The 144,179-nt window shown below is 40.8% G+C and overlaps 2 long non-coding RNA genes across 2 annotated transcripts in view; both read left to right on the top strand.

The window, feature by feature from the left end:
- The first annotated feature begins 49,197 nt into the window (after window positions 1–49,197).
- Window positions 49,198–130,418, top strand: LOC109281533 (uncharacterized). The gene is made up of 10 exons (XR_002088205.2): window positions 49,198–52,845; window positions 72,345–72,448; window positions 73,367–73,494; window positions 102,867–103,005; window positions 105,514–105,612; window positions 116,663–116,799; window positions 117,995–118,161; window positions 127,329–127,469; window positions 129,120–129,164; window positions 130,095–130,418. It is a non-coding gene; the product is annotated as an uncharacterized LOC109281533 (long non-coding RNA).
- Window positions 130,419–140,458: 10,040 nt separating this feature from the next.
- Window positions 140,459–144,179, top strand: part of LOC132249833 (uncharacterized) — a 6,891-nt gene continuing 3,170 nt past the window's right edge. Inside the window, exons 1-2 of the long non-coding RNA XR_009461336.1 lie at window positions 140,459–140,760; window positions 142,975–143,164. This is a non-coding gene — a long non-coding RNA (uncharacterized LOC132249833). The remainder of the gene's footprint in view (window positions 140,761–142,974; window positions 143,165–144,179) is intronic.

Here is a 144,179-nt window from a genome sequence, read left to right as displayed (position 1 = left end):
CTACTCCTATCTCTATAAATTCCAGTCAGTCTCCTGCCTTTCTGCCTTTTTTTAACTCCAATTTTTTTAAAAATTATGTTCTGTTTAGAAACATGGATATCTTTTTTTATTCCTCCTGCTTCCATCTCTCTCTCTCTCTCTCTCTCTCTCTCTCTCTCTCTCTCTCTCTCCCTCCCTCCCTCCTTTTTTGCTGTCGTTCCTCCTGGAAACAAGTAGAATAGCAAAAGGGAAAAACAAACTCAGAAAACTAAGAAGTTTGAAATGGGAGGAAAGGATCATATGGAAGAACAGTATGAATATCAGAGCAAATGTGCTCTATCTGAATTTGAAAGCAGGGGACTTCAGTCAAAACAATCCAGTATCAAAGGTCTGTTTCTCACACTTCCTCCATCCTCCCACTAGTAGGAGACTGATGTTGATGCACCACAGAAATGATTCAGAATCAATTGAATGAAATTCAGTAAAGACAAATACAAAGTCCTGCACTCGGGATGAAACAGTTCCATAAGCAAATATATACAGACTGAAGATAGGACAGAGTGGCACTTTAGAGATTAATAGTTCAGAGAGGCATGAGCAGAGCCATCCTTGGGGAACGGAGGTGAATCAGGGCAACTGCCCTGGGCCCCGTGCTTTGGGTGGTGCCATGGAGCTTCACATCCGGTCACTCGCCATTGTGTCCAGGCCCTGCACAGGCTGATTTGCCCTGGGCCCCACACCCTGCTATGGTCATCTCTGGGTGTGAGCAATAGCCTACTTCATCAGATGCACTGTAGGTTGATGCGTATGAAAACTCATGCCTCTCTGAGTCAGTCCATGTCTAAGGTGCCACCCTGCCCTACCTTCTGCCTGACTTCAGACTAAGATGGCTAACCACTTCTCAAATAGAGACTGAAGAAGGAATGGCTAGACTGCAGTTCTGAAGAAAAGGTGGTTACCATGGACTATAAGCAGAATAATAAATAATGCGCTTTGGTTGCAGAAAAAGCTGGTAGCATACTGGGCTGTATTAATACAAGTGTCTCTTGCAAAAAGAAGAGATTCTTTTGCTCTGTTGAGCACTGGTGAAGCTGTAGCTGGAATAGTGTGTCTAGTTTTGGGCCCCACATTTCAAGAAGGATGTGGATACTAGGGCTGTGTGAAGCTTTGGTCCCTGATTTGATTTGGCCCAATTTGGTGGCTGAATCTCCAATTCCGAATCAAATCAGGAGACACTTGAATCTCTCCGAATCAAATTGGACCCCTCCGAATCAATTCAGAGAGATTCAGAAAGATTTGGCGATTTGGACATAGACACAGCTTTACATGTTTTTTCTATGTACCTCTAGGTAGCAGGCAGCTCATGAACACTGCAATGCAGCAGACCCAGAGGTGGACCAGAAGAACTTCCATTCCACTTCTGGATCCACCAGGAAGTGCACAGGGGGCCCCCTGCACCCCACCAGCTCAGCAATTGGAGTCTCCTGAGTCTGGGAGAGCATCTGAGGTCCCCCTGTGGCTTATCGCCAGTCTTTTTTGCAACAAAGCCACATTATTTATTATTCTGCTTATAGTCCCTGTGCTCTTCGTGGTGGATTTGGAAGTGGACGGGAAGTACTTCCGGTCCACTTATGGGTTTGCCGCCAAGCTCCTGTGGGATGCTCCATCCACCCCAGAATTGCAATGTTCATGAGCCATGCCTGGTACCTCAAGGTATGTAGAAAAAATATTTAAAGCTGTGTCTATGGCTGAATCACTGATTCTGCCAATCAGCATCGAATCTTCAGTTTTGGATTTAGCCGAATCAAATTGGGGACAGTGATACAAATCAATGAATTGAATCACTGTCCCCAGTTCAGACCAAATATCAATCCAAACCAAATAGGGCCCGTTTTGCATACCCCTAGTGGATACATTAAAAAGAGTCCAGCAGAGAGTGGGAAAAATAACCAGAGGCCTGGGAAACATGAGTTACTAGGGAAGGCTGAAAGAATTAGGATGATTTAGTTTGGAGAAGAGAAGCCTAATGTGGGCTTTGATAACAGTCTTCAAATACCTGAAGGGTGGTTATTAGGGCTGTACAAAGCTTTGGTAGCTGATTCGATTCAGAGGAGATTCGGCCCAATTCAGGGACTGAATCTCTGAATACGAATCAAATCGGGAGACCAATTAAAAGCTCCGAATTGATTTGAAGCATTCAGATTGATTTGGAAAAGATTTGGCAATTTAGCCATAGACTAAGCAGGCAGCTGACAAGCTCCGTGGTGGGGAGAGGGAGGGATTGGGGCTGAGGCTGGGGCAAGCTGCCCAGCCAGGGCAGGGGGGCTTGGGACTCAGGGAGTGGGGGCATTGGATGCAGGTGTGGCAGCACTTGGAGCAGGGGCTATGCCCTGCTGCTGCTTGCCCAGCTGGGGGGGAGATGTAGGCGCAGCGTGCTCCAGGTGGAAGGGGCAAGTGGCGGCAGGGCATGGCCCCAGCTCCCAGCACTGCTGCATTTGCAGCCTGTGCCACCTTGTGCTGGCCGGCAAGGGGCAGCATCGCCTGTCTTGCTGTGCTGGCTGGCAAGCGGCGCCAGTACAGAGCTGCTGTGGCTGTATCAGTGCTGGAGGCAGGGGCTCTGCCCTGCTGCCACTTGCCAGCTGACATGAAGGGCCACAGGATACAGGTGCAGCAGCGCTGGATGCTGGGGCTATGCCCTGCTGCTGCTTGCCCCCACCCTGGCTGGGCAAGCAGCAGCAGGGCAGAGCCCCCACTCCCAGTGCTACTGTGCCTGCATCCTGTACCCCCCTGCCCCCCTCCCTGAGTAATCTGCCTCCCACCCCAGCTGGGCAGCTTGTCCCAGCCCCAATCCCTCCCTCCCACACACCCCTTCCCTCCCCGAGTCACAATAGACTTACCAACTGGAGGGAGCTGTGTCAGCTGCCTGCTTAGTCTATGGCTGAATCTCCAAAGCGGCGCCAAATCTTTTGGATCCGATTCAGTCAAATCAAATCGGGACAGTGATTCAAATCTCTGCATTGAGTCACTGTCCTCCAAATCGGCTGACTCCAAATCTGAAGCAAATACTTGCCGCTTCACATAGACCTAGTGGTTATGTAGATAATGGAGATCAGACTGTTCTGTCTGACTGCAGGGGGCAGGACAAGGAGTAATGACCTTAAATTACAGCAAGGGAAATTTAGGTTGGATATTAGGATGATTTTTTGACTATGAAGCCCCCTTTACATGTTACAGGCATTGCACAGTTAACTGGTTAATTGCACAATTACCTTGAGACTAGCTACACATGCAAAGTAACCATTGCACAATAAAATGCTCCAACCAGCTTTAAAGTTAGACCTCGAAAACATGTCCTCACTTTATAGCTGGTTACTACTGAGCTTTAATTTGCATGTGTAGCAGGGTCTCCCTGTGGCTTGTGGTCCCATCAGCTGTGGGCTCCCAACCTCAGGGGCACACCCTGCCCAGCTGGGGCTGCAAGTCTCATAATTGCAGGGGACTCTCAGCCCCAGCAGCTGTGGACTCTGGGGCTAGGGACAGACATTACACATAAACCAGTTTAAGTGATCAGAAAGTGGTTCAAGCCTGTAACAGAACAGATGTTCAGTGCACATAAACCAGTTTGAAAATGGCTGAAACCAGTTTCAGATGAACCTAGTTGATTGTTGTATCAGACATAACTGATTTGGCTCAAACTGGTTTATGCAATGTCTGTCCCAGACCCCTTGTTGGTTTAAGATAAACCAGGCTCCCCCAGCATCCCGGCATGCTCTCTGATCTGGGTGGGTGTGGCGGCGAAGCGCCCCCACAGGCGAGCGAGGGGGAGCAAAGGGGACCCCCAGACCCCGAGAGCAAGCCCCCAGAAGGGCATACGCACCGTCAGAGGGGCAGCGGGAGGAAGAGCCGCATCCGCGGCCGCAGCCGCCATTACGCCGGCTCTGGCAACAGCTGTTCCCCGCGCGGCGAACAGCTGAGCCAATCCCAGCGGCCGGAGCGGCCGCGGCAGGAGGATTTAAGAACGCCGGCAGAACAGGGAACGTGGGAGAGCCAGGGAGAGAGAGTACGGGGGTGCTGCCCGTGCCGCAGGCTCTCGCACGGGGCAGTGAGGACCCCGTCTGCGGGTCTCAAACAGGCAGCGTAGGCAGGAGCGGGAAGCCTGCCGCCGGCAGCCAAGCGAGAGGCAGCCAGAGAGTGCACGCGGAGGCACTCTCTCAGCGTCCTGAAGCGGCAAACGCACAGGAGGCAGGGGAGCGCCCTGCGAACGGGAGGAGAGGGGAGACAGCGGAGGCCCCGGGAGGGGGCTGGCACCAGGGGAAGCACCCACCAGCTCCCCCTGGTTCGGAGGAGTATTATCTTTAAGGAAGGAGGAAGGAGAAACCCCTCTCAGCAGGAGGGAGGACGACCGGAACCGGTCAGGGGCCATCAACATCTGGACAACATCGCCCAGCGGTTGGCGTGTGGACGGGGTGTAGGGGAGGCGGAGCCCCGTGGATCACCGCGTCCAGTAACCGTGAGTAACACCGTCTATCGGGAGGTCCCACCCAGGATAAAGATCTCCACTGGAGACCCCTCGGAACATAATCGATTACATCCAAGTCGTGGCAGGCGAGTTGAGGGGAGGGGCCACACCCCGATAGGCCAGGCGGAGCGAGGCACGGGCTCCACAGTGGGGCTCTCTGCTCTGCAGCAGGGCTGGTCCCTCCCCTCTGCTCCCTGGCTGGAGCTCTGGCAGAGACTGCAGGTACAGTAAGGTCTGCCTAGCTTCCCCCTGCTCTACCCCCCCCCCCCCGCTGTTTGCTGGACAATCAGGGATTCTCCCCCCCTTCCCCCCCCGTCTTCCACAACAGACCACAGCCACACAGACCCTAGGAATGAGGTATGCTAGCTAATGCTGAGGTGTATCTATGTGAGTGTCTCCAATTTCATTGGGACAGGCAGATATAGCAATGGCCACTTAAAGGTTTTTTTTTTTGGTTTTTTTTTAGGTAATCAACAGGTCAGCTGTTAAGCTGTTTAAGAAGAGTTTCAATTAATGGAGACCAGACTCTTGTTTTGCTAATGGGGTGATAAACACTGCTATCAACTCCCTGCTGGCTTCTTTGCCTGTCAGTTTGCTTCAGACATTATAAAGAAGCAGGGAGAAGGAGATTGAAAAGCTCCGTATCATCAACTGATGCATGCATTGTACCCTTCCCCCCTTGCCTCAGAGTGCCAGCAGGGGTCTGGCAACACTCCTGCCCCTTGATCAGCCAGTGGGGAAACACCTGGGATGGTGCAGCCAGACCTCCCTAATCAAAGCATCCTGCTGGGGCCTGGTCACTCCCACTGTGGAAGGGAAGGGAGGGCTGCCCTAGCAGTCCCCCCCTCAGGTTCTAGCCTGAGCTACTGTAGGCATGCCTGAATTTTCTCAGTCCAGAGAGAATGCCAGTTAGTCTAACCTGGCTAGGCTGAACCGCTTTGTAACTGGGCAGACAAAGATTGAATCAATTCAGGCTCAGGCTTTTTGAATATCTGTCCCTTGCCTGGGTGCTGGCATAGTCCCACAACTGCACATGGTGGGTCCCTTCAGCATGTCTTCCAGTGATTCCCTCCACCCTGGGGGTTTCACACATCCCCAGGCTTCCCCTGCACTGGCAATAAGTTGTGATGGTGTCTAATGTGCTGATCACACAATTGTGCCTCCTGCCACTCGTGGCAGATCAGGAGGCATGTTTGTGTGAATCATGCATTAGATCCCATTGTGCCTTTACCTGCATGTGTAGAAGGGGCCTCTGAGGGTGGTTAAACATTTGGCCAGCTACCCAGAGAGGTTGTGGAATCTTTACCTTTGGATGTTTTTAAGAGCAGGTTCGACAGGCACTTGACCAGGATGGCTTAGTCATGGATGATCCTGCCTTGAATACAGGACCTCATGAAGTCCCTTCCAATGCTACTGTTCTATGATTCTGTGACTTACTGATCAGTCTGCTTGCCTGACTTGCTTCTCTGATCTCCTAGAGCTTCCCCTTATGCAATTTAAGAGTGGAGTCATTGGTAAAACATCAGTGTGGCTCTTAGTGTTCCTCTTCTGACAAGTGATGCTGCTGGGTTTCTGGGTTGGAGCCCTCCTTCTGTCTCTCCCCCTCTCCTTTCTCCCTCGCACGCACACACGCACGCACGCACGTATAATTGCATTTATTGATATCTATGCATATCTAAAAATAATATTTGTAATAGGATCAAAAGAAAATAGGACAGGAAGGAACTTCACAAGGTCATCTAGTTCAGCCCCCTGCTCAAGGCAGGATCCTCCTGGACTAAACCATCCCTGCCAACTCTGTCTAACCTGTTCTTGAAAATTTCTTGAAAATAGCCTGTTTCCAATGTTTGACCACACTCATAGGCAAAAAGCTCCTCCTAATCTCCAGCCCTAATTTCCTGTGCTGCAGCTTGAGGCAGTTGCTCCTAGTCCTGTCCTATACAGCTGCAGAGAGAAGTCCATCCTGTATAATTGCCCTACAGATGATTCTGATGAGTGGAAGTGAAGCCTTGTATCTTGAACAAAACTCAAGTCATACCACAAGTTGTTTTGACTCAACTGTGCTGGAACCAGGGCTGTCCTGGCGGTGGGGGGGCATGAATCGGGGCAACTGCCCTGGGCCCCATGGTTTGTGGGGCCCTGCGGAGCTGGGCAGAGTGGCACACTGACTGCACTGCTGCCGGCTTCACATTTGTCTGCTCGACACCCTCCCCGCTCCCACCGCTGAATCTGCCACCGGCTTACTCATGTCCAGGGGCGGGGCCCTGTACAGGCTGATTTGCCCCAGGCCCCACACCCTGCTCAGGTCGCCTCTGGCTGGAACAGTTCATTTTACTTTTCTCTCTAACCTGCAAGAAAAGGAAATAAAAGTTCTTGTTTCCTGTCAGAAGGAAGTGGGGGGAGGAGACTGCATTCCTCCAAAAGAAACTGCAGGGCCAGGCATGGCAGCACAGTGGTTTCCCTGCTGGTTCTTTGGCAGCCTTGTTACTCCTTTTCAGAAACTGATGAGTTTGAACCTAATCCATAACTTGGGGCTTCCAGAGAAACTGGACTTTGTCTCAGGGTCCAGTGTTGCACATTCTTATGCGACTTGTGAAGGTGAGAGCACAGTGGCTGAATGCTGCTGCTTCATATAGCATATTTTTCAAATGAGGTGGCCTCTTGGTAAACAAATCATTGATTTTGCACAAACATTTTTTTTCATTCTGGGAAAATTTTGTCATCAAAACTGTGTGCCCCCAGCTCCTTCCAGAATGTTTAGAACATTCTCTTACCAGGATTTAATGAAGCCTCTAAAGTCATGTTTCCAGTGTGCACTTCCCTGTCATTTTGGCAACCAATAATTTACTGAGGATTGAGACATTCACCCCTGTCCTTATGCTTTTTTTTTTTTTTTTTTAACTATTGTGATTCATTCTGTGATACCATAATAGACACAATGGAACATAGCCTTGATTTTTATTCAGGCCAGTTTAAGACATTCTTTTGACATCACTTTTAAAAAAATGTGTCACGGCGGGGTCCTCGCGGAGGGCCATGATCTCCTCGAGGTCCCTTGCTCCGTGTCAGGCCGGCCCAAGGCACCCTCTTAATCTCGCTCGCCACGTCTTGTTGGTAAATGTAATAGGGAGGCTGCCTATGACTCCCTGGGCACGGCTACTCGGACACCCTAGCCTTATGGGCTATGCGTGGCTCCTACCAGCCCCTAATACCACACCCCAAGCCTCGCAGATGTAATAGACGTTGGTATGTCCGCACGCCTGCTTCCTGGGCCTCCTCCTAACACAATGTCCCTCACTGGGACCCTCGTCTGCTCTGGGACTTCCTTTCTGGCCACCGGTCTTCTGGGCCCACTGCACTACTGCCCTCTCTGGTGCGGGCTCACCTCGCTACTATCCCCTTTTGTTGGGGACAACCGCAGCACCTAGCCCTTTTCTGGGTTTCCTGCGGGGCAGGCCTATCACCGGGTCCGTCACGCCCGTTCTGGGCTCCTCAGTATGGCCCCTCTCTTGGGCTCCTCAGTATGGCCCCTCTCTCGGGCTCCTCAATCATGCAGTATGGCGCTCCCCCTCTTTGGGGCTCGCCGTGCCCACACTGGGCTTCTCAATAACGTGATATGGCGCTCCTCAGTAATTGCCCCTCCCTGGGGCTGGGGTCTATGTTCCCCGCACGCAATCCGGGGAATATGTCCCCTGTCTGCAACCTACTGGTTGCGCCCGCGACCCACTGGCCGCGCTCCTCACCGCTAGTCCCTCCCGCACTGGCGTGCCAGCTGCGCCTTCACTGGCGCTGTGAAAATAATGCGCCCTCTTGGCGCTAGCCTGCACCCTCACTGGTGCTAGGGCACCCCACACTCTCTGGGGTCCCTATGAGGTACCTATACGGTACCTATGATTGAGGTCAACGCGCCCTCTTGGTGCTAGGGCACCCCACACTCTCTGGGGTCCCTATGATTGAGGTCAATGCGCCCTCCTGGCGCTAGAGCACCCCACCCCTATGGGGTCCCTAAGAGGACACTGTGCCCTCTTGGCTCTAGGGCACCCCACACTCTGGGGTCCCTATGAGGATACTGCGCCCTCCTCAGGTGCTGGGGCCCCCACACTCCCGTGGGGCCCTTTATGAGGCCTCCTCCAACCCCTACAACCTCACCCAAACCTCCGGTGTAATAACAAAGCCTGAATACAAACATAAACTAGAGCCTCCTGGCTATAACTCAAACTGACACCCTCTGGCTATAACAACATTGCTCAATGTAACCGCGGTACTTGCTATTAGGCTCCTCTCCACATCCTCACTCCCAGAGCTCCTGCCTCCCAGGCTGCTGGCCTCAGCCCTGGGCTTTATAAGGGCCAGGCCCTGCCCCCTATAGGCAGCTGACTCTGCTTAGTTGCTCCGGCAACCCGCAGCTGTGCTCGTTCCCCTGGCAACCCTCAGCTGGACTCGTTCTGTCCGGCCAGGGCTCGCTCTCTCTCTCCCTGGCAGTTTCTCCTGTCTAGGAGCAGAGCACGGAGGTGCCCTGCGACAATATATATTATTTGAAAAATGGCATTCCAGGTAGTTCATGCTTTTTGACAAGAGGATTGAAAAACTGAGCTCTTCAGTTTCCCTTCAATGCTCAGTTTTCCCTGTAAAGTTTACTTTCTGTCTCCTATTGTAATTCATTCCCACACTAAAAATTTGTTTGATTTCACTCGGTGTGCATTTTTCCCAGTTTGCATCACAAGGAGCCACTGCATTAGGGCAAAAAGTTGTACCTTCTTGCACATTGTATGTGTTTTTAAGTTTTATATGACATGTGCTCTAGAGCTAAGGAAAGAAAAGCAGGTCTCTGTTTCAATGGATACAGTGAAGGGAATGCAGCAGGGAAAGAGTACTGTTTTCTGGCATTCAGATTCACTTCTTTAATCCATCCACTATTTTTTCTGAAGACCATATCATTATAGTTTGTGAAAAAAGTGATATACAACAGGGGCAGGTTCTGGTAGTTTTGTCAGTGAGGCAAATGAACAAACTGGACTGAGTTAAAATGGCACGGGGAAAGGCTAAGAGTATGTCAGCTGCTTCACAGTAACTGTTTCATGTGCCCATTTTGTCCCATGGTTTAAATTAAATGATGATACCTTAGCCCAGTTTTGTTTTAAGAGTAAGCAGCCATAGTTTGAATGACTTTCTGTGGGATATGAACCAACACATGAAACAGTCCTCACCAAGCTGCTGATATATAGTAGGTCTTTTGTCCTCTTTTTAACATGGTATATTTTGTTCACTTGTCTGAGCCTCTGTCCATCATACAATCTACCCAACTCTAGATAAAGCTGCTGTTCTAGCATGATATTTTTTTTTGTTTTCAATAGTTCTTTCCTTATGCATCACTGGAAGCTTTCTGATAAGAGAGGGGAGACTGGCTGGGATCTTACATAGATCAGGAACTTGACCATTGTTTTGTCTTCTTGCTTGCCAATAGATGGTGCTGTATTGCTTACCGTCCTGGCTAGTGGTCTTAGAAAGAATAGAAGACTGTGAAAAACAATGACCAATATGTAATTTTTCTTTGTGTCAGTAAAATTGAATAATAAGACTTCTCACAGAACAATTGCAGAAGCTCCTATTGTAAATGGTGACTTTCTAATGTGCATTTGTCATTTTAATTGAACAACACTTTTTAAGCATTAAGATGCACAAGATTCTTACTGTTTCCAAAAGAGTCATAGGGAGAGACATAAACAGATTAATCTTAAACTTGTCTTTTATGAAGGATTGTATGTATACTGTTCCAGGGACTCTGTTACGACTCTTTAGGCCAGAGTCTGTGGTAGCTCAGTAGCTGTTTTCAAAACCATTTCAATTCCGAAAGTCACTGCAGGTTCACGTTAGACACCCAACAATAGGGTCCAGGCTTTCTGCCTGCCCAGCTCTGATGGCTTATGTGGAAGATGGCATAGCTATGACTTTGAGATGGCTCTCACTACTGTAGGTAAAAGACGGGGCACAGTGGTATCTTAAGGCACCTATACACATGCTTCATGGTGGGGGGAGGGCATTTTAATTAGCGCTAATTAAGATACCACCGTGCCCCGTCTTCTACCTACAGTAGTGAGAGCCATCTCAAAGTCATAGCTATGCCATCTTCCACATAAGCCATCAGAGCTGGGCAGGCAGAAAGCCTGGACCCTATTGTTGGGTGTCTAACGTGAACCTGCAGTGACTTTCGGAATTGAAATGGTTTTGAAAACAGCTATTGAGCTACCACAGACTCTGGCCTAAAGAGTCGTAACAGAGTCCCTGGAACAGTATACATACAACCCTTCATAAAAGACAAGGTTAAGATTAATCTGTTTATGTTTCTCCCTATGACTCTTTTGGAAACAGTAAGAATCTTGTGCATCTTAATGCTTAAAAATAGTAAGAATCTGCCCACAGCAGCTTATGTATTCAGGGTGTCCTGCATTTCAAAATGGTGGCAGGGGCTCCTTCAATGAGCTGTAGTTAAAGTGTCCCCATCATCATTTTAAAATGTGGGGATGCTGAATACATGAGACACTGCAACATGCTGGAGAAGTCTGGGTGGAAAGCTCCAGTAGACTGGATTAACTGAGTTGGCAGATTAACTGAGTCTGCTTTGGCGTGTTCTAATCGGAACTGGATCAGAAAGTCATGAGGCTTTACAGGCTACAGACTACTTCATCAGATGCTGTGAATGGACTTAAGAGCCTTCTCCTTTCCTCCCCCTTTCCTTATTCTTTATATTTATCCATATCCTTTTCTGTTCAACCCCCCTGCTCTCTGCAACCCCTTCTATCTGCATAAGGGCCTTGTTACATTGTGAGGTGCTCAAATGTTGACTGGTATTAGTGCCAGCTTGAGGTTGTAATTTTTCTTTTTCACACTTCAGGCCAGCAGGGACTTAAAGGTAAAAATCTCCTCCTTCCCATTCTGGGTTCCCTCCCTGTCCATTGGGTTTCCTCCTGCTCAGTTGTGGCTGCCTGCACTGTCCATCCTGTGGGAGCGGGCAGGGAAGGATTAACCTGCCTGCCCAGACCCCGCTGCTACTCCTACCAGACTGCTGCTCTTCACTGCATCTCTCTCAACTATATAGTTGGTCCAATAGAAGATATCACAAAAAGCCTCACTCTTGACTGGGACCCTCACAGCTACAAGAACACACCCCTTGTTCTTTGCAATCTCTGAAGTACCTGCTTGGGAAGTTTGCTCATACAATAAAGGTCATGACAGTTGCCAGGTTTGGAAAAGATAGAAAGACCTATGTCTTCTATCATGTTAGAAGGGTCAGAGTGGCTGAACTTATGAATGGTTGCTTGTGAATACACAGGACTGGACTCATTTGCTTGGGAGGTAATTTCCAATCCTGTGTTACTAGCCATTGTGTAGCTCTGTGTCTTTTAGGGGTGTGCGAAACAGGCCCTATTCGTTTCGGATTCAGTCTGAATTCGGGACAGTGATTGGATTAATTGATTCGGATCACTCTCCCTGATTCAATTCAGACAAAAGCCAGATCTGAAGATTCGATGTTGATTCAGAGAATCAGCGATTCAGACATGAACACAGCTTTAAATGTTTTTTCTACATACCTTGAGATACCAGGCATGACTCATGAATGCTGTGATGGTGGGGTGGACAGAGCATCCCACAGAAGTGTGGCCATCCACATGCTTGGTGGTGAACCTGGAAATGGACTGGAAGTACTTCTGATCCACTTCTGGGCCCACCAGGCAACACGTGGGGGACCCCTCTGGCTTGAAAATTGGCTGTGGGGGGACCCCAGGTGCCCCCCAGACCCAGGAGACACCAGTCGCCAAACCAGGAGGGCAAGAGATGAGGCCCTGCACGCTCCCTGGTGGACCCGGAAGTGGACCAGAAGTGCTTCATATTCTGAGCCTCAGTCGGGTTCTGTTAGAATACTCTCCTGTGAGTAGCTTATTCAGCTGAGGTTGATAATTTATTCCTGTATGAAGAAGGTCTTATTTGCCAAAAGAGGCAAGAAATTCAGATCTGTTTGACCTAATTCCAGGTGATAATGATTTTTCAGACTAGTTGCTATTTTGGTGACTTATTATTTAAAAGACATATGGAAGTTTCTACTTCTCATAAGTAACAGGAATTGGGGAACCAGGGTGGGTGGGTGGGTGGATAGATGGATATTAGGGGTGTATCTGTCTATCTATAGACGATAGATATCTCTCTTTATATTTATATATCTTTATATATAGGTAGATATATCTATATATAGATGCTAGGGGTGTGCGAAATGTGTCGCATTCAATTCAGATTTGGTCCAAATTGGCGACAGTGATTTGACTCATTGATTCAGATCACTGTCCCTGTTTTGATTCGGCTGAATCAGCATCAAATCTTCAGATTCAGATTTGGAGAATCAGCAATATGGCCATAGACAAAGCTTTAAGTGGCCCAGCACATAATGAACTATTCCAACCAGGAGATCTTATAACACCTTCAGTTCTCCTGTGAAATATGAATTTTCATTTTCACCTAGGAGAAATTTTACCATCTTGGTATTCTCCTATGCCTGAAGAAGGGTGAATGTGCCTGAAAGCTTGCAAATAAAGAATATTTTTTTGCAAATATTTAGTTGGTCTAATAAAAGATATCAACTCTGCCATGAGTTCTGATTCCCTCTGTCTGTAGTCCAATATGACGACTACAACCTGTATGCCCTAAAAATAAAGATCCTTTTCACCTAGGAGATGCATACAAATTTATGCTATGATGGCTTCCTTAAGTTGCAGTCTGAAACAAGAACTCTGGTGGCCTCATCTGTTGAGAGTGTTGGCTCTTAAACTTGTTTATGAAAACTTCAGTGTTCTTTTAACCATTTACTGTTGATCATTTCTGCTGAAATATCTAGCAGTAGAAAACTCTAGAAACATCTTCACAATTTTAAAATACTTTATAGCTGTCAAATCTCTTAACTTTTTCTTATACAAGAGCCCAAATCTCCAGCTGCTACCATGATATTATTGCTCATATAGGCTTAAAACAAAATCTCCATATTCAAAGTATACATAAAGTATATTTATAATTTAAAAATGAAAAATGTTAATATTAAATTTCTGCTACACATTCAAAACTGAAAGTGTGGAGTGTTAACATTTGGAGAATTATTGCATAAATACAACTGAATTTTATGATCATATTATTTACACTTAACTCAGTAAAGTTTACCAGTAGCTGCAGAAGAAATGTTCAGTTTGGCAAAGTGTCAGAAAAATGTAACCTTTGTTGCACAACTGCTACGGAGATCATAGGACACTGCCTGCAGAATCACTTCACTCACCAGGGAGTTGAAGTAAAATCTGGAACTCAGTAACTGTTTAACAGTACACAGTCACATTATGCATGAGTTTAGCATAGGAAATGATAAATAGGAATATTGTAGTAATTCAAATCTGTGATATCTTCAGGTATGTGGTAATCTATAAAAACTCAGTAGAATATTCAGGTGAAGAGATTACTGTGCATGTCCATAACATACTGCATACCTTGTAGAATCTCTGGTGCAGATCGCCATTGTCATCGGCACCCTAGGTATCTCCTAGCATACTTTTTGTAGTGTTCATGGTGTGGACATATTATCTTTGGTTCATTTGTGTGCTGATAGCTAGCTCAAACATGTGATGGGCCTGAAAGGGGCAGATACCATACTAGAATGTATCAAAGTATTACCTGCAGAGACAAAGAAGTATTAATTACATTGTATCAAAAACTTGGTAAGATTTTATCTTAAATACTGTATATAACATAGTCACTCCTGTTTGAGAAAAAGGCACTCAAACTGGACCACATGTAGAGAAGAGAAATAGGATCAATGGAGAGTCAATAAAATAAGAGGAGACTAGAAGAGCGTTGCTTGTTTAACTTAGCAAACCAGAGAGTCAGAGAGGTTGTGGTTACTGTCTGTGGCTAGGGACAGACATTACAAATAAACCAGTTTAAGTGACCAGAAACTGGTTTAAACCTGTAACAGAATAGACATTCAGCGCACATAAACCAGTTTGAAAATGGCTGAAACTGGTTTGAGATGAACCTGGTTCAATGTAGTATCAGACTTAACTGATTTGCCTCTAACCTGTTTATGCAATGTCTGTCCCAGACCTCTTCCTGGTTTAAGTTTAAATCAGAGACCCCTGGCATCCTGGCATGCTCTCTGTTCCACAGCAGGGCTGGCCCCTCCTCTCTACTTTCTAGCTGGAGCAGGGGTGGGGTTTGGCCAGACACTGGCCTGCCATGGCCCCTAAGGCAAATTCCTCCCTCCATCCCCTCCCCCCCAGCTGGCAAACCATGCGGACCGCAGCTGGGGTTTGCCAGTCCTAGCCACACCTCCATGACTTTCCTGCAGCTAGGCAAGTCCAAATTTAATTCCACCCTCTGTCCATCTTGCCTGCAGCCAGGGAGGGGATTAATCCAACAGTGGTCCCAGAGCGGGGGAGAGAGGCAAGACCTGCACCTGTGAGCCCAGAGCCAAGACCTGCAGGACCAGACTAAGAGGTGGGAAGTGTTGGCAAAGACCTGACAATCATCACATATATGTGCTGGAGATGGAGTGAAGGGAAGTTGCAGACAGCTTCTGGCTGGAAGTTGCAGACCAAAGAATGCAGAGAGCTGCATTTACATTGTAAAGCAGAACCTGTAAAACCTGAATAAAGCCTTTCTGAATGCCTGGGTGTAAGGAGACACTGCTCTCAGGATTAGTAAGATTTATGCAAAGCTTTCTCTTGTCTTCCTCCTTTACATTTTAAATGAGACTAAGTTGTGTATGCTGTGTTTTACTGGGCTATATCTTAGTTTAGGTGAAGATTTTTGGTAGTTCCCTGTTGTATACTTTGCAAATTGCTGTGTTCAATACATGCTTACTTTAGAGAGAGGACTTTTTTACCATCCCCACTCCTCAGTCTGGCAGCAGACTGGGGGTGGCTCCCCCATGCCACCCCCAAGCTGGTGGCTGACATTCTGTGTGTCCTGGTGGCCCTGGCTAGTGTCTGGCCACACCCCCTCTGCTCCAGCAAGAAGGGGTAAGAGCCTTGGAGGGCGTCTTTCCTCCTTCCCCTTTGGCAGTGGCTGGCAGGCATATTCTAGCACCTCCTGGCTTCTGGCTTGAGCCACTGCAGACATGTGCCTGCATTTCCTGGTGTAAGAGAATTTCTGTTCAGTTATTAATCAGTTTAAGATGCACAGCTTGGATTAACCTGCAAAGAGTGAATCAATTCAGGCTCAGCCTTTTTGAATGTCTGCCCCTAGCCTGTGGGTTTCTGTACATAGTTGCCACACCCAGGGTACATTCATACAGCTCACTTTTTAAGTTGTGTGAATGTAGAACACAAGTAGTGCGTACAGCAGGGGTGGGTAAAATACGGCCCATGATCTGAATTCAGCTTGTCAGGCACTTTCATCTGGCCCACAGCACCTCCCAAGGAGTTGTGCCTCATCCAGCCCTTCCCCTTGCTTCCACCCCAGGCTGGGAGTGAGGTGCCATCATGTACACTTCCTGCCCCAACATACCCTATTGCACCCTGTTCCCAACCTCGTGGGCAGAAGGGCCCTGCTCAGTCAGTAGCGGCTTCTGCAGCAGCCACCCTATGGGAACCTGCTTGGCTTCCTGGAATTCCAACTTTCTTGCCCTTCCTGGAAGTCCAGAGAGTACCCTGATCTCCGCACCTACTGCTGCTGCTGGCAGTGGGGGCTGCACACCATGGGGGAGTGTGTGAAGGGTCCCTATACCCCTCATCCTCTCCACCCTCCCTCCACTGACATGTGCATATACCCCAACATACCCTATGCCCCCATACACAGCTGCACCCTCTCACAACCCCTCCCACACACAATAAAAGAGTCGCACTTTATTTTTGAGTTATTATGCAATCCATTCCATATAGAGTACACAATCACAGGTTTGGGCGTGGCTGATGGTTCTGTGAGCAGGGGAGGTTCATGGGGGGATTTTCCATCTGAGGGTGGGGTTTCAGGGGGCTAAAGATAGCCTAGTCATGGTTGGGGAAGTAGGAAAAGTATAGCTTCAGGGCTGGGACAAGCCCTGGGGCTTAATTCTGAATGCATATAGATGTTTGATAGATCAGGCTAACCCATTTCTGATCTCAGGTGAATTAACTTAGATTTAGCCCACCATTTTTTTTGCCCTATGTAACTTCTCTCAACAGCTGTATGATTAGGCATTTGGATTGACTTAACCCTAGTTTGGTCAATTTAACTGTAACTTCTATACATACCCTATAATTACTTCACAGAGGGTCACCATCTATTTAAGCCAAAGGACAATGTTGACAGGAGAATACACAGGTATAAACTAGCCGCAAAGAAATTTAGACTGAAAATTACAAGATGTTTTCTAACCATTTGACAAATGAACTTCAGGAAGTATTTTTATTCTAGTAGTAGGGCAGAAAACTAAACTAGCTTTCAATTAATTTAATCAGTTTATGAAAGGGATTATAAATCATTGTATCATATAGTTTGGGAGTGGACTTGATAACACAGAAGGTTCTTTTCAATCTTGAGTTCCTACTGTATCTAGATGTCATCACTAAGAATACTTTTGTGGAGGAAAAGAATAAGGTACAGCAAGTGTAGTTTGTCTTGTTGCCTATCCTGCGGGCTGCTGCCAGATCTCTTTCTTCCTACTGTGGGCTATGAGAGGTGGTAAGGGGTGGATGAGGGGACAAGGATGGATATTCCTGTCTCCTAAAGCAGTGGCAGTGGCCAAGCCAGTTGACCGGAGGTTACCTTGCAACAATGGTGTGGCAGGTTAAGGTTACTGCCTTGAGTAATGGTTGGGGTTGAGCCAAAGACATCAAGAGCTGAAAGTGGAGTCCCTACAACTGGAACTCAGGTTTACACTGTCAAGCTGGGAGCTGTAGCAGTTCCTTCTCTCTTGTAGGTAAGGGCCAAACAGAGAGAGATATCACTGACCACTTTGGTCTACACTGATAAGAGTAGCAACATGAGAAGATGAAAATGAGGTAAAGCACAGTGTAGAGAGGAACCTCTCTTTTGTTGAGTGGTATAAGGACTGTGAGGTATTCTGAAAATAAGTGGGCGGCTGTTGGCTTTGGCACAGTGGCGAACTTTCAGGAAAACTGGCTAGCATCATGTTGTTGTAATGCTAATAGAACATTTTATTTCAGCAGCAATTTGTAACGGTGAGAAAAAAGTGCTGGAGAGAGAGAGCCAATGGAAGGTGGATTGAAAAAAAATATAGTGCATATGGGGAAAAAGAGGAGAAAAGGGTAGTTAGCTGTGTTAGTCTAAATCAGACAAAAGGCAGGGTAGATTTGCACCTTATAAATGAAATCAGAGCTGTATAGCATGCGCCCATGCTCCCTTCATCAGGTATGTACAGCACATGAAGTGACCACGTCTGATGAAGTGAGCTTGGGTTCATGAAAGCTCATGCTATACATCTCTGATTTAGTTAGTCTATAAGGTACATAAGAGTAAGGAAACAAACAAAGCAGCAGAAGGATGGAAGGAAAGCAAGGATGAAGGTAAATAGTACTAAGGGAGATAGGAAAAGGAGCTGAACAGAAGAGGAAAGAGCAGGAGGGGAAGACAGGCACACAGAGAAGGGTGTTAGCAGATGCCTATAGGGGCTGCGGAGAAATGGCACATGCGCACAGCAGGAGCAGAGAAAGAGACACAGTGGATGCACATATCAGAGGAGAGAGAGAGAGTAGATACACACAGCAGGGGAGGAAGAGAGATAGATGGCAAACATGCATGTGGGAGTGGGGGAGAAGAAATGTTGAATGTACACAGCAGGGGGAGAGCAAGTGAGAGAGACGCACAGCAGATGCACACAGCAGGGGTGAGAGATGCATAGAAGAAGGAGAAAAGTACAGGAAAAGTATCAAGAAGCCAGTACAAAATTCATAATAAAAATAACGTGAGATCATCACCTAAAATTTGTAATTTTTGTATAGCACACAACTTAAGCTTGGAAAATCCAAACATTCTAGAATTATAGAAATAACGTAAACTTTATTTGATATAATAAAGTCAGCTTCATACACCAAGTAGAAATGTGAAGGAGACTGCTCCATTTTCCCTTTTTGACAATGGGCTTGATCCTTTTGTATTTTTTTTTAAATCAGTAGGATTTGTGCTATTGACTTTTGGAAACAGAACTTGGCTCAGAAGGCCTGCATCTGAGAAGTAGACATCCTGAATCATTTATGTCAATGGGATAAACTTGTATGAAATGGGAGTAAGGTAATTGATGAAAGACAGATTATGAAGGAAATCTATCTTTTTTGGATTATTTGGACATATTCTTTTATAAGGCTGCAAAATGGTATTTTCTGACATGAGTCAAATTACTCCTATGTATATATAGTAACAGTAGCAGAATTGCTATGTAATCATTTTTAAATCATGTATGTTTCCTTGTATGAGCATATTTGTTTAGTTAGCTAGGAGGCTGGTGAGGAAAAATAAATAGGAAGGGTAAAATGGCTGAAAGTCATCCACATTTTAGGATATACTTCAGTGTTATTAACAGAGAATGCCAAGACAGGAACAGGCATTTTGTTAGAAGATCAGAAGCCATGTGGCAAACTTGAAATGAAAAGGAAAAAAAAAAGATTCTCAAGAGAATCAGGGAAGCAATTCTAGGGAGCCAAACTAGAATGCAAGGCTAGGAATGTCTGAAGATCCTCCTAATCAGGATCAAGATCTCAACCAGAAATTCGCCAAGAAACTGGCTGAGGCTGCATGCACCCAGTGCATGTTGTCATGGGAGACTTCAACTACCCAGACCTCTCATGGGAACAGCACTCAGCCAAATCTAAACGGTCGCAAAGCTTCCTCATGTGTGTGCACGAGCTGTATCTGACTCGAGAAGTCTATGGACTGACAAGAGGCAAAGCGCTGCTTGACCTGGTACTGGCAAAGAGGGATGATCTAGTCAGTGACCTAATGATCGAAGGGAAGCTGGGAGATGGTGACCATGAGCTGATAACCTTCACTGTCCACCATAAAACTGGCAAGTCAGTCAGCAATGCAGAAGTCCTCGACTTCAGGAAAGCGGACTTTGACAAGCTCAGGAGGCTTGTTGGCAAGGCCCTAAGGGACTATGACCCAAAGGGGAGGGGAGTTCAGGATGAGTGGTTGCTTCTCAAGGGAGAGATCCTGAAAGCACAAGCAATGTCTATCCCATCTTGGAGGAAAGGCAGCAAAAGGGCACAGCAACCCCCTTGGTTTTGCAGGGAACTTGTAGACTTCCTGCATTTAAAAAGAAAGACCTATAAAGGATAGAAGGCTGGAACCACCTCAAAGGAGGAGTGTTCTGCACTGGCCTGGACCTGTAGGGAGCGAACCAGGAAAGCCAAGGCTGTGACTGAACTCCAACTGGCTACATGTATGAAAGACAATTAAATTCCTTTTTTAGATATGTGGGGAGCCAGAGGAAAAGCAAGGGTAACATTGGACCCTTGCTGAAACCAAATGGGACAACTGATGCCCAGGAAAAAGCCAACCTGCTTAATGGGTATTTTGCATTGTTTTTTCACCAGCTCCAAGGGGTGGCTCTGCTCAATATGGTACGGGATGGCCAGGGTGAGGGAGAATTGTTACCCTTCATCAATGTAGACCATATGAAGGAACACCTTGAGAAGCTGGACACCCTCAAGTCAGCTGGCCCAGACAGTTTACACCCCAGGGTACTTCAGGAGCTGGCAGGCATCATAGCTCAGCCACTGGCACAGATCTTTGAGAAATCATGGTGCTCGGCTGAAGTGCCCAAAGATTGGAAGAAGGCCAATATGGTGCCTAGCTTCAAAAAAGAGAGGAAAGTAGATCTGGGGAACTATAGGCCTATCAGTCTGACCTCTATCCTGGGGAAGATCTTGGAAAAAATTATCAAAGACACCATTCTTGACTAACTGGGTGATGGCAACATCCTGAGGGATAGCCAGCATGGGTTTATTGTGGGTAGGTCTTGCCTGACCAGTCACATCTCCTTCTATGACTAGGTGACTTATCACTTGGACAAGGGAGAAGAGATTGATGTCATATATCTTGATTTTTAAAAAAGACTTCAATCTGGTGTCCTATGATCTCCCTCATGGACAAATTGGCCAACTGTGGCCTCAGCTACATCACAGTCCAGTGGCTGGGGAATTGGCTCCAAGGTCAGACCCAGAGAGTGGTAATAGATGGAAGTAAATCGTCGTGGTGCACCATGACCAGTGGGGTCCCCCAAGGCTCCGTCCTTGGGCCTATACTCTTTAACATCTTTATTAATGATGTAGACATTGGTATCAGAAGCAGACTGGCCAAGTTCACTGACGGCACCAAACTTTGGGTTAAAGTGTCCACACCTGAGGATAGGATGGTGATCCAGGCTGACCTAGACAGGTTCAGAAAATGGGCATATGAAAACCTGATGGTGTTCAACACCAAAAAATGCAAGGTACTCCACTTTGGGGGGAAAAATACCCACAGAATACTTATAGGTTTGGCAGTGCGCTTGCTAGCACCACGCCTGAAAGGGACTTGGGGGTCATGATTGACCTCAAGATGAATATGAACCACCAATGCAAAGTTGCAGCTGGTAAAGCGAGCAAAACTCTGGCTTGCATCCATAGATGCTTCTTAAGCAAATCCTAGGATGTTATCCTCCCACTGTACTCAGCCTTGGTGAGGTCACAGCTGGAGTACTGCATCCAATTTAAAAAGGAGGTGGAGAAGCTTGAGAGTCCGGAGGAGAGCCAGGTGCATAATCAGAGGGCAGGAGAACAGGCCTTATGATGAGAGGCTGGGAGCCATGGAACTCTTCAGCCTGGAAAAGCACAGGCTCAGGGGGGACCTGGTGGCTGCCTATAAGTATATAAGGGGTGTGCATCAGGATCTGGGGGAAGGCCTGTTCACCAGAGCACCCCAAGGGACAACTAGGTCAAACAGTCACAAACTCCTCCAAGACCGTTTCAGGCTGGACATAAGGAAGAACTTTACTGTCTGAGCCCCCAAGGCCTGGAACAGACTGCTTCCAGAAGTGGTACGAGCACCTACGTTGGAGTAGCTAGGAGACATTTGGAGTCATTTGGACATTTATCCTTTAGGAGACATTTCGACATTTATCTTGCTGGGATCCTTTGACCCCAGCTGACTTCCTGCCCCTGGGGCAGGGGGCTGGACTCGATCTTCCGAAGTGCCTTCCAGCCCTAATGTCTATGAAATCTAAGATGTTAGGGTTACCTATAATACTATTAGAGGGATAATATGCCTGTATATAAGGTAGACATGCATATGTTGAGTGTTTGTTTTTAAAATAGTATTTCTCTGTAAAGGTTTTATTCTGTTGAGGGGTTTTTTGTGGGTTTTTTTTCACTATATTTTTCCTTTATAGCACTCTTAAAAAGTTCCTGAATAGAGGATCAACTGGTATTCAGACACAGAGCTGATGGTGTAAATATGGTGGATTTTAGCAGTAGACCAGCCTACCAGTAAGAGAATTGTAGAATTCTAAGCTGAGATAGGTAGAGGCATGAAGTCTGCCACCTAACAGGGTGCATTCACAAAGACCTGAAAGGGGACAGAGCTGGAGCACAATGAACAATAAATCAAACTCAAGATATAGTAAAACTAGGGCTGTGGGAAGCTTCTGTCCCTGATTCGATTCAGCGGTGATTTGGTCCGATTCGGTGGCCGAATCTCTGAATCCTTTAATCACTCCGAATCAAATCAGAAACCTTTGAATCAGTTTGGAAAGATTCAGAGATTTGGACATAGACACAGCTTTAAATGTTTTTCTGCATACCTCAAAGTACCAGGCAGCTCATGAATGCTGTGATGCTGGGGAAGATGGAGCATCCCGCAGGAACATGGAGGGGCCCCCAGCAAGCTTGGCAGCAGATCCAGAAGCGAACCAAAAGCACTTCCGGTCCACTTTCGGGTCTGCCGGGGAGCATGCAGCCGCCCCCCCCCCCCGTGGCCCCCTCGGCTCAATGATTGTTGTTTCCTGTGTCTGGGTGGCACCCAGGATTCCCCCACAGCTAATCACTGAGCTGGGGGGGCGAGCACAGGGGTGTCCCTGCGCACTCCTCGGTGGACCTGGCAGTGGACTAGAAGTACTTTCAGTCTACTTCTGGGTTTGTCGCCAAGCATGTGAAGGGCCCCCCTGCACTCCTGTGGGATGCTCCATCTGCACCAGCATCACAGCATTCATGAGCTGCGCTGATACCTTGAGGTAGGTAGAAAAAAACATTTAAAGCTGTGTCTATGGTCGAATCGCTGATTCTGCGAATTGGCATCAAGTCTTCAGATTCAGCTGAATTGAATCAGGGACAATGATCTGAATCAACTAATCAAATCACTGTCCCCAATTCGGGCCAAATCCATACCAAATATGGCCTGCTTCACACACCCCTAGTAAAAACCTATTATCACATCCCTTCTTTGCTTGTCTATCTGCATTCTGTCCTATTTTTTTCTACACTTTCTTTTAGTTTTCTAGTTTAGTTTGTCTGACTCTCTTTTGTTTTCTGAAAATTTAATTTAAACTTTGTACAATATATTCCATTTTGTAACTGCTCTTTAGTAATGTAATGAATGCACTATCAAAAGCTGCTATCCTAGTTCAGTAAGTGGGAGTCCAAACAAAGGTAACAGGGTCTATGCTCTATATTATGCAGATTCCTAGAGACTGGATACATATTTTATGACCTTATAACAGGGGTGGGCAAAATGCGGCCCAGGGGCTGGATGTGGCCCACCAGGCCACTCTATCCAGGTGCATGTAGAAGGAACCACATGTACCATATCACCTCCATTCCCAACATGCAGTCTGACTATTTACCATAGAAGAGATGCTGACTAGACACACATTGAGAGGAGGGTCAAAACATATTAGGCAACTGTGCTTGTGGTAGCAACTGTGTTTCTCTGATGTCTGTCTCCTTGTACTCTGGCCCCATTCACTGTACTTTTGGCAAAATCTTTTTAACTTCATTAAAACTGATATCTATATATTCAAATAGGTGTTTGTGCAAAGTGCAAACAGAAAATCCCCACAAATCGCATGCCATTAGTTATGACATACCCCTCTTCCCTGGAACCTATACTGAAAATCCTCAAAGAATTGCAACCTATACTAGAAGACCCAATTCTTAATGAGATCTTCCCAGAAGCACCCATCCTAGCCTTCAAACAAGCACCAAATCTTGCTAACCTCCACACCAGAAGCAAATTCCTTATGACCCAAACCACACTAAATGGACACGAACCATGTCAGGACAGGAAATGAAAAACCTGCCAACACATGTCCACCACTCCCACAATAACCACAGCCCACAACAGACCCATCACCATTCCTCAATCTTACACCTGCACCTCCAGAAATGTAATACATCTCATCCAGTACACCAAGTGCCCTGATGAAAAATGTGTAGGAGAAACCAAATAACAACTGCACACCAGAATGAATGCATACTGAAAATCTATCAAAGACAAGAAAGCGAACTACCTGTGGGGGCACATTTCTCACAAGACAATCACTCCCTCTCTGATCTCTCAGTTCTAATCCTCAAAGGGAATTTACAAAACACAGTTCATAGATGAGGCTACAAACTTTACTTCATAAATCTACTGGATACAAACAATCATGGACTCAATATACACATTGGATTTATGACACATTACAACCTGCCTGGCATCTGATTCATCAGATACCTGCCTGATAGGGCTGTGCAAAGCTTCGGCTGCTGATTTGATTTGGTGGAGATTCAGTGGCCAAATCTCCGAATCAAATCAGAGGACCCTTTAATCTTTCTGAATTGAATCAGAACCCTCTAAATTGATTCAGAAAGATTTGAAGATACAGACACAGCTTTAAATAGTTTTTCTATGTACCTCTAGGTAGCAGGCGGCTCGTGAACACTGCGATGCTGGGGCACATGGAGCATCCCACAGATGTGTGGGGGACTCCCCAGCATGCTCAACAGTAGATCCAGAGATGGACCAGAAGCACTCCCAGTCCACTTCCTGGTCCACCATGGAGTGTGCAGGTCTCCCCCCCTTACTGCACCCCTCCGGCTTGGTGACTAGTGCCTCCTGGGTCCAGGACGGCATCCGGGTTCCCCCCACAGCCGATTATGGAGCTGGGGGGGCACAGGGAGCCCCCTGCATGCTCCCTGGCAGGCCCGAAAGTGAACTGGAAGTAGTTCCAGTTCATTTCCAGGTTTGCCACCGAACATGTGAAGCCCCCCCCCCCCCCCCCCAACTCCTGTGGGACGTTCCATGCACCCCTGCATCGCAGCATTTGCGAGTCATGCCTTGTACCTTGAGGTATGCAGAAAAAACATTTAAAACTGTGTCTGTGTCTGAATCACTGATTCTCTGAATTGGCATCAATTGGGAACAGTAATCTGAATCAACACATTGAATCACTGTCCTTGATTCGGGCCAAATGCAAATCGAATAGGGCCTGCTTTGCACACCCCTACTTCCTGAACTTCCCTGTTACATTTCTCCTCCTCCTCTCCTTCTCTACCCTTTGTGAAAAAATAAATAGCTAGAAATTAGGAAAACAGACTGCCTTGGAGAACTTATCAATACAGCAGAGTCTCCCTTGCTTACCTTTGGCATTCCTTCACCTATTTTTCCCTCCTCATTTCTCCCCCTCCTCTCCCTTCTCTACCCATTGTTTTCCTAATTTCTACCTATTCACGTTCTCACTGACTTCCTGCTACACATTTAGCTTCTTTCTTTCCTTGCAGATCTCAGAACAACAGCAGTCTCCCTATGCCTGAAGAAGGGTGCTTGTGCCCAAAAGCTTGCAAAGAACTTTGTTCCAACTACTCAGCTGATATAATAAAAGATACCACATTTACCCAAAGAACCTTGCCTGCCTATGTCCTTAGACCTACACAGCTACTACCCAAAACCCTTTGTGCAAAGTGAAAACTAAAGAAGAATGGGTGTCCATTTCATGCAACCAAACATTTGCAAATGCAAAAGTGCTCTTATAGTACAATAATTACATTTTTCCAGAGAACTTCCAAAAATGTCACTGTTACAGTCCTCACCTACAGCCCATTGAAGCAGATGGAAAAAATGTGTCCTCCCCAGTCAGGGCCTTTGTGTTTAGGTGAAAGATTTGTTGGTTCCTGTATGTATGTAACAAATTAATGGTGGGATCTGCTCAGTATTTTCTATTGGGTATTTTTTCATTCAGTCTTTGTCTTTGATATTTGAAGATTTTCACATTCTTTAACCTATATATGATTGAGATATTAGTGACAATTAATCAGTGAAAAGTTAAGTTAAACCTTTTTTTACTTTTTTTAAAATGGGAAAATACAGCTTAAAATAGTAACATACAGTAACTGCAAGGGATTTAAAAGTCCACTAACTACAGTGTCTGTTAGTCTGTGGAAAAAGCTTTGATAGAAAGCCTCAGATATGTGCTGATAATTCTAATGATATAAACATTAGTACTAAAAAAACCTTGTATATTCATGGCTTTGCCAAGTGCTGGGTTAGCAGAAGCACTGGCTACTTTCCGAGTATCAGAACTTTGCAGTAATTCTTTATTGGAATTGTTCCTTTTCATTAAATAAGAAATTACTTTTAGTCAAAAGATAACTATGTATGCGTAGCACAATAGACACTGTGTAAAACACAGTCTGCTACATGCTATGTTAATAACATTCCATTAAAAACCTTGTTTACATAGGAGATACTATATGTATTTAGTACAGAAGTGACAAGATTGATATTTAACAATCTAAAAGGCTATAATGATGATGTTACCTACCACCTCTTTCTTAATTCAGTCAATCTATTGAAATTAATTCTATGGAATATTGTAGGGTGAGGGTGCCAAACTCATCAGCCCTTGCAGACCAGATGAATGGCATGAAGCCAGTCCCAAGGGCTGGCTCAGGCCTGCAGACTAGTCCTGTGCCCCAAACCTGTGCCCTGTGCACAGCACGTGCCCTCACTGACCTTGCATGCTGTATGCAGCGTGTGGGTCCATGCTTAGACCCATGGGCAGCACCACTGGCTGGATGTTAGGACTCTGCCAGGCAGATCCAGGCTGTGGGCTGTATTGTTAACACCCCCATTGTAGGGCCAATAAAATGTTGCTTGTGCAGTACTTCAGTTCTCAATATTTTTAGCCTCAAGATGCCCTGTTTCAATTTAGTGGCACCCTGGTGGACAACCACTGAGCCAGAATCTAGCTAGTGTCAGAAAAGGGTGATAGAGACAGGACCGCACCCCACCGTGTCCTGCTTTTTCCATGGTCTGTTCCATCCCTACTCCTTGTTAGTATCTGAGGGAGCAAGCATGGCCCCTGCTACCATGTCTGTTCTTCCAGCAACCTGCATGCTGCTGGAGCTATGAGCACCTGTAGCCTCTCTTGACGGCCCTAAAAACTTGGGAGGTGCAGGGGAGATGAGCTCGGCTTATAAGTCTGGCCCCCCTGGCTCCTGCTCACATGTGGCACAGTGCACTGTTGGGAACATAGAGGCTGCTAGTAGTCATAGGTGCTGTTTGTCTGCAGGACTCTGGTGCGCCTGATTCGAGGAGTGATTTGCTCACTTGCTGGCACCAAGGCTGGGGATCTGGGCAGCCTTGGAAGGATTTCACAGCACCTTTAGATGCTGTGGCACACCCGTTGAAAATCACTGAACTACTTGAACTGTGATATTATAAGTGTTTTTCATATGAAGCAATGAAAACTTGATCCCTTTTAAGCTGGGAGTGCGTAGTGTGAAAACAGCTTTGTCCTATTAAGCTCCAGTAGAAATTATAATAATGTTTAAAGGGATAAGCATGAATACTAACATGATGTGTCTCTACCATATTATAGTTCCTCTGTAAAATATCGGAAGTGGAGTTGTACTTTAAATTGCAACCATTTCAGTTGCTTAATGCTGATATCATCAATGGAATGTCTGGAAAATGTGACTTGATAATGCAAATGCAAAACATTTTATTGCATTGTAGCATCCATTGCAGTTTTTCTGGTTGGTTGATAAGTAATATATAAGACGTGGGGTTGCATAAATATTGACACTGGATTTCCTATCAGCAGGCACAGAAAACCATTTGACTCCCACTCATAGTGGAACCACTGAAAAAAGGAGCAAACTGGGAGGAAAAGGTAGGAAAGCAAAATGGCAGGTGGAGATGTTTGGGAGTGAAATGCAACCAAATTTCTGGGCATTCGTGCATCACAAAATGGGGGTTTTGCAGCATTGTGACAAAAAATATGAATATATTTAATGTTGTTATTGATTCTGAGACTGGGGAAAGATGTTGGTTTGATATTTTCTTCCTCCCATCAATCCTGGCTTTCAGTTCTTATTAAGAAAACTGATTTCCCTATCTGAATTGATGTTGTGGGGATTTGAAATTTATAGAAATTTAGAGGATTTCCTTCCCTTCTCCTTTTATTTTCTTTTTGGATGCAAAGTGGGGTTGTGGGAAGGCCCATAATTTATATCACTGTTTTGAAACAGCACTTGACAAAGAATTTAGGATTAACTTGTATACTTCTTGAAAATAAATATTTTAATATTTTTTTAGAAAGCTTTTCTTCACTGGGATTTCTTTGAAGGGAGTAAAAAGCTTGACTTTCTAAAACAGAAACAAAAACCATCCTAGAAGGGAAAAAAAAAACCTGTTTAGAAATGTTACGATCATAAACCACTGGATTTATATTTATGATCTGGATTGGAATGGCATAGGGAAGGAAACAGTACATTGCAGTTGATCCTCTGAGGTTATTACCCCACCCTAATGTATGTCTAGGGGTTCAGTTTTGGTCAACATGAATTCAACTACCTTGTTTCCGTATGTAATGTGTTGAAATGAATACCATAGTTCCATAACAGTTAAGGTGGGAAGGAAAAATTGGGCATGTTCAGAAAGGCTTGTAGTCGTGAAAAATCTATCAAGAAATGTTGCAAAGGCCTCGTTATGATAGACACTTAGCTTATTGCTAAGCTTTCTACCTGTGTATCTATGATACAACTCACGTACATACTGTTGAGATCATTCATAAGCATTTGTAAGACCAGAGCCGTAGTCTGAAATTCTTGAGAAATATTTGTGGTTATTTAAAGGAAAAATCCTATCTAAGGGAAATATTTCAGATTATAAACACAGGGTAGGATTTCACAAAGATTCTGAGGAGCTGAATCTTTCTGTCATTTTACCAAATATATTAAACATTTTGCAGTTCAAACTTTCTCTACAGATTGAAACAGTTTACCAAATTATGGCTGATCAAAATATTGTCACATTATTAGTATTTTTCTTGTTCCCTGATGAGGAGAATAAATCTGTTGCTTATTCATATGTTTATAGTTTTTTAAAAGGTCAAGGCAACTGAAAAGATGTTTAAAACTTCACATTTACATCTTAATTTGATATTTATTATTTCAATTTCATCTCTCCCTCCCTCCCCCAAAAAGCCTATCGCAGGCACCCTGTTGTCAGTTGCAAATATAATCTAGTAATAAAAACAAAGCCAGTTGGAAATTGAATGTAGCACAAAAGAGGCAGCCACTGAAGAAACTATTACTACTGCAAATTGTCACATCCTTCCACCCCTGCAAGAAAGTTTACAGGCCAGCCACCTTAAACTTCCCCAAACACTTGTTCAAAAAGATGGGCTACTTACATGAAGTTTTTCAGCAGAGGCAAATGTACCATATTCCAAAGTCAAGAGCCTTTACAGAACAGATAATAATTGCTATAATCCATTCAGAGCACTGTTTCATTTTAGTCATGCCCCTGTGTTTGATATGGGCCCATACCAGATTGTCATAGGAAGATATTAAAAAGCCTATATTGAACAGATTATGGAATAATCTGCCCACTGGGGCTGTTTCTTCCTAACCCAACACAGATGTTGATTTATGCCACAAAGCATGAGAGATTATACCCCTTTTTAATACTTTTTTAATTCTGTCTAAAGTAACTGTAGATGTTCTGATTATCCAAAGAAATAATCCTTTTCTTATAACAAAAAAAAAATATTTCTAAACTCGTGACTTCAATGGTACCATGTGGACTGAATTGTACAGGTAAATTATGTACTGTACTATACACGCCCTAAAATTTCTTGTCATTTTCCTTGATGCCATTATTTTATCCAGGCGCAACAGGCATATATTAGCACTGTAAAATCTTGTTTTGATTTTTTCAGTTATTTGTGTCCTCATTGATTATTGTTCCTAAATATTTAAATTTCTCTCTGTTCTATAGTATCATTCTCTATCCTTATCTTCCTTCAATTTTGTGATTAGATACGATTGTGTATTTTGTCTTGCTGACACTGGTAGCAAGCCAGACTTCTTTGGTGTTTGATTCTATGACTGTATTCTTCTGTACCAGTTCCATTTCTTCTCCTACTGGGAAGATATAATCTACATATGTAAATACCTGGTGCAGTATGAAGATTTGGTGCAGTACAAGAAAATATATTATGGGGAAGAAAATATTAATAAAAGCTTGTGGACATTTACAAAAGGTCTGATGTCTTGAGTAAGATAAGAGCACAGAGAATGAAATGGGCAGGACATATCATGAGAACCAGTGATAAAAGGCATGTGAGGCAGATATTGGAAGCTGAAATGGAGAATAACAGATACTTACGTAGATAAAGGCTATGAGGAAGATGACATATAAAAACTAATCAGGAAGGGATAGGTTAAGATGTGACAAAGAAGAAGGAGATTGCACAAGATAGGAGGAAATGGAAGGTTGTAGTTAAGACAGTTATAACCTCTTGAGGTCTGTGAGACCAGAGAGAGAGGGCAAGTAATCTTTGTGTAGACCCTTGTTTGGCACAGACTGACGTGGTAGCTGCTTCCTAACTGAGGGACCATCTCCTGATTCCCAGCTTCATCAGTCTCCTGTTAGGGAGCATCTCTAATTCATAATTTCTACCACAGCATTTTCCCTCTAAACAATAAAGCAAAGATCAATTAATAACCAGAGGGGGGAGAGGTTACATTTTCAGAGGAGAGATTACTAGTAGTGTGTGTGAAGTGGGCTGTATTCTATCCAGATTCTGATTTGGCCAGATTCAGGAGATAGTGATTTGATTAGTTGATTCGGATCACTGTCCCGGCAGATGGAGCATCCCACAGGAGCGCAGGTAGGGAGGGAAGTGGTCTACTTCCGGGTCTGCTGCTGAGCACATGGGGGACACCCACCGTGTCTCCTTGGCTCAGCAATCAGCTGTCGTGGGACCCTGGGTGTTCCCCCAGACCCAGGAGGCACCAGTTGATGAGCAGGGGGAGGGTCCCCCACACGCTTGGCGACGGACCTAGAAGTGGACCGCAAGTACTTCTGGTCCACTTCTGGGTCCATCACTGAGCGCGCTGGGGACTTCCTTGCATTCCCATGGGATGTTCCATCCTCCCCATCATCTCAGCATTCATGAGCCACCTGGTACCTTGAGAGATATAGAAAAAACTTTTAAAGCTGTATCTATGTACAAATCTCTCCAGATTGATTCGGGGGGTTCCAATTCGATTCAGAGAGATTAAAGAGTCTCCTGATTCAATTTGGATTCAGAGATTCGGCCGCAAAATCAGGCTGAATCTGCTGAATCGAATCACCAACCAAAGCTTCGCACAGCCCTAACTACTAGCCCTTCACTCTTGAGTGAGTCTTTACCACTCATTTTCCTTTTCTGCCTTTTTTGCAACATTTTAAACCAGTCCCTGTGAATCTTGTAGGAGGTTTAACTTTCTTCTTAGTCTAATGGAATAATAGATCCAGTTTCTGATTTGTTTTTGATGGGAAAGTTTTGCTCCAAGCCTTGACAGACTTGAGTCCTTGTACTGGGATGTGATTGATTCATACTTTTGGCAGCTGGGCTTCTGCACATAACACACAGTTCATTGGCTACAGACCACTGATGTTGATTTCCTCTTTCTGCATGATAGTATTTGCATTTATCTCTGTAGGTCCATTTCTTCTTATAAGGACATATAGTTGCTTCTTGTTCTGGACCAATTGGTTTCTTCCTAAGGTGATTATCCAGCTTTGGTCCATGCTGGCCAAGAAGGTCATCAGGAAGCACAAATGTTTTGTCTTCTATTGTAAGCACACACTAAACTGGGTTCAATTTCTGACAAGCTGGCAAACCCCAAATTGGTATCACCTCTCTCAGTACCATGATGAACGTTTGTTTCCTCTGTTTTTATATTGGATGCTAGCAATGCCTCTCCCTTTTCACTAGTGTATTTGTTCCTGAATAGTCAGTTATTTTGCTGTTTATTGGACTCTGTCTTAATTTTAATTTTGTATATTCATGCTCCAGTAAAACATTAACCTGAGGCCCAGTGTCCACTTTAGATAAAACCATTGTTCCTGGCACTTCTAATAGCACAATCTATTCGCTCACTGATTCTTGCATGCACTTGAGGTTTTGGGGATCTGCAGCACCTGGCAAATGGTTCCTCCTGTCACAGTTAAAATGGATTTTTCCAAATGCAGCACAAGGTTGGGACCTTGTTGTCTTCCTCACTGGGAGCATGTCTACTTATTGGCTTTCTCCCTTAGCATTGTCCTTGCCAATGGAAAACCTTACCAGTCCGTGAGGTTGGTTTTCTGTTTTCATGCCTACTTCATGGACAACTCCTTTTGGTGCATTCAGCTCTGGAACCTGGGCCTTCACAGTTTCTGCTTCTCCGCACATTTGTATAGTCTTTTCTAGAGACAAGTCTACCTTGCGCAGTATATTTAATTGTAATGCAGTGCCACAAATAACACTTTCTCTAATCGGAGATTCTGTCAAGCTCCCAAAAGCACACTTCTTACTTTTTCTCTTTGGGTCACAACATACTTTTCTATAGTTTCTCTTTTGTTTGTTTGCACATAAAAAACCCTGTGACTTTCAAGTGTTTCAATCTATTTTGGCATGCAGTACTCAGATTCAAACAGTATTATACTTCACTGCATATTTTGGCCTTCTGGAAAGGAAAAGGTGTTAAGAAGAGCCAGGGCTTCCTCTGCCAACAACATGCAAAAATACTGAGGATTTCACTCCTGTGGCTGCAAGGTACCACTCAAACCTTTGAATGCCCTCCATTTCTCTATTATGTTGCCTGACATCAGAAGAGCAGGCAGAGGTTGCAAAACTTCCATAACCAGCTGTCCTCATACTTAAACTATTGTTGTGCAGGAGGATCATTTACAGAGGCCTTTGTCTTTCCACATGGCTGCATTGTTCTACTTGCTCTCAGTTTCCAACTTCTTTTCAGTTTGGATCTCAAATTCTTTTAGTTCCTTCTCAGTGCTACTCCTGACACCATGTTGTGATCACTGGGTTCAGAAAACATAGGTATATAGAATGAGAAGAACTAAATCAAGTTTTATTGTGGAGCTGCAGGTAACCTCTGCAGACCCTTTATCTGGCTTTGACTGACTGGCTAGCTGCTTCCTAACTGAAGGGCTCTCCTCCAATTTCTAGTTCCTTCAGTCTCTTTTTAGGGAACATCCTAATTCATAAATTCTGTCACTCTACAGAATGATCAGAATCTATCAGAATATCAAAAAACATGCAGAGCTACAGCTAATGCTGAAAAACCATTTTGAAAGGGAGAAATGTCCCAAATTTCAGAACACAAATCTGAAGGGATTAGGGCAGAATTCCAATGAGGGCAGATTATTCTTCATTTGTTGAGAGGTTTTTTACACTTTCTTCTTGATGCTATCCACTACTGGAAACATGTTACTAGACTACCTAGATTATGGTTCCAGTATGGCAGTTTTACTCCTAAACTGTTTGGGGCTTTACAGAACAAAATCCCTATGTCAATCTTTCCTGCATTAATACATGTTCGATTTAGCATGTCATCAGTGTGCTAACATCTAACAGCAAGATTCTTTATGTAAGAGTTGGGCTACTGTATACTGCACCAATTTCTGCTCCTGGACAGATTTGAAGTACAGCTTCATGGAATACTGTGATGAATCCTTAAATCCTGAGGTGATGGTACTGGAGTCTGCTTCCTAAATCAAGGCTGGATATTTTTCAACAGTAAAATAAAGACTGGTATTGGTGGAAATAAATACAGTTGGGCCTCGATTTACATAGTGGTTACGTTCTTGAAAGAAACACTGCGAATATAAATTGTGTAAAAAGATACCAAGGATCTATGGGAAATAAGGGTTTAGGTTCCAGATGTGGCATATAATTTCGTCAATAAATGCCCATGTGTGTGCATAGCTGCAGCGCACCATACAGGCAGTGAGGAGCAGAGCCTGGCAGCTTGGAGAGCTGTATGTAATTGGTAAGTCTGGTGTGGTGGAAGGGGAGGGGGGAAGGAAGGGGAATAGCGGGGTAGATCTGTGCCCCAGGATCTGTGTGGGGCAGGTTGGGAGGGCTGCAGCTGGGGCTGTGCTGGTCTTTTCTCAGTAGGGGCTGGGCTCGGGGCGGGAGGTGGTAGCACTGGGAGAGTGCTATGGAGGGGGCTGCAGCCACCTCAAATTTTGCTGTAGCCCTCCCCCATAGCCTCCTTCCAACAGTGCTGCCAGCCGTCCTGAGCCCAGCCCGGCTCAGCCCCCTCTGAGAAGAGCCTTGTGCAGCCCTAGCTGCAGTCTGCCCTGCCCCATGCAGATCCAGGGGGGACATAGCTCCTCATGCCCTCCTGGGGTGCACACAGTGGCAGGAGCTTCCCCCTCATGCCCCCAGATGAGCCATGGCTGTCCTGTACCTGCCCCACCCCCTGTCCCACTTCCTCCCTCACCATGGGAGATATTGATCTGCCTTCCCCCCTCCCTTTCCACCACAACACAACACACTTACCAGCTACACTGAGAGCAGTGTGATAGAGAGGGGACAGGAAGCAACCAGCTGATTCTAGACACATCTCTGCATCTTGGTGACCATGCTGCTCTGTGTAAAAAAGGAATCCATGCTGTGTATAAAAATAAAAGGGTCACAATTAATTGACCATGCATAACTGAAACAATGCAAAAAAATCGAAGCCTGACTGTACCTTGTTTTCTTGCATGTGACAGTGTTTCTATTTTTTTTCCAAAAAATCTGCTGCAGAAATTGGAGTGAGCCTTATGTGCAAGGAAATATGGTAAAAGCAGTTTCTTCCCCTTACTGAGCTAAAGAGAAAGTAAAAGTCTGCACAGTATCCACAGGGAGAAGGACAAGAGCAGGCTGTGCTTCCTTGCTGCTGCTGCTGCTATTACTCAGTTACCTCCTACAAGAAAAATTTTTTTTTCTTCCTTCTGCCTTTCAAAAACAAGCTGCATATTTTATTCCAGGGCACACTGTATGCAAAAATATGGCATCTTTCCTCAGATTATGATGCAAAACATTTATGCATGTCAGTTTTCTGTATCTCAGGGATTGAGAGGATTATACTGTCACACTGCATGATTTCATTTTTTCTGGAAAAGATTCTATTTGCTTGAGTTCTAGTTAATCTTACTTGAATATTGAGGTGGTAATTGAATTACACCAGATTTAAGCATTCTAATAACTGGTGATATTAGAACATATACCATTTGTATCTATGTGACATGTATAATTGCATAGATATTGCTTCCACCAACACCACGGCAGCAACCTGAAGTCACTCTGCTGCCCTGGGTGCCTATCTGTATTGTTACAGTTCTGAGGGATAGATTGGATTTGACTTTCAAGGTTTTGGACTTTCTTGGGGGAGCACCTTAATATTACTATAATAATCAACTGACTCTCTTGTGACTCTTAAATGTAGTAAACTGCTGTGCTTTGTTCCCAAGTAACATAGAAAACCACAATCAAAAGCAGAACCAATCATAAAATGTAAGACCTGCATTGGCAAAATGTAGTCAAGTTTCTCCTTGGTCAAGATGATACCTACTGTCTAGGACACTTGATCTGAAGAAGACATAATACCTAATAATTCATCTCTACCATGAATATTAGGATAAATCTTCAGATAAAGAGTGTGTGTGTAATGGAAACTTCAAAAGCTGAAAACCTAACATGATAAATGACCCTAAATGCAATGTATTAGCTTAGATTTTAATGTTTGTAAAATGAGTGAAACAATATATCTATATGCCAGGGCCACATTATCATAAACGTATTTGCCAAAACATAAGACATAAATCGCAGTTAAATTTAGTAATGTATGGTAGTATGCTGGAATGTATCTTTGTGATTAAATGTGAACAATTTCTCCTTTAAGGTAAAGGTCTGTGTAATGTGTGATTAATCAGATTGAAATGACACTGCGGACAGCTCATGCCATGCCTAGTTATCAGAATGATTGATTTTAGTCTATGCAGCTGGATGAAAAAATATCTGTTAATAACTATAGCTGCAAACCTCCTGATGTCACTGATAGCACAAATCACTTTTCACATTCTGTATTATCTGGCTCATTTACAGATATAGGGCATACAAACTGATCCAATGGAATGCAAAATTATAACATGAAAAAAATGACATACAGATTTATGCAAGAGTGATGACTGAAAAATGCATTGCATCAGTACCGTAAGAAGTTGAAAATTGCTGCTGTTGTAGCTGTCACGGGCATGTTATTTTCTTTGGTATGTGTGGAGGATATGCTGTCAGACTTTTATCATGTAAACTGTTTATGTGTTGTACTTCTCTTGTTGCTACTAACAGAAGATCAGTCACTGAACCTGACTGTTATTAAAGCATGCTTTAAAAAGTCCTTAACTAAATTGGTTGATTTACATTTTCTAATATAAAACATATTATCAAATGCCTGGAACAAATAAGCTATTCTGAAGTAAATAATACAAGTACAAATGACATTGCATGAGCACAATTGTTTTTGATGAACATTATATGGCAAATAATATACTTATTATTTACTTGTGATATTTTATTTTGAAAGATGTGGATTATTTATCTCCACCACACCTTTTCTCTTATCTGCATTGTAGGAAATGGAGATAAAAGGTAAGTTTTAAGAAAAATGCATCTCTGCAGTCACATAATTTGCACGTAATTCAGACATGCAGGAAACTGGTAGTTTGACACCTTGACCTACAGCTCTAGAACTATAGAAGCAATAGGATTACTCAGCAAATATAGATGCCACACAGCACAGTTGTGCAGGGGTCCAGCCAGGGAAGTCCTGGTTGGTTTAGGACTCATTAGAAAAGAGGAAGTAAATGAAGTCCCATGTTCAGTAGGACTGGGTGGGAGAGCAGGGAAGGGAAGTAAAGAAGCTTCCTGAACAACACTGCTTCAAGGAAGGCAAAACTCCATTAAGTTGTCTATTAATATGGCCCAGCGGTTAAAAATTCCTTCTCCTTTCCAAAGTTGAATAGAGCTTGTCTCATCTCTGGGAATTTTCTGGTAGGGAAGATGTGGCAGCCAGAGAGGACAGGGTCTATCTACTGTGCGAAGCTTTGGTCTCTGATTCAGTTCGGCGGAGATTTGGCCCAGTTTGGTGGCTGAATCTTCAAATCTGAATTGAATCAGAGGACCCTTTAACCTCTCTGAATTGAATCGGAACCCTCCAAATCGATTCGGAGAGATTTGGTCATTTGGACATGGACATAGACACAGCTTTAAATGTTTTTTCTACTTACCTCTAGGTAGCAGGTGGCTCATGAATGCTGTTATGCTGGGGCACTTGGAGTGTCCCACAGAAGTGCAGGGGGCTCCCCAACATGCTCGGCAGCAAACCCAGAAGTGGACTAGAAGTACTTCTGGTCCACTTCTGGGTCTACCAGAGAGCGTGTTGGGCGGGGGCCCCCACGATCCCCCCCAGCTCAGCAACTGGTGCCTTCGGGGGCAGGGGGAGGGAGCACACAGGGTCCTCCTGTGGCTGATTGCTATGTGGGGGGGTGGGGCCTGCATGCTCCCCAACAGACCCGGAGGTGGAACAGAAGTACTTCCAGTTCACTTCCAGGTTTTCTGCCGAGTATGTGCCCCTCCCCCCCCACTCCCGCACTCCTGTGGGACTCTCCATCTGCCCCAGCATTGCAGCATTCATGAGCCATGCTGGTACCTCAAGGTATGTAGAAAAAACATTTAAAGCTGTGTCTGTCTGAATCACTGATTCTCCAAATCAGCATCGAATCTTCAGATTCAGATTTGGACGAATCAAATCGGGGCCAGTGATCTGAAGCAACGAAGGGAATCACCGTCCCTGATTCATAGTTTCATAGTTGGTAGGGTCAGAAGGGACCTAAGCAGATCATCTAGTCCGACCCCCTGCTATAGGCAGGAAAGGTTGCTGGGGTCAAATGACCCCAGCTAGGTGGCTGTCTAGCCTCCTTTTGAAGACCCCCAGGGTAGGGGCAAGCACCACTTCTCTTGAAAGTTGGTTCCAGCTCCTAGCCACCCTGACAGTGAAGTAGCGCCTCCTGATATCTAGCCTGAGTCTACTCTCAGTCAACTTATGGCCGTTGTTCCTTGTTACCCCTGGTAGTGCTTGGGCGAACAGGGACTCTCCCATTGCCTGCTGCTCCCCCTTGGCAAGTTTATAGGCAGCCACCAGATCCCCTCTCAGCCTTCTTTTGTGGAGGTTGAACATGTTCAGGTCCTATAGCCTCTCCTTGTAGGGCCTGCCCAGCTGCCCCCTAATCATGTGAGTGGCCCTCCTCTGGACCCTCTCTTGATGCTGTCCACATCCCTCCTGAAGGGCGGCGTGCAGAACTGGATGCAGTACTCCAACCGCGGCCTGACCAGTGTCGCATAGAGGGGGAGGATCACCTCCTTGGACCTACTCGTGATCCATCTATGGATGCATGACAAAGTGCGGTTAGCCTTCCTGACTGCATCCCCACATTGGAGGCCCATGTTCATCTTGGAATCAATAGTGATTCCAAGATCCTTCTCTGCCTCTGTGCTGACGAGAAGGGAGTTCCCAAGCCTATAGGTATGCTGCTGGTTCTTCTTCCCCAGGTGCAACACCTTGCACTTGTCCATATTGAAACCCATCCTATTCTCATCTGCCCAACTCTGGAACCTGTCGAGATCTAGTTGTAGCCTGTCCCTCTCTTCTAGCATGCTCACTTCTCCCCACATCTTAGTGTCATCTGTGAACTTGAACAAGGTGCTTTTTACCCCCTCATCCAAATCACTGATGAAGATATTGAACAGTGCAGGCCTGAGGACTGAGCCCTGGGGGACCCCACTGCCCACATCTCTCCAGGTTGAAAATGACCCATCCACCACCACTCTCTGGGTGCGGCCCTCCAGCCAATTTGTGACCCATCTGACTGTGTAGGTGTTGACACCACAGACACCTAATTTTAGGCCTTCCTAAAGTCCAGGAGGACTACGTCCGGGAGGACTGCATCCAAGGCTTTTGTGACTTGGTCATAGAAGGCCACCAGGTTGGTCTGACTGGACCTGCCTCTAATGAACCCATGTTGATTGCCCCTAAGCATAAACTTCTGCTGGCCCCTCACAGATGTGCTCCTGGATAATTTTCTCAAAGAGCTTCCCCAGGACCGAGGTAAGACTAATTCAGGCTGAATCTGAATCAAATAGGGCCCACTTCACACACCCCTACTATCTACTTCATCAGAGGTAGACATTTTAAACTGTTGGAAGGGGAACGACAGGAGTTGGTCATCTTCCATTCACCCCCTCTGTTCCCCAAACCAACCAGTAAAATGCAGCATATTGAAGGAGAGTCCAAGTTACATGAATGAGATCCCCTTGCCATCCCAGAATAACGTGTTCTCTTGTCATATGCAATCAGCAACATTTTCCATTGGTGGATTGAGATGATGGTATGTGTATGCCAGGGGGCTTTTCTGAGGTATGGGCTGTCTCCATTCTCTTTCTGGGACAGTATCTTTTATTTTCCTATGGGGCTGCCCAAAATGTTCTTCCATCCTGTCCAGACCAAAACTATGAACACGTTTGGTTCTAGTAGTGGAAATTTCTGAGAAATTTCCACAGCTAAGATATCTTTCCAGGAGACAGAGCAGTACAGGTATTCAGCCTGCAGCCCCTACTTCCCCCATGTTCTCTGTGCCTTCACTAGACCAGGGTGATCGCAGTCAGGGGAAGGCATGATGAACAGCAGCTGGTCCCCACAAGAAGTGGAGCAGCAGAGAAAGACTCCATGCCTTCCCTATGCTGGGGACCCTGGTCTGTTGGAATGGGCAGGAAACAGCCTCATCTGCTTTGTTTCCCTTCTCTGGGAGTGGAGTGCAAAGAGCAGAAGAACAAAGCCTCTATCCTGGTCTTCCCCACACCAGGCAGTCTCTGGTCTCGTGAAGAGGTGGAGAGCAGTATCAAGTTGTTCATTCTTGCAAGAGACACTCCTTTCAAGGAGTATCAACCTAGAATTGAATGATCACTTGTATGCTTCTAGTTTTTTACCAGGAGAGTTGGTGATTCTTCCAAAAGAAATGTAACACCTGTACGTGGCCAGAGATGATAGGTTGTTTAGCAAACTGAAGAAGGGTGCTGAAATCTTTGAACATGCTGACAGAAGCCATATTCAGATGCCTGTATTGGAAGGTAAGTGTTACTTTGCCATAGGAATGAATCTTCTGCTTAGATAAATTTTAAATTATAGTCCATGTAATCTAGAAATGTTTTGCTCTATTTTCTGGTTTTTACTATTTTTAAGAAACCAAAATGTTTAAAAAAAGTATTTTTTTCATTGCTATAGTAAAGAAAAACATACTATATTTATCAAACTGTCAGGACAAGACGAGAGAATCTATTGAGTCCAATGCTCATGTTACACATGTGCATGTACATGTCTACACACCCATATGCACGCACACACATTGCATTCAGGAGGTGCTACTTCACAGCCAGGGCGCCTAGGACCTGGTACCAACTTCCAAACGAAGATGTGCTGGCTCCTACCCTGGGGGTCTTTAAGAGGAGGTTAGACAAACACCTTGCTGGGGTCATTTGACCCCAGCACTTTTTCCTGCCATGGCAGGGGGTAGGACTTGATGATGTGCTCAGTTCCCTTCCGACCCTACCAACTATGAAACTATATAACATGAGTATTGGGCTCAATATATAATAATATATTATATTGAGGCCAATGCTCATGTTACACACACACACACACACACACACACACACACACACACACACACATATATTGAACCCAATGCTTGTTACACACACACATACACACACTATTATTGATTTATTTATATTTATATATTTTTTGTCCAATATGTTGGGTCCAGTACACATTACTCCATCATTTTAGATATATATTTCTGTTAGCTTTCTATTTTTCAATCTCAGCAAATTAAGTTTGTTCATGTTAGTTTCCATAATGATACTCAATCATGAGGCAAAGACTGCAAAGCAAAAATTTCTAGACCAAACTGCCAAGTAATGGTCATACACAGTTCTTCACCATTCTGAGAATTTGTTTGATAAGCCTGTTAGCCATATTTACAGAGGTATTAATTCCTGACCCAACCCAGCAACATGGATAAAGGAATTGTTGCCACTTAATCACAGCCAGCTATTTACCTCCTCCCTCTTTAGTGTGGAATAACAAAATTTAAACAGGCCAAAACTCACAACCTTGGTGAAGAGATGGATATTCTCAAATCCTTCAGCAAGCAGAAACTACAATTTAGCTTCTCATGCCTTTGATGCTGTCTAGCCCTAGAACAGTAGAATATATAGGGTTTACATTTCAATTTGTCAAGCTGGAGGAATAAAAGTTAAGAAATGTTGGTTTTGTCCTTTGGTAATAACTTCTTCCTCCTTGTAAAAGCCTAGTGGACCATAAAGTTCTTGTTGCCAGTGGGCACTTCTACGCAAGATGTTTACTGCAAAATAGACTAATTAGCTCTGCAGTCAACATCTCATGTCTACACATGCAGCCCTATTGGGCTGCAGGAAACTAATTATCTCTGTAGCTGGGTAGTACTTGTAAATTCAAGTAATATCCTGCTGCAGAGTTTTTTACATCGTAACACTTCATGTGTGGACACAGCTAGGACTGGCTGGGACAATGAGGGTGCTTCAGTGTGGGGGCCAGGTTGGAGCGGCGCTGGGCTAGCAGGCTGACCCCCTGGGCCTCCTGTCAGCTGGGGCTCCTCTGACTTGGCTCAACGTGCTGTGGTCCTGGGTGCACATGTAAACCTGGCACCTGGGGGGCAATAAACTCCAGCCTGATATGCACCTCTGTTTATTGCTACGTGCTAATAGCATATGTAATTGTTCCCAATGGGCCTCACTTTGAATCTTCCAAGAAGTTAGCATCAATGTGAAGGAAGGATCGGACATTTTCCTGTTAATTCATTTATAATCAAAGCAGTTCTGTGGCTCCTATCAAATAAACAAGTGATTTGATTCCCGCCAAAAAGTGTGCGCTACTTTCATAGACATTTTACAAATAAGTTTTATATTTCAAAATAGTTCAGAAGAAAAATATCACAAGGGAAACTTCTATAAAAAGATAGCAACTTTATCACAGGTATGTTTCAGGCAACTTTTTTGTTTTTATAAAAAAAAAATCTATCTTTAGTATTTTCAAGCAGTATATGGTTATTTTGTCTATATGACTCATATTTTAGACTGCATTTTTGACAACCTATTTCATGCTTCATTGATCACACAGATTTGAAATTTTAGTCCATATTGGAACAGTAGAGCCAAATTTGTTATGATAAATAGATGAATTTGTCATTTTAATAGATTGTTGCTGGTTAATTCAAAATCTGTACTTTTTTTTTGGTTCATTACTTTTATTATGTTTCTGTCTAGCGTAATGTGCTCATAAGAGACAGAGACCAAGGTGGAGCACTGCTTCAAAAATGTCCACATCAGGAAAGTGAAGTTAAGTAGAATTCACAAGCAAAAGTAGGTGTAGTCATATCATACGTTCATACTGCTTAAGCAGAAGCAGGTACTAATTTTTTGACTTTTATAACCTATAACAGTATAAAGTTCGTGCTGATATCATCTGCCACTATAATAACATCGCTAGACTCCAGAATTCATTTAAAATGCATATAATTCTGAATTTGTATTGGATGGTATATTTTGTTGATTCCAATTTTATAGACAGGACATTTTATTCAGGTATAGCAAAAATGGGTTCTTTTTATATTTCAGCACAGTGATATCATCCCTAAATTGTAGTCACTAATTTACAGAGAAAGCAGTCATATCTTCTGTCATTACGAATGGCTGCTATACTCAGAAATCACTAAAAAACAGTTAAAAATGATGAGGGAATTGAAGAGGAGATTGTTCCAGATATAAAAAGGTCGAGCTTCAAATATTTATTACTTTGAACCCATTTTAAAACAAACCATGTTTCCATTTGAATAGACTGTGATTTCAAAGTGTCAGTGGGTGACCATATATCCTGTTTTTGTCAGGACAGTCCCATTATTTAAACACCTGCTCTGGGTATCTTGTTGCCTTTTGCATTTTAAATGGGAGCATAGCATTGATGGAGCTTACCAGCCAGAGGGTGGAGACACTGACACACTCCAGCCAGTGGTGGCACTTTTGTTTGGCATGCTCCACTTTTTGCCAACCCCCACATGCATACTTTCTGCTGCAATTTCTGTGCTTCCCTGTTCTTCCCACTGACCCATACATTGCAATTATTTTTTTTGTCTTGAATATAATATTAGCTAAGGACAAATATTTATAACCGTGAGTTGTGCAGTTTTTGTTGAATGTAGCAAGGGACTTTGTGTGATGAGATGTTTGAGAATCACTGGAGTAGACTGTGCCCATTTCTCTTCTAAAGGTATGTTTATCTGTTGTTCTTGGCATAAGAAAGCTCTTTTCCAAAAATAGGTAGTATGCACAAAAATGGGGCTTGTGTTGCTTTGGAATTGTATGCTAGGTTTACAGGACTAATTTCTTGATCCTGTATCATATCCAAAAATATGTTGTTTTTTTCCCTAGAGAGTGGATGTTCAAAACAAATCCCTCTGATCATGGAATCAGCTGATTATTTGATTATTTTGTGAAGTTTTGAGTATTTTTTTGTTTCAAATATGCTTAAAATGTAACATCCTTTTCAGTAGCTCTTCTGGTTCTTTTTTCAAACCCAGGAAATACAAAGGTATATACACACTACTAATTAAAATGGGGGAAGAAAGGGGATGCACGGAGGTGAATCAAACTCTTTGGAATGCAAAAATATTTAGATATGATTTGAAGAATGCTCAAACCTATAGTTTCTTTTATTTTTTTACAAAGCATTTTGGCTATCCTTAGTTTTTTTGGGGATCTAATCTTATAACAGAACTTCTGCAGCCATTCATTTGTCATTATCATCTACCATCATGCCTCAGGGCCTACATCAGAAATAGATTGTTTAGTTTGTGTCCCAAGAGACCATCGTGTTAGGTGCTGTGAAAGAGCAGGATCAGGAAATCTACTCCAGAATTTTTGGGTTTATTATAGTGTAATGAAATTAATTTTAAAAAGTAGCTTTCCAGGTAAAGATTTTCAGAAACCCTGCTTTTTGCTGAGGCCTTGAATTTAAATGTGTTTAAAGGTACTTGTGTGTATTCTTTTTCTTCATTCTCCTTTACTCTACAGGTCAAATTCAGACTCCGCTGGAGAAATTCCTCCTTGTTTTATCCCCCTCTCCCCCATTCCAAAGAATACCAAGTAAAAATATTTGAATGAATGTCATAGATTGAATTAAATAATATCAAAATTCTCTTATGCTCATCCACATGAAATAATATTTTAAAAACCAATGTGAAATGCTCTGAATTACTGTGTATCTTTTTTTCAGACATCATTTTGTAACCTCAATAAGGCATGTAGGCTGTATATGATTCTGATCAATAAATACTTTAGGTGTATATTGAATCTTAGGGATGGAAATCTATATTATAGTCCATACTTGTGATGAGGTCACCTTCTTAAATAGGCTTTCTAAACTGTTTAGAGGGCAATGAGTTGAGAAAATGAAATATGGAGGGGAAGCTATTGGCTAATTAACAATATGGTCACATGCCAGCCTCATCGAAGTGAAACGGCTAAATTAAGTAGAATTTTTAAATCCCATGAACTATAACATACTTTTTCATTAAAGAAAAAGTGCACATATTGTCTGTCTTATTTTTCTTTAAATGGATAGGAAACTTTTTTATTCTTTCTTCCTGTTCTTTGGTAGGTAAGAGATTCCTTTTAGCCCATCATGTAGACTAGTGAGAAATACCTAGAGAGAACCCAGACTAAGGTTATGGTATGTCAAGAGGGCAAGAAAAGGAGATTAGTGCTGTGCTGTCTAATTGAGGTAAGAGAATAGCCTGTGAGAGTATACTGTAATATGATGTACTTCAAAGTGATAAAGGAAAACAGCAGTCTTTGAATAAACAACAAAATAATGACTTCTACAAACAGAAAAAGATAATTTAAAGGGAAACTCCCAAAATGAGTAGACTTAAACATGCTTTGTGTTTTGGTTTATTTTGGGTTTACAAGTTGTGTATAGGTGCAGTACATGTCATGTGTTCTAAACTGAGGGCAGGGCAGGGTGTCACTTTAAGGCTGGGCACAGACATTCAAAATGCCAGAGCCTGAATTGATTCAATCTTTGCAGGTTAGTCTAACCTGCATAGATTGAACCAATATGCAAGTGAATAGACATTCAGGAAATGCAGGCACATGCCAAAAGCCAGGGGGTGCTAGACCATGCCTTTGGCTGCAGAGAAGCTGTGCTGGGGAGGAGGAGGCATGGGCCAGCCCCAGCAGTAGCCTCAAGAGAACTGGCCAGGGAGGGGTTTCAACTCCGTCCCTCGGGCACAGACCTGAGCCGGGGTCCGCCTGGTGCTCCCCTCACTGCAGCAGGGGCAGGAGCATGGCCATAGGGGAGGGAGAAATAATCCCTGTCCCTGCCCCCTTGCTTAAAGGGGCAACACTGGCTGGCCTCTGGCTGTCTCCACTCCTGCCTCAGGAGCAGTGCAGGGGCAGGGACCCTGATGAACACAGCAGCCTCTCTCATGGTTTCCCAGGGAGTGCAAGCCTGTTCCCAGTGGGGGGAGTTGTGCTGTGGGCAGGAGTGAGGTGGGGAGAGCTACTCAGACTGCATGAGGCAAGTGGCAATGTGCTGGGGGGGCTTGGAGGTCTGTGGCCACCCCTCTGAGCCCCAGTGTTGCTGCTTGCCTCGTGCAGTCTGCGGCAGTTCTGACCGCCCTGCCCCACCCCCACGCAGTGCAGGCCCCCTCAGCTGAGGAGGGAGTCGGGGATGTGTGGAAAATGGCCCCCACTGAGAGCTTCCCACCCTCTGCTGGGCACAGCCTGGCTGATGTTCAAAGCTGGATGGGGGGGTGCCCTCCCACTCTCTCTTCAGCTGACCTGCTGGCCGAGCAGGGGGCCTTGGCTTGGTGATTAGTCTGGCTCAGTCAGGGGAGTAAAGCCCCCACCATAGGCTTCCCTGCAGCCAGGAGTCAGGCTGAACATCTGGCTATGCTCCCTGCCCCAGCCGGCAGTCCAGCTGAGGAGAGAATAGGAGCGGGGGGGACAATGACCCCCCTGCCTGGCTTTGGATGTCAGCCAGGCTGTGCTTGGCACAGGGGGTGGAAAGCCCTCAGCAAGGGCTGTTTCCACCCCCCCCGCCCCCCCCACACACTTCAGCTGGCTTCCAGCCGAGCCAGGGGCATAGCTGCAGCTCCCTTCTCTGGCTGGCAGGATGACTGGGGAGGGGGTGGGGCAAGACAGAAGTTGCATAAACTGGTTTGACCCAAATCAGTTAAGTCTGATGATGCATTCAACCAGGTTTATATTTAACTAGTTTTGGCCATTTTGAAACTGGTTTATGTGCAATGAGCTTACACTCTCTGTTACAGGTTTAAATCAGTTTCTGATCACTTAAACCAGTTTGTGTAACTTCTGTCCCTAGCTTAGTAGTCTGATCACTTAAACCAGTTTGTGTAACTTCTGTCCCTAGCTTAGTAGTCATTGCATTTGTCCTGGGATTATATTGATATACAGATCCACTATCCCTCTGAAGTATGCCAGATAAAATGTATACCACTTTCTTGAGAAATCCTGTTGCAGTTCATTCCAGGAACAAGCTGGTGCTCTTGTTGTCCACCTACTGGCTAAGGAGCAGCAAGGCAGGTTAGAAGGGCGAAGTGTATAAAAGACTTATGCCACACCTATTTTGATCCCTAGGACAATCAGTTCTGGATCACATGAGGCATCTGTTGTACCCTTAGGGCACATCTACACATGCTATATAGGCTACAATGCAATATAGCCTTACTGGAGAGTTATATACCATGCAGTAAGCCTTCCCCAGGAGTGCGTCTGCATGTGCACCCTGCTGGGAGCTGCCCAATATAGGGATGCTCCTGCTCTGCTCTGCCCCACTGTAGCAGCCAAGGGGAACTCCAGGATCCCCAGGGGTGCTAGCCTGGGGGCTGGCAGGGGACACGAGGGCCAGTCCTGATGAGCACAGGGCCAGGAGAACTCTGCTGGCTGAAGTGGCAGCTGTCTCCTGGCCCCATACATGTTGGGAGGGGTCCTGATGTGTTTGGGGCTGGGAGACAGCTACTGCTGCAACTGTTAGAGCTCTCCCAGCCCTGTGCACATCAGGGCACAAAGTTGCCTGAGAGCTCGGTGCCCAGTGGGGCTTCCCTGTCCAGCAGGAGGCACGCTAGCGGCTGCTCCAGGGTCAAGACAGGTTCTGGCCAACCCCCCTGCTGGGCAGAGTTTCTCCAGCAGGAGGCTCGTGGGCAGCTGCCCTACAAGTGGGACAGATGCCAGTGATTTCCCAGCTGAGCAGTGAAGCTGAGAGTTTCCCAGTCCTGGCACTGTGTGGCTCCTGGCTTTTCTGGAGAGCTGGGAGCTGCACACGGGGAGTGGGGGGAAGGAGGTGGAGTGGGCATGCAGAAAGTGACTCTGTCCCTGTGCTGATTGGCTCCCAGCTCTCTGGAGGAACCAGGAGCTGAGCAGTGCCAGGACTGGGGACAGAGATTTCCCCATCTCCTGTGACCCCCTGCTGATGTGGCTGACAGGGAGCTAATTTGCTCCTGGTCAGCATCTACATGAGTGCTACTGCACAGTTAATTTAGTATCGGTATTTACAGTAGACTACAGTAAATACTACAGTGTAAATACTACAGTATTTAGTTATTTTGTGAAAAGTGTTCTCCTACCAGTGTTCATGTGTTTCTGTCCTCTCTCTTTTTTTTTTCTGTGACAGCTCATTCTGGTCCCTATTCTTTGTTTACTTTCACCCAAGTAGTTTCCATGCATTGGATGAGATATAGCACATTCTGTGATAGATGTGTTGGTTCTATGGATTCAGATGGCTTTGTTGTGAGGGGTGTTGATTGTGGTGGGAATGGAGATGTGTTCACAGGTTTGGCATTTATTGTTAAATCAGGGTTGTTTCCCATGTTGTGTATGTTTAACCAATGAAGAGTTTGCTTCTGATGGGCAAGGTTTGGAGGTTATTTTGGAAGCCAGGAATGAGGGGTTGAGAATATTTATCTCAAGTTCTGATCTTTTTCAAAGATAGGCTATACTTGTTTGATCATCCTTCTTATTAGTTGCATTGTGGGATAGTACGTGACAACCAGGGGCGTGCAATCAGTTTATGGAAAGGGCTTCTTCTTGCATTTTATTAAGTTGTTGTGCAGCATTTGGATAGCTCGTTCAAAGATGCAACCTATTTCTCTGCCAAAATGTGGTTGCTTTGTAAAGGCAGTTTTCATGTTGGGGGGGGGGGGTTCACAACTATCCTCCTAAGAGCAGGTGTGGTGGTATCTGAGAGCCTAGTTGAAGATTACTGCTTCCTTGGTGTGTTTGGGATTATTAGTAATTTTGTGGTTGTAAATATGGTGGTTTGTGGGGGTTTTTCTGTATAGTGGTTTGCAAATTGCCATTCTGGATGTAAATCATGATATGTAGAAAGTTGATGTATAACCATTCATAAGCAATAGTTCACTTTGTTAGATGCTATGAAAGGAGCTGTGTTTATTTAAGATTGCTTCTCTGAATTAGTGTATAAGGTACAAAATAACAGATTTTTGTTGTTTTTATTGTGGGAAGGTGGTCAGAGGTGATCTTTATCCCGATTATGGAAGAATTGGAGTGGATGCCTGAATGGGTGACTGGTGCTGCCTTAGTCGGGGGAGTACATGCCCCCCCTACTGCCAATCCCGCTGACTGAGGGGGTCCCCCCTGTGGCTGATGCCACTAACCAGAGGGGGGTCCCTTGCAGCTGATCCCACAATGGCCGATCGCTGCAGCTAATCGCTGCAGCCCCTTCTGGGAGCGGCTGCAGTGATCAGCCAGTGGTTGCAGGGGGCACCGGCACTCCCACCTGCCCCCTGCCCATCACCCAAGCGGTGAGTGCCGCCGGTGTTCTCAGATGGTGCACGTGCACCCCCTATGTGTCGCCACTGGATGCCCAATACCTTTTGTTATCACTTAAGGATTTAATCTACTTGTCTTGATGAGTCCAGATGACCACAATACAGGACTAGTTTATGGTGAAATCTTGTCTGAACCATCATAATTATAATATGGCATATAAAATTGTTGTTCTAAGTGGTGTTTTGTTTAATTTAATTTAATTTAATTTAAATTTATTTTTAAAATATTAAGGACAGCTGCTGCATCATGCTGATTCAAAACATCTTATCTTCTTTCCTAGAAATGTCAAACTATATCAATGCAGCACAGCCAGGAGACGTATTTCACCAGAAAAGATAAGATGTTTCAACCAGTATTAAATAACAGTTGTGACTAATGATTATTTTTTTTAATTCAACTAGTATGTCATAATAGGTTATGGATTAAAGTACACAATAGAAACAGTATAAAATGATAAGCCATAAAGTAAATTTAAAATGAAATTTCAGAATTTTGAAGTGATTTTTTTTTTTCTTCAGAAACTTTAACAGAAACCAATAAGATTTTCTGAGGGCGAGATTACACATTACAATTACATCATGTTAGGAACACTTAAAATTTGACTAATCACACATTAAGGTTCATTAACAAGTGTTAAGTTCCCTTTAGGCATCTATAAATTAGGCCACTTTCGGAGAGGATTATCTCTCAGCTGGGTTACCTAGTTTGAGTTAAATTATCGTCTGTGTGCTCACCTGCAGCAAACAAATTTGAGGCAAGGTTCCTGGCAGGGTTCTAAATCTCGGTGTGCCCTTTTGCCTCTTCTTCACCACATTATAGCCATGTCCAGTCTCCCAGTTTAAACAAAAAAAAATTAAAATAAATAAAGGCAAGCCACCACTTCAACAAAAACCCTCTCCCATTCTGGGTATACAAACATTAGAATGGCCCTCATCCCTTGGGGCTCTTACCTATCTGAGGCAGTTGACTCACCAGCCTGTACAATGTTCCTTTTTTAAGTCTAATAGGCAGCTTCCCCATTGCAGCTTAGGTCTGCTGTGTGCTGCCCTTGTCTCAGCTGCCTGTCAGCCTAGCAGACTAGCCTGCTGTGTTTTTCCCCTCTTTAGTAACAGGAATCTTTGGAAGTCCTAAATCACGGCACAGTAACAGCCCATGCTGCGCTGTACGTGTGATGTACGTTTATTTTTAGCAGCTACTTTTCTGTAGTAATGTGCTATACCGGGGACCACGTTGCTATGCTGATGTAGCTGTTGGTCGCGTGTAGACGCCTGTGGATGCTATATCACTGTAGCGTCACATGTACATACGACTTGTGAATAGCACTTTACAAGTTGGAGTCTTGTGTACCACCGTCTTATCCTGCCACTGATGCACACCAACAACACTGATTTCCATTTGTAGCAGCATACATTTTATGAAATATCAAGTGTGATGGTTTATCTCAGGATGCAATTCCTCTCTCTTTTTTTTAATAAAAAAGAAAAAAAATTATAGAAAGATCTGAGTGTATATTTCACATAAGTCAAAAGTTAGACATTGTCAGTCAAATTTGCAGCAAATGCTTGCCTACATTACAGAAAGCAAAATGAGAAATTGAAGTACTTCATAAGTTTTGCATGAGCTTTTTTTTTTTTTTTTTAATAGACCCCCATCTGACACTTGCTTGTCAGGAAATAAAAAAGTTAAAGTTCCTGTAGTAATATTAACTCAGTCACTTGCATGCGTGTTATTTTCTGTTTCTGTTATTTGTTTTAATGCTTATTTATGTTATAATTTGTTTTGCTCTTCAGAGTGGGAACTGTATCTTTGTGTGTTTATAAAGTACTTAGTACAAGTTGTGCACAATCATGAGATAAATAAGAGTAGTAATACTTAAAGGGTAGGATGGCTAAGCTAAAATTTATATAAGAGCTATATTTTCATTTCCTCACTTTTGAATGTTAATTATACAGCAGTGACCTTTAAAGTTGAAATTTGTGCACATTTTGAAAGGTAAATGTGCATGTGTGCACACACATCATCAACTTTGAAGGAGATGGCATATCCCTTGAACAAAAAGTATAAAAAGTGAGGAAATAAACACTGAAGTAATTCAGTTACCCTAGCTATCCTCCACTCATCAATTCTATATCTTAGCTTTTACCACCTCTTTTCCACCATTCTTAGCCCACATACCTACAACTCTTTAGCAACTTGCATACTGCCTTAATATGGAACATAATTATTATAAACCAGATGCCAGTTTGATACTTTTTACATTAAGTTGTACCTTAAATTTGAGTGTTCTTTCCGTATTCCTATGCATGGTTTGCACTGTTCACTGTAGATCAGATGGTGGAACCTTCTCACAGCAGGGCCCATTACAGTACTGGACTCTGTCTGAATCTAGGGGTGTGTGAAATGGGCCATATTCGATTCAGATTCTGATTCGGCCTGAATCTGGGACAGTGATTTGATTCATTGATTCAGATCACTGCCCCTGATTCGATTTGGCTGAATCCGAATCTGAAGATTTGATGCTGATTCAGAGATTCGGCCATTCAGCCATAGACACAACTTTAAATGTTTTTTCTACATACCTTGAGGTACCAGGCACGGCTTGTGAATGCTGTGATGCTGGGGCGGATGGAGTACTTCCGGGTCCACTGCTGAGCATGCTGGGGGGCCCCCTTGCCTCTTCTGGCTTAGCGATCAGCTGTGGGGGGGACCCCGGGTGCCCCCCAGACCCAGGAGGCACCAGTGACCAAGCTGGGAGGGTGCAGGAGGGGCTCCCCCTGCATGCTTCCCAGCAGATCTGGAAGTGGACCAGAAGTGGCTATAGCTATAGCTTCTGATATTTCTTCATTCAAAGACAGACAGATGGCTTTGACCCATTCTAGATATGAGGAAGCTCAGTGTCTTCATTGGGAAATGTTACTTTGTTTAAATAACATTTAGTTAAATACTCCTCTTTTTTCCCCCTAACTTGGTTTGCTGCATTTTCTTTAAACGTGCTTGTATCCACCTTTCTATCTACCTCCTGGTATCTCATTTTTACAGTGCATTAATGGCACTTTCTATAAAAGTTTCTTCCATTTGATCTATGTTTCTTTTTCTTTTTCCATTGACCTGAAGAGGTTTTCCAATGTGGTAGCCCATTTGAAAAGACAGAACGTTTGTTTCTCGCTCCACAGATAATTCACCATCCAAAATGATACTGCATGAAAGATATTCATTATATATGCACCCTCTTTGAGGACTTTTATAATACTCAAAGATAAAAGTCCCAGGTATGTTCTGTACAAGAAATCTCCTTTACAGAGGCAGTTTGCGATGATCAAGAAAGCAGATCCTTACGGATGTGGCTGACATTCAATTACAGAGCAAGTACATAGATTGTGTGCATATTGCACACATGTGCCCTCACACACATATGCTAGCCATCCCAAAAGGTGCACTGTTTTCATTGACATGGTGAATTTCAAATGCCACTCTTCTCTAGGAAGAATGTTGTTTAGTTCTCCAGCTAAATAGATAACAATCTCATCAGGTGTTTCCACTGTCCATTAGAGAGCACATTTTTAGCCCTCTAAGGGTTAAACTAAAACATGCCAGAGGTGTTTTAAGGTACCACAAAAAATAATCTAAAACAATAAAATCAGCTGATAATGTGGATACTCAGATGCTATTTAGCTAGCTTAATGGCGATTTTTGTCATGTGGACACAGGAAAAGTAATGTGGAAACGAGAGGTGTCACATGGACATGCGCCCTAATAGTTTCAGGGCTCTGGAACCTTTAGGAAAAGGGAGTTTGTATGCATATTTCAGAACTGAAAACCATAAATTCATCTGGCTCTCAATTCTTTTCTTCAGGGCAGGAGTAAATCAGGCTGGTATGGACAACAACAGTGGTGTGCTGTTTCAAAAGACAAGGGCTTCTCACTCTTCAAATGCTGAATGAAGCAGTTGAGCTGTAGGATTGGTATATGCAGCACATCAGTTCTACTGAAACAGTAATTTAACTTACTGGTGCTCAAGGTCAGTCAATCCAACTAATGACAGATAATTTAATCACATTTTTTTTCTATGAACAAGCAAGGCAGGATGATCTTCACCAGTAAGCAAAGATGCAGTCCAGCTATAGACCTAGGGTATATGTGACACAAGATTTCCCTCTCAACAGCACACTTACTTGGTCAGCAGAACAGGCTAGCAGACCATCTGAATAGACACTTTTTTCTTAGGTCATAAATTGGAGATCAAGAATGTGGACCTGCTTGTAACAAGCAGCAACAAGCATCAAATATTTTGTTCAAGATGGAGTGTGAAGCCAAAGGATGCTGGTGGTTGAATGTTTTTCTTTTTGGGCTTATGAGGTACATGCATGGCACAACAAGAATTTGTACATGGACAACTCATTTTAAATAGGTATTCTTACTGTACAAGTAAGACAATTTCTATCCCCCCGTCCTGTGAATCTAACCCTTCCTCCCTCTTTCTTTTACATTTCTTGAGAAAAATATTGGATTTTTTTACTATCTCAGTGTATAAGTACTAATGTAATACCTCTGGTTAGCACTATAATTCTACCTGGATTTACCATATGGAAAATGTATATCTCTAATAATTAATTTAATTTACTTTCTACTGCTCTATATGAATGAGTCTGTGTGGCCAATCCCAGTGCTTGAAATCAATAGTACACTCTTTTTAAGAAGGACACTAATTGACTATCAGGACCATTCATCTGTTCCTCCTCTGACAGACCCTGACCCTCAAATATTTCTGAGGTAGTATAGAAACAACTACCTTGGGACCGTCCATTTTGGATGCAACATCTATCTCATTTAACACATATCAATAAAAACAACCTGCAGAAGTATAGGAAATATGGTATAATAATCTTGTTCAGAATTATGGGTTAATATTATCTACTATAACACATGCTGATGTGATTAAGTATTTGTGGTGTGTAGCTCAAAACAAAATACATTGCTTTGTTACTTAAAACAATAAAAATTAAACTTGTTAAAAGTGCTTGCTGGTTACAGAATCTATGCTTCCTGTTTTAAAAACAGAGATGCATGAGAGCCATGAGTAAAAGAAAATTTCAAGATACCTTTCCCTGTCGTTTTTAATATACATATTTTTCTTCTAACTTTTTCAAAGTTTTCCTTCATTGGTTGGACCCTTTATGCTTCCTTTTATTACCTTCACCCACTTGCCCTTTCAGCAGCAGTTTGTTGTCCGATATCCATTTGCAAATCACTTATCATGCAAATTAAGGGCCAAGTAGTCACCTTCCTTATGAGAATACGCATTAGAATAATAGGGACCTTATACCTCCTGTTCCCATGTGTAAGCCAACTGCAGAATTGTTTACCGTAGAGCAATGACAGTGGCATCTCTAGAGCAGTGCATGTGGATGGACAGAACAGAGCAATGAAAGTTGTGGACACTTGATCCTTCCTGTAAAATTTGACTTGGAATAGAGTGGAGAGTAATCTGCTGCTGATATGGATTATTGACATACAGGAGCAAGTGGGGAAAAAGAGTTAGGTGCTGCCCATTGCTCAGGAAGAGTTTCTGTCTAGCCCTAGATTTGGTGTGTTGAACAGTTTCCAGTGTAGATTTTACAACAAAAAAACCAAGGTATAAATAGCACAAGGTTCATAAGTTGCTGCGGCAAGATGATACTTTGCATTCTGGGGACAGGAGAAACTTGTTTTGCTCTAGTCCCTCCATTGTTTGTCTTCCTGGACTATTTTCTTCCCCTTTTGCAGCAAACTGCTTCTATTTTCTTCCCCCAATTAGAATTTTCTCCATCCACATATTTTAATATAACACATGTTGAAGTTTTTGTTTTTCAGTTTTGGAGTCATTTATGGTTATGTGAGCATTGGCAGTTAGCTCTTAAAGGTGGTGTGAAAAAGCGCAAATCCACTGGAATATGGCTTTGATTAGTCACTTTATTTCCAGTCACATTCTAATCTGTATTTCTTTTTCTCATATGAGTGACATAGCTCTATTAAGTGAAAAAGTTAAATACTGTAGAAGGATTTTTAAAAAGCAGAATATATTTGAATTGCTTTTACACTATTTATATTCAAATCACAACTGGCCACTTTAGGCAACTATTGAGATGTGCACTTGCATGTTAGTGGATGCCAAGCTTTGTTTTACACATTTCAGTACATCCAAGTGATGTGAATATATCACAAAATGTGAGTTGTGATTATGTATGCTATGTATTAGATTTTAATTATGTTATAAGTTTACCCTTTAACTGTTCTCCCTTAATCCTCTCATACTAACAGTTAGATGTTTACTCTTGTGATGTATTTTATTTTACCAGCAATTAATGTGTTGAAGCCAAAAGAGGTAATAATTACAATTTAATGAAAGAGTACAAAAATAATGTGATAGTTATGTTATGGATATTGGTTATAAATTATGTTGTCTCATCTAAGCAGTTGGTGCTTTTGTTGTAGTCTCACTGCATCATTTTTTCACAATACTGGAAGCATGGCCATGTGCAGAGATTTTCTTATCTAAGGATACCAGCTGTTTACTGGAGGCTGAAACTAGTTGTTCCTTTCTCAATCAATGTCTGTCATAAGGAGACAGAAATGTGTATATGACTTACATGATTTGTTTTCATAATGATGAATGTAGTTTAGTTAGGAAATTGATTATAAAAATAGAAACCAAGCTTTGAAAAGTAATTTAAAGATATGGTATCCGTCTGTTATGATCATTTTAAGGCTAATGAGTATATTTCGCTGGTGTAGTTAATCTTTTCAGTGTCTAACAACAGCGTTAATATGAGGAAGCCAATGTTTAGAGCATGATAACCATTTTGCTGATTTACACCCAAGTTATATGCTATTTCAAATATTATTTAAATGGAATGAGTATTCAGAATGCAATAGTTATATACAGCTAAGACAATAATTTTGTTTAAAATACAAAAAAAAAAAAAATTAGTGAGTCCATATATTCATTTTTAACTAAAAGTAGTATTAATGCATAATTTAAAATAATTAACTGAGTTGGACCCTAGAAGGTGCGTTATACAGTAATTGCATAATAATTGCAGTTCTTAAGTTAGAATTGGTTATAGGTCATTCTTCAAAGTTCCAAACAGCCTCAGAGTCCAGTTCAAAATAAATATTCCTGTTACCCACTTGTTCTTTATTGGGTGACAGAGCAAAATGTACATGTACTCTCTTCCATGCCACTTTTTCCTCCCTGGAAGTTGAAAAATAGCAAATAGTTTTCAAATTCTCTGTGCCACTGATTCTCTCTAATGTTCTAAGCTGTCCGTGAGAAAAATCTAAATGGCAAGAGGCATTCTTCTTTGTCTTAGGGTTCTTTCTCTCTGTAGCCATATTTGAGGTCCCCAGCCACATACTGCAATGCCTTACTACTATGAATTTGTAGATTCCTGAATGATTCCGCTGTACTTCATAAACTCTTAAATAGGAAGACCAATTGCATGAGGTTCTCTCCTAAGGCTTTAATTACTTTTTCTGTACACAGAGTCATCTTCTTTGGGTGGCTTTACAGCATACAAGAAAATGATGATATGATACAAAAAAAAAAGGGGGGGAGGAGAGAAAGAAATAAGGAGCTTCTTTCTCATGAGTAATTTTCATCTGCTTCCTGACAGGTGAGTGTGGAAAACTATTAAGCTCTCTTGACTTAATACAAGTTCTTTACCTGGAACAGGATCAATCCCTAGTTATCTCATTCTCTTGAGAAATGTAAGAGGAAGGTAAGAGAGATAGTGGCAGGAAGTAAAAGTAGATGGCGAAACATACTTTAAAAGCTCCTTACCTTGCTTCAGATATGGCTGCTTGCTTTATCATCAAAGATATCATCAACACTTAAACTTCTTGGCTGAAATCTTTCCCTACATAAATGGTGAAAAGTGGGCTCCCTATTTGAAGGCCTAGTTCACTTCTAACATGGATGGCAAAGGTGAGAAATTCTAGAATTATTTAGATACGTTTTCCTTTGAGCCAATTTGATCACTACACATATGCAATAGGAGTGTGCGAAGCAGGCCCTATTCGATTCAGATTTGGCCTGAATTGGAGACAGTGATTGATTCGTTGATTCAGATCGCTGTCCCTGATTTGATTCAGCCAAATCCATATCTGAAGATTCAATGTTGATTTGGAGAATCAGCAATTCAGACATAGACATAGCTTTAAATGTTTTTTCTACATGCCTCAAGGTACCAGCGTAGCTTGTGAACGCTGAGATGCTGGGGCTGATGGAGTGTCCCACAGGAAGGGGGGGGGGGAATCCTCCACGTGATTGGTGGTGAACCTGAAAGTGAACTGGAAGTACTTCCGGTCCACTTCCAGGTCCACTTGGGGGTGCACTGGGGGCCCCCCTGTGCCCCCCTGGCTTGGCGATTTGGCTGTGAGGGGACCTTGGGTGCCCTCCCCAGACTCAGGAGGCACTAGCTGCGAAGCCACAAGGGTATGGGGTGGGGCCCCCAGCGTGCTCCCCGGCAGACCCGGAAGTGGACCAGAAGTACTTCTGGTCCACTTCTGGGTCTGCTGCTGAGTGCGCTGAGGAGGCCCCTGCACTTCTGTAGGACACACCATGTGCCCCAACATCGCAGCACTCATGAGCTGCCCGGTTAAAAAAAAAAAGCTCAAAACAGTGGAATTGAAATGAAACGAAGGGCTTTGAAACAGCCTCAAAACAAAACAAGGCTAGTTGAAACATTTAGAAAGTTTTGAAATATTTCGAGTTTCAAAGCAGCCAAGTGGTAGGAGACACAGGAGAACCAGGGCTGCACTCCCAGCAGCTCCAGGCTCAGCCAGATGGGGAGTGCAACCCTGGCTCTCCCTGCCTCCTGTGGCTGGGCTGTGAGAAGCCAATCACAGTGCAGGGGAAGGGAACTGAACCCCTGCTCAGTTCCCCTCCACAGCACTACATTCAGGCTGGAGAAGGAACTGAGCCCAATCGCTCAGTTTCTCTCCTCAGCCCTACAATTGGGCTGGGAAGGCAACTGGGGCTGCCCTACAATTGGGCTGGGGAAACGAACTAGGCCTAAATGGGGCTCAGTTCCTTTCCCCAACTCCTCGGTCCCAGGTGGCCTTCCTCCCTCATCTGGCAGGCAGATGGGGGCCTGCAACCCCGGGAAGACTGGCACAGCCCATGCAGCCCTTCTGGGGTTGGGCCCTGATCTGCCTGCCGAATGAGAGAGGCTGTTTCAAGCTTCCATATTATAGACTATGGGTGAAATGTCAAAACAGCATCACTGTTTTGGCAAAACAAAACAGAGCAGCAGCTTCGAATCAAAATGAAATTCGAAATGAAACTCTGTTCCGTCGAAACCTCAAAACACAAGTTGAAATGGAATGGTGCCATTTCACATAGCCGTAATGATTAGCATGTAAATCACACCCTAAATAGTAACAGTGCTACGCATACAGCTGATTTATGGTGCCTTAAAGTGGCAAATCATATATAAAGTTATTCCACAAAATACGTAGACCTTTGTGGCTTGTTTGTATGGTGACATAATATGCACATGTAGCACGCCCAAGTCAAAACTAACAGTCAGCATTGGTATTAGGATGGAGATCAGCATTGGTCTAAATGCTAAAAATGGGCTGCTGGGGAAGTGGGTTTAGAGTTTTGTGGTGGTGGGAGTATAAGGAGGGAGCTGAGGGGCTGCATACATAGTTTTTAGATGTACCGGCCACAACCTGGCTGGAGTGCGTCATGTGGTTTTTACAGGTCTTGGTGCTCTGGAATCCTGTGATCACGGAGCTTTCCCCTAATCTTGGCAGCCCCATGTGCCAGGGTTGTCTAAAAACTGCTTGTGCATTCCAGCTACACATGTGGTTTTTAACGGTTTCAGCACACTAGGACCTTGGGATCAGAGCCTGTCTGCAGTCCTAGGCCCAGTATGCCAGGACCTTTATGAACTGGCTGTGATGTCCAGTTTCACGTGCAATTTTTAGATGTCCACCAGGACCCCAGGACTGGAGAAAGGCTCCCCAATTCTGGGGCCCTGGCAGGGAGCCCATGGATTTGCAGGTGCCAGGCAGAGGAAGTCAGTCAATTTTTTATTCTTTCACAAGTCACCTGTCAGGAGGTGTGATTCTTAGGACTGGAGATCCCATTGTGCCATAAGTGAATGTCTGCCAGATACCTCAAGTATGTAATGGGATTGATGGAGCCTTCCTATTTGCTCTGGGAAGTGAACTTTTCTAGTTCACTTATGCTAGCACTGAAACTTGTCTATCTTGTCATAATAGCACTGCTATATATAATATAAATTGCCACAATGGAAATCTCTTCAGATTCCTGTGCCAAGAGGCAGCATGTGAAAGAAGTGCATTCACCCACTTATACTACTTCAGTAGTCTATATTCTGGGCAGGGAATGGCACATCCAGAGGCAGTGAAGAGTAGCAGCAGCACTCAATGGAAAACAATGCTGAAGGACTTAGGTCACATTTTGGAGGATAGGAAAAATATCTCTTTGCTATGTAAGTGAATATCAGGTGCATTTGGTTTTTGCCTTTACAAATTCTGGTCCCCTAATGGCCATCATTCCACTGAATTGAATCAGGTATTATTTCCAGGCATTTCTTCCACTATGCCCATGATCACGCTGCAGCTCATGTAATCCAATAAGAAAGTATGTGGAATTCTGTTCCTAGACCTGAACTGGGCCAGTATTATGCAGGTTATCAGTGCGTATCCTTGTTCTCTATCCCTCTTCTTTGACGTCTGTTTGGGTTTGGAGGGAGTATAAGGAGCTTAGGGGATATCATGTGGTGCTTCTTGTATAATCTTGTCTGGAACTTTTCTTGACTTGAGAATATTTTCCAGATTTTTTTTCTGGAGGTTTCTGTGGCTGTTGCAGACTGTGTAGGGAGCATCTAAAGAGTGTGAATTCATACTGACTTTCTATTAAAAAAACTCGTGATATTAAAAGTCAAATTCTTCTTTCTAGTTGTTGACAATGTGTGTAACCTCCTGCTTGTTCTAAGTTTTCTTGTCTGCAAAATGAGTTTTTGTTTGCCTGTCTGTGAGAAGTGTTGAAGATTAATTACTTCAGCTAATGCTAAGTATTATTTTATTAAGATCTACTGCACTCTAAAAAAATCAAGTTAGGATCTTAACACACAGCTTAGTGTGGTAAGGTTTACTATTAATTACTTTAGATATTCACAAAGTATCAGCTAAATTTAATAAGGGATTTAACAGAAATAATTATCTAGGAAACACTAACAATAGAATAATTAGTTACCCAAAGATTTATTTCTTGAAAAAAAGATGCTAGTAAAAAGCAAACTTATGCTTGCATAAAATTAGCAAAGGTTTGTTCATACTAAGAATGTCCTTGAATGACATAGCCTTTGAAATGTAAATGTTGTTCAGGCACCCTCCTGGAGAAAATATATGCTTATTATGTAGAGTGACCATATTTTTAAGAAAATCCAAGACAGATGCCCCCCACGCACCATGCTGCCCTGCCTCTTCACTGGCCAGCAGCAGGGAGGGAGTGGGGTGGGGGGGGGAAGGCAGGGACTGCCCATGGGGAAATGGGGTGAGCAAGGCCAGAAAAGCAGGTGGCTGGGGCTCTGCTGGGCAAGAGATCAGGAGGAGAAGGGCAAAGCTGGAAGCTGCTGCTGAGCCGGGAGGAAGTTGACGTATTCCATGGGAAGTGTGAGTGTAGCGTGTGTGTGTGGGCAGCTGCTCGAAATCCAGGCTGCTGTATTGGCATGTGTGCACCACACCTTGTGCAGCTGCTCAACCATCATGTCAGCAAGAGGCTGAAACTGGGAAGCCTTTTTTTGTCTCCCATCAGACCTCCTCTATTTGCCACCCCCCCACCAATTTCCTTCCCCTTTGGCTCCCTTCCCCTTGCCTCTTGTGCCCCCCCCCGCCCATTCACTCCTTCTCTCTTTCCTCTCTTCTCCCTCTCTCACTGCCTCTCTCCTCCCATCACTCTCACAATAATGCTTCCCCACTCCCCAGACCTTACCCCCATCACTTTCTCTGTGACCCTCCACTCACTCCTTTTTCTTGTCTCTCCCTTCCTCCCTCCCCCTCTCCAACTTGTCCTTCCCCCTCCTCCACCAACACACACCCCAACATTTGGTGGTTGCTGGAGAGTGCTGAGCTGAGCTCTGGTCTCCAGCCTAGGCAGGATGGAGTTGGCCAGGGCTGCAGTCCCAGGGCAGAACCTAGAGTCACTCCCCAAAACATGGGTTCCTAGCAACCAGGTGGGCATAGGCAGGGAAAAGAACCCTCACTTCACTCAGGACAGGGGTCCAAGAGGCCCTCTGCCTTCCACCCCCAGGAAGCCCCATTGTGGTGGCCACTCTGCTGGACTGTTAATAGGTGAACACACATGAGCTCTGCATGTCCCAACTCTGCTGGACTGTTAATAGGTGAACACACATGAGCAACTCATGGTCACAGCAGTGATCTCGCCCTGCCCCGGCCAATCCCTACTCCAGGCAGGAGGAGCAGTGCCCAGCCCACCCTCCTGCCTCCAGTTGCTGCTCAGGAGGAGTCCAGCTGGGCAATTTATTCACTTTTTCCTATTATCTCAGAATAACAGGGAAAAAGTAGAAAAAGCAGAAAAAAGAGATTGGAAAAGTGGGATGCAAGTGATAGTATATAATTTTAAATTCTAACTTTGTGGGCCGCTTATACACATGGTGGGGGTTTAGTTTCCTTAAATAGAAACAGTTGGGTTTTTAATTGGTGGTTTTTTAATTGTGATGATTAAAAACCCACCATTTCAATTAAGGGGCTTCCGTCACTGTTATGGTGAGAACCTGATCCTTTTTTTTTTTTCCCTAGCAGAGACTACCCACAGTCAGGGGGCAAGTTGTCAATGGGCCCTGAGCTGCAAGGGGCTCTGGTCCATCCCTCCACGATGATAGTGCCCCTTGGGGCCACCCAGGTGGGTTGCTAGTGGGCCAGGGGCTGCCCCAGCTTGGGCTCAGGGAAGAGTTGATTGGGCTGCATGCTGGTTCTGGGCTGGGGCAGCTCCCGGCCCACTAGCAGCCTGCCCAGGTGGCCCCTGGGGGCACCACCACTGTGTAGGGAAAGACCAGGCCCCCTGCAGTTCAGGGGCCACTTGGCCTGCCAGCAGCTCCCACTGCTGCCATGAGCAGACTGCTAGGGGGAAAAAAAAAGATTAGGCCCTCACCATTGTTTTTCCCTGGCAGAGCCTGCCCACAATGGGGGGGGGGGCGGGCAAACTGAAGGCAGGTTGAGCAGCTCCTGAGCTGTGGCCCGGGGGGGGGGCAGTCCTCCCCTCCATGGTGGCAGCACACCCCATGGCCACCCAGGCAGGCTGCAAGTGGGTCAGGTGCTGCCGCAGCTCAGAACTAGCACCTAGCCCAATGCAACTCTTCACATGCCCCCCGCCCCCCATCCATACTCCTCCTAGGTATGCACGCAGTGGTGGGGAGCCAGCACCCCCACCCCCACAGACGAGCTGTCTGTGTCTCCGTTCTACTCCACAGCTGGGTCTTGGCGCCACACATTCCCACCCTCAGCCCTGGACCCCAGGCCCCATTCACTGCCCTTACTGGGCAGTGCCCCCAGCCCCAGCCTTGCCTAACTCCCTCCCTCTCTTCCTCCCTTACTATGGGGGCCTCAATTCCCCCCCCCCCCGACTTCCCTGTGGGGAGCTGTGGGTACTACACATGCATATGGTTCCCCCTGCCTGTTGGCTGTCCTCCTGCTCCTCCCAGCTCCAAGCAGCCCCTTGCAGGCTAGAACTCTGCCAGCCTGCAAGGGGAAACCTATTGTTTCCCCACAGTTTTTTTCTTTAAAGGAGAAAGTCACTGTTTTCCCCCTTAAAATGAGAGAATCTATTTTTCACATTTTTTCATGGCAAACAGAAAATCCAAATCCTTGCAGATAACACATCCTTGCACTCTGGATCAGGTCAGTGTGTGGAGCCAGTCTGTGACTGGACTGGTGCATGGGTGCGGACCTGGCACATGAGACCCAGAGCATGGAACTGGACCCAGTGTATGGCCCTGGCCCCAGCACCAGATCTGGCCTGTTAATTGGCTGGGCCCCACTTATCTGGCCCATGTGATGGATGGAGGGGATGACCCCCACTGCTTTAATGAATTAAATCAGGTATGCTCAACCACTGGTCCGTGGGTCAAGTTGGGCCCAATGGAGCCATGGCATCTGACTGACAGGGCTCCCTATCGGCTCAGAAAATTTGGAGGCAGGAGAGCAGGGGCAATGAATACTGCCACTTCTCCCTCATTCTTAGATTACCAAGCCCCATGCAGCTGGATTGAGGTCAGGTCAGGCGCTTGCCACATGGGACTGGGGCACCCTCCACGGTCATATCTGGGCTGGAACACTCCCAACCCCTGCAATGCAGCTGGAGCCCACCATGTGGCCAGAGTGAGTCTGGCCTTTGCCTGCCCTGTGTTCAGGATTGGGCCCCTGTGCTGTACTGATTTAGGCCCACCAGCCAGATCTGGCCCACAGACATACTGGGCACTACCCATCTGGCTCTTGAGGCAAAAAGGTGGTTGAATACCACTGCTTTAAATTATTAGATTTCAAGTTGAATATGTCTTTATAAAACACTAAAAAGCAGCTAGAGGATTACTTTGGCTAGTTTGTTTTCATTTACTGTGTGGCTAAACCCCTTTGACATAGTGTCTTTTTTCTCAGCTGTGACAGTTATGGAATGCTTCATCCGTCAGCCTAGCTAAAGAAAATCTTAGCCTGCCCCAAGTCAGAAGTAGCTCAGCCCAAGAAAATTGAAGTCCAGTGTTAAATTGTTTTTAAATTTATTTGATGGGGGTGTTGAAACTGGGGAGCTTCTACGATGTACTCCCCAAACACCCCTGTTACAATTTTGCTGTCTCTGGGCTTCTATAGGGCACAACATCTTTCTCTGTTGTTTGGCATCTTGATGGAGTGGCCATCTTTGAGGGCAGTCTGACCACAACCCCACATCTGATTATGCTTTTTTTCCTGCTGCAGAAGAGAGAGGTTAATCCTAAAATCACAAAGACCTTTTCTTTCTATTTGCTTGACAGGAGCTTTAATCTTCAGGCCTGAAATCTTCAGCCCATGTCTCTCTCAGATGTCTTCCAAGACTCTTCATTAATCAGAGAAAGAAATTACATCCATGTAAGGGTTAGCATCTTTGCACATCTCCAAATGTCATTGCCATTAGCCTGACTTTCATAAAAGACTGACAGTTATTAATATTTATTATTTGTATTGTGAGAGTGCCTAGGGGATCAGGGCACGGTTGTGCCAGAGATGCACACCAAAGAGCTTGCAATGTACATAAGGATCATAGGCTCTGACAATTCTGTAGAAATCCATCCTTAGGATGGGGGTGGCTGTAAAATGCTCTCTCTAGCACAGAACAGTTCTTCTCAAAATAAGGAATAGCCTTTATGGCTACAAGGCTTAGGAGGCCAGGGAAGGTTTCTTGGATCAGAATCCACAAATCCTTTCTGTTGTCTGCAGTCTTTTATAAGAAGTGATGGGGTAATCTCTGGTCTTAATCACAACGTGTTGCATTTTGTTTAGGACCTAGGTTCTTTGGAAGGCTACTTAGTACCAATATGCTACATAGCTCCTAACTTTGAACTTGCCAGCAGTTCCAATCCAAGAGAATTCTGTGCTGTCACAAAAAATGGGTTAAAGTGGGGTCCGAAGCGTGATGGTGGTGTGAAGAGGAAAGAATTTTGAGAAGTTTGGAGCCAGGGTGCAGTCCCCCTAGAATGTACCTAACCACAACTGGTCAATTCAGCCTATAGCTTAGGAGATGATGCTAAATTCTCTCATAGCCACAGCTGTAACTAGTGCTGTCTATAAATTCTGATTGACTAGGAGACTCCAGGCTGGTAGTTGACCTGACCACAGTTATCCACACCTTCATTACCTCTCAGGAGCCTAGAGCAGTGTGATATACCTGGGTATAAAGTCTTAAGGGTTTAGAAAACTACAGCTAGTACCAAACACTACAGTGTGTTTCTTCAGTAGTACAGATTGTTAATATATAAATAATTCAAATGTCCTCTAGTCTATACACTGACTTCCCAAGGAATCTTGAAATAAGTTCAAGGCCAGATCTCATCACCAATGTCCATTGTGGTTTGGCACATCGCAGGTAAACAGCTGTCTAAAATTCAGGAGTGAAGACATTGGTAACAATGCTTGTCTGACACCATAGACCTCTTTGAAATAAGGGAAATGGGTAAAACCCGTTTCTGTAGTGGACAAAACTTCCTCAGAGATCAGTCTGAGATTGTGACATGAATTTCTCCAGGAACTAAAGACCATCACAAACCTTACCAGCACCACCTTCACTAAGCGATAGACGCATTCTTTGATTTTTGCTGCTTTTAACATAAATAACATAGCCCCTCTCCCCAAAACAAACAACCCCCCCCCCAAAAAAAACAAACCCCAAACTCCTCAATATGTGCTCCTTTACTCTTATAAAGAAGGCAGGAGAGCAAATAGCATATGATAGATGTTAATTATGTTGATCATAATTAAGAATCTACGTAGAATAGTAAAGAAGGACGTGTGATAAAGGTGAACTCTACTTATACCCAATCTCCTCTGCTTCAGTGTGTGGTGTTGTCAGCTGTTTAAGCTGGAGCCTAATTTGTGTAGAAGCTGGGCTATGGCTTTCTACAGCTATCATACTTATCTACTATATCTGAGGTACACTTGCACATACTTGAAAATTTGGGACTTAAAATGTTAAACCCAGTGAAGTTTTGCTTTGTGTGGAAGAAAGACAGTTTTGTTGTAGCCAGGAATGGCCATTTTATGGAGGGAAAGGCCTTTGAAAACAAGTGAGCAAAAAGCTGTTTGTGTGTGCATGCTAGTTTGACATAGTTTTGCAAGAAAATAAGTTTGTGTCCACCTGTTGTATGGTATATCTAGTTGGGATAGATTAAGATAATTACATGCACAGTTGAAGTTGTGCAAATACACCTGATCTATTTATTTTTTTTGGTGTACAAATGGGCATCTACTTAATTAAATTCCACATTATGGTTATTCAGTCTGAAGTTCCACTAGGTAATTTCTGTGCTGTGTTCTACCCCTGCCCAAGAGGGGAAAAAACTTTCTGCATAAGCATGTAAACTGATGCAGAGATATGGTGGTGATGGGATATTGCCTAGACGGGGTTCAGATTAGTTTCCTTCTAGGTGAAGTTTGTGTAGTAGGACAATCTTTTAAAATTATTGTTATTAAAGAACATTATTCATGTGGGTGCTTTTTATACAACATAGGACATTTCAGTATTTGTCTCCATCAGCTTCCTATTTTTAAAAATAAATGTGTGCATTCATCACAAAAAATTGGCACAGGCAGCAAATAATATCATGGTTTAGAGCTGGCATGCTTCCTGACGCATCTGATGCTTTCATTCATTAATGAAGGCTTCTATCAAATATCACACTTTCAGATATCTATATTTTAGTAAAATGGAATGGCATGGGAAACAAATCAGCAAATATCCTAATGCGTTAACATTGGCTCAACCATTTTAATGATGCTCTTTAGGAACCTAGAAGATCGGGTAAAGCACAATTGAGGTGATGTTGCCCAGTCCATGTCCGTGCTGGAGTGCAGAGCTGAATTCACTGCTAGGCTTTGGACAGATATAACATTTGAAGTGTTTCATACATATTTGTTGGGTGTAAGTTGTAGCTCTGTTGGTCTAAGGACATATGCGGACAAGGTTCTTTGGGTAAATCCAGTATCTTTTATTAGACCAGCTCAAATAGTTGGAAAAATTCTTCTTAGCAAGCTTTTGGTCACAAACAAAGGGCATTTGTGCCCAAAAGCTTGCTAAGAAGAAGTTTTCCAATTATTTGAGTTAGTCTAATAAAAGATATCAAACATACTTGACGTACTTCAGCGGGTGAGCAAACAGATGTCTTATGAAGTACTCCAAAAATGCCCCAAGTGCTGCAAAAATAACCCTGGAATAAAAAGCAACTATATGGAAGCAATGTCAAATGAAGCACTTCTTGTTATGGGGGTTCCCTCTATAACATGTGACAAGGTGTTGCTCAGTCCTCTAGCATCCCCAGTGCTCTACTTCCTGCTTACAAGGAGAGGGAAGGGAAAGCAGGATAGATGGCCAATGAGCACTCTCCTGTGCATTGTCTGCCCCAGGGACTGGAGAGCAGGAGTCTCTGCATGCCTCTGCCTTCAGTCTCCTGGTTCCAGTAGGAATCACAGGGTCCTCAAGTGCAAATGGAAGGGGGTTCAGCCATTTTAAGCAATCTGTGGACATGGAGAGCAATGCAAGGGATTGTTCTCTTCATCTCTGTGGCTGGAGATAACTCCTTGAATGCCTCTCTGCTGCCAGAACTGGGAGACTGTAAGCTGAGCACACAGAAGAATTGTCATTGGCTATCAGCCCTGCTCCTTCCCACCCTAACGGTGGTGGGAGTTGTGGAGCTGCAGGACCAAGGAATCCCCTGTGGTACCCTGGGTTGGAGAGCACTCTGCTGTCTGATGTTGTGCAGATTTTGAAATGCTTCTGCTGGGGAGCGTGGTGGGAGGTGGAGGGGTCATACAGGGAAGACCTCTACATCTGTCTGTAGTAGAAATACTTCAAAAGTTGCATCTTGCCAGGACCTTGGTTTCTCTTTTAGTTAGAATGAATGCAAGAGGCAGTTATGTTTTAGACTATTTATTGCACAACAGAAAAAAAGGTAGCCACTTCATCCATTTCATCATGACATGATAAATGATCTAAAAGGCTTCTTTGCCTTCAAAGACGTTAACAGCAGGTTTTGATTGTTCTCTTTATAGGTACTGATGTCCATGATACTTCAGGTGAAGAGTTATGATGTTCCTTAAGCTGAATCAGCAATTAGCAATTTTACTAACTGGTAGAAAAGTAGCCCTGAATTTAGACACTGGAGAGTAAAATCAGCTGTCTAGGATTGTGAGAGTCCTTTGTGTTCATTCTTGGAAAGGAGTGACTCTTCTATAGTTGGAATGATTAGGAAGACTCACCAGGAGATGAATTTAGGACAGCTTTCGTTCCATGCAGACCTTTCCCTTGCAGGAGTGAATTTGGTCCCAGGTTATTTTAGGAGTCATGAGGAGAATGTGGATTATACTTAAAGGAAAAGAGTTGAGGCATGACTTCTGAAGAGTCTTTTTACACTCGTTTCAGGCTGGTTCACAGGACAGTGTAAAAAGAGCAAGTAAATTGTTCCTTTTTTGGTTTTAAAGGACCTGTTGAATGAAGGAGCTGGACCACTTGCCACAAAAATGGCCTTTTAAAAAATATTGTTTGTGTGATTATGTATAACTGACATTCAGAAACTCTTAAACTAAAAGCATGAGCCTCTTAGCTAGATATTGTATACTCATTAACTTGCATGTGTTGGATTTCCTAGAGGGAGACAGAGAACTACCTTTTATAAGTATTAATTATGCTTATTTTTCAAGCTTGACAGGGAGTTTGCAAAAGTTTTGCACACCAACAGCCATATGACAGAAAAGGTCACAGAACTGGAAAGATATTGACTTAAACATATAACCACTAACATGTTATTTTTTTCAGGAAGTTCCATAGTGTTTTGTGTCTCAGGCAAAGAAAAAATGCAAAAACATCTGTAAAAGAGCATGATTTCAACATTTTTTTTAACTGGGCCTAGTAGTTAAGGACCCATTCAGAATGCCCTGATTGCTTCCTGCTGTCTCATGACTTCGCTTGCATTTCATTGTGGTAGTAAGAATTTCCTGATTTAGAAGAGAAGAGTGGACCAATTTCAAAGGTTTTGCACAGTCATGAGGAAGTCTTGTGCTTTAACAAATCTTAGATGAACTGGCAAAGCATCATAATTTATTTGGATTAGATCTCTAATGAGAATGGGATTCCTGAGAATTCTTGTACTTGCTTCCAGTTGGGTTGAAAATAATAGAAAATGCTGCTGGAAAAGACCTTGAGATGTCATCCAGGCAATCCCCATAAGAAATACTATAAGCAGAGATGTAACTAGCAATTTCAGCACCCTAAGCAAAGATGCTGTTAGGGGAGCTGAGCACTGGAGAGAGAGGTGCCCTCTCAAAGGCTAGTAAGGCGGAAGCAGGAAGGAGCAGCAGGGGGCTGTTGGTGTCCTCTCAAAGGCTAGGAACACTTGTTGAATTTGTCCCAGGACAAGTTGTGCCTGTGTCTGTCCTGGTACAGAAAAGTTCCAAGGTTGGCCTATACACATACTGCCATTCCAATCAGCATTTGATGAGTGACTGAATAGTGCCACTTTTTTCTGCCATCTATTCGAGGATGAAATCCTGGGATATTGGTTCAGATGCATTTCATGAACATTTTTAGGGTTTGTTCTGGGACAATGATTGCACTTTGTCCCAGGATAAAATGATTCCTCCTTGGATAAGGGCAACATCTGTTTGTAGCTTAAATCAACATCTGGGGTCACTGCCCCAATTAGCTGTACCACTTAGGCTACTGACTGTTAGAGTGGTCCTCGTGAAGTATGTAAGAGTCACAGCCATAAACAGGAAAAGAAATGCTGCGTGAAAATAAATATTTTTATTTAAAAAAAAATCATTTTTAAAGCTTAATAATTATAAATTATTTAAAGGTTATTAATTAATAATAATTCATACATTTTAAAGCTTAATAATTATCTAGTTTCAGCTAGCTCTGGTATTATCCAAACCAATTTGCTTCTCTCTACAATTTTGGGACAAATCCATTAAATATGCTCTTTTGCTAATTTATGTTTAAACAAGAATTCTTCCTAGACAAGTGGAATCTGTCAAATTTAGGTTAAGGGTCCAGCGTATTGCTGTTTTTTTTAATTCCCCATCAGTATCTAGGGGAACGTTTGTTCACCAGAGCGCCCCAAGGGATGACGAGGACGAATGGTCACAAACTACTACAAGATCGTTTCAGGCTGGACATAAGGAAGAATTTCTTTACTGTCCGAGCCCCCAAGGTCTGGAACAGCCTGCCACCGGAGGTTGTTCAAGCGCCTTCATTGAACACCTTCAAGATGAAACTGGTTGCTTATCTTGCTGGGATCCTATGACCCCAGCTGACATCCTGCCCTTTGGGCGGGGGGCTGGACTCGATGATCTTCCGAGGTCCCTTCCAGCCCTAATGTCTATGAAATCTATGAAAATTATTATTTTTTATGATCATAATCTTGCATGAGCTAACACAGGGTTTTTTTAAGGCTAGAAAGAGGAGTTGAGACACCTAAACAGCAATATTGTTGATTTAAGTAGTGAAAAGTGGATGCTCATCTAACATGATGATTTGGATATGGTACCTTAAGCAGTCCATAAAATGACCTTCATAGTGATTGATGGTGGAGATGGATGTTTGGGTCCATATTCTGCCACCATCATCTACGGCGAGTACTGCTTTATTCTGCAAGCAGTCCAACTGATTTTTGTTGTTACCATTTGTGGAGTAAAGTAGTACTTAACCCGAAGTAAGGCTGCAGCATCTCTGACTAATGGTCTATTTTTATTTTAAATCTCTATTTGGAAACCATTTAAACTTAATGCTACACTTTTAAGGTGCTGCAAAGCCTCTTTGTTCCAATAATCCTTATTATCAGGAAATATTAACATCCTTTATGTTCAAATTTATTGTTAGTTTAATAGATTTGAATGCCTAACAGTAGACTTTAATATCCAGCAACAAAAGCCAGATGCACAGTCTGCCTCATAAAGAGATGGCATTAAAACAGAAGGAGTTTGATGGTCTTTCACTAGATAATCTATTGAGTTTGCATTTATTTTCTAAATCATATGCAAAACAAAGTTCTCACTATTTCCTTTTTTTAAATTAAAACATCTGCACTTCATTTTTATGTATTTGATTATTTTTCATATTTGTCCACCTTGTACATTTGCAAATTTAGTATGAAAATAAGAAATCTCATTACCTTAATGGCTAGCTATAAAATTATTTTCAGCACTAAGAATTTGTTTATAACATGTTTTATTACTTCATGATATGAATCCAATCTATCTGATAAGTTAATGTTTGTCTCGAAAGAAGGGAAATTCTTACAGGGTGACAGTAAACTATGACCAGGATTTACTATGTACCCTCTTACCATTAAACAGTTTTAAGACAGTAGTTGTGTAATAGTTTGAATACTTCTTATAGTAAAAAAACCCAAACACCGCACTCTTTTTATTTGTGAGAATAGTTATATAAAAATTGTATAATTGAGTTCTGACAGTAGAGGAAACATTTCTGCAATTGGTTTATCAAGGAGTTAAACAGAAGTTAATCTTCAGGTTTGTTTGGTGCAGTTTTTTGCACTGTTTTTTTTCAGTAGGGACCATCATACACACTGCCAAAAACAATGTAATTGTATTTTTACAGAATACCTTTAAAAGAACAAACTGTTATGAAAGGTGGGGGAGGGGAATATCATTGACACAAATATTGCAATTGAGACTAAAATAATTAAAGTGAAATTGCTTTCATTTATGGCTAACAAGTTTAGGCATTTTGCCTGATGAAAGCTATGTGAAAGCCTTTTTGTGAGAACATTATTTTTTTGCATGATGAGTGCCTTAATAGAAGTATCATAGGTTATGGAAAATAGAACAGTAGTACATTAGCTCAAGTTAATTACATTTATTCAGACAAAATAATATTCTGCTGGAGTCTTCTGTAGAAGCAGGAAAAAATTACTAAAACCTTTTGCCAATATTTATCTGTTTCAATTATTTTTGACAGTATATATGCTACATGTGATGCAGCTATAGGACCTTTATATCGACAGTTGGTAGCACAAGCCTTTTAAAGCACAAAGGGTAGCAGAACTTAAGCCAATCTGTGATAAAAGAGAAAAAATGAAATCACTATGGAAACTGCAGGAAGAATCTAAAAGCTTTCTTTATAAAGTAAACGTCTGATGTTTGTGACTGCGGGGGCAAAAAATTCATAAATCTGTATGATGCTATCATTTCTGACTTGTTATCACAGCAAATGCCAAGTCTAAGCAGTCTGACCTTAGCTTTATTAAGTGCTTTCTTTTCAGAAATAGTTACTATTCAACAGTAGAAGGGCTGCAGTGCTGCAAGGGGGTAAAACTAATTTGTTTAAAATGTGTATTCTTTTAAAATCAAACAGACTTCAAAGCTTATAGAGTCAGGAACACTGTGAGGTATACAGCAACTCAGGGAGCTGAATGCAATTCAGAAAGCTATGTTTCGTCCCATTACATGCCTGTCTTTGATCTCAGATTGAAAATCTCTGACCCTCTCCCTCCAATCCAAAAGCAAATAAATACTAGGGGAAAGAAACCTCTCTCCCTTTAGCACACAGGGCCTCTAAGACTGAAAAATGAAGGTGACTGCTATTATAAAAGCTCTGATCAACCTGCTTGGACAACAGACAGCAACAAATACCTGTCTTAGTGAAGGAGTTTAAGAGCATTGCAGAGATCCTCAGATACTACAGAATATTTTGCCTTACATGGGCCACTGTCTTTATTTCAGAACAACTGAAGAACTAGAGAAGCAGAATAACAATAAATCTTATAAATCCAGAACTCTTCATGTCGTCAAAACTACCCTGAATTCAAACCAGGATGATGCACTTGGTAAGTATATCTCTACCATTACATTTTGTTGCCTTAAACTTGGGGTTGCTTTTCTGCCTTATATATCCAATGTAAGCAAGACCTGGGATTTAGGATGTGTTTGTTTTTTCTGGCTTCTGGAAGTTTTACTGTAAATATTAGCCTTTCCAAAATTGAAAGCTACTGTATTTCCTTTTTTTGTTGTTGTGTTGTATTTAGACAGTGTATAAACATTGCTAGCCTGATGTTTCAAGACACTTAGAAACAATAGTGCTTCTAAACTAACTCGATATGCACAGGCTTGGTGAAAGCATAGTATGTATTCAGGTCTAATATTTATATCTTGGTAAGTTAGTTTTAAATACATTGATGACACTGAAAAGGACAAATGTTTCTCACGCCTTCCAAACAGCATGGTGAGTATTTTAACTTTTGTTGCGATAAGTTTAAATACAACTTTAAATACAAAAGTTTAAATGCAAAACTTAGTGCGTAGCAGACATTGTTCAAAATGATTTTACAATAAACAATGTGGGCAAGTACAAAAATAAATTTCCAGGTATATTCAGATTTCAAGGTACACTGGTGAATGGTACTGTAGAATATTATTACATTATTAACAGTAAATCTTTACAGATTAACAACAGAGAAACACTGACAATAACATTTCTTGGAAAAGCAGGTTAATCTTTCAGTAATAAATATAAATCTTAAAAAGGTATAGTTTGACATATTGGCTCCATTGTAGCTTTTTATGCATATAATGAAAACCAATTATCTGTGAAGAAAATTTGACTTTGTGGAATGAAATTAAATTGCTTTTTAAAGACTTCCTTAAACAGCCCTAGCTAGAGAGAAGTCCAATAATGTTTTTAGCTCTGAATTGTAATGACTTTCCTACATTAATAAATCATGTTGCATTCTGACTTTTATCATAAGATTCAGAGGAGGAAAACTGCACACAGCAGCATGAAGCTACATCGGACAGCCCTGTATTTTCCTCCATCAAGGTACTCTACACATGGCCCTTCAGGAGCAGCAACTTCCACAGAACAGCACTTACACTGGTAGGTCCAACCTTGCTGTGAGTCGATGGCAATATTTAAAAAGACAACTATTTTATTAATAAATGAATAATCAAATTCTGATTTGTTTAATGCACTCACACTACTTAAATATACTATCTAAGGATTTAGAAGGAAGTGATATGTTATCTGTTGTTGATTTGCCACATTTGAAATGTTATTGCTAGGAAGATGACTATTTAGGTTTATTTATTTATTGACCAGCTTGGAAATGGGTATAGGATGGAAGTAAAGAAGTAAATGCATTGAGAAGAAACTGTTTCACTTATCCAGCAACAATGCAAATGTTTCCCTTTTGTAGCACTGCATCATGTTTACAAATTTGGGACACAATGTTGAATGAGAATTTTTTTAATGTATCTGGAACCAAGTGTAGGGTACAGTTTCTGCATTTAAAGAATCTTAAACCTTGCAAAAAACCCTTTAATTTTTAAGAGTGATGTTATACATGGAAACAGGTTCTAAAATAACTAGCTTAGAAACTGATGATATCAACCTGAATGATTCTTTCCCAATGGATCATGTATCCAAAGTATAATTTGTTACAAGAATATGATCTGATGAAATATATCTGTGACACTGGTGTGCTTCATTGTTATGTAGAGGCTTAGTAATAGTCTTGCTGAGTTCTAATCTTAGACATTTGCTTTTGTAAAAAGTCTAGCTGATAATACAGTACCCTAATTATGTTTCTATGAAAACAGTTGAGAAAAAAAGTGATATGTAATCTTCACCACTATATTTTAGAAAAAGTTATTTAATTAGGAGCGTATCAGAAATGCCTCTCCTGAGAGTCTAATTATACTTTCTTTTTGAATATGTGATTATTTTATAGCTAATGTGCAAATGTAATTAAGCATATTTTAATCATAAGTTCTTTTACTAAACAACACATTGTACTCACCCCATATCCTGAGCAAAGCAGTCACTGGTTCCACTCTAATATTTTTCTATCTTTGAAATTGTCATTTTATTTTAATAGTTTTCTGCAATAGTAAATTTGTATTGCCAATATTATAAATAAATGTGTATGTTCTGGAAAAAAGCAACTTTAAAAAGAAAGTAGGCAGGTGAAAAGTAAGAACGGTGCCTTCAAACAGCCTTTGCAGTAAGAAATCAGAAATCAAAAATATATTAAATCTAAACTATATCTTATAACGCTACTTCTTATTTTGCAATAGCTATTATTTATTTTTGAAAGTTAGGCAGTAGCTATGCTAAGTTGTGAAACTGTTTTGTGTCCTCATAAAATTCATTTTTATACAGCTAGTTTACAAGCTGAGCCCAAAGGTTAATTAAGGTTATATACCTAAGACTTTATACATATTTCTGCATATATAACACAAGCAGTTGATGCTGTGTTTTATTTTATCTGGTATGAATTGTTTCTTAATATAAAGCTATTTACTACAAGATCATTAAAACACTGAATCCATAATGGGGAAATGGATACCTGATATCAGTGTGTGGCTTTGTTTCTGAACATTTAAAATTATGGAGTAAGCTGAAAGAGAACACTCTTGTGGTGTATCCACAGGTAACGTTCTCAGACACCAGAATATTATATAATATACAGTTAGATGTACTGTTTTCTTCATGCTTTTCTTTGGGGAATACAATACAGATTTTTCACGTGTCCTGTGGATATGCAAGTGTAAATATTCAATGTTGTGTCTAGGGAATTATAGTAATTGCAAACTCTTGCTTTCAATAGTGGAAGTTGTGTACCTAATTCTCAGCGGAAATTACTGAAAATGCACTTCTTAGAAAAAATATAACACATTAAACAACATTTCTCAGTGTTTGCGCTTCTGAGGAAAAAAGGGTTTTCATTGAAAACTACTATAGAGGGATAAACTCCCTAGGTATCAAATATTTTATCCTTTATAGTAAAGTGCATGTTATTAGTTGCTTATGATAGTCTTGGCTATATCAAGGTACAGAAAATCTTTTATAAGAAAATGTCTCCTTCCCCACCTCCCTCATAGCATAAGGCATGTTCTTTCCCTTGTGGACATAGTATAATGTCCCTGAGTGTAAAGGGAGTTAACATGGAAAGGGAGTTAAGCATTCCCCAGGAAGTGAGGATTTATTTTTCTAGTCTGTCTTCCTCTAGTGGGTCCAACACTGCAGTTGTTGAAAGTTATTCTTTTCACTTTCTTCTTACATCTTTAAATTACCAAGGGAGGTGGGTATTTGTTTGCTTTTTAACACCAATGATTCAGTAAAGCCTACTGTTGAGAATCCAAGTATTGGAATATGTACAGCAGATTTGGTTCAGAGTGAAGTATTAAAAGTTGATGTGTTAGGGTCAGGGGGTGAAATCAAATATGATCATGCTCAGACATTTGTGACAGGATTGACTTTTGGAGTTAGATGATAAGACAGTGTTGATGGTCTTTGTTTTACTGTCCTTACACTAGTGCCACTTTTTCTCTGTAGAAACAAAGAAATTGCCACCTTTATGATACATTTCAGCTGCTCTTTAGAATTGCAGCTGTAGGCACAGATTTGGAGCTGGTATAAACTGGCACATCTCCATTGAAGTCTATGGAGCTACACCAATTTACAGTAGCTGAGGAGCCACCCCTAGTTTTCCCCAGCTGTTGTTTCTCACCTGTTTGCCTTTTAATAGTAAATGTTTGTTTGTTATCAACTGGCACAAGGCAGAAATGGAAATCCTATTAAAGATAAACTTGAAATACAATGTTCTTCTCAAGCTGGGAATGCTATTAGAACTGTTTTTATAAGTTAATGTAGAACATTCTTCAGAAAACATTGAGAATAATTTACATTGCTTCTGTCAATACTTTCTGCAATAACTTATATTCTGAAGTAAAATGAGACATTCAGTTGTAGAATGTCAACAGAGCATGCAAATATGCAGCCTTGGTTCTTAAAAAAATAAATAAAAAATCCTGTATTGCAGAGGGTTTTCTGCCTGGAGTGTAAGTTCCATTGATTTCCCACAAAAAAAGACATTCTTTCTTTCTTTGTGGATGGGAAGAATTTTTAACAGGCCACTTGACCTCTATCCGTAATGGGAAAATATATAAAAATCCTCCTTCAGGTAGGAAATATTCCTCTATAACTAACACGTGACCACTGACTACTTTCCAAAGACATTTCAGAAAGGTTTTACAGCATGCTTTTTAAGTAGCACACATGACAAAACACTGCACTTATTTATGCAACACACAGTAACAGCTCATCTGAACTGATAAGCTCTGTGTGTTCAAAATCCATGTTTTTAAAGGCATGTCTCTAATTTGCATTTTTATTAGCAGGCTGAGTAAAAAATATTCATCTTGTGTATCATGTTTTATCTTCATGTGAAAAGTGGTCATTCCCCTTCAGTCTTCACTCTTTAAATTGCTTTTTTTGATGAAAAAATAAGAGGCATTTCCACATTCATACGCATGCCTGTGCTTCAAATAAGATCATGTTTTTTTCTCTTAAGACAAAATACAGACCTGACCTGAACCCCTATACTGTTGTGTGCATGGTATCTAGAAGCACTACTTCATAAACTGTTGCGCTGTCCTCTGTAGGTCTGACAGGGTGCATAAATGCCAGAATATTCCTCTCAACTGTGAGCTTCCTTGACTTAGTCTATTCAACTGAATTCTTAACTTTTATTTTGTACGTTACTTTTGCAAAACTTGTTTATGCAAAGTTAAGTGACAGAAATGGAGAGAGATGGGAATGGAAAGCTCTTTGCCTTTTTAAATTAAATAATTGTCTGGCTGCATAATCTCTCTTGAATGCTGTTTCCTTTCAGGAACCCCACATCCACCCCAAATTATATCTGGGACCTGGCTTCCAATGGAAAATCTTGTATATGATATGATAGGCACATGTATCATTGTCATATTTGCAGTAAATAACTTGCCATTTTTTAAAAATCTAGAATATTTGCATAACATAGCACATGGTGGTAGCTAACCATATCCATTTTTAGTCTTATATTTTAAAGGTTCAATAAAGCACACTGTATTGGTAATTTACCTTGTGTAATTTAAATAGTTCAGTACTAATGGAACTTATTGTGACAACCACCAAATCATGTTAGTCTTGATAATATTACAAACCAAGAGAGCTTGAGTTAAAGACAGTACTTTAACATGATACATGATTTGTTTCTACATATAAGGAAATAAGTCCTATCCAATTCATTTTCCCCTATAGGATACAAGGAGCTCCTTGTATTTTGCCAAAAAATAAAGTGCTAGTAAATAAAGAGTTAAAATGAAGGCAAGCTCACTGGTTTGTTGAGATCTGTCAGAGTCTGAGTGGCTGGCTACATATCTGTCTCAGGAACAATAGCTACCTGTATTCTGCACGGACTGCTGGGCAGGCACTAGCAATCTGGAGAAGGTCTGCCTCTCTTAGAGGTTTTTTTAGTGAGAATCCCTAATGACAGTCCCACTTTTCATTGAGGGTGGGGGGAAAATCTTGTCTGCTGTCTTGATGAAGGACAGAGCTTTGATCATTTTCATTCAGCCTTGACTTGGCCTGAGGTTTAGGTTCCCAGTCTAGAAGTCAGCAGGCTATCTTCTCTCTCTCTCTCACACACACACACACACACACACACACACACACCCACCCACCCACCCACCCACCCACCCACCCACCCCCCCCCCCCTTTGCTGGTCTATGCAGGCAGATTAGTGTCACAGCTGTAACTGAGGCACAGAGCAATAAACATAGCAGAACCAATCTCCATGGTGGCAAGAGGGGGCACTGGAGGTGACAACAATGGAGAAGGATCTTTCTTCTGACAAGTTTTAGGTAAGAGAGAATATTTATACCCTCACTCAAGTATTTTATATCCTTCTAGATGAGTTAGAAATTGTTAGGTTTAAAATGTGCCTTGTTATAAAAATATTTTACTTTACTGCTGTATCCAGACTGTTACCAGCCTGTAAATGTGTAATTGCAGTGCTTTGTGTTACTGGAACGATTGCAGAAAATAGGAAAGGTTCCTCATGAAAGTAGTGGCTATTAGAGTTATGCTTTTGCAAATGTGTCTTCTAACGTTCGTCTTTTTAAAATTCACTGTGAAGCTTTATTTTTAGATGGGGCAAAAATTATATTTAGCCATAAGAAATACAGAGATGCAAGAAAATGCTATGTAGCTACCAGTACACATGCAATATTAAAACGGCGCTCTCTCAACCCTAATTTGTAATTATTTTTACACTCTTAACTGTACTGGGGTCAGAGAGTTTTAAAAATTAATGAGATTCCCTGCTGAGTTCAAATAGTATAATCTACATGAGCTGGTGCTGCAGGAAGATGAAATTATTCCAGCATATTTTTAATATAGGTATAACCTTCTTACTTTACAATATTGCTTTTTGAACACTTTCTATTAAGGAGCAGTTTATGCAGTCTGCAAGGAAAAGAGGACAATGATCCATTTTTAATAAGGACAAGTTCAGCAAAAGGCAAATGCCCTCTATGCAATAGTATCAATGTAAAGCAAACATTTAATAGTTTAAAAAAAATTTATACATTAAATCAGTTTAGATTGTTGCCGTTCTGGTAAATACAGAAAAATGTTATAAGTATATAAAAATAAACTATCTTCCCTAAAACAGGAAAGAGAGCAATCAATTTGGTTTAATGTTGAAATGGAATATATAAAATACTGAAGAATGTGAGGCTTAAAAAGAATTGTCAGAGTAACTTAAAATATAAAGGAAAGCGAGTGCTGTATATGAGGGGTGTGTGAAAAACTGGCATTTTTTTGGTAAAATATTAGCCAGCTAGTGTCATCAGCATTTTAGAATGTAATTGCAATGTAGGATTTGTAATTGGTCTTAGAAAAGGGGTATAGGTGTTGGGAGAGGAAGGGGGGGGGGGGAGATGTGTTTACTGGCCAATTCCCACCTTGAAATAATGACAAACTTTTGTAATGCAAGATTTAAAGCATTATTTATATTTATTATAATCTACAGTACATTGTTTAAGTAAAGGGAAAATGGAATGCAGTTAGAAACTGAATATACAGTAATCACTGCTAAAGATGCATTTTATTCAGTCTCCCATTTGCAAGACCCATTCTGAGCTTCCTGTGATATATTGTTATGTAAATATGGTGCAGCAAGGGAAAGCAGCACTATGGAGATTCAATTTACTTTGAAAGTTGTTCATTATAGGAGGGATGAATGTTATTTATTTGATGCGTTTCAAAGGCTAGAAATGACTTTTTCATTGTGAAGTCTATTGTGATGGGTGCAGGGTGATCTAATCTTTTTAATTTTGGCTTTCACACCAGTGGAGATGAAAAGAGATCTGAGCTCATTTGTTGGTTGCTAAGTCTTACTGGAGGCCTAAGTACCATTCTTGGTTGCTATGGCCAATCTGACCTCAATCTATGCAGTTTTAGGGACTTAAGCAATCCTTTTTTTATTTAGGAGCATGTACCTTGATTTATGTCCAAAATTGCTCCTGAATGTCTTTGTCTACAAGTGATAAATGGTGGCGTACAATTCATCAGTTCTTACAAGTAAACACTGCTGTCCCACTAAAAATATGTTTTGTTCTGAGTTAATGGTATGGAACAAGCCAGTCTCCACAAACAGCTATCTTTTATTGTGGAGAGCCACTGAAACTTGGAGCAAAGTGAAGGAAATTGGCATTCATCTTCTCTTACATTAGCATTTCATTTGTGCTATCTGATGATGAGACTGTATGTGGAGTGACAATGAAAGGCTAGCATTCCATTTCCCTACCTGAATATATAATAGATCAATTATGAATGTATTTATTCTGTAGTGATGGTAAAAAGTCACTAGTGCTATTTTTATAGTGTTTGTTTGCCACTTCATTATCACTAACTGTTAAATATATATGCAGTCAAATAAACTGTGACTTGGTAAAAGAAATTTTGAGTTTCTTAGCAAGTTTCTTGAATTCATATAATATCTGATTTTTCATATTACCAGAAATGTTCTGCTTGTGTGACACTTAATGGGGCTTGTACTTTCATTAATCTTTTCAAGAGATTATCAAGTAAAGAGTGTTTTTTAGAAGATTAACAGTAATATTTTCTGTTATATTAAAATTACTAGTTTGATTTGTCATTTGGATTATGCCCACTAGGTTTATGTGATGATAATCACAGAATAACAGAGGGAAAATAATTTGCTATTTGTAACATACTTCAAGCATAGGGTATTGTTTCATAGCATTTTTTCTTTAACAATAAATTTATTTTTGTACTAAACTGGCTATCACAGATGACCACCGTGAGAATTAAACAAGCTATTAAAACTGGTAGTTGACATTGTTAAAAAAGGCTAAATCTAATCAACAATTTATACATTTTGAAACTGAAAGTAGGTTTGGAATCAGTCATTCCTCATACCTCACCCCACCTTTTATGTAATAGCTTAAAATAAAGCTTTCTAAAGTCATTTACACTCTTCTATTTAAAAAAAATGTAAGGAAAAATAGGCCGTAGTAATAGAGTTCATTAATAACTAAACAGTCCCCTAAGCACAAGCTACTTGTTTTGGGGATCACTTTTCCCCCTATACTATTTAAGAATTTCAGGCTTTAAAAATGTGTTTAACGTCTTAAAATATTTTAATGTAAAGCAAAAGTAGTGTTTTCCTGTCTTTGCATGCCTCTAAGAGCCAAGACAGGTCTTTCATATAGCTGAATTGTTTTCAGTAACAGGAGAGAATAGGACTTATTATTTTGAATGAACAAACTGAGTTAGTGCTCAGTTCTGTTAAGGAGAGATCTTATTAGAATTTACTGCAGTGGCAGAAAGTTTCTCAGTAGACTAGGCAAGTAATAATTGCCACTGGAATCAATTCCCAAAGAAATGGAATTTGCAAGGCGGAGCTTTTCAGCACAATTGCACTGCTTTTCAGTGTCAGATTGATAGCAGAATTTGGCCAGACGCTCCTTGAGGCTACTTTGCAATGGAGCTGCTGCTTTAGGGATTCTAAGAGTAGCAGTGTATTCATAGTTGCTGCTAAAAGAGACCTAACAGGAGACAGAAAAGAAACTGTTTCCTCTTTTTCTGACAGTATTCGTAACAAATGCATTGTATTTATTGGCTGGTTTTAGTCATAAAAATATTGAAGAAATATTGTATGGTTTGCAAGCATCTTGCTGAATGTTTGAATTGAAATAATAGCAAGAAAAAAAGACCTTGACATTTTGGTGACTTTCATTTAACTGTGTTAAAAGCAAAATGTAGTAACACTGACATCAGTAATATTCTCAGTCTGAAAATGGGGTGGAAATATCATCCTTCCTAGTTTTGAGCTTGATTATGTTCATAGTGGAGTTTTTTTAGCAATCAAAAGCCTTTTCTACACAAACTAAAGCCAGGTGATTACTCATATAAAATTTGTAGTTCACAATATTTAGTGATGAAAACAGTTGTATGGAAAAAGTCAGATATATTTGTGGTTATATCCAACAGAAAAGGTATATCAGATCATTGTGAGTAAAGATTACTCACAGGAGTAAGGGTTGCAGGATCAGGGCCTCACAGTATGTCCTTATTAATGTTTATATTACTCCTCTGTCTTATTAAATACTAATTGTCCATTGATACCTCTGCTTCAAAGTTTTAGATTTCTATTTAAAAATGAAAGGTTAGGGTAATTATGGCTTTTTCCTTAACTGGTGCAAAATACAGCAGAATGAATTAATGGGCAGGAGGTGCTCTTCAAACGTTGCGGTTGTCATCCTCCCATTGGAGACTTTGTATAATTTCTGCCATTTGGTTCATCCTCCATGTATCCATAGCGAGAGGTAGAGGTGCCTGGGACTCCCCTGAGCTTATGAATTGGACCTCATTTATTTGTTGTCTGTTTTTTATATTTAAAACAATGTATTGACCTCTTTCTTGTGAAATACAGTGTAATTAAGATATGTGTCTAAAAGATGCAGCTAATTATACAAAAACTGGACATAGTCCTAAAACCTCTTTAAGTCAGTGCTGCTCTGTTCCTAATCCATTGTTCTTTCTTATCCCTGACCAGATTAACTGGCATTTTAATTATGAAAATCAAAGTGTAGCGCTGCAGAGATCTGCAAATCATAGATTTGTTACTGTTGCCATGCAAGTGTAATCTTTAGCACATCCAGAATATGGACAGTTTTCCTATTCTGAATGTATCCACTGTGTTGTCTTTGTAAATCTGAGTCTGTATCTTTTAAAGAGGAATGTAAGAACACACAAATTGCACCAAAATCAACAAAAACATTTCCCATATGTAACATAGCTCGTATTTATCCTGTGACATATATGTGTACAGTAAGATGACTGTATTTGTATCTTTGTTAGACTGCTACTTAGAAAAAATACTATTACAGAAAAACAGTTTTCATTTAAAAAAACCAAACTCCTAAAACATACTTTAAAAATGTGAAGTGGTAATTTTTGGATTTAATTTTTTTAATGTTATAGTAGGATATTGTTGATTTATATGTTGTGAAGAGAATCACAAATCTATAAAAGGGTAGAGAGCGGGTAAAACTGGAACCTCCCTCTATGAATTTCCCACTTAATAGAAATCTGTGAACACACCACATATTAAGTTAGTAATGAAGGTTGTATACTGTCCTTGAATTTTTCTTTACCTGATTAGCCTCAACACTGGTGTTATGGAACAACAGTCAGTGGTTTAGTGATCTGTTCAGTTGCTCTTTTCTTCAAACATATAGGAACATTTTCTTTATCTTACCATATAACTGACCAATAGATTTTTCTTGCCTGTCAATCACCCAAAGTATTTCATTGACAAAAGTCACACATGCTGTGGAAGCAATAGCCTTGGGGAAACCAGAAGCAATGCAGCTTTGTTGAAGACCTAAGCAGTGAAGATTGACAAGAGAGTCTTTAAAGTTGATTGAGCTTAAACGTAGAAGTATTCGTGTAAGGGCCTGGATGGCTTGGGTGATTTGGTATTTCAGATCTAGAGAAAATTGTTGAAATTGATGCAAGTTTATAATAATTGAAAATGTTTACCACCTGACACTTATTTGGCCAAGTAATGGTGAAGCCAATCTGATTCTTGTCCTTGTCTTTGACTCTGTTGTAGATCCATCTTCCTTTGGAATTGCTAGTTGTAGGTTCTCGCTACTCCATAGGCTGTGGAACAAGGTGGACCATCCGGGCCAGTGCCTGACCAATTTCTAGCACGTTATTGATATAACCCACAAATGCACAATTGTCATCCCAGTTAAAACTGTATAGCTATTTTTTTAACTGCATAGCTAGCTAAATTAATGTGCTAAAAGTTGGTCGGGCCATGGCCCAGGTGGCCCACCCTGTTCCTCAGGCTGTGCACTATTCTTTTAGTTCCTCGCCATCCTCCAGAACAAGACCTAATATGGTAGTTTGGGTAAAATAACCTCTTGCCCAATCACCCTATTCCTCTGGTATTTTAAGTCAGATGAAGCTTGTACATGGAATGAGACTGGGATCCTATGACAAGGGAAAAAAAATGTTGTGATGAACATGCAAGTAAAAGACAACTTAATGCAGATACATAATGGAGTTTAATTAAACTTACATGAACACTGTGCATTCTGGCACTTCCTAACTCTTTGATTGGCAACCTTTTTAATTAAGTTATTTTTGTGTACACAATGTGGCCAAATTACAGTTTCTTTAAGAATTATAGTTTTGAATGCTATAGACTTTTGTGCATATAAAATATCAACCATAATATTGCCTTTGTGGAATTCATTGTGTTTTAGTTTAGTTTGACACCAAACTAGTATGGACTAATGGTTTTACCTTTAATTAGTGAATTGCTAGGTGACTTATCAAGGATTGCCATGCTATTTATTCAAATGCTATGTACTCTGAGGTAGTTGGTGTCTGCAAAATAAATGATTCTGAACTTAAAGCACTAAAAAAAGAAATGAACCATTTGATTTGCAATCTTTGTAAATTCCTTGATCTAGACTGTTCCCTTGATGCCACTTGAATGCATCCATGTTTCCCTGTGTGTCTTATTAGCCTTGAGACCACTGATAATGGGACTCTGCAAACTGAATGGGCTTAAGTGTATAAATGAAATGTGTCTGTCCTTTTGCAAAGTCTTGATAAATAGTGTTTTTGCAAGATGAAATTCTCATCCCTATCCAGTATTCAGTTTCTGTTTACACATATACAACCTTCAAACCCCTCTTATGGTCCCATGTGTTAGCATAATGATCAGTACACCTTCTCACACTTACACATACTGTCTTGGAAAGGGTCTCATAACCTGATATAGTGTGTTGGGGCAGTTTATCACATTGATACATACTTCAGCCTGCAGCTAAGTCTTTTGGACCAGGAATTTCTTTTTATGTTTTCAATATGTCCTTCTATAATCAACTTGTAAAAACACTTGTAACAGGGATGGGCTCAGTTTTCCAGTATCTCTTTACATTTTGTGTTTTCTTTCTTTAGCTGATCAAGGTATTTCCTTCATCTTCTTTTGCTCTCTTATCTTATGAGCTGATCTTGGTTCCAAAATCAAGCCAATCTTTATTTTCAGCAGCAGTTGTCATCTTCCTCTGAGCCTAAAGCATCAGAAAATGGCAGCAGCATGTTCAATGCTGATGCCATAGACTCGAATCTAAAAAAATCAGTTTTCTCAGTTTTATTCTTGCCTTTTGGCATTTTAAATCCTTAAATTTTACTTCTTAAAAACTACACCATTCTGAGAGCAAAGCATGATCCCTTCTTCCCTAATACTGTATGTAAGTGAGAGAATCTATGTGCAAAAATTACATGGCCCCATCTTCGCAGTACCCAAATGCCCCACAATATTTAAACCTTTTGTCCTACTGTCATCCCTGTGAAATAGGAAGTGCTATCTATTCCCATTTTACAAATGGAAAACTGAGGCCCAGATACACTAAATGACTTGCCCAGCATCACATAGCAAATCTATAGTAGATTAAGGTTTTGAACCAAATTTTACACTGGTATCCAAATAGCTTCACCATTCTGCAGCTGGGACTTGTGAAGTGTGGCATGTCAAAGCTATCTGTTCACAGAGTAGACTTGATGCAAACAGCAGCAAGTCAGAGTTTTCTTGTCTCTCCTCAGTGGTGTGTCCCAAATCTGGCTCAGAGGAGCCCCAACTGAAATGACAGGATAATTTAAACTCCATATTGGTTGACCTTAAGGCTTCCAAAAATTGTGTCACTCATGCCAATTATGATGCAGACACTTTTGCTGCTAGGAACAAAACTTCCCAGCAGAGTATCTTAATTTAACAGAGTATGATAATTTATAAACAGGCATTGAATTGTGACAACTTTCATTCTTAGCTGGTGACTTACTCCATATGGGCACAGCAGTACATTTTCATGCTGTCAGCTTCAGGATTGGTGCACTGGAGATGAAAAGATCAATTTTCTGTCAACTTAGCACCATGCCGTGCCCTACCAATAATGCTGTGATTTGTTTGAAACTGGAAGGGCAGAATATGGCCGTTCTGCTAGAAAGAGAATCCAGGCAAAGTTTATCATTCAGCTAAAAACAGAAAAATTATATTGAGCACTATGGAATAACAGGCTATGCTATTGAAAATGTTGTTGAACAATAAATTATGCAGGGCTGGGCTAAGCTGTTCCCATCTAGATTTAGAGTACTGTATAATTCTAGAATCTGGGAGGAGGGATTTTTTTATAAAGAAGTGTTTTGGACAAAAATTGTCAGCGTAAATAAATGTATACCAACAATGCAGGAAATAATAGTCTCTCTGCGATGTAATTTCCATTCTCTCCATTTAGTATATAGGACGTAAGGGTGAAAACTAATATTCTTGCTTTCAAATAATCAATATTCACATGCATAGAATTCACTTTAAACAATTTTTGTCCCCATATGCCCTTTATACTTAGAAATACTTTGAATATGAAGAGGCAGTCAAAATTTAACCTACTTTATTTTAGGGATGTAATGCAACTTTTATTGATTCTCTGTTGTTAACTCTGCTGAGTTGTTGTATTGTAAAATGTTTCATTTAAAATTTCTTGGCAATAAATACATTGTGTATAGATCCATTTACGCATGTGTGTGTGTATGTCTTCCTTTTTTTTTTAATAAATCATGTTTGTTTTGCAACCTGTAGTTCCACAAGAATTGATTTTTAGCATGACTTGTGACATTTCAGGGTCTTCAGAACAGCACATCTCATGTGGAGATTAAGGCTTTAATGCAGAGAAGTTGCCAAATGGCAATTATGTTGTTTCTGGCTTTACACACATATTGCTCGCTAGCTATTACTAATCTGATGGTGGGGCATAACATGTGGAAGGGAATGGTTTTAGAATGTCTCCACTCATACCTTTTAAGGAGATCCCAGACATTTAGAGGGGAGTGGGAGTTAGCTGTGTTATTCTGACGTCACTCAGAAGGCTGAGCAGAGTGGCATCTTAAAGTTTAATGGGTATAGAGGGGCATAAACTTTCATAGGCAACAGCGTGCTTCATCAGATGCTATGACATTTAGGGCACTGACAGACATGCAGCTTCCCAGTCTAACTCATGGCACTTCACAGAAAGCACCGTGAATTAGAGAGACTTCCCCCACCCCATTTGCCACCCAACATACATTTGCTGTTGGGTTGGGGAAAGGGGAGGGGAATTGAGCTTGACCTGGGAGCTGATCTAGCAGAGGGGCTGCCTGCCTGCAGCCTCTCTCCCATAGCCTTGCCCCCCCCCCCCACTCCCCACCAGTTCTAGGGCTCTGAGGTGGGGGTGCTCCAATCCACCCCCTCTGCAGCTCCCTAGTTACGTAAGGTGCTCAGCTTTGGAGCACATTCATCTGATCCCTCATTTGATGAGGGTTAATCTGTCGCATAATTGGCCACCTTTAAAGCACTCTGCAGCTGTGCACCTGTGTCATAGCACAGCTGCAGAGTACTTTCAGGGGGTTGATCATGTGGCAAATGTCACTTCTGTCAGTGCCTTTAGTGGTGGGTAGTTTTCTCTTCCCAGAATCTCACATTAGGATAGGATTTGCAACCTCTTATTCAATAGCATCTGTATTTGAAAACATTACTAGATTCCTCTAAGCTCCACTGCTGTCAACTGGCAGATCCACCTTCCTTGGCATTCAACTGCTTTGTCTCCACAAAGATGGACAATGGAATTTTCCTCATCCCACTCTGCTTTAGAAAAAGAAAGGCTTGTTTTATGAATTAACTGGCACAGGCTTAGTTCATAAGCCAGAAATAATGTCAGTTGGGAAAGAAAATTATTTTGAGGAACTACCTACCTGATCAAACATGTCTGCTCCCTTATGGTAAGAGGGATGTGAACTCCCATTACTGCTCTAGACTGCCCAGAGGAACTAGTGACAGAGCAATACCTTCTTTCACCTTTGGCTAGTCAGTTGCAGTTGTTCTCTGGTGATACAGTGACAGTGGCTCATGTATTTGTCATCTTAAGCCTCTACTTTTTCATTATATTCCAGTAGCAATCGACTATAAAAGCAATACAAAAGCTACCGTTGGTACTTTATGCAGCAGACTACCTATGTACATATCCCCACTTCGCCCTTGACAGAAACAACTCCTAGAAAATCATTCTGTAGCACCTGTTCTCTGTAAGAAGGCGCCTTAAGCTAAAGGACATCCTTCAATGTGAGGATAATTGATGCATGCCATCCAGATATTGCAGTAAGTAGTGCTTTAGAAATCTATTTTATAATGTTATTGTAAATGCTACTAGGAAGCACTAGGGAATGTCCAGCCAATCAAATTGAGTGGGCAATGGTGGCTGTCTCTTCTCCATGAGTGACCATCATATTTTTTCAAAGCAGGGAGCAGAGGGGAGTTGTTGTTTGTTTTTTAATCCATTCATATGTTGCCCTGACTGAAAAAAAAAATGCTACCTCCTCCATGCTGGCCACCAAAGTCAGTATGCCTCCCTATGATTGATTCTATGTCCATTGTGTTGTATGTTTTGGAGACAAAAAAGAACCTACTCCTTCCCTTTCTATCATTCACCTCACTCTGGTAAAGTACAGACAGTCTCAAAGCATGAGGCTGAATTGATTCATTCTTTGCAGGTTAGTCTAAGCTGCAAAGATTGAACTGATAAGCAAATGAACAGACATTCACCTTTAATTCAGGAAATGCAGCCACATGCCTGCAATGGTTCAAACCAGAATCCTGGGGGGTGCTTGAGCACAGCTTTCTGGCATGTAGCCAGCATGGGCTGTGTGCTCACTTCCTTCCTGCTGCCCCTGAGGTCTCTGTGATTTGCAGTCCACAATCACAACAGTAGGACTCTGTAGAGGATTGCTCATCACTTCCTCTTCCTGCTTCCAGGTGCCTCTGGGATTTGTAGTCCACAGGCGCAGCCAGGACTAAGTAAGCCAGCAGGGTAATACAGCTCTGTACTCAAGCAAAGGTGAGTTTAACCCCCTTTCCCGGTCCCAGACCCCAGTCGGGGTTTGTTGGGTGGGGGACACAGTGAGCCAGCCACGGAGCCATCCCTACTCTTTGGAGCAGAAAGCACAGCCCAGTCCAGCCCAGGGCTGCAAAGCATACTGGTATTCTGGGGGAATCTGATTTAACTTGAACCAGGAAGGGGTCTGGGACAGAAGTTTTATAAACTGGTTTGACCTAAATAAGTTAAGTCTGATACTACATTCAACCAGGTTTATCTTAAACAAATTTCAGCCTTTTTGAAACTGGTTTATATGCGCTGAACTTCTGTTTTGTTACAGGTTTAAAACAGTTTCTGATCACTTAAATCAGTTTATGTGTAATGTCTGTCCCTAAGCTTAGTCTAATGGGAGAGCAGTGGAGAAGAGGGAGCAGCTGCTGTGCCAAGGGCTGAGGCTGCACTCTAGGTTTCAACCACCATCCTGCCCTACCCTGCTTATAGAGTAGGAAAAGCAAGGATTCCTAAATGCAGAACCTCCTTTTGTGTTGCAAAACCAACAGACAAGGCTTGCACGCTTGGGCAATGCTGTTGTGTTCCCCAGGATACTGACCAGGCCCAATGTGGAAATGACCGAATTTGCAGATGCTAGGAAAGTCCTGGTGGGATTGGGAATGCTACTGCTATGGTTTCTATGGAAACAGAAGTGGAAGATGAGAGGCAGCTAACAAGAGCTCAGACTCAGCTGCTGGATGCTGATTTTAAAATATGGGCTTTTAAAAATAGCCTTTTACCTTATTTTCCCCCATCCAAACTGCTTCTACAGAAAGGGATCTGAAAGGTAGTGGGTTGCCAGCAGCAATGAATGAGAAGTCTCACTTGTCACTTTTATCTGCTGGCTGTCATGCAAGTAGCAGTTTACTAAAGCTGGCTGCAGACTCTTAATGCGTATAGTATTTGTAATTTTAGAAGAAAAGGGAAATAAGGGGCACTTTAAAGATGATTTTCCCGTACTGTTTTGTGTCCCTTTGTTGAATGCACTGACCTCAGTGGAAGAATATTGGCTTTTTCTTTAGTGAAAATACATGCAATATCAGCACTATTAGAATATATTTTATAGAATATGACATTTACAAAGAAATATAGATGCAACATATTTTTGAAGGTATCTCACATAGATGCACTCTGTATACAAGGCTGGATGGAAAAGAAAGAATATAACTTATCTGTTATTCCTTTTGTGTTATTCCTTTTCATCCTTGCCAACATTGTTTCTACATTAGCATGTTTTGCTTTCTCAGCCCCAATGCTTGGTGCTTCAAGATATTTTAATGGAATTTTTCAGGAGATCTTTCATGTGGAAGTCACTAGGCATGGGTAAAAAAGAGAATCCTATTATCCTCTAAAGACTTATTGTACTGACTTCGGAGACATTCGAGTTTATTCACTAAAGTGTAAAACTTTAGTTCATCATCACAATTTTAACTATGGGGTCTGTTAATACCTCCATTTTATAGATATAGCTATTAATATCAGTCAGTTTATCTCTTTCTGGGGTGGGGGGAACTTTGCTTGATTAAGTACAGTTTCATTGTATGCATTTTTCAGCAACTTTAACTTTTTTTTGAGAAAAGAATAATGGTTACTGCTTACTATATTAGTTTTAAGTTTTCCCTTTGACGTGCTCTGCGTTCCTTCTCCTGATTATAATACATTTAGCTGTTGTTCTTCTTCCAGATTTACAGATATAACAGGTACTGATTTGTCCTCCCAGAGGCATGGTAAATTTGACGTGCAATTTTTGAAATATTGTACTTGTAGCTGTTGAAAATCTTCAAAGACTATAAACATCATTAGTTACTAAATAACACATCAATTGCTATAGCGCACTGTGTTTACATATACACAGGTATGATTGTAGAGTACTCATGAATACTGAGTGTGCAGTAATAGTGCAGATATTATAGTATCTTAAATCAAGATCATATGATTTTCCTGCTTTAAAATAAATTCCTTTTTTAATACTGCCAGTGTTTCCTTGAATCCTGTCCCCACAAGGAGTATTTTTGTTTTGATGGAGCCCATCCTCTCTCAGAAATGTCTGTATGAAAGTGAGGCTGTCCTTAAGAAAATACTTAAAGCTATTTACTTTCCAGTGACTTCCAGTGAGACTCGGCTTCTAAGCTTGATTAAATAGTTTCACTTTGGCAATGAGTTGTTGGACTTAAGTCATCTAGACACTTGCAGTTTTTATCCCAATGTAATGACTCTGTTAGAGTCACTTTCTAAAGCTCCAGGACAGTGGCAATAATTTGCTTAAAAATGGGGAGGTTGATAGAAGTACCCATCGCTTCACTGAAGGTGTCAGTGTGTCTCTCTGCTTCCCTAGATTTCTTTCTACATCAGTACCCATCACAACAGTGCCTGGGTACATCTTGCTGGATAGACCTTTATCTGTTATTTCTGCCAAGCCTTAGGGACTTGTTACATGGTAATTTTGGGCAGCTCCTGGAGCTCTTAACACTTACACATTAACACCTGAAATGGGCTTTAAGCACTAGTTATACAGCTCAAAGTTATGCCACTTCCAGGGCAGTATTCTCTCTGATCCATGCTATCCAGTTTGTGTTACACTAGAGTGGCCACACCTTAGTTTAAACACCACCCCCTTCTCCCCTGCTGGCTTCGATCAGGCCCACTGCCCCCCCCCCACCCTCCCCAGCACCCCAGATCCCTGCTCACTGTACCCCTTCCCCTGTTTACTTGTGGCTGCCTGCACTGTCTGTCCCAGGGAATCAGGCAGGGAATGGTTAACTTGCTTACCCGGTTCCCACCACTGCTGCTGCTCTCTGGGTGGGCTCAGCCCCAAGAAAGCAGCAGCATGGCAGTGGTGGCTGGACAAATAAATTAACCCTTCCCTGCCTGCTCCCATGGGACAGATAGCTGGGCAGCTACAAATAGACAGTGGTAGGGGGGAGCCCCAAGGGGCAGACGATTGCCCCACGGGTGGGGAAGAACTGGGAAAGCCCTGCATGGGGGGGGGAGGGGGCGGGAGCAGGGGAAGCAGGGGAATTCTTACCTTTTTTATTCCTCCAGGCCCCTGCTGGCCTGAAGTGCGACTTGAGCTAGCACTAACACCAATCAGCATTTGTGTGGTTCACAGTATAAAGTGCAACAAGGCAAACTCTTACTCATTCCGGCAGGGATTGTGTTAAAACATGTGAAACATTGTAGTGTTGTAGTGTTGACTACAGTAATTATTGTAGGTGCTATTGGAGATGAGGGAAAATGAGTTTAGTATTTGACTCTAAATGCAACAAGGCTAGTTGTCTTCCTTGTTTAAGCTAGGAAGGGGTTGCAAAGCTTTGGTCCTGATTCTGTGGAATTTCTGTCTCTGAATCGGTGCAAGTCTCTTTCTAGTGCTCAACAAATTGCATTATTCACGTGGGATGTAGCTCCCATATGAAGTTGTGGTTATTGAATGAGAGTGGGCTATGTGTGGAGGGGTCTGGTAAGAGAGCCCATGTACAAATGTTCTTTTCTAGTAATGGAAAATGTACACAACTAGAAATAATTCTGGGAGAGGGAGAAGTGCAGACACTGTCTGTAATTGCCCCCTCTCCCTTACTCCTTGTACCTTCCCAAGACCTGGGTGATGCTGGTCTGGATATTAATACTGGGTGATACTGGCATGGGCAGCGTCAGTCCTCCCATTCCCAGGGGGACTGGTACAGCAGGAAGAAGCCCCCTGTTCATTTCTCATGCTGGGGACTCTGGTAAAAGAAGCAGGCAGAGGGCTTATGGCACTGCTTCCTCCAGTTGGCTCCCAGTTTCTGGGAGCCAAGCAGACAGAGCAGCATAGCAAAACTTCCTGCCTGTTTTTCACTCTGGGGACTCCAGAGTAAGGAAGCAGGGGGTGGGGCTGCTCCCTGAACTCTGCTTCTGGTGCCCAGGTGCTGAGATGGCAAAGCCCCCTGCCTGCTACTCAGTATGGACTCCAGTGTCTGAGGAGCCAGAGGGGAGCAGCTGGTGTCTTCTCTAGAGCAGGGTAATCCTACTCTTTGGAAGACACAGGGCCCTTTCTCTGCAGCTCCACTCCTCCTGGTCCTCAGGAACAGTTAAGCTATGAGAAAGTGTGCAGATGTTCTTTCTCCTGCGAGAAACTCTCCTGGGAGCAACTCCTACCTGGTTGACATTGGATTATATTTCTCTTGGAATGGCCATTTTTGTTCTGGGAGATAAAACTGGAGGTTCTGTACTCATAGTTTCCATCAGAAGACTGGCCATTCTACTAGGAGAAATGGAACATCTGTATGTGGCTAGAGAAGAAGTCTGTTAAGCAACTAGGACTAATCTAGCCCATCCTTCATCTTTCCTTTTGTGCAGGAGGCATATACTGTACTCTCTGAATGGTAATCAGTCAGGCTGTGATTCTGTTGAGGCAGCTATTTTAGGCTAGAGTCAGCTTTTCACAAGTACTTATTACAGAATTATTGACATTAGAAACAAATGTATTAGGTGGTCTATTCCATTTCCCCTGTCAAATATGGAATTGTTCTTACTAATGTTTTTTTCTATCATTTAGCTTTAAATGTCCCTAGAGATGGAACTGTAACCATGTCACTGGAAGACTTTCATAGCTTAATAGATCTCATTGACCTAACAGTGTTTCCTAATATCCAGTCTTAATATTCCTTTTCTTAATGTCATCCCTTTACTACTAGTCATATCACATTGTACCACTTCCAATAAATTTGTTACTTTCTTTAAGTGCTGAATCTCTTCAATTATTTACAGACTATTATGTTCCCTCTGTCGTTGCTTAGCTAAACAATGCATATTTAGCTCTTTCATTGTTTGCTGCTAATTTAAACCTTTCAGTTCCTCATCACCTTTCTTTTCTTTTTCCCTGTACTCCTTCCTGGTTAGGACAGGGAGAAGAAAAAATTATTTCTGAGAAGATCATACCACTCCATAACAAACTCTCAGCCTTTATGGAATCTACTTAAAATGTTATCATTTGGGACAGGGTAGACTTGTGATTTAAAAAAAACCAAAAACTCGAATCTAAGATCATTGTACCAGGCTAGCTGTTACAGCATCCAGTACCATCCATACAGTTATAATATTAGCCAATACACCTTACAGTCAAGTCAGGAAAAAATGTAAAGTTGTCTTGCCCAGAGAAATTCTTCACAGTTGACTACTCGTTCATGAGATTTCAGCAGGGGGAAGTAATTAGGCCCATCAAATAGGAAATTACCTCCTTCTCCCAACTCCCACTGTCAATACAAGCCCTCAGCACTTCTGTGGCAATTGATGAAATAGGGAGTAAGACAAAATAAGCAGATCCCCTATAGGAGCATTGTCCCAAGTCAGTATTCCTGTACCATAGACCAGAGACAGAGCTCTTTGTCATTATAATACCAGTGAAAGGAGGTTCCTTTGTATTCTAATTGCATTCTTTTTAATCTAAACTTCCCCTTCTGCAACTTGAGACAATTACTCTTTGTTCTGTTATCTGCTACCACTGAGAACAGTCTAGCTCCATCCTCTTTGGGAACCACTCTTCAGGTAGTTGAAGGCTACAATGAAATACCTCCTCTGTCTTCTCCTTTCCAGACTAAGTAAGTCCAGTTCATAGGATCATAGAAAGTTAGGTTGGAATGGACCTCAGGAGGTCATCAAGTCCAACCCCCTGCTCAAAGCAAGACCATCCCCAACTAGATCATTCCATCTAGGACTTTGCCAAGCCAGACCTTAAAAACCTCCAAGGATCTTCTCTAGGTAACTTGTTCCAGTGCTTTACCACCCTCCCAGTGAGAGTTTTTCCTAATATCCAACCTGAACCTCCCTTGCTGCAACTTGAGACTATTGCTTGTTGTTCTGTCATATGTCACCACTAAGAACAGTTCAGCTCCATCCTCTTTGGGACCCCACTTCAGGTAGTTAATGGCCGTTATCAAATCCCCTCTCAGTCTTCTCTTCAAACTAAATAAGCCTTCTCCTCATAAGTCATGTGCTCCAGCCCCCAAACCATTTTTGCTGTTCTTTGCTGTACTCTTTCCTACTTGTCCACATCCTTTCTTTAGTGGGAACTCAAAACTGGACACTGTACTCTAGATCTGGCTTCACCAGTGCAGTGTGCGCACACACCAACTGCTGCAGCTTCCTTACCCTGACGAAGGGTTTTTGAACCCGAAAGCTTGCTTAATAACTATTCTCCAACCATTTAGGTTGGTCTGATAAAAGATATCACATTCACCCAAGGAACCTTGTCTGCCTATATCCTTAGACCAACATGGCTACAACCGAAACCCCTGAATGCATTTTCAAAGATAATAGCCAGTGGGTCTGTAGTCACATCAGACCCTCAGCACCCTCAGATGCATTGCATCTGACCCCATGGACTTGTACATGTCCAGCTTTTCTAAATAATCCCTAACCTGTTCTTCTACCACTGAAGACTGCTCACCTTCTCACCAAACTGTGCTGCTTGGTGCAGTAGTTTGGGAACTGACCTTGCCTGTGAAGACAGAGATAAAACAATCATTAAATACTTAAGCCTTTTCCTCATCTGTCACTAGGTTGCTTCTCCCATTCAGTAAGGGAGCCACATTTTTCCTGATCTTCCTCTTGTTGCTAACATATTTGTAGAAATCCATCTTGTTACCCTTCACATCCCTTGCTAGGTGCAACTCCAATTGTGCTTTGGCCTTCCTGACTTCATCCCTGCATGCACAAGCCATATTCTTATACTCCTCCCAAGTTTTGTCCAAGCTTCCACTTCTTATAAGTTTCCTTCTTGTTTTTAAGCTCACTGAAGAGTTCTTTGCTAAACCGAGCTGGTCACTTGCCACAATTGCTTTTCTTCCTGCACATCGGGATGGTTTGTTCCCATGCCCTCAGTAAGGTTTCTTTAAAATACAACCTGCTCTCCTGGACTCCTTTCTACCTTAGACTGGCCTTCCAGAGAATCCTGCCCATCAGTTCCTTGAGGGAGTCAAAGTCTGGTTTTCTGAAGTCTAGGGTCTATACTCTGCTGCTCTTCTTTCTTCCTTTTGTCAGGATCCTGAACTCAATCATCTCGTGGTCACTGCTGCCCAACTTGCCATCCACCTCTACATCCGCCTACCAAATCTTCCCTGTTTGTGAGCAGTAGGTCAAAAAGAGTACAGCCCCTAGTTGGTCTCTCCAACACTTGCGCCAGGAAAGTTGACTCCAACACTTTCCAGAAATTTCCTAGATTGCCTGTGCACTGATTTGTATTGCCCTCCCAGCAGATGTCAGGGTGATTTGAAGTCTCCCATAAGAACCAGGGCCTGTGATCTGGAAACTTTCACTAGTTTTCTGAAGAAAGTTCCCACAGCCTCTCCTCATAAGTCATGTGCTCAAACCCCCTAACCATTTTTGTTGCCCTCTGCTGGACTCTCTCCAATTTGTCCCCATCCTTTCTGTAGTGGGAGGCCCAAAACTGTGGACAGAGTATTCCAGATGTGGTCCCACCAGTGCCAAATAGAAGGGAATAATCTTTTTCTTGTGTATGTTAATGTAAATATAAACCACAATTCTTGGAAGGACAATGGTTTTGGATGTAATGAAAAAATATCAAAAGCCTGTTTGTCTGGAAATCAGACAAACAAAAACATTTTGCAGTACAGAACTCATAAGTCAAATAGTAAAATCTTCAGTTTCTAGAGAATCTCATACACTGCTGGATTACAAATTTTATATTTATTCAGCAAGCACAACAAATTACCTGCCTAATTTGCCAAAAGAGGAATGAGAGTTAAATAACCAGTTAAAAATCTTTTGGTTTGTAACCTGATGCTTATTCCAAAATGTGTGCGCATCTTTGGGTATACAAGTACGTCCTGAAATCACATTTCAGCATTTTCAGGTATGGGTGCTTATATTTGAAGACTTAAGTTATCATTTAAGCCTCACTTTTGCATATGCTCAGCACCTCTGAAAATCAAGCGAGTGCTGAAAGCCCTTCCTGAACTGTAGAAGTGTAGATCCACTGTGCTTTTGAAATGCCCCTCTGATGTCAGTGGAGACAAACAAAATGAAGTCAGTAAGGGTCCACATTAGAACACTCTCATTGTACCTAAGTATGGATTTAGGTGCCCTATTTTAGACATCTACATTTAAAAATGTTGGTGTCAGTCCTTTGGTAGGTTCTCAACATAGCTGTCTTTTAGTTTCTGCACTGGAATTTATATAGATATATATATCTATATTATATTTTAAAAGCCAACAGAATATATATATATATATTCTGTTGGCTTTTTAAAGATAATTTTGGAAGCAATCTTCAACCAGAAGGAATTACCTGATATAAAATCCTTTCTGTAAATCGTTGGAAAAGGGCAATCATTATAATCCTTTTTGAATGAATTTGTTAAAGGCTTTATCATGTTGGTATTTATTCTTAAATTTGTATTATTATTATGTCTGTTGCTGAAAAAAAATCCTTCAAACTAAGCATACAGCTACTATGTTCTGTTGAGGAGTCAAATTTTATTTAACCTCTTCAGTTCTCAAGATAAAAGCAAGTATCTAAATGTATATTCATTCATACTCATATCACATATCCTTTGTGATTTACCAGTTTCCAATACTGGGAGTCATGCAAAAATGTCTGTCAAACTACTGAGTAAAAGTTAGTTCAGCAGTGAATGAGCAGCACTTCCATTCAAGTCAATGGAATTATTTGCTCTGATACAGATTTGGGGCCAAAAACTACAGCTGGTTACACTTACGGAAGTTCAGAGTAATGCCTGTTAAATGTGATTGGTTACTTCAGATTTGCATCAGTTCAAGAGAAATTGTCCTTTGTTCCTTAAAATTCGGTCATGGATTTTCTAGCTATATCAAATGGTCTGGAGAGGTCTTAGGTTGCTGCTGATCTACTAAGGCTGTCACTTTTTATTGCTTTTGCCATTGCTGACACACAAATGTGTTTGGTATCCATGTCCAATGACCTCAGAGTGCCTATACATGAGCAGGGAGGCTGCTCCAATGTGCTGTAATTCCAGTGCATCAGAGCAGACTCAATTAATCGAGTCTGCTGGTCCATGGTGGTTACTGTGCTCCAAGAGCCTCCCGCGTTTCATGTATCAGTGTCCCCGTGCTTCAAAATGGTAGGAGGGGTACTTTATCTAAAGCTCGTTTGACAAGCTTGAGATAAAGTGCTCCTGCCACCATTTTGCAGTGTGGGACACTGATACATGAGACTCTCCAGGCACTTTAATTAGAGCCACTCCTGGAGCACATTTATAAATGCCCTCAAATATTATTTCATTCTGACATAGCCTAATACAGTTTGTAAGACCCAATTCTGCCATCATGTCTGCAATGTTCATAAGACCTGTGGAAGAAAATGGGACATGTGTTTGTCCAAGAGGTGCAAAAAATCCCAAACACCAAACATCTTTATATTCTATAGATCTATCTGGGCAGATTTCAAACCAGTTTTGGGTGTGTAACAGTTGACATTTGATAGAATAATTTAAATGTTTGAGCCTTCTCAGATGTATAGCCAAAAGAGAACAGTGTGGTTGCATGCATTTTTAAAACATCTTCAAGTTGACTAAGATTAGCATGCAAAGTTTAAGACTTGGTGGTACCTGTGAATTTGTCATACTCCCTTCAGGACTTGGGGAATCTTGAAGCCTATGTACATCTTTCCCCCTGCCCACCAAAATATAGTATTTTAAAGTTATACTTTTGAATATATGTGTGTCTTAATTTTAGTACAGGTACTCCTCACTTAACATTGTCCCTGTTATTGTTGTTTCATTATTATGTTGCTGATCTATTGGAGAACATAGTCATTTAAAGTCGCACAATGTTTGGTTATAACGTTGTTTAGCTGCCGCCTGCTAGCAGGTATGTACTGTGACGTAATTGGATTCACTTAACATTTTTTCACTTAAAGTCACATTTTTCAAGAACATAACTATGACATTAAGTGAGCAGTAGCTGTAATTCAAAAAACATAATATAAGTTACGTTAACAATAACGTGGCAGTAAGGCCTGCAAGATTTGTTTGATGAGATAAAATAAACATTGCTTTACTTTTGAAAACAGATCTCAGGCCTGAGACATTATATTTCGTCTTCTAAAATTTGCCTACCCAGAGTTTTTAAAGGGATAATATATATTTCTGGATAGAAACTTTTAAAATAAGTTTAGTGTGTTGTAGGTTTTAACTTTTTAAAAAAATGTTTAGTGTTGTTCCCATAAATGTTTACAGGAAAGCAGTTTTCTTCAGTGTCTTACTATGTGTAACTAGCATTCCTCCAGTGATCTCATTATTCTCCTAGAAAAATACAAGAGACTGAGAATAGGACTGGCAGCCAGGAATGTGCAAGTTAAATTATGAACTCTTCTACTAGCTCACTTTGAAGCTTTGAGCAAATTATTTACCTCTCTGTAAAATGGAAGTGGTAATGATTTGCCAACTCCTGGGGGTGTTGGAGGATTAATTAGTTAATGTTTATATATCACTTCTGAAGATGCAAAGATATACAAGTGCTAATTATTTTTAAATTGTTTGAATACTCTGTGCATTGTTGTTTTTGTTATTGTTTAGAGGTATCTGCTAGACTACTGGCATTTGAGCAAAACATATTTACTCACCACTTACTGTTGGAGGGGGAATGGCTTAGTGGTCTAAACATCACCCCCTTTGAAATACCTGAATTCCCTGCAACTGGATTTGACTCTTAAAACAGATGCTTCAATCTTTCATTCTTCCATGGTGTATAATATGAGTTCTATTAAATTTCCTTTGTAGCGATTACATTGGTAAAGTTTAATCTACTTTCCATGGATGCTTAAGATTCTCTAGCTAAGTACAGATGTTCAAAAAGCCCCTAGCAGAAGTGCTTTAAGTATTACACTTTACTTAAAGTGCTCTAAGCTACAGCAGGAATGAATTGAACAGACATTTGCCGTTTGGGGTGGGCTTGGTGCCTGCCTACACTGGCCAAGGCCAACAGGTGGGGGGTGCTCCCGCACACTTCCCAGGAACCTGCCAGAGAAATCCCTCCCCAGTTGTACCCCTCTTTCTGCTGGTAATTGTCTGCAATGGCTGGGGGGTAACACAGCCCTCCTTCTGTTAGGACCCCCAAACAGCTTGCTGCCTGGTGGCTTGGGGGAGGGAGTCTGCATGGCAGGGGGTTCCCTTACCCCATCCCCCCAGCCTCTTAACAGCTGCAGCCAGGAGCTGCAGCACAGGGCTGCTGGGCCTGGCTTTTTCTGCACCAGGAACTGTGGCTGGGGTGGGGGCAGCGAGCCCGACTGCTGCACAGACAGCCCCCTCCCCACCCCAAGAGCCCAGCCAGAAAGCTGTGTGGGGGCCGCTCATGGCAGGGGAACTCCTTTTCCCCCCCACCCCAGTTCCCTGCCTAAGGAAAAAGACAGGATGGCAATCCTGTACTGCAGCTCCTGCCTGCAGCTGTCGAGGCCCTGGGGGGTAGGGAGCCCCCCTGACATATGGACCCAGCCCAGCCTTCTCCCCCTTGAGACCCCTGCCAGCAAGCTGTGGGGGGTCCTCATGGTGGGGGGCTCCTACCCCCCCACACACACCCTGAGCTTCCTGACAGTGGCAGCCAGCAGCTGCAGCACGAGGCTGCCTGCCCAGGCTTTTTGCTGTGCTAGGAACTGGGGCTGCGGGGCAGGGGTGGGGGGGTTGGAATGGAGTCTCTCTTCCACACAGACCCAGCTTGTCTCCCACCAAGACCCAAGCCCACAAAATTGGGGTGGGGGGGAGGTCAATGTGGCAGAGAGGCTCAATTTCCCTACCCCCTTGCCCACCTGTGCAGGGAGAAAACAGCCTTTTCTGTCTCCTCTGTGACAGCCTGAGGGCAGGGCTGGGTCAGTGCTCACCGGAGCAGATGAACACTGGATGAGGCTAGCAAGTTGTCCGGTGAGGGGCCCCTGGGATGATGCCAGAATATGACCTACATTGAAGTGCATTGGATGTGGTACAGATGTTAAACAAAGTGCTCTAACCTAAACCACTTTAATGTCATATCCATCAAGGGTTAATTTAGAGCAGGATCCACCATTTTTAAAGTGCTTGAAGTGTTGTGAACATCTGGTCTGTTGTGGCTTTAAAGTGCTTTCTGTGCAGTTAATGTGCATTAAGTGTAATGTCTGCACCTAGTCCCTGTCTCTTTCAGAAAACAAAGATTTTGTTTTTAACTGAAATTACTTTGCATTAAGTAGTGTGAGCACCATTTAGCCCATTGGCTGCTATCAATTACCCCAAACAGACAACATTTAAAGAAATGGGATAGTGCAGTTCACACCAGGCTCCAAACCACAGTCAGCATACAATGTAGAGGTTAAGAGCTCATAGCTTTCCTGGGTTCCTGCTTGCATTAACAGTATAGACTCCACCTCTAGCTGTGTCCCAATCCTCTTTTAGAATTGCTTAGTTTCAGACTCCAACCAGGAGGCTCAGTTAGCATCTCCATATAAGGTTTCAAGATCTGCTGGCAGGGTGGGTCCACAGAAGAGACCAAACACATGGATATACACCACAGTTATCCCCTCTCTCTGCCCCCCTAAATCCCAAAAATGGAATGGCATGTTATCCCATGAGAAAAAAGATACTTTGGTCTGCCTATGGTAAGGTAAGAGAAAAGGTTGATGGGTGATACAGTGCTCACTAATATACTAGCACTGAAGTACAAGGACATGACAGCCCTCCGAGCCAATGGCTACAAACTGCTTCTTCCCCTCTGTAGCATGGGAATGAAGTGGGGAGTTTTCCAAGCACTCTCTCAAGGCACAGAACTGACAGCCTCAAATGGTTCTAAATCTTTTAGCTCTATTTCTAAAAATAGAAATTTGAAGAACCTAATTTGGAAAGTCATTAAAGCCATGATATTTATCTACATAGAAATCAAAGTTCAGTGCAACAAAAAATGTCTTTCTGGGTTAGGGCTACATAAATTTTCACCTTTTCTTTAAAAAAAAAAAAAATTAATTGACTTCTCAATTCATCTTTGTTGCTTGTTGTGAGAATGGTTTACAAGTACCAATTCCAAATTTTGCTAAATGGGGAAAAAGAGCAGTGTCCAGTGTATTTTATTGCTTATTGCAAGGCTTTATATATATATATATATATATATATATATATATATATATATATATATATATGTTTTAATACTCCTTCCCAGAGCGTCTATGGTTCCTTGCTTAGGAATTGGTTTAGTTAGGGTATTTTTAAGTGAGGATGACATTGGTAATAATTCCCTGAGGAGAGTGGATGGTTCTGTAATCTTTTAATCTTTATCTTTCAATTCCCTTTTGAATCCACATGGAAATAATTTCACATTTTGCTTTGGAAGGAAATGATGACTTTAGGGGAGGCATACCTTGTGTAGTGAAGGCTAGCAAAGCATGCCCCTTCTGGGACCAGAAGCTTCAGAAGGTTGAGACTGGAAGGTTCCTGTTTAAGTTTTGTTGCAGGAGCATGGAGACAGGAGCGTGTGATCAATGTGTTTTTCTGCAGAGAACAATAATTACAGTTAGCTAACTTTCTCCTATAATCATGACAATTGATTAAGTTGAAAGGTTTTGGCAGTGTCTCAGCATAAGAAAACCTGTAGTTAGAGACCTAAATTGTCTGTAAAGTGAAAACTATGCTTAATTTATAATAAGCATGAAAGGAAGCCACATTCATTCTGGCAAAAATTAATCAAGGGAATATCAAGTCAGAGCTTTAGTATGATCTTAACTGTGTTTGGCAGAGTAGCTGTTCTTATGGGTTTATTTCTGTCATGTCTTAACACTCAGATTGTCATAGTATAACTCTAGCTATGTCATTTCAAACTAGGATGTCAGGTATATTGTGGAAAACAACCTTTATACTTTCTGTTTCTCAGGATTTGCTGACAGAGCAGCAAAGTTACCAGAAATCGTCTTTCTCTCGCATTGCATTTTCATTCCACAGATACTACTAGCTTATTGAACAATCCATCGACCCTTCTGTAGTGAGTCCGCTTAGTGCAGAATGGCTGCAGGGATTCTATTCAGACATCCCAGTAGAAAACTACACAGAGTGGAACAAATCCCTTCCGGATTTAATACAGGTGTGTGAAAAATGTTGGGAACATGACTCATTATTGATTTTACATTAATGTTTGACAAGTAGAGTGGGGGGAATATTCCAGTGACTATTACCCACAAGACATGTAACATTATATAAAATAAATGTCAGAGCTTACCCTTTCTAAAACCTCTAGTCTTCAAAAGTCAGCAGTTAACTTGAAGGTTTTGAAATCTGAAGTATTTTCTGACAGAGTATGCATTAATAAGTATGTCCTGAAATATTTATTTAAAAAATTGTTTAAAAATGTATAAGGTTTTCTCTGCTCCGTATTGATGTTTGGAAGGGTCTGTTGTGTGAGCAAAAGTGCAAAATGCAACCCAAATGCTGCAGCTGATTCCTCCCTGCATGGCATGCACCTTGAGGCTTGCTTCATTTTTTACGTCTTTATTTTCTGTACCTCCGTCAACTTTGCAGATGTAATTATAGCTTACTGTTCCATTTTTAGAGATTAGAATTCAAAATTATTAGACCTAAAAATGTAGAGGCCTATAAAAAGTATAGTAATTAATTTTGTATAGTTGTTGTTTTTATTTTCCTGGGCTTTTTCATGCTTTGAACCTTTTTTTTTCTTTTTTTTTTTAATAACCATGAGAATTACAATATGGCTTAGTGAGGGGGGGGAAGGTTTGGGAGGCATGGGGAAAGGAAGCTGTTATTCTCACGTTGTCATTTAATTCTAGATGTTAAAACATGTAAAATCACAGGAAAAGAAAAAAAGACAAAAAAATCACAATGCTAATGATAGAGGAAGGGATTTCTTAGGGTCATATCTTTTATTGGACCTACAATGTAGTTGGGATAAGTTAGACTAGCTTTCGAATGCAAGACATTCTTTCTGGACCATCACTGCAACATTCTGCAACATCAGTGTTACATTACCCAAGAAGTATGTTAAAATTGTGTCTCTGGAATGCAGATTAGCATTGTCGAATTTAAAAATGTATGGTGGAATATTCAAAAGCATGATTAGTGTTGAACGAATGCTGGTCATTGAAGTGAATGCAAACTTTGAAAATCTCACCCAAGATTTTCAGGTGTCTCTTCTGTAACTACTAAACTGTTCCAATCAAAAAAAATAAAATAAAAAATAAAAAAAAAGTCTGTATGCTTATTCTGATTTAGACAAGTGCTTTTTTTGGTAAGTATTAGGGTTTTTTCCAATACGTGAAATTAGTGATAATGAAAGGTGCATTGCTAGTAGCGGTCAAATTTTTTGCCCACAGAATAAATAGAGTGTTCAATAGCAAAAATACAAGCCTCTCCACTTTTATTTTGCCAATGAACCTTAGTTTTGATATTGAAGAACCAGTGGAAAGGGAAAAGGGTGCTTTTTTTACTATACATTCTTCTTCAGGTTTCTGGTCAGACTCTCTACAAGGGTGATGACAAATATAATTTTGTCATGGGGACACTTGTTCACTGACAAATGAATATGAATTGTATATCTAATTCAATTTTTACCATTTGGCCATCAAAGCAAAATATTTTGCTTACTGCTGACCTGGTCTGTCCCCTAAACTGTCACCTAGAGCAGTGATTCTTAGCCGGGGAGAGGGTGCCATGGCACCCTGGACTGCTGTGACCACTTTTGAAGGGTTCAGCAGGGAAGAGAGGAGACCTCCTTCCTGGTGTCTCTTCAAATCAGTAAGCACTATAATGAATAAATAATTTTTTGAAACAAGGTGCTGCGCAATACACAGAAGTTCTGGAGGGGTACCTCAAGTCCAAAAAGGTTAAGAACTACTGTTTTATGGATTCATTTCCCCAAGTTGCTGAACACTTTCTGCTTTTAGTGAAATCAGCAGGAGTTATGAGAGCAGAGCACCTCTAAGAAATGTTCAATACCTTGTAGGACAGAGACCTAAATCCCGTTTTTTCTATGAGTAATCTGTTCTCCTCAGGGCACTCCCACTCTTCCTCTTGCTCTAACACTCTTTGTTAAGATTAACAAGAGTAATCTGAATGGCCAACAGCATTAGATTTTAGAATTTTTGGCTTCTCATATACATAGTATGCTCTTGAGGAATCGAGAAAGGAAGGAATTATGGCACTCTCTTCAGTGTGCATATATTAATTTCTAAAATGATCTCTTAGAATATAGTTAGATTCTTTTTTTTTTTTAACTTCAAGACCTTTGTAACTGCTGCTGTCATATCATCTCTTTGAAAACAAGGCAAGGGACTATAAATCCAATTGCTCTGATACAGTATAAAGATACTAGCAAGAATAATTATGATAAATGAGTTAAATCTGACATAGTATAGAAACATTAATAGATATTTCCTAAGCTAGGCCTGACTTTTGACAAGGTTTATGTAAGTAATGTATTGAAAACTTGAACAACAAAGAAACATAAGGAAGGAATGTCTTTAATAATCTGTTTTCAGCAAATACTTAAAAATTCTTACATGTTATTTTGTGATTTAGGAAATGACATGGCATGCTTTAAATAATTATACATTCTTTGTTACATTATGTTGCTGCGTAGGAACACAGGACATCTACACAGGTGCAATAAAGAAGGAATGCATGGACTACATAATACTGGATCACACAGAACAAGAAAGCCTTTGTTTTGAAATACCTCGTAAGTAAATAAAGGAAATGATCGTTTCCATGGTTGAAGAAATACAATACAAATTTAAGGTTAAATTATTACAATAAGAATACTGGATACTATTCTATTTTATTATTTTCTCTGGTAAATTATTTGCGTTAAAATGCTTTTCACAAAACAAGATGGGACAGAAAGCTTGTATAAATTTTCTATATATTTTTTTTTAAAGGAGAGATTCACCAGTGTTGTTTTTTTTTCCCCCAAGAGTCTACCTATACCAAATAAAAACACATTGATATACAAAATATAGTTTCTCTCTGTGTCTTAGATTTTTCTCCGGTGTGCCAATACTTATACTGCATATAATATTGAACATATAATTTTTTTTTATCTATCAAACAATCGTTCTCTAGCATGAAAGAATGAATTGTGCACAGAGGCATCTGAAGAATGCTTTAAAACACTTTATTAATCACTCATCCTGTTAAGCTTGTAACATTTCTCTGGAAGGTAAGAAATTTGCTTTGAGGTTTTTTATGTAAACAGGAAAAGAAACAATGCTCCTTTATTCAAATGTATCATTTTTCAAAGAAAAAAGTAGATGCATCAAATATTTTTCACTAAGGAAAAATCTTAAGAGCAGGTAAACATGAAATACTCCTTTGCTTTCAAGATATGCATATGTTACCTATTTATTGCAAGCATGCATGCTTTAAGTCCAATTCTCCTGTTCCTTCTACTTGCAACTTTCCAGGTAAGAAGCTGTGTATAATATAGGAAATGCATTAGTAATGTTAATCTAATGTATTGTAGCATGTCCAAGAGAACAAAGTTGCTGTCGCTCCTTTAATGCCTTTTGGGAGAGGGTGGGAAATAAGTCCTGTTTGAATAGATGTTTTCCCGTATGCCAGACACCCCCAAGTAACACCCCCAAGTAACCCCCATGCACCTTGTTTTGGGGAAGGCAGAATGAAGATGATTTTTTTTTCAGAGTTTATGTTTGCATAGAACAGGGCACAGTCTAATTTTTAGGTCCTCCTATTCCTACTCAGGCAAAAGCTACAGTTTTAACCCTTTCAAAGCTGAGTTATCAGCAGCTCTTGGCTACTCAGCCAAAGGCTGGAACTGTAGGTTGGTGAAGACTGGATGCCATGGGCAGATCTAGGATTTTGAAGGTAACTAAAAACAGTCTGCGGGGCTGAGATATAGGAGGAGAGAGACCAGGAGTAACTAATGGACAGCAAAGTTGCCAAAGAAAGGCTAACTTGATTAGTGGAACATCAAGACCATTAAAAAGAAGGGGTTGTTAATATCTGTGGAATGAAGAGCAATTAGCAGGAATTGGGTAGATTATAATGAAAGAGAGCAGATTTGTACTTTATTATAGACCAACTAAATTGGAAGTGGTGTGTATGTGTTTACAGCATGTATGTGTGTGCGCGCACATGCGCACACACATGCGCACACTCTCATACCTCCATATGTTTTTGTCAGGTGAAACTCACTTTGTCAGATGCAGTGATCTACATCTCTGAGATTATAATGAGCCATGAAATCAATTGACCCCCTCAGTGCTGTCTGAATTGAAATGCCAATGCTGCTGCTGGACAGTTGGTTTTAAACTTTACATGGAGCAGGAAGCAAAGCGGGCAGCTGCTGCACTACTGTCCTCTCTCATCCCCCACCTGCTGGACTCCGCCCCTCCCTCCATGTGGCTACTGGAGGGAAAGGAAAGAAATACAGCAGCAGCCATTTTATAGCATCTCCATGCTTCTACTCAATGCAGAAAATCAGCTTCCCGGTTTAAGACATGCACACCAATTTTAGAAGGTTGTTTTTGGGGGAAAAGGTACATGTGGCATGCAGTGAAATAGAATATACCCTTTTACTGCTTCTCTTCTTGGTATCAAATTATATACTGCACAACATTGAGAACCCCTGTCAGGTTTTAACCTATGATTCTAGACAAGCTAGGTAGTCACATGATTTCAATTGGCAAAAGGACCTTTTATCCTTCAGGAAGTGTTGTTGAAAGACTGTTGTTGCATTAGTAACAAAAACAGGAACAATATAGATTCCCTGATGTCTCAGGATGATGAGGCAAGACTGTAATTTCCCTTAGGAAAAAGGTTTCATCTTATTTATTTTTTAAACCTAGTTTTGCATTTCCTTGTTTGCCACAGGCAAGTGTAATACTCTCAAGTATAATGTACAAATTGCAAACACCAGCTCTCACTTTTAAATGGCTGAACATGTTCAATGCCATATGATGGCAAACCTGCTAGGGATGCATTATTTCAAGCAGATATTTCTGTTTTGTAGTATGTCTGCTTAGGCTTATTATACCCCTCTGTTTAGTAGTACTCAGTATATATGATGATGTACACAATATGCTAATATCACTCTAAAGGAAGATATGTATATATCATCAAACAAAAGTAGCTTTATATTGTTGTTGTGGGGAAAGATAACATAATTACTACTAATTTGTAGCCAGAAACAGAAATTGATTGGGTGTATGTATATACATGTTTGGCAATAATGTGGAAGAATTTTAGAGTAGATGTATAACATGATTTAGTGATACTTATAATCACATACTTTGTATTTTACCAATGTAGAATTTAATGCTGCAGTGGCCTAGCCTGGAGGAAAAGGCTAGCAAGTTTGTCCAGTTATGTTTAAGAGGTGCCAAGGGAGCAAGGAGACTTAACCAGCACAAGAAATAAGTAGAACTCAATAGGCTTACTTTTACAGCTCTCACTCACAAGTAATCTATGGTCACTAATCCTTTCTTTCAAATTGAACCAATTGCTTTTATAATGTATTACATTGTTTTCATATTTACTCTTTGATATTATGTGGCCCTAGCATTACTCAAAAATATTAACGTTTTAATATTGTGTCCATAGTTTGTTCTTGAATAATATTTGAGAATCCAATTTATTAAACTGTCATATCTATAATGCCTTAATTAATATTAATAATAGAGAACGCTTTAGAAAAATACATAGTTGAAATCTTGTAAGAGTAATATACGTCCACAATATACATTCCAAGTGATGTGTTTACATACTGAGGGGTATTTTTCTGGAATGGCCATGGTCAGACAGGCAGTTACCTTTTGCCACCACTTTTACAGTTTTACTGGTAATCAGGATACTGATACACAACTTGAGTTTCAAAACAAACATAGCGTAGAGGGAAAGATCTTAGTCAGCCTCTAAGGTGACCCTCACTGGTAGGAGGAGTGAATGCTTTGAAAAAGGTGAATGGGGAGACCTAGGTGCCTCTGAAGGCCATTTATTTAGTCACTTGGCAGGGAGACACTTGCAGCAAGCAAACAAGAATGCTAAAATACAGGGGTGGGTCTGTCCAAGCTCCTTGGAGCTTAGGCATTTGACTCTGGTCTGATGGCCTATTGAGATATCCTATTGGGATCCAGATCACCTAGAGCAGATATGCCTGCCTGAAACAGGACTGCTATTAACATTGGCTTCAGGTTAAAGCCATAGTACACCAGCTTCATTTTTGAGTATTGCCAGGAGGAGGAGGAGCCTACCTTTTGGTCCCATAGGTAGTAAGAATACTTACTTAATAAGTGGCGATGCCTGGGTTCTAGGACCAACTTGGGCTGAAGGAACTCAAACCTAGAGCTCCCACCTCTTGGGGGAAGTACCCCAACTGCCAGACTAAAGTCGGTCCTCCACCCTTCTTATTGAAGCTGTCCTATCTGGCAGGCGAGACTACAACATACATGGGGCCAGAAGGAGGGATACAGAATGGGAAGCCTGGCTATGTAGCACAGTGAAAAGGACAGTCCTATGACAGTAGGCAGTTGTGGATTCTAGCCCCTACTGCTAGGTTTATTTCATTTTTTTTTTAACTGATGACTGAATAATGTAAAATGCATAAACACTGCTAGGAGTCAGCAAGCATGACTCCTTGTGGCTTTCAGTACCTGTTGCCAGGACTGCTTGTACATTTTACATAAAGCAATCATCAGTTAAATCATTGATTAGATGCCTATGAGATCAATTAGGAGCTGACCTTCGCTGTTTGAATATCTGTGTCTTAGACAAAAACCATAATACTAAAGAATATATTACATTGTAGGGTCGCTATCTACTGTACCCAAACAATATTAGGTTAGGAATTATGCAGTTGAAAAATGCCTTATTTTAGGTTGCTTCTTGTTATTTAATTGATTCCCCTCCCTTTATGGTATGTATTTGCTTTTCCTACTTCATTCTGGTTGGGAAATGTAAAATAGTTCTGTCTAGCTCCACTAATACAAGCCTACAGGTTTTTTCAGGATAAACATTTCAAGCAAATGTCCAAATGTAAGGAAAAAACGTTTTACTGATTTTTTTTTTTTAAGATACTATTTTGTACTATTAATTTATGTAATTTAAAAAAAACTTACTCTTTCTCTGGATTCAACCATTTTTTCTAAATACCTTAATTGGTCAGAGGCTCATATCTGCAAATAGAGTCTTATGTATACATTTTAAATGAAGCTTGCACATAGAGGATAAAATTAAAAGCATCTCACTCAAGTCCCTTTGAAAGGGAATGAATGCCTTAGGCTGTTCTAAAAATGTGACCTCTATTGCTAAATCAGTGAGGGAGACGTTAAAATATTTTACATTACAAAACTTTCATTACATTATAAAATAAGTTGAAATATTTCATTCTTTAGAAATGTGATTTTAATTTTAAATATGATCATTAATGTATATAGATAAAGGGATGAGCAAATGGATCTGAAAGTCACTTAACGGTCCAAAGGTAAATTTTTGGCATTCCAAATCTAGACTTGAGTTAATCCTCTTGGCTTTTGAAATTGCTGTTCTAGGAAACCTTATGCTGGGGCTGGGGGAACAGGAATATTTTTTGCTCATCATTGTCCTTTCTCTCTTTCTTGCATGTCTGTCCTTTCTTCTTTCTGCATCTATCTGTCATTGTCTTCTTTTATCTTTGTCTCTGCTTCTTAGCTCTGTACAACAGCTGGAGCATGGAAAATAGTGCTAGAGCCTTTCATAGATATACTATTCCTATGTCACCAGGTGACTAACACTGTGCAATCCCAATCCATTTTACTCGCAGCAGGTGAGACAAGTGAAGAAGTTCAGAGCAGGAGCCACAGCACTATCTTTTCAAGATACTAGGTTTGGGATGTCATTAGGTAGGTATGGAAAGGCCAAGCCTTTCAGTACTTTTAATTAAGAAGAATCTGTGATCTTGGGTTTTCAGTCAGATTAATTGTCCTTCAAGTCTTACTTGGAACCCTGCGATACTAAAAGTGGTCGAAGGGTGAGTGTCTTTTGTCTGTCCCTTTAAAGAAGTTATATATGCCACTTGCTGTGGTGGCCACAGATTAACAGTGCCAAACTTTTATTGCAGGAACTTATTTTCTGAGGCCCACAAGACATGGAGAAATGTTAAATATAGACGAATCATTCTCCAGGTTGTTCTTGTAGATTTTACAGATGTTCTCTTTGTTTTAAAGGAAAAAATAAAGGACTTCCAGTGGCGCACAAGGATTTGTAAATAAACTAAAATGGTAATCAGCTAGTCTCTATTGTCAGAACTGGATCAGTAATTGGATCCCCTATGATGTGGTGGGTGGATGGTTTCTTTGGAGCGCACAGTGACATTTCAGTTCCCAGTACTGTGCTATGAGGTTGTAGGAGCACAGTTGTCCTTGTACCAAGAGAATTAAGGCAGGTTCTAATTACTTTTGTTATTGAATTATTTGGTATTATATTTTACAAGTGCTCCATAAAATGCAATCCAAGAATTCTAATTTATATCTATTAAGTATGGACTGTGCACTTTTGTTACATACTTGTAGCATGCACTCATTAGAGGATATATTTCAATTTTATGTAATTGAGAGATCCAGATTTTAAATTTTAGAGTTAATTTAATTAACCTTCTTGAGTAATAAATGACACCGATTAAGTGGTTATATAGATAAATAGATGGGTCTTGCACTTTGTTATGGAGGATGACAGCTCCTGACTATTTCAGATCAGAAAGAGAGCTAAATTTCAAAGTTGAGGCTCATCATGGAAAACATTTTCTATCATCTCTCTCTTTCTTTCAATCTTTCTTAATCTGTGCCTTAAGACAAGGGAGGATTCAGTTAGAAGCCTTCTGTTTTACTGCAGCTATTGCAATATTGTATTACAAAAAGAGGTATTGTCTCAAATAGGCATTTCCAAGTAAGTTAGGGTTTTATAAATTCAAACCATTACTTTTAAAACTCCATGTGAAAACAAACACATTTTAGCCAATATAGATCACAGAAAAATACATTGCTTAATAAGTGGGCTGCTGTAGTTTGCACTAGTTTTCAGATTCAGTTAAAAATTGCATACAGGACACATTGTCAGTCTCATTTCCAGGAGACAAATGGCTGGATCAGAGTAGCAAAGGTTTACCTCTAAGGCTAAGTACAGACAGTCAAAAAGCTGGAAGTTGAATTGATTTAATCTTTGCAGGTGAGTCAAAGATACGTAGATTGAACCAATAAGCAAGTGAACAGACATTCACTTTTGATTCCAGAAATGCAGCCCCATGCCTGCAGTGGCTCAGGCCAGAAGCTAGCATGTGCTAGAGCACGCCTCCCTGCTCAGCTGGAACAGACAGCTTGGGCCAAGGCTAGCCTGCCAATCTTGCGAGGGGATGCGGAGGGAGTTGTGGGGAGGTGCAAAGCATCCTGGGATGCTGAGGGACTGTGAGTTAACTTGAATCTGGAGGGAAACTGGGACAGAAGTTCAATAAACCAATTAAACCTAAATTAGTTAAGTCTGATACTATCTCCATCCAGGTTTATCTTAAACTGGTTTCAGCTGCTTTGAAAGCAGTTTATGTTCACTGAACTTCTATTGTATTACAGATTTGAACCGGTTTCTGATCACATATACCAGTTTATGTGTAATTTATGTCCCTAACCTAAGAGAAGGTTTCACATACTTCTGGTCAGGTAAAGATGAAAAATGTCCTTCGTCCTTTGAATCTGCTGCTGTCTGTTTAGCTAGGAGCCACTTGGAATTGAATAACAGCTATAGATTATAATCTCCATTAACAAGTGACAGACACCCCCTCAGCCTTATCTGGATTGAGTTTCAACCAGCAGGCAATGATTTCAGCCAACTGTTTCATCCACTCCTTAATATCAATCAAACCCTGGACCCAGACGTTCAACAGTACTGGGTAGGTCAGGTAAGATAAATGCACAGTGACATTGCAAATGCATTGGAGGTCTTCAGCTCATTACTTCTTCATGCCCCCCCCCCCCCACCTCCTTCCCCATGCAAGGGAAGGGCAAAATGAAAAACTGAAAATCCCACGTGGTAGTTTTCCCTAAAATGAAAAGCAGTTGCCTAAGGCCACTCCCTGGGTATGTTCCACAAGGGCATGCAGAGCTACCTTGCAGCAGTTCTGTTTGTTGTTTAGTATAATGTGTTTATACTATGTGGATAAGTTACAAGTATTCTTTGAATTTGTGGTGTTGCGTGTAGCTGATAGATTTAATGATACCAGCATGAACACTCAATCTTCATCCAACACCGTGAGAAGGATCATTCATTTATACCTCAGTTTCTCTCCATATGCAAACCTCTGTTCAAACTGACAGTCATTGGAGTCATCCGTGTACATTGTTCACTGTAGTCGTAGAGAGAAATGACAGATTACATATTGGCTGTTGGCCAGATTGTCATATTTTACCCAGTAGGAAGCATATTTACTTAAAGGTAGTATTGCATAAATGTTGCTCAAGAAACCATTTCTTGGCGGTGACAACCTTGACCAGCAGTAGGTCAAGTTATTTTCAAGTTTGAACTTCACTTTGGACTCTGATTGAATAAGCTGAAAAACATCACCTGGTTGTTCAGACTGGGGAGTCAAAATGTGCCAGACAAGATGTTAAGCACATCAGTCCCGTGGAAGCTCTTGGGTGTAGAGGTTGCGGTCTCTTAACCCTATTAGCCTGATGGGTTACAAGGCTTGAGCAAACATTTGTTTTGTTTTGTTTTGCTTTGTTTTAATACTATCTAAAAGCCTATATAAATACTTTTTAGATATGACTTCTTATGTATTGAATTGCTCAACTACACCCACATGTCTGGAGGTGCCTGTACTGTATCTATATGCAATAACATGGAGGTCCTCTGTGGATGTCTTAGTGATATTAAAATAAAGAGAAAAGGGACTAAGAAAAAGGAAAAAATAAAAACAGTCAGGATGAACTATGGTTATCCTAATTTGCATATAATTATGTTTTTAAAGATGTGACTAGTGGGGACTTCTGTACTAAACAGTAAAGGAGAAACTTTATTTAGCAATTTAATGCTTTCACCAGATCAAAAGGTTCTTGATCTTTTCAGCATAGTCTGTTTTTCTGCTGCCTTTTTGTAAGAACAGTAAAACTGATTGTATTGGAAAAATCAGGGAAAGCCAAACCAACAAAATATTAAGTCATTAATGATTGCATGGAATAATGACTTCCTATTCTTATAGTATATATAACTATATACTATACATATGTGGTTTAGGATTTAGATGCTACAGTGAGCATTATCAACATTCTCAGAAATTCTCTGGCACAAATGCTGGTCTTCTGGTATTGATACACTAATGGAAGTAAATCTGTATCCTGAATATGGGCATGTTTGTCATTGTGTTATTTACTTCTACTTGGAACAAATGTATACCATGTGGTGGTTGACAACACCAGCAAAAAGTGTGGAAAAGACCAATGAAATGTCATACTATTCCTTTAACATATGGAGAGCTAGATTAAAATCTTTCTAAACATTTATAAAAATGCCATTATGCAGGAGGGGAGAGTGGGGTATAATTAAAGTACCTGTGGAGTATGTGTCCATACAAGCAAAAACTTGAAACAAAATTTGGTCTCTATTCTCTCTAGCTGCAGCAATATTCACTGAGGCATTGGCTTGAGTCTTCCATTTCACAATTTGGCCTTTAGAAACAATGACATTCCTGGTTTCTGAAGGTCATCTAGCCCAACTGTGTTGTCTAGCCAAGTGGTCCATGTAATGCTGGAAATAGAATTTTACCCAGAAACCCCTGGGTCAAGCTCAGTAATTTCCACAAGACTGAAGAATGTCTTTAGAAAAGCATCCAGTCTACATCTGAAACCAGAAAGATATAGAGAATCCACCACTACTTTTCTTAGTTTGTTCCAAAGATTACTCACTCTCATTTTTCTTTAAATGTGCCTTTTCCAAATTAGAATTTATCTGGGTCTTAATTCTCATTTATTTATTCTTATTATGCCTTTTTACCACTAGATTAGAGGGCACGTTAGTACCTGTTATTTTCACCCTATGAAAGTACTTTAAAGCACCATAATCAAATTAATCTCTCTTTCAATCTTTCTCCCTCTTGATAAACTGAATAGATTGAGCTCTTTAACTCTTTCACTGATTGGAATTTTTATCCAATCCCAAATTATTAATTTTTTTTCTGCATTCAGTTTTCTTCCAGTTATTTAGTGTAACAACCAGAACTATACACAGCATTCTGGCATCTGTGCAGCCAGTGCCATAAACAGAGGTAAAATCTCTTAGCACTTATTCACAGGTGGCATTAGCAATTTTTTTCTGCAGCCCCACCCTCAGTACTTATGTTCAGTTGTTTGTCTGCAATGACCCCTAAATCCATGTTCAGTCACTGCTTTCAAGGACATACAAACTCTCTCTCTCTCTCTCTCTCTCTCTCTCTCTCTCTCTCCAATTTCAGCTCCTACCTTGTATTTACTAGATTTTTTCCGCCATCCGTCTCTCATATTTTCAGTGTCTCCTCACTATCTGTTTATCTTCATTTTGGTATCTAATTCTGCGCTTTTCAGTTTTTAATTGCAAGTTTTGTATGTTGCAGTGGTATACAGGAGTCTACTCTGCTACAGTGACTTTGTTACAAGTACTGGGTATTGATTTTTTTTTCCAGCGAGTGCTATAAATGTCAATATTTCTGTAGACAGAAAGCAAAATGGCAATACTGTTACATGGGTCAGTTAGTCAAATACACATGTGACTTCAATGCAGTGATAAGCACAGACATTTGACTTCAGACGCTACCCATCCTTGCTATTTCAATTTTTTTCAGCCAGCTTTTGTCTTAGGGGATGGGTTAACCCTTCTTTCTTGATGATAATTTGCTCATTCATATTACATACCATAGATAGACTCCTTTATTTTCTTTACATATCAATGTTATTTTGGTGTTTCCTCCTTGTTCTTGATCATATGCTTCTTGTACCTTCTATACCACTATTTTTTTTGGCCAAGTCTGCAACAGCATGGCCTCTGGGTTTCTACTCTTCATTTGTTCTCCCTCTCTTGGGCTTCATCCCATTGCTTTCCCACTTTGATTTCATTTTCACGCAGAGTAACACACAGGAGAGAAACCTTTGTTCCCTTCTCCGTGCCATTTTGTTTCTGATTGGGAGGGTTGGAAATGAAACAGAAGTAAAACACTTCTGCTCTGTCTTGCAACAGAGCTCTGTCTATGATGGTCTTAAGCATTGTTTGCTCTTTCCAGGGTTAAAATTACATGGTATAAATTCTCTCTTCTACTGCAGGGAAGTAAGATGGCAACTGAGAAAAAGTTTTGCCAGCAAAACAGACTTTTGAGGAAAGGGGAGGCCAATCATCAGTAGTGACAGTGGGGAATTAATGTCATACTTTTTAGAAATGTATTTAGATTTCTCTAAAAATGTTGTGGTTTATGACAGGATAATATAAAGCAGGAAATTGAAACAGGTTAAATATGGAAATTTGCTGTTAGGATACACGAGCAAAAATATTTTGCCCCATTTTGACGCCTTGCAATAATGATATGATGCACAAATACAGACTGGGGAATGATTGCCTAGGCTGCAACCCTACACAGAACTTGGTAACTGGGCGTTACAGTAGATGATAAGCTGAATATGAGCCCACAGTGTGCTCTTTTTTCAAAAAGGCCAATGCTACACTAAATTGTATTAACAGGAGTGTCACTTGTAAATCAAAGAAAGTGATTCTTCCTTTCTATTCAGCCCTGGTGAGCCCTCACCTGGAGCACTGTGTTCAGTTTTGGGCCTCACACGAAGAAGAATATGGACAAAGGGGAGAGGATCCAGCACAGAGTGACAAAAATGACCTGAGGTGTGGACCTGAGATGCAAGATATATGGGTAAAGGCTGAAAACACTATATTTATTTAGCCTGGAGAAGAGAAAACTGAGGGAGGATTTGATAACAGTCTGCAAAGGATGGTTACAGAGAGGATGGAGATGGGATTTGCTCTGTAGACATGGGGGTGTGGGGGGGCAGGACTAGGAGTAATGGTCTGAAGTTTCAGCAGAGGAAGGTTGGAGATTAGGAAGAACTTTCTGACTATGAGGGTGGTCAAGTATTGGAAAAGGCTACCTAAGCCTTGAACCTCCATCTTTGGAAATTTTCAAGAACAGGTTCGACAGACACCTTGGCTGGGATGGTTTAGTCAGGGAGAATCCTGTCTTACACAGGGGGGCTGGACTAGAAGACTCCATGAAGTCCCATCCAGCCCTAATTTCCTATGATCCAGTGAACTGTATGATTATGATTCAGACATTTTAGTGTTTGTGGTTCTGGAATAACCTAACGTAACTTTTAAATTGAATTTTATTTTGTTCATATTTTTCTTTACATGATGCCATTATAGGATATTTAAGATGGTTTCAGTGTCTTAACTGTATAATTTTGTACCAGTGTCAATTTCTTTACTTACCATACCTGGACCCTGAATTTCTTCAGTTTATAATGCTTTGGATAAATTATAGTGTTTAGGTTAATTACTGCTTCCCTGAAACGATTTTTACTTTTATGTTACTGTTATGTACTTTGAATGTAATGCCATTTTAACATAGTTACCTCTTAGAATGTTAGTAGTAGTTTTATGCAAGAGGCAAGGATTTTGGGGGGTGATAATCTTTTATTGGACCAACAACACACTTGGGATAAAGTTAGGCAAACTTTTGAATGCAAGGCATTTTTAATGATGACAAAAATTCAGTAAAGAAATCACTGAACAACAAATAATGCTAACATGAAAATACTTCTAATGCTTCAAAGACCTGTTGTTCTAACATTAAATCTTGCATTAACATTAACCTCTACGAACAGTTGAGCAGTACAAACAGTCAGAACATGCTAGCCAGTTAAGTGGGGCTTAATGTTGTTTTTCATTGCCAGAACAGCACAAAGTAGATAAAGGGCCATAACTAATATTTCAAGTGACTTTTTGGCTTAGAAGGCCTTTGCTAATGATACCAAAATCAATGCCTCTGCACTTTCAGGTTTTTCCCTATACATTTTTCTCAGTTTCCCTAACAACATTGTCCCAAACAGTTGGAGCCAAGACAGCAGTTTTTCATAGGAAACCTTCAAGCACTGATGCCCAACCTAGCCTGCAGCCAGAGATTCTTTAAACAACAGTGATGACTGAGCTAAGCAGTCTACCAGTGAGAATTGAGTCATGAGTCTCCCTGTCTCCCAACAACTACTTGAATTTTTGTGTAAGTATTAGTCGTAGAAAAAAGGATTTTTGGGGCCAGTTGCTTCTACCATCTCAATGGCTGTTGACCCAATCCTGTAAGCTATAGTATCTATAATGAAGACAGAACAAAAATCATTAAGTAACAGTTTCATGACAACCTAATTTAATCTAATACTATTTTGGCACAAGATTTCAGTTAATTTTAAGTATATAAGAGCTTGAAGAATCTATATTACTATTTTATAATATTCAAACCAAAAAAAATTACTAATACAGACACTAACTATTACAGGACCACATTTTAATTCATTATAATTCATAAATTTATTAGCACATTACAAATTCAGTATGTGCTTGAAGTATAGATATCTCATTTGGAGGAATGATGCAGTATATTTTTCCATCAATTTCAAAGTTGTTGAACCGATTATCACAAACCTTTTCATTTTTTTTGTACAGCACTGGGCATATTAAACTAATAATTAAAGTAATAGTTTTGATGGGAAAAAAGTATTACATTGTGATTTTTATCTAGCAGCCTGGTATTAAAGAGTACAGTTAGGTGCTCAGTTGGCAATCTTAAGAAGATGAAACAAAGTGACAGAGTGAAAGATATTGTCTGTAGTGACTCATGCTGAATTTGAGTTGGCTTGATATTCACATGCAGCATAAGTAACAGTCTGATATTGTTCAGCTCTATAAATAATGCCTTACGCTTTCAGTTTGCCATTAGGGTGTTGTCTGTAATTTAAACATTATTAGTGGAGACTGGAAGAGGTCCATAGGAGATTTCTTCACCTAGTGGTCAGTCCCAACAAAAGCCTCTTTAATTTATGTTTTTCCAAGCAACATATCCACAACGATAGCAGACTTTATAGACTTGCAATTTACAGGAGCCTATAACAAAGTTCTTGAGTGGCACCACAGGTAAGCTAAGCATTAGTCATGTCAACATCTTACAGACCTGGCAGAAGGCAGGGCAAGGTAGCATCTTAGAGCATCTGGCAAAGTAAGCTGTCACTTGTGAAAGGTTACGCCTCTCTGAACCAATTAGTCTCTGAGGTGCCACTCTGCCCTGCCTTCTGCCCCACTTCAGAGTAACATGGCTAACTTTTTCTCTACAGACCCTGAAATGGATCATCTCTTTTAGATTTGATTATCCTTTGATTCTTGTTTCCTTTCAACTTCCCGCTACTGCTGCTATTAGTCAGGCAGATGGTGCCAGCCTTATAGTATATTTCTCCTGTAACTGCAGCAGTAGCGTAATTAGGGGGAGAGGGAGCATTTGGGTCACCTGCCCCAGATACCAGTTTAGACCCCCAGGAATTCTCTTCCTGCTCCCTGCCCCACACCTGCTCTAGGGTTTTTGCTATGGCAGGCAGAGCCTAGCCATCAAATCCCTGGGCCCATGCATGGTAGAGGGGGATTGAGTGGAATGGTGCCCCTGGCACCCAGGACTTTTGCCACGGGAGGCACAGTTCCTCACCCAGTAGTGTGTATGGGGACAGGGGAATGAAAAATGCAACACGGGCAGGAGCCTGCACCATGAGGCTGCTGCAGCCGAATGTTCACACACAAACACTACACCCCTGGGCTGCAGGAATGAGTCTGGAAATGAGTGTGTTCAAAAGCTAATGTTGCTGCTCTGCCTTTCTTCAATGATGGATGGTGATAGCATTTTTTTTCATACTGCATATTGCATTATGCCTTGCCATGGAGAGAGACTAAAGATGCACACTGTCTTTTCTTCATATCATCAAGAAGACCAGTGACCATCTTCAATATTTCAGTACTTTGGGTGAAGTGGCACCAAAAAGATTTTTTAAAAACCACTGCTGCAAATGGAGGGCATGTGGGGTTTGGGGCATCATTGTGTCTTTAAAACTTGCCTGCTCTGCTCATTGTTGATCTCCAATTCCCATGGCCACCATGGAAGCAGAGAACATAACCCCACTTCTCTAAGCAGCAGCACATAAGACAAAAGAAGCAAGATTGCTTTAAGGAGGGAAATCATATTTCAGGTCTTCACTGAATACCATTAAAGGAGCCTGATAGAGATGTAAGGAAAATGCTGCACTCCTCTATGGAGAAATGAATTCTACTCTTACTTCCAGGAACCACTAGTCTACAGTCCTAATTAACCTATAGTGATCCCTTCCTTGCTAGTGTAAGTAAGTAAAATTCTGCTGTGTGTCATTTTAAGTGTGATATTGCAAAGCCACCTTCATGTTGCAGTACCTATTGACTTCAAGCCAGCCCATGGAGTTTGCAGTAGGCTGAACACAAAAGACCACAAATATTAAGACCACAGCTCTGTGATATGGGTGGTACATGTTATGTGAGGAAAAATCTGTGCTGAAGAAATGCAGTAATATTTATTGCTATTCTCTCTGAAGCAGTCAGCCTAAACAGGGCTGATTTATTCTTTGCTTGGGCTTTTTTTCAGCACTATCCCTTATGCTCAATGTCTGTGGCTGGCCTTAGATTGAGAACTACATTTGCCACTTGTGGCTCACCTTTACTCTGCAAGCAGTCCCCAGGCACCAGTCATTGTGAGGAAGGGTAAGAGAGCCAGACCCCAACCAGAGAAAGTCATAAATTACTCAGAACTGGAGTAGCTCAGTATTTAAAGAGCGCATTCAATTAAATATGCAAAAAGCACCTAACATTATCATTCCTATATATAGTGTTTAAAAAGAGAATATGAATTATATTATAGTGTACATATATAGTCTTTAAAAAGAGAAAATGATTTATATTGGTTACAGGTTTTCATTTTATATACAATATTCTCTTTATTCTTATAAATGTATGTGTTAATAAATAGGAAAGGAAAAGGACCCAAGGGACAGATACTTCTAAAGCCTTTCAGTTACAAGTCACCAGGTCAAATCCAAGCTAATAGTGATAGTAAGTAATTACCAATTAGGGTTAGTTATCTGGTCCAAAGCAAACTGAAGAATTAAGTCCAGTCAAATAAGGAGGTAGGGCTGCCTTTATCTTCTATTTTTGGATAGTGGAGTTACTTGAAATAAATAGAGGTGAAGAAAAAAAGAGGTTTGCTCTTGCAGTGGAAATCAACCAGGATATGCTTCCTGAGGTTACAGGATGCATATTTCTACTATAAGAAGGAGGCAAATGGCATTTTGTAAGTCATCTCTTCATAGCTGGTGTTCATTTAAAATCAGGCCAAATGTCACAATGTATAAATTTGATCCCTTTTTAAACCTACTTTGGAATTTTTAATCTTTTAGGCTTCTGGCCCACACTGTTTCATGCCAATGGAAGTTTTTTTATTGACTAATGGAAACAAGAGCAAGGCTTTACACTAATTTTTTCACTTGTATTGAAAAAGGTTGACCTAGCTATTGAGAGTTTAACATTCCAGAGAAAATAGAGTACATTACATTTCTTTTTATGAAATAAGAGTGGAAAATTATTCTTTAAGTAGATTAAACTTCTACAACTGTTTGCATTAATATCCAACAAGATCTAGAAACATTGCAGGGATTTCATATTTCTACATACTAATTTATACTGAGAAAAAGATAAGGAAAAAGATGAACTTTTATTTGCCAGCATGTTATATTTAAGTCCACACTGCTTAGTAGTATACTGGAAGAATTTCTGGCTGCCCATGTTGAAATGATTGAGGAATATGGCAGAAAAGAGTGATGAGGGGAGGATTAACCATCTAAAAATATCCAGTTAAGGCTCATCTTATTTTAATCTTCATGCTAGGTTTAAATTTATTTCACTTTGTCAGTAAAATAATGTAAGACAATTTAATTGAAAAATACCCTTTTCTTTTTTCTCAGTGGGATTTATGCTTTCAAACAGGTTAAATTCAGTTTTCAGTAGTGTGCAAATTATCTGAAGCCCAAGGAAAAATCAATAGGAATATTTCCCTCAGGGCCTACCATGCTGATTACAAAAATATTAATACTTAATACCTCTATTACACTCATATCTTCACAACTGAACATATAAAAATCCAGCTTAGGCATTCATAAGGAATCAACAATGAATGCAACACCTTCAAATATTCATAAATTTGTGAAGACTTAAGTTTTTAACAAAAGTTCAGGCAGCAGAATGTGAAAATACGTAATGCATATGCACCTGTTCTCTAGGCACATGTGCAAATCTGACATACATCAGACCTGACAATGTAGGCAAGAATATCTTGTATTTTGAGCTATCTGTACTAATACTTTGCCATCTTTAGTACTCCAGCCTCCCTTGTATGAATTACAGATATTTGCTCTCATTCAAAGCATAAATATAAATGTTGACACTGTCATGCAACTCTAACTTCTGTCATTCTTACCAATAGCTTGGTCCTATATATACAATAGCAAGTGAGTCTCATTTGTGAAATAAAAAATACACAGATTGCTTGAGGGAAATGTATGCCAATATTGCTGGATTTCTATTGAGTCTGATTTCTGTTTTTTTAAGAATGCAGAAATGTCCTTTAATATATATTTTTAAATGATTATTAGTTTCTAACTATGATGGCAGTGGTCAGGATACCTATACCTGTGAGATCTAATGGTCAATTGATCATGTTGAAGTATAATTGCATTCTCAAGAAGTTTTTAGTCCATTCTAGCTACATGGGATGGAATGTAGTCTAAATGTTTTCAGCCTTAGGATCCAAATCTTTTACAACATGGGGAACAAAAAATTGAATAAAAAAAAGCGGCATTTCCTTATTTTCATGCACTTTTTTCTTTTTCTTTTTCTTTTTGTGTACCTTGAAAAATTCTAGGGATAGATATAACATTTCCATCTTCTTCCCATTATAGTGGTGGTTTTCTGACTGATGACAAAACTAGCAAGACAGGCTGCTTGTACACACCACGGAGGTTTACTTTGGTTTAATTTTCCCTAAATTGAAGTGGTGGATTTTTAAAAACACCGCTTCAATTTAGGGAGAATTAAACTGAAGTAAATCCGCGTGTTGTATACACAAGAGTCAAGCCTGATCCTTACCTGCCTCTCTGGGCGGGCAGGTGGGGCGAGCTGTCAGTGGGCCGAGAGGTCCCTGAGCTGCATGAGGGCCGTGCTTCCCTCTGCCGCGGTGGCAGCTGCACCCCCAGGCAGCACCTGCCTACAGGCACCCAGGCCGGGCGGTCCCGGGGGCACTGCAGATGCAGCAGGAAGCACCAGCCCCTCTCAGCTATAGAGGGAAGCACCAAGGCCCTGCATAGCTCAGGCAGGCAGGCTCTTGAGGGGGAACAAAAAAATCAGGCTTTTTTTTTTCTTCAGTGGAGCCTGCCTATACAGGCTTCCTGAACAGCCCCTGAGCTGCACGGGGCCCAGTGCTTCCCTCCACAGCTTTTAGGTAGCAGACTGAAACACCTCAGAGGTGTTTTATTTTGCTACATCCCAAAGTCATTTAACGCACAATATGTTGCCAACAGTGTAAACAGCAGCACCATTAAAGCAGTGTCAAAGGACATTTAAACCGCTTTAAAGGCCAGTTTTGTGGCATGTAAAAAGGTCTGTTTAGGACAAAGGGGTGAAGGCAGGAGAGGAAGTAGGAGGCTTGTGTTCAAATAACTCTTCCTAGTTTAAATATCTTAAATTGAAGATGTTTTATTGTGGTTTTAGAGCAGTTTCCCCTTACCCCAGAGCCTGGAAGATGAGCCAAGATTTAGATGGTTTTGACTAAAAGGGAAAGAAAATCCTTGATGCCTTTTGTGTCCCTCCCTGCCACTTTCTTCCTTCCTCCTTGTTTTGTGGGCTTCAGGCAGAGTGGAGGGGTCACTGTGGCTACCTCAGTGCTGAGAAGCCTCTCTAGCTCTGGGGGCAGGTGATGTTAACCCTTTTCTTGGGATGTACTGAGAAGACCAGCTATCCCCACGCTTTTAAGGATAAGAGTAGGACAGAGTTTTACAAGCCATCCTCTTGGCATCACATTAATTACCTTTCTGGGAAAGACTTTTATTTCTTTCTCTTCACTTCCAGATTGGTCCTTCCTTTCAGCACTTTAAAAACTCAGTTGGTAGACTAGGTGTCAAAATTTGTCACCACCTGGGCAGGTCAATGGGATGATGAGCCATTTAACGATCAAGGTAGAATAGAGCACGAAAGAAAGATGATATTCACTGGATGAGTTATGGCTATACAGTTTTCAGATATCTTAATAATAAAATTTAAGCCTAGTTGCATCACATCTGTGATACCTTACCTTTCTCCTTGTCATAGCTGGGCCACGGACCTGAAGCAAGCATAGTCACAATGCACAAAAAAGAATATTTACAATTTCACATGAATGCTGACACCATGGCTACATGTTTTCTCAAAAGCAACTTAATGACAGAACGAGACAGGCAAGATTAACTCAGTCTTATAAAAGGAGACTACTGCTGCTTTTCCAGCCATATGTAAACTATCCACATCAACTCATTAGCATTATTCTCTGTTCCCATAATAGATATAGACGGCTTCATACTTTAATATGACCTAGGCAGGAATGGCTGTCTTAAGTCTAAAGCCTACAACTGCATGTGTATGGGCAGACCCCCATGACCATATAGACCATATTGAATTCATTTAAGAATCCAGACATGTATATCATCTGCCCAGGAGCCAGCCGTTGTTGGATTTGAGGCATTAAACTGTAAATTCACATACCTTCACCACTGCAGAGAATTTTGGAGGTCCTACCAATCCAAGTCTAGCAGTATTTTCTAATAAGTTTCACATGAAATTTCTGATTCTTTTTACTCAGACTATGAGACTTAAAAACTCCTTCCCCTTAATACATTGCCAACGCTTCTTGCATATAGATTACTGTACAACCTAATCTCCAGCACACAAAGGTCTCTAACTTGATTACAACATGAAAGACTAATTTGAATATAAAACATGTTTGCAATGATTCCTGTTAGCTGATGGGGAAAAGTAAAAGATGCGGCAGATTAGTATACAGCTAAAGCCAAACATTACTTTATGTAAATTCAGTGCCTCACATATTTGTTATTTTGTGTTTTTTCCCCTGTATCTGTAAACATTAGTTATTAAAACAAACAAACAAAACAGGGGATTTAACAGATTATAGGTGTAATGTAGAGTGAGTGAAAGATTTAAAGTGTGTAACCAAGGGTGGTATGTTTTTGACGGCTCAGCAGATGGTGATAGAAAGGAAATAGGACCTTTTCCATGAAGTAATTAGAATATTATTGTTAAAACTATGTAATAATCCGCATACTGACTTCTGAGAATTTTATATTCGTTCTTAAACCTGTTCCTGAATCTTCTCCAAATCTAAAGTTGTAAAAGATTTTTTATCTATTGATTTTTTTTTTCTTATGTTCCAGTAGAATACTTTGAAAAATGCAATGAGGCATAGTTGTTAATTTTTCAACATAAAAGCAACCCTCCCTTCCCACAAGACTTTTTGATTTCCAGTGTGTTCAGGTATTCAGTACAACCACGGCTTTTGTACTTGCTGCTAAAAAGTCAACAATGCTTTTACTAGAGTATCTGTTGTGTCAGAAAGACAACATTAGAAGTACAGTAGAAGATTTACTTCTTAGGAATATATGCAATACAAAAATAATAGTGTCAAGAATTCTCTTTCTGTACTTGCTTTTAGGTTTTTGTCTTTTAAAAAAGGAAAGGAATTTCTTTTGGGATTTTCCTGTCTAAATCTATTTTCTCTCCTATATATGAAATGACAGACCATTCGAAATGCCCAAATATTAATTTTTGTGGCATGTCTGTGTATTCATCTGTCAACCTTCAGTGAATTTTCTGGATTTCTATTAGCTTGTCCCAAACCACTGGCAAGCTAAATTTCTCTAACAGGCATCAATTCACTGTATTAAATGCCTGTTCTGCCCTGCAAGACATATTGATTATTTTTTTTCTTCAGCAAAATGACAAATACCATTTTCATGACTATAATAGAGATTGATTATAATTTTATGCAACACAGAGGGAGCTGATCTTGCCGAGACAACCTTGGGGCATATAAAAATTGAAAAAAATCATTTGAATTAATAAAGAAATTAATGAATTCATCTGTTGCTGATGAAGCCAAAGCATTTTTGAGATAATGAAAACTACTGTAGATGCATTGTCATTACTGAGTGGTGAGGCAAGTGTGAACATATTTACAGGAGCTGGTATCTGAAATCATCTGGAAATACGCAAGTAATTAGTAATTCATCTGTATGAGCACAAACTCAGAAATGACCACAAAATATAGTGTTTTGCATACTAAAGTACACATAAATAGAGAATTTAAGTCTAAAATACTATTTTTATTGATGGAAAATAAATTTGAAAAATGGAGTCAATATTTTAAAATTTTTTGGTCTGGGGTGATTAAAGGTTAGGCACAGAAAAGAAGTAATTACTTTCAAGTTGCCCCAATGTAAAAGATATACAAACAAGTTTTCCTGAGAATGCTGTTATCTGCTTTCCTATTTTTTAACATTGGGTCAGACTCTTATACCTATATGTCTGCCTAACTGAAGGAGGCAGCTGGCCAATTTTGCAGGGAGATTGTGGGGCCACCTACCAAATTCACGAGCTGATCCCAGCAGCTCCCCACCCCTCCACGCTTCTGACTGGCTGCAGGGCCCCAGTGACCCTCCCCCCCCCGTGATTGGTTGCAAGGGCTTCCTGTCATGTGGCCCCGCCCCTTGCTGCCAATTGGTGGAGATGGGCAAGGCCACATGGCAGGAAGCCCTTAGCCAGTCAGTGGTTAGAGGTGAGGACAGCAGCCCCCTTGGACTGCCCTTTGTGTAGGCAGCCCCTCCCTCCCCTTTTCCCCCCTGGGGGGCTGCACAGCCAGACTGCAGTACTATGAGGACTGCTGGCTCCCTCTGAGGAGCCAGCATTTTATTTTTACTAAGTTTTTTTTCCCCCACCAGATATTTCACAATTTCTGTAGGTCCCCATGTATACCCTTACACAGTGGCACTACTTCAATAAGGCCACTATGGAATATGCTGCCATTTTATTATGAGCATGGGTATCTAAACCAGAATGTATTACCGTTTAAAATGGATGTGTTTTATGTTTGTTAAATTGCCTTTCTCTTTAAGCATTCATAGAGTAATCTCTTATAGATATGTTTTTAGCATTCACATTATAAGAAAATACTTGTGTTTTGAAATTATTAATTCTCCTTGCTGTTATCTGACATTATCTTTTGATTTTTAGAAAGCATTTTTCTCCTATTGATCTATATTTTTAAAAAATGAAATGTGAATAACAAGAGAAATGAGAATCACAGACAGACTGGAAAGTATGGAAATGAAAAAATGAAAGAAATGAATGCACTGACTAAATGGATTCCACAAGGTAATGGCAACTGCTCCATCTATAAAGTAGTTTTTAGTGCAATAGTTTGCATTAACTTTATTCTCCTTATCTTCATTTTGAAGAAATGTAAAGCCTAATAGCTTTACTAAAACAGTAGCTTTCATTTGGAGAGCTAGATATTGTATGGGATATCATAGGTATGTGTTATAAAGGTTACAGTCATAGATTGTATTCTCTGACCTCCCTAAACCAATGATGGTAAATGCCAGGGAGGATATGACAACAAATCAATCACTGTAGGTATACCCTATTCATATGCTCTCACTTTAAATCAGGGGTGCTCAACCTTTTGGTCCTGCAGACCAGATGAATGGCATGGGGTTGGTTCATAGGCAGGATTGAACTCTGCATGCCATGATTGGGTCCCTGTGTGACTTTGGCTGGCTTTGGCACACTGGGATTGGACCACGTGCTACTCCCACCTGCCGGGATTAGGCTCTGCACCACCTCTGCTCAGCCCTGCATGACCCGGTTAGGTCCTGGGTACTGAGATCTGCCTCTGGGACCCTATGCCATATTCACTCAGCCCTGTATGCCGGGACCAGGCCCCGCGCCACCTCCACCTTGCCCTGTGTGCTAGGATCAGGGCTCCACACCATTTCTGTCCAGCACCATTTCTGTTGTGGGATTGGGACCCTAGAGCCCCATACTGCTTCTTGCTGGCCACACATGCCAGGATTGGAGCCCACACCACACCGTGCACCCAATCTAGTGCACAGGGCCACAGCCTTTGGGATACCCAAGGACTTATACAGAGCCCAGAGAGCCTATTAACATTGTGGGGCCAGATCTGTTCCATGGGCTAGGGGTTGAGCACCTGTGCTCTAAATTATTTACTTCTGACACCGTAAGAGAAAATAATGGGCTAGATAGACCATTGGTCAGGTCCAGTTAAGCACCTCTTGTGTCCTTTTGTCCTTAACCAGAACTTTCTGGAGGATTTATTTGACAGGTGGATGTAAACTTTGCAGTTTTGTAATCAAACTGAAATCTTGTGGACTCAAAATTACTCACGAAGATGTCTTCTAACTTAGTCAAGCCTACCTTTAAAAAAAAAAAAAGAGGCTTATCATTGCTTTCATTTTCTGTCAACAAAATACTTGTGTGCAGTTTTTAAAAATATTGAAGCATGAAAGGATTATGGTCCTGTACCAAACATTAAGCCTGATATGGAATGTAGATTAATAATAGTTCTCCAATTTAATATTCTGAGAAATTATATTGAGACTTTCATTTTTTTTCCTTGTTTTGGAGCAAATCATTTTAAATGGTTAAGGTCTCTTCTTATTTTAAAGAAATCACTCTTGCAAGAGTCAAATGTCAGATTTTTCCCATCTGCTGAACAAATTGCTCCTGTGTATAGCTATTTAGTTTTTAAAAATAGTTTTTAGTGACTAGATACCAACAGCTGAACACCTTTTATTCCAGGTTATTTTTCTCAGTTTGGGACTTGGGTAGTAACTAAAAACAATTATGAATCCAGTTTCACTTCTTCGTGGACTCATTTTTTGACCCTTGTCTCAGATAGTTTTAAAAAAGAATTAAACAAAACTGGCCAGCTCTTTTAAAGAGAGAGAGAAATAATTCCTCTCCTATGGAAATAATTATTGTGACCTTTTTTCATGACAGCTCCCAAATGAGAACAGCTGGCGTAGCAGGTGGAAATTTTTCAAGGTATCAGCTATCCCTCCAGAGAAATGTCTTGAATGTCCATGTGAAAATGCTTGTGATTTGCCCTTTCACCATTGTGATTTGCCTATGTGTGGGTATAATTCTAGAAATAACATTGGATTCATATTATTCAGGGCACTAGTAGGTTGCACTGTGCTTCTTTTCCCATGTGAAATAAAGGTCTGCGGAAACCTGGTCTTATTTGTTATGCAGTTTGTAAAGACTACAATGTGGGCTCTTCCCTTTGGGCCTTTGGAATGTCCATGACATTTCAGTCAAAAGAAGACTCACAAAAATATATTGTCACAATATTCTGTTTTTTTTTAATTTTAAACTGACCAATTTGGCAGGGGTTGAACTTTGAGGGAGCTGGTAACTTAAGGTTAAAGTTTGGAGCATATTAACATATTTATATCCTTATAACTCAGGAAATCACAATGCTGAGGTTGCAGGCACAACATTATTTTTCCCACTTTGAACATGCACATTATGATGCAGTCTTTAATTACATAATCACCTATTTTTCAGATAATGCACTGCATTTTGCTCTGCAGTGTTTTTGTTTAAATATTCTCTTAACACAATTCCTTCAAAATCTATCATGTTCTTTGTGCACTAGCTGCAACAATATTGTTCATTCTCATCATTTTGTGAAGCAGCAAACTTCAGTGATCATAAAATGGCTACAGGAAGTGATAGTGCTGTGTTAACTCCTCTTCCAAACAGATCACAGTGCTTTGTTTGTTGTTTCATTGAAACTTGACTATATTTACCCTTTTATGATTTTCTAAATGTTAATTGAAAATTAAATTTAGTTCCAATATACACAATCAGAAAGCAATGGATTAAACAGACCCCCAAAGATATTTCAATTTGTATCCAGAGAATCTGACCCTTAGGATAATCTCAGTGTAATTGAATTCTGTTTTTCAGTAATCCAAACTGGTTTGGAAAAACACACTCTGTGCTTACAGGACAGAAGCATACTGCAAGGCTGTTGAAGACCCAGGATAGTGTCAACTAATCCTTCGCAGCATTTCTTCTCATACTTTGTCTTAGCATTTTAATTAATGTTGTGCACTGTGCAGTATGCTAAGAGAAACGGCATAAATATTCCATTTTACTTCATATACTACTGTGGTTGCATATTTTGCAGCTGTGTTCTGAAATTTCTTCACAAATTTGGAAAATTGTTGTAATTTGTTTAAATTTTTGTCTGTAAATATAAAAGTTTAAAATAAATACAGTTATGATTAATGTGTGTGTAATTGTTCATTTAAAATATGATTGTATCTGTTCATCTTCTATGTTGCGTTTTGCCCCTAAGTCAACTAAGGAATTCCATCAGGATGGAGCAGGCAGAATGAAGTTTCACATTCATGCAATAGGAGAAGGACTCTTAAATCAGTCTCTGTGGAGTTATTTAACTGTTACCAATTACTCCTGCATTGTAAACAATCAAACTGCTTGTATCTGCAGGCAGTAGATAACCTGGAAATCAAATATATCTGCTCTACCCAGATCCATTAAGAGATTGTCCTGTCAGCTAAAACAGGAATAAAAGATGTGGTTGTAAATAACACTCATGGGCCAAACAGGTTAGTGACATTTAGGGAAAAAAATCACCTGTAGCAACCAGTGAAAATGGAATTGGACATCTGGTAAAAAAAAAAAAAAAAGGCCTTAATCTCCAACCTTATTGCAATTTTCTTTTGCTTTATACAATACATGCTTTAAGGTATGGGTTACAGACTTTTGACTTGAGGGTTTACTTTTGATCCATTACTTAGAGTAAGACTGACACTAGCATATAAGAGATGCACAGATTTTTAACAACTTAGCTGTTGTCCAAATACTAGAATATATGTAGGATCAGCTTTGCAACTAAAACTAGTGGACATCATAGGGAGTTGTTTAAAATTAGTTTTTGATAATAACATTATTGTAATGTATATTCCAGTATCACTGGAAAATGTTACCTTGCTTGGTCTATTTTCATAACTACCACATAACTTTAACATATTTCTAGTTTGATTTATCATTACTTCCTAAAATAAAGAAGAGAATAATTACAATCCTAAACTCAATTTTTATTTGCTAAATTACCATATATTTAAATCCACTGCATGATTAAGAAAAAAGGGAGATTACATACAGAGCTATTTTAAGTCTCTAATATTATAAATAACTTCATTTAGGGTGATAATAAGGCTTGATCCTGTACTATTGAAGCATTAGAAGTTTTGTCAGTTAGTATTAGACGCTCAGATCATGCAAGCTGGTTCTCAGATCAAGGTATTTATATTTTGGTGAATAATCCTAGGCCAATACTATTATGTGAATACGGAGACTTATATTAGTAGGCTTTTGTTTCCATCTGTAAATGAAGATGAAAACAATGTTTGTTTTACATCCATTTTTAAATGAAAATATTTGAAGCAAATTCTAATGGGGAGGGAGGAAGAAAAAAATGTAAGTCGTCATTTTTCTGAACTGCAAATTTCTTGTTGGGTCACTTTCACTTCTCCTAGAGAAAGCTATTTAGTCCATTAGTAGAATATTTTTTTCCTGCCAGGCTGGCTTCCTGTAGGTTTTACTGTGGAGTAGCAGGTGTACAATTCCAAAGTGTCTTTACAAGTGGCTCAGCAGGACTCCTCTGCCATACATTCACAGGAGACAGCTCATCTGTTTAATCCTTATGTTTTAGTCAACCTTTCTGATTATGCGGACAGGGCTCCGATGCTCAGCTGGATTTTGACTCTCAGAATGAATTGATGGAGCTCTTTGATCTTTGTTGTGTATTGCATCTGTTTCATCTTTCATCTTAATGCATGATCTTCCCAACTCCAGTCTAGTGCTTTATTTTTATTCACTTGAATCCATCAATTTTACTTTGTTCTCTTTTTTGGCATGCATTTTTATGTGCAATTAACTTGATTGCATAATTTTAATATAAAGATAATTAAGTTGGTATGGGTGTTTAAAAATACAGGCAAAGGCCAAGACAATAATGGCTATTTTGGATTGCCTATTTAGTATTTAACATTTCTAAGGACATGATGAAAATGTTTAAGTGAGACATGCATACCTTTATGAACATGCAAATTTTTGTATTCAATATGTGTAAACAACAGTGTAAATGCTGAAAATGTAATTTCTTATATCTTTGGATAAGCCTGGCATCATGAAAGTCACTTAAGCCCATAATTTTGTACTGGAACTTGATTAATGAATTCTTCAGATTTCATATTAAAATATCAGGGTTTTACATCCCACTTCAAAATTGTGCAGTTTAGAGCCATGTACAACTGTTACATTTCTATTGCAAGAATCGCCACTTTTCTGGTAGCATACAAATGTTTATTCAATTTCTCCCTGGAGAAATATGCCCCTTCTGGGAGAAAAAAATCTTTCAAGTATCAATCTGAAAGATCTCCCTTGCAAGAGAAACTCTTTCCCAAGCTTGTATGCGTGTGCGCTCTGGTTGGGGAGGGAAGTAGCTAAGCAAGACTCCCAGCCTCTTCCCCAGACCAGGGATTGCCTGGTTTGGGTAACAGGCTGTGGGCTTTGTCCTGCTTGTTCCCTCTACTTGTGGGGGTACTGTGGGCACCAGATTTGAACCTGCTGCATGGAGGGAATCTCCCCACCATGTAGAGGTTCAGTACTAGCATCTGTCAGATTTTAAATCGCTGCCCAGCTGGCAGCAGGGGCATCAGCATGAAGCGGGGGGTATTGGGGTCCCTGGTCTGGGAAAAGGCCTTGCTGCTCCAGTCCCCCCAGGATCTGGAGGAGTGGAAGAGCTACTGTATCTGATGCCTTCTCTAGACCAGCAGCATCGTGGTCTGGGGAAGGTGCAGAGAGCAGGGGAGGAGGCTCAGCTGCAGGTTAAACAACATGTACTGCTCCCTGTCCTGAAACAGTTCTTGGCAGTGGAAATTTCTGAAATATTTCCACCACTGGAAATGAACTCCTGTTTGAGGTCTAGGTTATTCTTAAATCTATGCCAACTATACATCGCATGTAAATACATTCTTAAAAATAAGAAGGTCCCCAAGAACTATTAAAAAGAGATGCTTTTATGAATTGTAAATTGATTTAACTTTGGACATTTTTAACTGAAAGAAGTAATAGTTCCATGTGATAGTAGTTGTTTCGCTTCAGATACATTGGACGGATGTATTGGGAAGGAATTCCCTCCTCTCCCCCCCTCCCTTTTAATGAAACCATCTGTTTCATTACTCTTCAGATTATTTTTGTAGAGGTGTGACATTTTGTAATAAACAGGATCTCTTACACTCGTGATTTGTGGGGGGGATTCAAGCATCAAGGCAAAAAGGTATTCTTATTACATAAATCCCTTTGTTTTTCTAAAATATTTGAGTCAATGTTCAGTTGCAAGTGATGGTAGCAATTTGTGTGTGTGTGGCTAATGTACAAAAATACTAAAAGCTTGAAGAGGTTTTACACATGAGGAAAAAGCTTTTGCGTTGCAACAACTAGAGCCTCAAGAGAGCTATCAAAAGATCTTTTTATGAGTTTGTACTGTTAAATTTAACTGTAATACATTGGTCTAACTATGTACTGCATATAGTGTATGCACATACAAAATGGACTCACTATTTTAGTCTACATGTAGAGAATGACAGATCTAATTGGTTTGAGATGCATCTTGGGGATAGACATTAGACAGCAACTAGGGACAGTTTTCGCTTTGTGCAGGGCTCTCAGTACTGAAACTAACTTCCTTGCTTGCTCTGACAAAGCCTTATCTATTGATCATCATCACATGATGTTAAAGGCCAGGTCTTTGTCTGATGGGGAAATTTCTGTTTAGGACTAACGGGTGACTCCTTAGTAATATTGCCTGTGGTCAACTGAATATTGTTATTGTTTTAATAGTTTTGTACAGGTGCAGTGAGATATTATGAAGAGTTCAAACTAAACAAAATATAAGATGAACTTTATTAAGTTTTAAGATATCCCAACTTGTTAAAAAAAATCATAGCTTAAATAATTCAAAGATGCTTAAAGTGATTTTGGCACCCATTAAATTAAAATTAATGGGATTTGGATCTCCATATCATTGCTTTGAAAATCTCCATATAAACCAGACCTTATCTCTCCCTATATATATGAAGATCTTGAAAGTAGCCTCAGTAAAACTGGTCAGGCAACTCAGGAGTTTATTAGAATGTTCTATATATCTCTAAACCATTTTAGATAATGTTATTCTACCTTGAACTTACTGGTGAGATCATTTTGATGTGGATCATAAGCATCCATTTTGAACATTAAAATAAATCATTTTCTTTAGAAAGAACATATTATAATATTACAACCATGCATTTTTTCTGCTTAAAAAAGTATATAGTCTCATAATAATAAACATCTTTCATTCAATTATATTCCTTTAACAGTTTGACCTTCTTTTACTCCTTAACCTAAGAACTTTTATAAATGCTTACTATCCCTGGTTCCTGAAAATCATTTAAATGTATTCATTGCTAAGGAACCTAATTTTAGACTATAAAAATGAAATAGAGTTTTAGAAGAAAATGTTTACTGAGTTGCCTTAGTTGTCTGCTTATGTGCCTTTGGAGTTGATGCTCTTTAACTGCTCTGAGATGAATCAGGTATAGTATATTATCCTTAAAGAAATTAACACAGGGTTGTATTTAAGAAGCTCATTACGTCGACTTGGCAGATTATTAAAGCCCTAAATGATCAGGACTGGGCAGTTTGATGGTTTGATTGAGACCCATCTTAGGTACATCAGGGTTGAAAATCTAAATAGTTTGGGGTTTTTTGGCTTCCCTTTTTGAGGACAAACCATGTGAACAGCAGAGAGAGAACTTTAACACTTTTCTGTCACCTAAAATATTAGATTTTTAATTTTATATTGATTTGCTTTGTAACGCTACAGATATACTCTTCAACTGCTTTCTTAAAAGCCATGTATAAACACATTTTTATTATACGATTATGCATAGCCCCATTTGATGAGACAGGACCATCAATTTTAAATGCATCTTTACTTTTGGAAAAAGTATTAAATGTTGATAAAAGTTGAGAATATGTTAATAAAAAGTATTCTATAATACAAGATATTGTGGTAGTGTTGGAAAGATGGTGTAGGAAATATGCAAGAAGTAAGGATTTTGTGTAAGTGATATTTTTCATTGGACCAACTGCATGGTTGGGATAGATTTAGACAAGCTTTTGCATGCAGGGCAGTCTTTTGAAGTAGCAGACAGTCTGATAACAGATATCACCCACACAAATCCTCATCTCTCACATAAAATGTTATGTTGCTTTACCAGTTTGGTATTTTGTTTTAATAACACATATTGTACCCATGATCAGTCATTTTAATTTGCAATAGATTCAGCTGTCATTCAGTACATACAACCACTATGTAACTGTGGTAGAATTCATTCTAGCTTGCTATAAATGGGAATCTTTGCTCAGAAGTGTTCCCAAGATTTCAGGAAATGGATCCCAACATTAACATTGTCAGGAAAAGCATGAGAGAGACTCTTTAACCATCAATCCACACAGAATGGCTCATGCTCTACTTCCATTTGCTTAGAAAAATAGGACATCCAGCTGCTTTTACTTCACCTGATGCCAGATTCTGCATAAAAGTATTTTTTGTGTAGAAAATATTTCTTCATGAGAAATATACAAATCTCCCTTCCTCCCCCCCCCCCCAGTGTCTTACTCTTCCTTGTAAAACAAGTATCACTTCTGTTTAAAACTGGTTGATGTTTCCCTAATTTAATATGAATGAATCAGGCCCTTTGGGTGCATGTAAGTGGGGGGCCATCAAGGAGGGGGCCACTTATTTTTATAGGTGGGAATTAGTTTTGGGTTTTGGTTTTGGTTTTTCTGACCCACAACCTTCTTGCTGCATAGATGTATGGTGAATTATATGATTTCTTGTGTGCATTTGTAACTGAGCTTTCTGTTCTTTGCTATAGGAAGGATGTGTTATGATGGATCCTTATCTCTTGCCTCATGCAATTCATTATGCATACTGCTAGTCCTGCCGACAACTACAATGGTAGTTTAATCAGGGCTGGACGTGGGAACAATCGTGCAACCTTGTACTATTTGGGAAGCGGAGTATGTTGTTTTCATCAGCAGAATAGACATCTGCCTTTCCATGGTGTGTAGGCTGGTAGTCTGCATGCTGGTAGTCTGCCTTGTTTTGGTAGGCTTTAGTGATGATCATGACTAAGTACAGACAGTCAAAAAGCTCAAAGCTGAACTGGTTTAATCTTTTCAGGTTAGTCTAAGATGCATAGATAATAAGCAAGTGAACAGACATTCACTTTTGCTTCTGGAAATGCAGCCACATGTCTGCAGTGGCTCAGGCCAGAAGCCATGGGTACAAAAGCATGCCTCCATGCTAAGCTGGAGCAGATAGCTTGGGCCAAGGCTAGCCCATCCACCCTGTGAGAAGGGGTTTGCAGGGGAGGTGCAAAGCATCCTGGGGTGCTGGGGGACCATGAGTTAACTTGAATCTGGAGGGCAATTGGGGCAGAAGTTCAAGAAGTTGATTTACCTAAATCAGTTAAGTCTGATACTACATCCATCCAGCTTCATCTTAAAACAGTTTTGGCCATTTTGAAAGTGGTTTATGTGGAGTGAATTTCTGTTGTATTACAGATTCGAACCAGTTTCCAACCACTTATACCAGTTTATGTATATTTTTTCTGTCACTAGCCCTGAAGTCCTTGCTGTTTTTTTTAACTTTCTGGGTAATGGAAATTTGCTATATGTTTATTGTAGTGCAGAAAAAGGGATGTGCTTTGGTTGTAGAGGCCAAATAAACTTATCACAACCCTTAGGGCTTTTTTTCCTTATCCCCTTAGCTATATTGGAAGGGAGGGAGGAAAAAATAAAAAAGCTCTTGGAGATCATTTGAACCAACCATGTTAAAACTAATCAAAATTGAGTCTTTGGATCATTGTAAATAAAACCCCAAACCATAAAATGTTACTGATTTCCTTGATAGTGTGGTTGTATTTATGATAGACTAGGAATTATACAGGAAGCAAGGATTTTTGTGAGTGGTAACTTTTATTGGAGTGACTAGTCTATTCCAACCATGCAGTTGGTCCAGAAAAAAATAATTTTCTTAACATTCTTATTTTTTTTATTACAGCGAAGATCTTGCAATGTGTTTTGTATTGGCCAAACATGTAACTTGCCTTGTGTGTCAGTCTTGGTGCTTGAGGGTCAGGGAAGCTCAAGTGCAACATTCTTCAGGCTTTATTCCATTTTGAAAAAAAACTTCATAAGTTTATTCCATTCAGCTGGATGTACATATGATTTTGATGCAGGGTGGACCTTGATTTGTAGTGCTGCAAAAGTCATTTGGTTCTAATCCAATGCATGCATGCAGTTGAAACATAAGATTTAAAGTGCAGTTTATTTTTTAAGAAAAACACTGTAGCAGTGCCGAAGTTCAAAGATGGTTTTGTCTTACTATTTTCATTTCCATTTCACTGAGTTTAAAATTTTAAACATGTTTTCTAGCTCTGTAAGTTCAAGCTAAGTTTTCTCCATTTGACTTGCTCATCAGGAATAAAGAGCAGAATACTACATTGTTATCAATTATGCCTTTCCAGACCCCTTATCTTCAAATAATGCCCACCTTTGCAAAGTTTACTACCCTTTATCTATTGTTTAATCAGTTTACAGAGTTGAATTGTACCCTCAGCTAGTACCTTCAGCCTTTATATATATCAATAGAAAAACTAGAAGCATATTAAATGACATGTTACATATTTAGGGTGCATACAGTCATTTACTGCACCCAGTTTACATTCATATGGCTCACTTTAAGCTGCATGAACCTAGATGGGGATCAATGTATACAGGTGTTTTCCAGTCCCAGGAGCTGCATGGGAAAACTAGGGAGAGGGGCAGGAGGGATTCAGGGGGGAAGGGAATTGGTGGGTTTATTGGAATTGGTGGGTCTGCCATGGGTCTGTCCAAGTGTGGGGAGGGGTCATGGAACTAAAAATAGCCTGATCAGGGCCTGATGGCTTAGGAAGAGCACAGCCCCAGGGCTGGGGCATGCAGCTGGGCTTTTCCAGGCCTGGGGCTATACTTTGAACATGTAGAGACATTCTGTAATTGGGCTTACCTGTTCCTAATCTAAGTTAGGGCCTGCCATTTTTTGCCCTATTTAAGCTTTCTGAATACCTGTACAATTATGCATTTAAATCAGTCTAGCTCTAACTAGGGTTAGGTTGATCTAAATGTAACTCTGTATGTATCTTTAGAGTCTGATTAAACCTGGTTTGCACGTGTGTGTGACAATGTGGGATGCTTTGGATTCTCCAGTTCCACAACACAGTTTTAACTCATGTAAGCCTTTACGTTCTAATCACGTGGAAAAACCTGCTCAAGTATAAACCCGTGAGTTTTTTTCCATATCCTCCCCTGTGTAAAGGGGCAAGGTATGTATCGTTTTTGAACTGAATGGAATCCAAGGATCTGAGGACATGGATGTCTGTGCCCCTAATTAAAGCAGCCTTTTTTACCTGCTTACTAGAAAAGCCTGCTGTTGCCCTTTGTCCCCCTTCCCTTAAGTATGCCTTGCTCAGGAGCCAGTTAATTGCCCAATACGTGTAACATGTAGAGGGGGCCTGAGCTTGATTTAAACCAGATTGCTGGGATGCCAGTAGCAGAGGAGCTGCGGCAGCACTTTTCTCAGCACACTGGAGAAGCAGGATAAGTACTTGGGTGGGTCAGCCTGAGTGACTGGAGTGTAGACATACCTTTTATGGTTGCAATTTATTTTTCTGCCAGTTTCTGGTCCAATAATAACAGAATGAGATTCTATTAAAAGAATAAGGTTGGGCATTTTGTTTTTGGCCGCTAAGGTATATCTGCATCCAGACTCCTTAAACTGTCCAAACCAGACAATTTCATAAAACAAAATGTCACTCTTAGAAGGACAAAGCAAATTCTAATGTTGTTTTAATTGCACGGGAGCTTAGTCAAGTTATAATGGGTACTCCACCAAGCTATTACATTTTCTGCCCACAGTTATTTTCTACCTGGTTTTCAAAAAGGTATAAAATTGTTATGCTTTCAAAAAATTTAAAGAAAAAGTTAATTTATTACTTTCTACTGATTACTAAAAGCGAAGAAGTATGTTAGTTTGGGGAAAGCACTCTTTGATGTAAATAGCTAAATGAGGTCTGCAAGGAGTTAGACCAAAATTAAATTCTCTTACATGTTGTTTTCCATAGATCCTTTGTCATTGCTACAAATCAGAATGTTAAAGCGTCATGTTTGCACTTCATTATAAATTTAACTTAGTCTTGGAAAGTAATTAACCTTCATTTGTTAAATGGACTTGTCAATGTGAATTTTGTTTTTTACTAGGGTGTTTAGTATTAAAGTTCTTTAGTTACACCACTTGTACATTGTTAACTCTTCAGATTTCATATTATTTAAATTATTTTCCAATACCTTGCAATATTCTTAAGCTTTAAAAATAGACTTTCAGCCTGGATACAGGTGTCCAATATCATATTAAATAATTAGAAAAAAGGTCAAACATATTATTGCTTCCTAGGGCAATGTTGAAATTAACTATCAGATCAAATTTAGCTAGGATGCTTTTATATTATGACATTATAATTTATTTGCATTTTTTTAACCTTCTCAAAGGGTGGTCTCCACTAGTTGGAATTTATAGACTATCTGACTAGTTGAGAAGGAAAATGTCTACACAGAAGCCTTTAATGGCAACTAACTGCTTCTATGGGCCCAATTAAGACTATCCAACTGTGAAGCACAGTCCCTTGAGTAACAGTAGTCAGCTTACTCGCATTTTTTCTGCGGGGCGAGAGGTAGGGTGAATGGAAGAGGGGAATATCCAGTGCTGCTGTAAAAGGTGGAGGGTGGGGGGATTCTAAATTTCTCAATTATTTTTTTTTCTCAATTTTTTTTTTAAACTTGTAATAGGAGTTTTTAATAAGGTCAGGGTTGAAGTCCCTCACTGCAGCTTTACATATGCACCGTAGCCTGAACTTGAAGCCCTAGTAACTGTTCTTGAGATATGGATGTGTTCTTGGTCCCAAATCAATCTTGTCACTCCTCAGAAAGCAATGAAAGATAATAAGTACTATTCACCTGATTGCCTTCCTGCTCTGAGACAGCTGGTGACGCTTGTCTTCCTGATAACCAGGAGTTTCAGATCTAAGGCAGGGATAAAGAAAAGCTGGGAGCTTGCTGAATCTAAATTTGACAGTCGATGGCTGTGTAGAGGGTCAGGAGGGATAGAATCTGTGACACGTATAAGAAAGGAACAAAATTTATCTGCTCTGGTTGCAATGATTAGATGTCTCGTTGTCTGGCTTTCTTACAGTGGATGATTGATCGTACCCGCCAGCTGGCTAATATCATAATTAACAAAGTTGCTAGCACGTCTGAGAAGTTTAATCGAAAAATTTGCCAGCAGTATGATGCCATTGTCACAAAGATCACAAGCATTGCAGAGTTGACTTTTGCACCAGTGAAGCTGCAGGACTATGTCGATGTGCTGAGAAGTGGTACAGTGGTACAACTAAAGGTATGTTTCCTTCACAATGCCACCTGCTCTATTTTTATTTCTTGTTTTTTAAGTTAAGTAAATGCTCTTACAATATGAGGCTTTGTTTCAGGATGACACATGAAGATATTTGATTATTTTATATAATTTCCAAGTATTTATAACAAAATAAATCTTGTATGTGAATAAAAAGATAAAACTCAAAATTTTTATTCAGCACTGTTTTCCTTTTTTTAAAACAACAGTTCATTATTTTGCCAGACATTTGCAAAAACTGTAAATACAGTTGTTCTCATTGCTAATTCTCTCAGTTCTAGGTACTGCAAAACTGTTGACAGTTTCTTTTAGAAAATAATGACATTATTCAAGTTTATATTTTTTAAATTTTTCCAGGTTTATTATTTTAGCTTGAATCTGACTGCAAAGTGAAGAGAAACATTTAAAACTAAATGTTCATATAATTTAGTGTGAAGGTGTTTCTAAAATATTTGTGTTTATGTGCACATATATATGTGTGAAAACTGAGAAAAATATCTGGTCCATAATCTAAGGACTCTCAAATCACAGGGCATTTCTAATGCATTGTTTAAGAATTTCAATTAATCTTTTTTTTTTTTTTTTTGGTATACTTACAGATTTTTCAGTGTTCAAAGAATGATTTCACTGAGCTTTTATTTTTTTGCCACTGTATTTTTATATTTGTGTATTACATGATGGTTCTGGAATATGTGTTGAAAATACCAGCCTGACATATTGCTAATGAGTGTGAATATTGACAGTGATGGGGGTGTATGTCTGTCTAGGTGCCATATAATAAAACAGAACAGAAAGAGACAGAAACAGATATATTGGGAGGGGAAAGAACAGTTTATTTATGTTACAGTATGTCAAAATCCTGTTATAGCTAAACAATCCATTTGAAATACAAATAGGGTAGCCTACAGAGGTTTCTTTGCTTCCTCCCGGGGGTTAGCAAGGACAGTGTATCATAGCAAAAACAAGTTATTTATATTTTGCTTAATCCTATTTTTTTGCTGAAGTAATTATAACTTTCAACATTGGTGCCTAGTATATCAGAAGCAAATTCTTTGTGTTGCAATTTAGTTGTATATCAAGTTGTCATTAGGTGGTGTTTTGGTCTTCAACCTTCTAACTTTTAAATGTAAAATTGTTATGAACATTCAAATGAAATTGCTAGAGTATAAGCTGGAAGAGCTGTATTATAAATGAGCTAAGATGGCTGACTTTTATTACAGTAAAAAATGAAAATATTTATGGGACCATTCTATTCTATTTTATGTTGCATTTTCTGTTAGCAGTTAAGACATTGTATGGTTTTCAAAATATGTTGAAAATGTTAATAATTAAAACCTGATTCCATTTAGTAGTTCACAGAGATATTCTGCAGTCAGCAGCTAAGTTAAATGTGGATATATTACTTTTAATTAATAGACCAAATTAGAAGTGGCAACTGAAACCCTCATTTTTAATGAACCATGCCTTATCAAAAGAGAATACTGTTCTGAGAGGAAATATATTTCCAGGCCTGGAAAAAGGTGCTCCTATAATAAGTTATAAGTGATTCGTTTAACTTAGCCTGCTATTTCTAATACTCTTCAAGAACAGTTCAAAAAATTAAAAATCAATATTTTGTTTTGAATAGGAAATGCTGTGGATAGTAGCAGAATAGATTAGTAAAGTCATCGCAGACAATAGGCAAGATTAAGTTACTAAAAGAGTATATTGTTTTTCTAACCTAAACCCCATAATATTTGATGTAATTGAGACTGTGCATTGTTAGAACTCAGATGGAGTATCAAACGTCTATAAGGATTAGAGGGGACAACGAAAGCAGTGTCACAGCAGATGTGCCTGGTTTTTAACAGGATTATCTCTTGAGATGTGTAGAAATGAACTCTTGTAATAGTTTCAGAGGAATTAATAATTCTAGTACAATGTTAATGGTGAATGTGCTAATATAAAGAGTTAGAAGATTAGTGATGCATTCTTTTGCATGGAAATCAGAATATAATAAATGTCCTGCAGGTGACTGAAGCTACAGCAATTTTATTGAAGATTAAAGTTTGATTGACCTTTGCTAGGGTGATTAACCCTTCCAAAATTAAAAGCCAATGCTAAATTATTCTGTCCAATTTAAATGCAAACGCAGAAAAGAGTGGTATGTCATTCAATTTATTTTTTTTAAATGTTTTAATTTTCATTTTTGCACTTCAGTGAGATGCACTTGCAGAAGGAGCATGATTTTGTTCCAGCGAAACTGGCCAGGGGCAAAATAATGTTACAGAGCCGATAGAACTGGCATGATAAAAAAGAATCTTGGACTAAAGAACAGCTGTCTGATGCTAATCTTTACATGCAGTTGCTGAACATTTTCAACGGACAAATATTGGAACTTATTGAAGAGGTAGGAGATATCAATAGCATTACTATGTTTTTATCTTTCCAGTACCAGCCACTTAAATTAAATCTTGATTTGGCAAGGTCTTATGCAAGTGAGTAATTTTACACATGTGAGTAGTCTAGTTTTAAATGGGACTACTCACATGTGCAAAGTTGCTCATCTATGTGGACCTTAGCAGATGAGGCTTTAGGTGTCAGTTGTGCCATGTATCTAACACATGGAGGTCAGCCCTGTGGAGTACTGAGAACTCTTCTTTTTAGCTGACAAAGCACTTAAGGACCTGCTTAAATTGAAACATTAGAGAAATCTCATTGAACTGCGTACAAGCTTAAATGGTCAGAGTTCATTGATGCCAGTTGCATGTTTAAAATTAAAAATGGACTTAAGTATTTTGCTGAGGCAGGGTCAGAAATGTCTTGTAGGACTGACACTTGCACTTAGCTCCTGATCATGCAGTTAACTGTATGTGTAATCAAGAAGGACAATAAAACCAATGGGACTGGTTGCATACATATGCCCGTGTTACCCAGAATTGTGGCCTCCATTGCAAGGGCACCACTCTGGAGAAATTTGTCAGCCTCGAAATTCATTTCCAGTCCGTTTTGGAATTGCCTGGGTTAGTCTTAAATTAAAGATTTCTTTGGGCTTTTGAATGCAAGACATTCTTTTTTGGCTTGGAAGAGAAAAGCAAGCACAGCACTGTGCTTACTTTTCTCCTCAGACCCGAAGAAAAATGTCTTGCATTCGAAAGCTTGTCTTACTCTGTACCACCTACGGTATTGGGCCAATAGAAGTTAACATCCAAAGAAATCCTTGCCCCTCACATAATTTCTGAACCTTCATGGCTACATCACCCTAGCACTACTCTTACATTAAAGTTATAGGTTACACATAAACGTAAACCATACTAATTTATGTTAAACTTTAGTGACTTGATTTTATACACACAATCACTTTACACCCAAGGATTCTGTGGTAGAAAAGGCTAACATTCAAAAATGTTTTGGAGCTCTTTCAC

The sequence above is a fragment of the Alligator mississippiensis genome, chromosome 4 (assembly GCF_030867095.1).
Source record: "Alligator mississippiensis isolate rAllMis1 chromosome 4, rAllMis1, whole genome shotgun sequence".
In the NCBI taxonomy this organism is placed as follows: Eukaryota; Metazoa; Chordata; order Crocodylia; family Alligatoridae; genus Alligator; species Alligator mississippiensis.
This window is presented reverse-complemented; position numbering and strand designations above follow the sequence as displayed.